At 32.0% G+C, this 121,896-nt stretch overlaps 16 protein-coding genes and 1 non-coding gene across 28 annotated transcripts in view; 10 read left to right on the forward strand and 7 right to left on the reverse strand.

Moving 5' to 3' along the window:
* The window catches only part of LOC126671997 (serine/threonine-protein phosphatase PP1-like), a 5,275-nt gene extending 340 nt beyond the window's left edge, over positions 1 to 4,935 (forward strand). The window contains exons 1-4 of the mRNA XM_050365868.2: positions 1 to 85; positions 2,611 to 3,170; positions 3,499 to 3,765; positions 4,576 to 4,935. The exon at positions 1 to 85 is cut by the window's left edge and continues 340 nt beyond it. Coding sequence (XP_050221825.1) covers positions 1 to 85; positions 2,611 to 3,170; positions 3,499 to 3,765; positions 4,576 to 4,599 — 936 coding nt within the window. The 3' untranslated portion in view covers positions 4,600 to 4,935. The remainder of the gene's footprint in view (positions 86 to 2,610; positions 3,171 to 3,498; positions 3,766 to 4,575) is intronic.
* A 5,879-nt stretch (positions 4,936 to 10,814) lies between these two features.
* Positions 10,815 to 12,492, reverse strand: LOC126671998 (phosphoenolpyruvate carboxylase kinase 2). Its single transcript, XM_050365869.2, has 2 exons — positions 11,629 to 12,492; positions 10,815 to 11,261 (listed from the first exon to the last, which is right to left on the reverse strand). The coding sequence occupies exons 1-2, from the start codon at positions 12,410 to 12,412 to the stop codon at positions 11,215 to 11,217; spliced, it is 831 nt and encodes a 276-aa protein (XP_050221826.1). The 5' UTR covers positions 12,413 to 12,492; the 3' UTR covers positions 10,815 to 11,214.
* Positions 12,493 to 24,522: 12,030 nt separating this feature from the next.
* On the forward strand, positions 24,523 to 26,404 carry LOC126674202 (transcription factor MYB14-like). Its single transcript, XM_050368616.2, has 3 exons — positions 24,523 to 25,134; positions 25,406 to 25,535; positions 25,935 to 26,404. Exons 1-3 carry the CDS (start codon positions 25,002 to 25,004, stop codon positions 26,272 to 26,274), a joined length of 603 nt encoding a protein of 200 aa, XP_050224573.1. The 5' UTR covers positions 24,523 to 25,001; the 3' UTR covers positions 26,275 to 26,404.
* A 1,883-nt stretch (positions 26,405 to 28,287) lies between these two features.
* On the reverse strand, positions 28,288 to 28,360 carry TRNAR-CCG (transfer RNA arginine (anticodon CCG)). Its single transcript has one exon. It is a non-coding gene; the product is annotated as a tRNA-Arg (tRNA).
* Positions 28,361 to 28,437: 77 nt separating this feature from the next.
* On the forward strand, positions 28,438 to 32,649 carry LOC126675364 (protein CHLOROPLAST J-LIKE DOMAIN 1, chloroplastic). 2 transcript variants are annotated; one of them, XM_050369997.2, is made up of 10 exons: positions 28,438 to 28,625; positions 28,790 to 28,889; positions 29,005 to 29,109; positions 29,216 to 29,293; positions 29,770 to 29,825; positions 30,263 to 30,320; positions 30,737 to 30,862; positions 30,970 to 31,065; positions 32,058 to 32,129; positions 32,390 to 32,649. In XM_050369997.2, exons 1-10 carry the CDS (start codon positions 28,519 to 28,521, stop codon positions 32,450 to 32,452), a joined length of 861 nt encoding a protein of 286 aa, XP_050225954.1. In that variant the 5' UTR covers positions 28,438 to 28,518; the 3' UTR covers positions 32,453 to 32,649. The 2 variants fall into 2 exon arrangements, with proteins under 2 accessions (XP_050225954.1, XP_050225955.1); XM_050369998.2 differs by lacking the exon at positions 28,438 to 28,625 and having other exon boundaries at positions 28,798 to 28,889; positions 28,995 to 29,109.
* Positions 32,650 to 34,170: 1,521 nt separating this feature from the next.
* Positions 34,171 to 40,577, forward strand: LOC126675423 (cell division cycle 5-like protein). The gene is made up of 4 exons (XM_050370062.1): positions 34,171 to 34,689; positions 35,049 to 36,773; positions 38,375 to 38,656; positions 39,269 to 40,577. The coding sequence occupies exons 1-4, from the start codon at positions 34,513 to 34,515 to the stop codon at positions 40,199 to 40,201; spliced, it is 3,117 nt and encodes a 1,038-aa protein (XP_050226019.1). The 5' UTR covers positions 34,171 to 34,512; the 3' UTR covers positions 40,202 to 40,577.
* A 144-nt stretch (positions 40,578 to 40,721) lies between these two features.
* On the forward strand, positions 40,722 to 46,039 carry LOC126675425 (probable low-specificity L-threonine aldolase 2). 4 transcript variants are annotated; one of them, XM_050370063.2, is made up of 11 exons: positions 40,722 to 40,902; positions 41,886 to 41,955; positions 42,484 to 42,931; positions 43,019 to 43,130; positions 43,869 to 43,919; positions 44,008 to 44,079; positions 44,351 to 44,483; positions 44,595 to 44,653; positions 45,212 to 45,312; positions 45,648 to 45,714; positions 45,824 to 46,039. In XM_050370063.2, the coding sequence occupies exons 3-11, from the start codon at positions 42,489 to 42,491 to the stop codon at positions 45,860 to 45,862; spliced, it is 1,077 nt and encodes a 358-aa protein (XP_050226020.1). In that variant the 5' UTR covers positions 40,722 to 40,902; positions 41,886 to 41,955; positions 42,484 to 42,488; the 3' UTR covers positions 45,863 to 46,039. The 4 variants fall into 4 exon arrangements, with proteins under 4 accessions (XP_050226020.1, XP_050226023.1, XP_050226021.1 ...); XM_050370066.2 differs by lacking the exon at positions 40,722 to 40,902 and adding an exon at positions 40,945 to 40,966; XM_050370064.2 differs by lacking the exon at positions 40,722 to 40,902 and adding an exon at positions 41,425 to 41,630.
* A 7,297-nt stretch (positions 46,040 to 53,336) lies between these two features.
* On the forward strand, positions 53,337 to 55,351 carry LOC126671101 (protein LIGHT-DEPENDENT SHORT HYPOCOTYLS 1). Of its 2 annotated transcripts, none has more exons than XR_007638923.2 (2): positions 53,337 to 55,078; positions 55,213 to 55,351. XR_007638923.2 is itself a non-coding variant. In XM_050364813.2 (2 exons), exon 2 carries the CDS (start codon positions 54,407 to 54,409, stop codon positions 54,998 to 55,000), a length of 594 nt encoding a protein of 197 aa, XP_050220770.1. In that variant the 5' UTR covers positions 53,337 to 54,089; positions 54,219 to 54,406; the 3' UTR covers positions 55,001 to 55,351. The 2 variants fall into 2 exon arrangements, 1 of the variants encoding a protein (XP_050220770.1); XM_050364813.2 differs by having other exon boundaries at positions 53,337 to 54,089; positions 54,219 to 55,351.
* A 3,683-nt stretch (positions 55,352 to 59,034) lies between these two features.
* LOC126672029 (putative lysine-specific demethylase JMJ16) lies at positions 59,035 to 67,972 on the reverse strand. 2 transcript variants are annotated; one of them, XM_050365918.2, is made up of 12 exons: positions 67,833 to 67,972; positions 65,264 to 65,586; positions 65,003 to 65,074; positions 64,728 to 64,805; positions 64,112 to 64,633; positions 63,790 to 64,014; positions 63,377 to 63,538; positions 62,443 to 62,811; positions 60,609 to 62,016; positions 60,405 to 60,508; positions 59,675 to 59,872; positions 59,035 to 59,546 (listed from the first exon to the last, which is right to left on the reverse strand). In XM_050365918.2, the coding sequence occupies exons 2-12, from the start codon at positions 65,579 to 65,581 to the stop codon at positions 59,226 to 59,228; spliced, it is 3,777 nt and encodes a 1,258-aa protein (XP_050221875.1). In that variant the 5' UTR covers positions 65,582 to 65,586; positions 67,833 to 67,972; the 3' UTR covers positions 59,035 to 59,225. The 2 variants fall into 2 exon arrangements, with proteins under 2 accessions (XP_050221875.1, XP_050221874.1); XM_050365917.2 differs by lacking the exon at positions 67,833 to 67,972 and adding an exon at positions 67,350 to 67,570.
* Positions 67,973 to 68,693: 721 nt separating this feature from the next.
* On the reverse strand, positions 68,694 to 74,611 carry LOC126674562 (uncharacterized). The gene is made up of 4 exons (XM_050369033.2): positions 74,539 to 74,611; positions 73,157 to 73,589; positions 72,365 to 73,006; positions 68,694 to 68,886 (listed from the first exon to the last, which is right to left on the reverse strand). Exons 1-4 carry the CDS (start codon positions 74,609 to 74,611, stop codon positions 68,850 to 68,852), a joined length of 1,185 nt encoding a protein of 394 aa, XP_050224990.2. The 3' UTR covers positions 68,694 to 68,849.
* Positions 74,612 to 75,034: 423 nt separating this feature from the next.
* Positions 75,035 to 78,248, forward strand: LOC126674563 (uncharacterized). 2 transcript variants are annotated; one of them, XR_007639565.2, is made up of 7 exons: positions 75,035 to 75,312; positions 75,769 to 75,946; positions 76,069 to 76,166; positions 77,109 to 77,205; positions 77,446 to 77,531; positions 77,918 to 78,075; positions 78,166 to 78,248. XR_007639565.2 is itself a non-coding variant. In XM_050369034.2 (6 exons), the coding sequence occupies exons 1-6, from the start codon at positions 75,124 to 75,126 to the stop codon at positions 77,969 to 77,971; spliced, it is 702 nt and encodes a 233-aa protein (XP_050224991.1). In that variant the 5' UTR covers positions 75,035 to 75,123; the 3' UTR covers positions 77,972 to 78,248. The 2 variants fall into 2 exon arrangements, 1 of the variants encoding a protein (XP_050224991.1); XM_050369034.2 differs by having other exon boundaries at positions 77,918 to 78,248.
* A 690-nt stretch (positions 78,249 to 78,938) lies between these two features.
* On the reverse strand, positions 78,939 to 92,576 carry LOC126673345 (uncharacterized). Its single transcript, XM_050367447.2, has 32 exons — positions 92,378 to 92,576; positions 92,166 to 92,253; positions 91,964 to 92,072; positions 91,662 to 91,760; positions 91,289 to 91,331; positions 91,036 to 91,107; positions 90,839 to 90,934; positions 90,464 to 90,700; positions 89,777 to 89,960; positions 89,131 to 89,242; positions 88,960 to 89,046; positions 88,675 to 88,813; positions 88,294 to 88,390; positions 88,138 to 88,200; positions 87,896 to 88,005; positions 87,242 to 87,346; positions 86,565 to 86,638; positions 85,419 to 85,494; positions 84,480 to 84,713; positions 83,992 to 84,063; positions 83,614 to 83,685; positions 83,452 to 83,516; positions 83,249 to 83,351; positions 83,015 to 83,146; positions 82,305 to 82,448; positions 81,409 to 81,516; positions 81,271 to 81,321; positions 81,125 to 81,202; positions 80,640 to 80,753; positions 80,169 to 80,365; positions 79,967 to 80,036; positions 78,939 to 79,596 (listed from the first exon to the last, which is right to left on the reverse strand). Exons 1-32 carry the CDS (start codon positions 92,462 to 92,464, stop codon positions 79,408 to 79,410), a joined length of 3,507 nt encoding a protein of 1,168 aa, XP_050223404.1. The 5' UTR covers positions 92,465 to 92,576; the 3' UTR covers positions 78,939 to 79,407.
* A 667-nt stretch (positions 92,577 to 93,243) lies between these two features.
* Positions 93,244 to 97,098, forward strand: LOC126673049 (pentatricopeptide repeat-containing protein At1g08610). Its single transcript, XM_050367001.2, has 2 exons — positions 93,244 to 93,353; positions 94,472 to 97,098. The coding sequence occupies exon 2, from the start codon at positions 94,626 to 94,628 to the stop codon at positions 96,366 to 96,368; it is 1,743 nt and encodes a 580-aa protein (XP_050222958.1). The 5' UTR covers positions 93,244 to 93,353; positions 94,472 to 94,625; the 3' UTR covers positions 96,369 to 97,098.
* A 146-nt stretch (positions 97,099 to 97,244) lies between these two features.
* On the reverse strand, positions 97,245 to 99,308 carry LOC126673048 (pentatricopeptide repeat-containing protein At3g04760, chloroplastic). Its single transcript, XM_050367000.2, has one exon. The coding sequence runs from the start codon at positions 99,124 to 99,126 to the stop codon at positions 97,375 to 97,377; it is 1,752 nt and encodes a 583-aa protein (XP_050222957.1). The 5' UTR covers positions 99,127 to 99,308; the 3' UTR covers positions 97,245 to 97,374.
* A 512-nt stretch (positions 99,309 to 99,820) lies between these two features.
* Positions 99,821 to 103,116, reverse strand: LOC126675402 (uncharacterized). 4 transcript variants are annotated; one of them, XM_050370040.2, is made up of 10 exons: positions 102,960 to 103,112; positions 102,545 to 102,865; positions 102,175 to 102,285; positions 101,978 to 102,068; positions 101,717 to 101,785; positions 101,387 to 101,464; positions 101,086 to 101,175; positions 100,799 to 100,849; positions 100,206 to 100,442; positions 99,821 to 100,129 (listed from the first exon to the last, which is right to left on the reverse strand). In XM_050370040.2, exons 1-10 carry the CDS (start codon positions 103,019 to 103,021, stop codon positions 99,989 to 99,991), a joined length of 1,251 nt encoding a protein of 416 aa, XP_050225997.1. In that variant the 5' UTR covers positions 103,022 to 103,112; the 3' UTR covers positions 99,821 to 99,988. The 4 variants fall into 4 exon arrangements, with proteins under 4 accessions (XP_050225997.1, XP_055961235.1, XP_050225998.1 ...); XM_056105260.1 differs by having other exon boundaries at positions 102,545 to 102,875; positions 102,960 to 103,069; XM_050370041.1 differs by lacking the exon at positions 102,545 to 102,865 and having other exon boundaries at positions 102,960 to 103,110.
* Positions 103,117 to 103,941: 825 nt separating this feature from the next.
* Positions 103,942 to 109,980, forward strand: LOC126674277 (casein kinase 1-like protein 10). 2 transcript variants are annotated; one of them, XM_050368706.2, is made up of 14 exons: positions 103,942 to 104,428; positions 104,509 to 104,549; positions 105,398 to 105,467; positions 105,585 to 105,733; positions 105,824 to 105,919; positions 106,764 to 106,834; positions 107,327 to 107,388; positions 107,501 to 107,564; positions 107,686 to 107,770; positions 107,964 to 108,090; positions 108,366 to 108,439; positions 108,527 to 108,587; positions 109,046 to 109,203; positions 109,274 to 109,980. In XM_050368706.2, exons 1-14 carry the CDS (start codon positions 104,353 to 104,355, stop codon positions 109,544 to 109,546), a joined length of 1,407 nt encoding a protein of 468 aa, XP_050224663.1. In that variant the 5' UTR covers positions 103,942 to 104,352; the 3' UTR covers positions 109,547 to 109,980. The 2 variants fall into 2 exon arrangements, with proteins under 2 accessions (XP_050224663.1, XP_050224662.1); XM_050368705.2 differs by having other exon boundaries at positions 103,943 to 104,428; positions 108,524 to 108,587.
* Positions 109,981 to 114,225: 4,245 nt separating this feature from the next.
* LOC126673248 (serine/threonine protein phosphatase 2A regulatory subunit B''beta-like) lies at positions 114,226 to 121,650 on the forward strand. Its single transcript, XM_050367323.2, has 13 exons — positions 114,226 to 114,695; positions 115,597 to 115,839; positions 115,956 to 116,061; positions 116,142 to 116,241; positions 117,249 to 117,354; positions 117,515 to 117,605; positions 118,110 to 118,251; positions 118,476 to 118,623; positions 118,796 to 118,905; positions 119,738 to 119,894; positions 120,245 to 120,370; positions 120,484 to 120,634; positions 121,254 to 121,650. The coding sequence occupies exons 1-12, from the start codon at positions 114,531 to 114,533 to the stop codon at positions 120,622 to 120,624; spliced, it is 1,635 nt and encodes a 544-aa protein (XP_050223280.1). The 5' UTR covers positions 114,226 to 114,530; the 3' UTR covers positions 120,625 to 120,634; positions 121,254 to 121,650.
* The last annotated feature ends 246 nt before the right edge of the window (positions 121,651 to 121,896 follow it).

The following is a 121,896-nucleotide window of genomic DNA, read 5'->3' on the forward strand; positions in this document are numbered from 1 at the left end:
ATCCGGCAGCTCTGCGTTGTCTCTAGAGAGATTTTTTTACAGCAGCCTAATTTACTTGACCTTGAAGCTCCTATCAAGATTTGCGGTATAAAAATTTGTCTTGTTTTTCCTTATTTTTTTGTTTATATTCAAGTGCTTTTATTTATTTTAGCTTGTTAGGATTAGTTTTATTATTTAATTAATCAGTGTTTTAAGTTTTAGTTACTGTTTTTACTTGATTGTTTCTCTTAACAGTGATTAGTGAATTTTGAATTTTATTTCATGTTGTTATTTTAGTATCATTAGAAGAGTTTTTTTTAGGTTTATTTAGTGTGTAGTGTACTTATTAAAGGCTATTTTTTCAAATGATTATGATGCTCAAATGGAAATATGTGTATTGTTTATGTTTATGCTTTTTACCACTAGAGTATGCCATGCTTGCACTTTTCTGGTTAATGTTTATGTTATGATAAGATTAGCATTTACTAGTTCTTGATTGAGTGGGAGCATAATTAATCAACTCTATGTGTCTATGCAAATTCAATTGCGAATTGGTTGGATTAAAAAAGGAGATTTCGTAAAGTCAACCCCAATTAACTTGGGTTTAAGTCTTACTTGAGTTGAGTTGGAGAGTTTTATTTTGTCAATATTTGATACATGGAAAATTCTTGGCTAAATCAGATCGATGGTGGACCCCTCCCCACCCCGTATGAGTGAACTCTGTTATTTAAGGATAGTAGAGATTTTGTAGGAGGACAGGGACTACTCTCATATGAGTGAATTCCACCATTTAAATATAGCAGAGTTCTTGTAAGAGGTGTCTTTGAAAACCGAGTCTATATAAGAAATTTCCTTCAATACACAAACCAATTACATGTTTGTAATTGTAGGCTCTATCTCAACCCAATTCGGGATGGATCATTTGAACCATTTCACCTTATTATCACTGCTTTTTGTTAAATGTTTTATTATAGTTAGTTTCCTAGAAGAACCCGACTCATTGGTTGGTGACTTGGTGCTTTTGTGAGCGACTTAAATGCATATGTGGAATGCTATCTATTAAAGTATTAATAGTATAACTTCAAATTTGTATTTTCATTCACTTGTTAAAACTTGCATTATGTGTGCTAGTTTAGGTTATTCACTGTCATTATTTTACTTTTCCGATGCCTGACAACTTATTTTATCAATAGAAAACTTGTGGACTTGCTTATTTAATTACTTTGATTATATATTTTTGAAAGGTTTAAACTGCTTATTGAGTTGGCATTCTATAGCTTTATTTATTTGGTAAGTGAAGTCTTTGCTTGTATGTCGATAATTTGCTTCAAGTGTCTTCAGTGTTAACATGCAGTCTCTTGAGCACATTATACAATCTCTTCCGTTGGTTTTGGTTGAATTTGCACTGTTGCTGCAGCATACATTTTTAAAGTTTGAATTAATTCATTTCGGTGTTCATACTTCATATTTGTTTCAACCTGAAATTTTTGTGGCCTACAGTTAAATTGCAAATTTGAATTATGTTTTGTCGTTAGATACAACTATATATGAACTGCTCGTTCATATTTTATACTTTTTATTTGGACATTTGTTGTGGCTGTGGATGGAGTATTTCCTTTAGCTTTTTTCTCTGTTTCATTTTCTAATTTTTTTTTTTTAAGTTTGTTATCGGGCAAGTACCTAATCTGCTAACTTCATCTTCATATTCTGAATGTTGTTCTCCATTATGTTGATTTTGTAGCTATCCCATCTATCGAGCTCTAGTGGTGTTTTAGTTGGATCCTAGTAGACCAAAGAATGTCTTCAACTCTAACCATTTAATTGTTGATGATCCATGTTGTACTTTGCTTACTGTGAATGCCGTCAACAAGCTTGAATTTAATAGAAATGTAACTGGGAACAAAAAGAAAAATGAAGGATGCTGCTTCCAAATAGCATTTTAATTGCTTTCTTAGCATAGCAAAGTCTGTGCATGCTCCTCTGTGTATGTTTGTTGTGGTATATGTGGGTGCATGTATTCCAGGCTGTGGCTTCTTTAATCCTTCTTTTTGGTGGTCAAGTCTTTATTTAGTCATCTGCTTATGCATTGCTGTATTCTATCCAGATACATGCCTATCCAAGTGTTGCATGTGATTAATTGCTAGTTACATATTTAGGTTCTATTCTTTAATGGATATTGCTAAGGAAAAAACCTTTAACTTCAATTGCTGCCTTCAATTTATAGATATAAATTATATACATTAGATGGCTGATTTGTTCTGGTGTTGGTGTATAAAAATTATGAACACTAATTGTATATATCCATACATGGTTACAGAGGTGGTGCAATAATGTAAGAGACCAATGGCTGGGATGCTTTATCCATTTTAGACTATGCTCTAACATTATTTGTTCTAATGTTCTTCTCTTGAACGCTTGATGTGATTTTCTCGATGAACATAATTCGACCTTGGTTTTACTGTGTTTGACTGTCTTCGCTTGTGTATTACATATGTTACATTGTTAAATTGGTAATGCATTTATACATTTTGTTCACTGATGTGGTTCTGAAGTCGATGATTTGCAATTGTTCTATGTTGAATAATGTGCCCATGGTTTGACTATATGATGGCATCTGTTTACCACATGCAGGTGACATCCATGGTCAATATTCTGATCTTCTAAGGCTGTTTGAATATGGCAGTTTACCTCCACATGCGAACTATTTATTTTTAGGGGATTATGTAGATCGAGGCAAGCAGAGTCTAGAAACAATATGTCTTCTACTGGCATACAAGATAAAATATCCTGAAAACTTCTTTCTTTTGAGGGGAAACCATGAATGCGCTTCTATAAACCGCATATATGGTTTTTATGATGAGTGCAAGAGAAGGTTTAATGTTAGGCTATGGAAGATATTCACAGACTGCTTTAATTGCTTACCGGTGGCAGCATTAATTGATGAGAAGATTCTCTGCATGCACGGAGGTCTCTCGCCTGACTTGAAAAATCTGGATGAGATTAGAAACTTACAGCGTCCAACTGATGTACCAGATACAGGTTTGCTTTGTGATCTTTTGTGGTCAGATCCTAGTAAAGATGTTCAGGGTTGGGGAATGAATGATAGGGGAGTTTCATATACTTTCGGACCTGACAAGGTGACAGAGTTTCTAGAGAAGCATGATTTGGATCTCGTTTGTCGTGCTCACCAGGTTTTACCTACCCAATTCAATTAGTTTTTGTCGGTCTCATTTAATCCTCTTGATTACTTTAAGGCTGTGGAGGGCACCCATGTTGTTGAGTAGATGGTTCATTTATCTTGTGTGAACTGCTCTTAAATATGAGCAGTTTCTAGCTTGCTGAAACATTTATTCGTTATCTGTATTAAAATTTGATCATCTGGCATCCACCCCCTGTACCTCTGTCATGGCTCTGGTTGCCCTTTCTATGCAGTCCTTTAAGTTTTTTCTTTGGGACATCGTTCCCAGATTTTTGCTAGTGCTCTTTGTAGTTCCTTATTTCTGAATATTCTGAATTCAGGTTGTGGAGGATGGATATGAGTTCTTTGCAAATCGGCAACTTGTAACTATATTTTCAGCGCCTAATTATTGCGGGGAATTTGATAATGCTGGTGCCATGATGAGTGTAGATGATACACTAATGTGCTCTTTCCAAATATTGAAGCCTGCTGATAAAAAGGCAAAATTTAACTTTGGGAGTACAACTGTCGCAAAGCCGGGAAACACATCTGGACTTTTTGGGAGTACAACTACAGCTAAGCCTGGAAGTTCTCCTGCAGGAGTCAAGGTAAATGCATAATTTACTTAGACTCTAATATAAAATTTGATTTGAAATTTTCAACTTGTTTTACTGCTCATATCTTGGTGTAAAATAATTTCATAGTAGTTTGTATTTGTGAATGTTGCAGTTTCAAGTGTGTGCGCATTTTAGGTGATAAAGGAATGTGTTTTTATATGCAATTTTATCACTGCCATTTTTATTTCCTAATGTGAAAGGCAGTCTCCCTGTTCAACATTTGGCCTTAAAGTTGTCTGATTTATTCTTCTACTCTCCTCTATCCTTGGTATGAACATAAGTCTAATAAGTTGGCCTGGCTTTATAGTTTGAAGAATTGATGCAAGAGCTTAAGGTTAATTAATCCTGAGGTTTATTTGAAGAAGCTGATAAAGTTGATTGGCTTGTATCTATGATTAGTCACGCTATTTCAGATCTGAAACACAGCATAAAAATAAATGAAAATTAGAACAATATTCCAAGAGTCACGCGGTTTAGGAGTCGCATCAAAAAGCTCCCAGTCGATTATTAAGGCCCCACTCCTAAGTTCTTAATCAGTGCCTAATTTTTTAAATCGTCATGCTCTTGAAATTGTGTAGATGTTATTTGCTTATATGGTCGTACATTAATATGCACAAAAATGTTTGGAAAATAAATTTTATAGCTACTAGTCCTGATTTTGTCAATACCGACTCAATTTATAAAGCCAGGCGTCTGGATGATTCTGATTTGATTCATATCATTGCATTTGAGATGTTTGATTGAGTGATGTAGTTACCCACATCTCTCGCCGACTCTAACTAGTCCAATCTGGTCTTGCAGTCCTTCCTGGGTACAAAAGTATAACGGTTTGGCTTCTGGTTAGACAACAAGGTTTAGGTGGGATGACGACAAACACGGGGAGATTGTTACGACAGGAAAAATGAGGTTCATTTTAGTGTCATTATAATATGCTGAAATTGTATAAATTGGAAGAGAAAATAGAAACTAATGCAAACATGATTTATTTTCCTTTCTATAAAGTTGGGTTTGAGGAAGAAGGCTAGATCTCCTTCTGTTCCTGATTGTACACTAATGGCTGCTACTAGAATCGCCGCTATGAATGATTTTAATGTTAACTTCAATGTGTAGCACTTCTTTAAGAAGATGAAAATTGGCAAAAACTGTTTACTCTTTTGGTCATGTTTTATTTTTCAACTTCGATTTCTTTGATATATTCTGATTCGAATTTTCACGGATGATGTTGTGGATAGAGTATATGCAAGTATTTCCTTTCCTACTGAATTAATTAGAAATTCCTTTAACTTCTGAAATCAGGTGTTTATCTGAAGATTCTTTCTGTTTGATCAAATTTAAATGATGCTAATTTATGATTTGTTTGCATTTCTAACTCTACATTGGCATTGGCTTCTAGAATCATCTTCGTTTATTTCATTGACTCCATACATCACACAAGTTCAATTTTTCAAAGAAATATATTATAAAATATGACCATTCTTCCAATCTTTAAGTCAAACAAAAGAAATATGAGAATTTGAAGGCTGAATATTATTTGAAATTACTAGTGCCAAATGTTTCTATTAATTATTGTCTTGTAGTATATATAATGCTAGACAATGTGATAAATATCATGGCTACTGTTTGGCTATTTGCCAGGGATCATACTAAAAGTGCCGCGACCATTTTCAAGTCTTCGATCACCGATTATCTCGAATTATTTTTATATTTCTGTTAATATCATCACTTTTTAATTAATTTGGTTTCTTTTCTTTTCCAGCGACTAATTATTTAATTTTCAGCCTTTTCTTTTTCCGCTCATCGTCTTTCTTCCTACTAAATACTAATTGACTAATTTGAACAATTTAAATGAATAGAAAGAAAATAATTGACCAAATTTAAGGACTACATGTACGCATTTCTTTTACCATCATCAATTCATCATGGCACTAAAACAAAATGATTATATTGCAGATAGGCTAAATTCATTTTGACATCCTTGTATTTTAACATTTTTATTTAGAAAGTTCTTACTCAAAAAAATTATCTTTTCAGTTTTTGTATTTGTTATTTATATGATTTTGATGCCGTTTTTTATGTTTTTTTTTTGTCTTTCTACTTATAATTTTTTTCCTAATCACAAAAAAGAGCATGAAAACTGCAAAATTGACAGGAAAAATAACATTTTTAAAGTAGAGGTCTCCTGAATAAAACTGATAAATAGATTTTGACTTGCAAATACATGCGTGTGAATTTGAAACTTCTGTGGAAACTGATATTGTACTATAAACATTAATCAATTCAAACATATTAGATGATGTATGGAATGACCCATTAAGCAATAATGTTTTTGCCTTGATCATCACGAAACAAAAATGCTTGGCCAAGAAAGAAAATACTAGTACTACCAGTACCAGATAAAGCTGTCGATATCAGTTACTATTCTGCATTACATGTAGAATTGGATATAAAAATAAATAAACAATTAAACACTAATAAGTTAATAACCAACTAGTATAAAAGTCTAAACTCTTAAATAATTTGTTTTTCTTCAAATATATGGGATTGTATTTTGTTTTATTATTTTATTAAATATACAATGATATTAAATTATGGTATCTTGAGCTTTTAATTTAGTACTGTGATTAAACCGAATCAAACTAAGCCTTAAGGTGTTTATATCCAACTCATTATATAAATGTGGTGTCCATTTTTTATTCGAATTTTGAATATTAAACTCGAGTTCAGTTCATTTAATTTTATTATATTCTTGTTCGGTTATGATTCAGCTTGCAATCGTTCAATTAAATGCTAATAAACTAGTCAAACTCGAACATGTTCATTTAAATGCTAAATTATTCTAGCGCAAACTCATTCATTTAAGTGCTCAACAAGCCGGATTCAAGATCAACTCGTTTAGCACTTAAACGACGAACGTGAGCTAGATTCTCCTTTAGTATCTAAACAAATTATATTAAACATATAAAAAAATTAACATTTAATATTTTTAAAGAATATAATGTTAATTAAAATATTTTAATTATTATTTTACTTGAGAAATGATTGATATATAATTAAAATAATTAATAAATCGCTCTATAAACTAACAGGTGTACTCGACTCGTAAATTTGTAATTGAGCACATATGTGAGTCATTCGAGATCCTAATTGAGCTCATATAACAGCTACAATGAGCATAAACAAGGTAAATATTATTAAGTTTAAGTTTGACTCGTTTAAATAAATAAATATTTTAGAGTTTGACAATGTTCACGTAAACGAACAAACGAGTTTGAACTTAGCTCTTATCGAGCCGAATTCAAACCGCTCATGAGCAGCTTGATTCATTTATAGTCTTACGTTTTATACGACTTAATCTACAACAAGAGAAAATATGTAATTTATTAATAAATATAGTATTATTGTTAAACAGAGAATGAAGATAAAATTGATTAAAAATAATTAATATAGCTTAATGTTTGAGGATGTATTGAAAGGGAAAATCTGTTGGTAGATGACAAACCTATCACATGGGTATAGTGCTCTAACTTCCTCAATGGCCAGTAGGCACATGCATTATTTGGATTATTCTCTTTCTTTTCATAGCCGCATGAAACACAGAGATGTCAACCCACGGCTATTGCTAGGTTTTATATATATATATAATTTGAGAAGTTAGAGCGTTTGTGGGAGAAATCAAATCTAATCTTTTAATTTGCTGCTCAATATTTCTATCATATTAAAATAAAATATAGTAAAATCAATTTAAACTACCGTCCTATTAAAGCTGTAAAATAAAACTCCAAAAATATATTGGAATTTTTTAGTCGCTTGAACTAAGCTCTCTAAATATTTATTATTCTATGAATAATGTCAGTGTAATATTTATTTTGAAAGAATCAGTATAGTTAGCACTTAAATATGCAAGTGTTGATTTATTAGTGATATTTTAATAGACATACAATCTAAATTTCTTTAGTCATGGAGAGTAATTTTGGAGTAATGTGAAAGCATTGAAAAAAAGATAAGTTATCAAATGAAAGGCAGATCTGTTATCAAACCTAACAAAGAGCACATGAATGAATTATTCTTCAGCTTAAAGTATATACTTCTTCTACTTGTAATTTTACCAAAATATATACTATTAATATACTATTATACTAAAAGTCAAGCAACAAAATTTCATGGACTGTACTTGGTGCTGCTCTTACACCAACCACTACTATAGTCTACACCAAGATTCCCAAACTTACAAGTTTGATAACTTATCATATACTTTTCACACCTTACATTTTTCTAATACTCTCAACTTTTAATTTCTTTTGTTAAACTGCACAGCTGGCAGCAGGCCCTATTAAATGTTAAACAAGTGCGTACAATAATTGAGGGCAACTTTTTTGAACTTCTATAATTGACAGGTCATGTTAGAAAAACAAAAAAAATTATACAACACAACCGTCCGATCATATCATTCGTATAACACTAATAATGCATAATTATATATATTTAATAATAAAAAAAATTAAATTATAATAAAAAATAATTTTTTATTGTAAATATATATTGATTTGTTGTAAATATGATATGCCACAGCCATATACAAAATAAGCAATCTAAAAAAATCAAGATAATGCGATTAGATATGAAAATATTTGAATTTGTTTTAATTTGAAATGGAAAAAATATTATTTGCTCAAGACTTTTGTCTTTGATTAGAGAATAATACTATTTTTTTTAGAATATGACTTTTAAAATCTAAATTGATGGCAAACTGATATTCTCATATTTAATATTCAATCAATTAAAATATCAATTTAATAAATAAAAATTCCATATTTATAAAAAAAAAGTTAGCTATAAAATTAGTCAAATTTTAATAAATAGATCGTACTCTAACTAGTTCCTAAAAATATATTTATGATTTTCATTGGTTTGATCGCTTTAATAATTTTAAATTTTACATTTTTTTCAACTAAAGAGTTGAACCATGATATTTTATTTTAAAAGAATTAAATTGGATTAATCTCTAATATTTGATCAAAATGGTCGAGTTTATTGGTCTAATTGGGTTTTTCAAACACTAAAAGATAATCTTTCTTTTGTAATTTAAAAAGTGATGTTTTATATCTATTTTAAATGCATTTTTTTAACTTAAATAATTCATTAATGTTTTTCTAAATTAATTTATTTTACTATAAACATAATTTTTTGAAAGAGGGATTTTTTTTGTATTATCAATTAATGCATTAATGACCCTATGGAGACCTTATCTTAGCCTAATGGCCTCCCTAGTCCCCATATTGTGACGGATGTTCATTGCAACAATGAATGCTGATATAACATTATAAGATAAACATAACATTTATAAGGTATATTGTGACATTAAACCACTATCTATCTATATCTATAACAAATATAAAAATGTATTCGCGGGGCGAACACTTCCATTCACGGACAAAAATACCCTTTACATATTTTGACATATTAGAATATTTGTGTTTAACAAATAGAAAGATGGCATTTTTAACCCATAAAGAAAATATATTAAAAATAATTATCGCAATAGCTACCATTATATATTAAATTCCTAATCCTAAAAGGAATTGTGCAACAACTATCATTATGTGTTAAATTTCTAATTCTAATAGAAATAGCACAGATATATCACTATATATAAAATAATATGTCGAGTTTCATTAATATTAAATAATCATATTATAATATTTGTGTTAAAGTTTTGATATTCTTTATATTTATTAGTTATACAATAAAAAATAATATAAATTTGTTTCAATCACATATCATTTTTTAATAACAACAATATCACTAATTAAATATATTGCTTAATTCTAACTTTTTAACATTTTCAATAAAAGAAATTAAAATTTTATAAAATAATTAAACAAAACAAACTAAATACAAGTCTAATAAAATTTAAATAATAATATATTATTAAAAAAATATACAATTATAATATTAGATAACGGGTCATATAGATATTGTTAACGTGCGTAGCACGTGGCCAAAAAAACTAGTATGAGAAAAAAATCTTATATCCTCTTATCATCATGACATGTGTGTTTCACAATGCCTCTAAACTATAGAATGCCCCTTGCTAGGGACATTTTTGGATAGCAAAATCATAAATATAGATATTATTAAATATTTGGGATATATTGTATTTCGAAGTTATGGATGATTTTGTTTCCTCCGGAAGAAATATAATGTAACGGCTCAGTTTCAATTGAATAGAAATTAATACAATTGACAACATACTAGGCTTCTTGCTACCACATTTTCAACATTAACTCAATATATACCAAAGCATATCCTTCATAAAATTTCAATCAAAAAGATGCATATTTATACTCCATAATTTAACTATATGTATTAGGGAAAAAAATTCTTATCATCTTATCATTATGACATGTGTGTTTCTCAATGCCTCTAAAAATGTAATTGTCCATTTTCTTTCAATAAACTAAGAATAAGATAATTCTAAATCAAAAAGACTAATTTTTATATTAAAATATAGTTCTAATCGCACAGAGTGAATGTTTAGTTAAGCTATTTTAAAATCCAACAAGACTTGTTTAATCACCAACAATTAAGCTAAATGAAAAGAGTACTAGATTAAGTTAGAATTCTCTATTCCACTGAGCTGAATAAATTTATCTTAATTAATCCCACCTTTTAAGCCGAGAAATGGGGAAAAGAATTTAAAAAGAAAAATATACTAGAAAGCATATTCCATATAGTTAGTTAGTCTATATGCAAACTCACTGATCAAGCTTTAGTTAGGATTCTTCTACACGTTCAATCTTTTGACTTGTAATGAGTTAGCATATTAGGTACCACATGGTTTGCACATTAAAACAATATATACCAACGCATATTCTCATCAAAATTTAAATTTAAAAAGATTCATATTCTTTAATTTTAATATAACAAGTAGAAGCACAACAACAATATGCTAGATTGTGTATTCAATTTTTTCCGATTGTATAAAAACAACTTTAATATAACAAGATATTAAAACATCAATATAACTTTAACATAAAAAATATTAAAACATTAAATATATTATTAACTACTAATAACATCTTTAGCTTTCTCACTTCCTTTAGTCCAAAAAAAACAGGCCAAAGTAAAGGCGGGGAAAGACAGGATTCTCAACCCTTTTCCTTTTATCTATTTACCCTCTCTCTAGATTCTCTCCGACACCAAAAATAAAAAAACAAAAATAAAAACCAGCAAAATTACAAAATTAGGCTCGGTTTTTTGGGTACTAGAGCCACTCCCATGTGACCATTTTTGTCCTTTACTCGCCATGTGGGACATTAGATCTTTATGAGCTCTTCGTGATAGGTTATAGTCGTACTAACGTATGTACACAGTAGATAAGTTATTGCGCTTCAGTTGGGGTGTCAGAAACTGTAATTTTGGGATTTCACTGAGGGCAAATTAGTCCATCGAAATTGTCTCTCCTCCGTTCACTATCCATGGATGCCCTGTAATTCAACCCAAAACAGAGTTAGCATTCTTGAAATTAACCAACTAATTAAGAACAATTTAATTAAGATTTCTTGAAATCAAGAATCCAAACAATCTTGAAATCAAGAAATTCATCAATGCTAAACTAGGTACACAGACATTTGTCTGATACGTTTCGAAATGGAAAACACGACACTATGTTAAATTATCAACACATTTTCGAAACGGAAAATACAATGTTATTTTAAAATATTTTAACAAGTTTTCGAAATAGAAAACTGAATGAAATGTCTGTGCCGCCTAGCTACTGAACAATCTTGAAATCAAGAAAATAAATCATCAAACAGAGCAATTTTCTTGATAAATAAACAATTAAAAACTTACTTAGGGCTTGTTCAGCTGAGAATCGCCGGGAAACGTCTTTACAGATCATCTTTCTCAACAGATCTTTAGCCTCAGGCGAGACATTTCTAAAAATCCGCGGCGGAAACCTAAGATTACCTCGAATAACCGCCTCAAAAATCTCCTCAACAGTCTCGCCATAAAACGGAGGAAATCCAGCCAACATAACATACAAAACGACACCAGCACTCCAAACATCCACTTTCTCATTATAATCCCTCCCTAAAACGACCTCCGGCGCCGCGTAATATGGCGTTCCAACAACTCCACTCATCGTACTATCCTCCCCGATCCAATCCGCCGAGCCGAAATCCGCCAGTTTAACTCTATTCCTCGAATCAAACAGAATATTGTCCGGCTTAATATCACGGTGAACAACATTTAATCTATGACAATGAGCAATCGCCGTTAACAGTTCTTTCATAACCGTCGCCGATTTCGCCTCGCTTAATCCGCCGTTACTCTTAACTACCTTATCATACAGAGTAAACTGCTCACACAGCTCCATAATTAGGGTTAGCGAGTCCTCCGTGTCGTACAGATCGTGGATCTGAACAATGTTCGGATGCGGTGATAACAGGTACATAATTTTGGTCTCATTGAGTAAGCATTCACGGTCAGTTGGATCTGTGAGCAGAGTTTTATCGATGATTTTGCAGGCGAAGGATGAGTCGGTGGCCGGAGAGAAACACCGTGAGATGGTGCCGAATCTTCCACGGCCGATCTCCTCGCAAAGCTGGTAATTGTTCTTCAATGTTGCGCACATTTTTGTGTTTGGTTTTGAGTTTGTTTGGTTTTTTGAGTAGAGTTTTGTTGGAGTGAGTTGGTTAGTTTGGTAGGATTTATAGAGGAGGAAGAAGCATAATTTGAATAGTGTTGGGGAATATTCGGTTTGGTTTATGTGCTGGCTTATTAACCGAGTAAACGGAATCAAACAAAACCAAATAAACCGTGTAAGGATTCATCACGTTTTTCTTTTAACCGACTTTTGAAATTAGTGAAAGAAAATTTGTTGATATTTCTTTTCTTAGAATTTGTACTTTTTTTTGGAAAATATAATTTATACTTATTACGTCATAAAATATTGTACAATTATCATATTTTGTCATTTCTTACAATTTTGCTTTTGATAATTTGGAGACGAAGATTTTTGAGGTTGGTAGAAAAATAATGTTAGCGTGAAATGTTTATTTTTTTTATCAGAACATCAAAAAAAATACAGACTTTTTAAAATATATTTTTCTTGTATTTGTTTCGATTATTTTTTGATAAAATTATTCGATTATCAAAAAACATATTATGTCAAGAAATATTTTAATAGAATGTTGTCGAGCGCTTATAACATATTAATATTTTCACAAATTTTTTAAAAATATAATTAATATTTTATTTTTTTATAATTTTTTTTATTTTATTCTTGTTAAATTACTACAAATTCACTTCCATACAATAATGTCAATAAATATTAAACTTTAACTAATAGTACAAAAATTGATTTATTAAAAATGTAAATTATGATTGTAATAGGGCGGAAATACTAATATTTTTTGTTTTTTAAAAATTTAATTTATTTAATATTATCCTAAATATGTATGGGATGGTGCTATTTCCAAAGTAAGATTTAATAAAGACAGAGCAAATCTTTTTGTTATGACAAAATCACCCTTATTTATGATGAATTCATATCTCTTTTATTTACAAAAAAAGGATAATTTTGTAAAAATATGAAAATTTGCTCTGTCTCTATCAATTTTTGCTCTGGAAATAGAGTCACCCATATGTATGGGAAGAGCGAAAATCAGATGATAAATTAATAATAATACATAAGATTTTAAAGTTATCAATTTAATATAGAGAACAATTATTTGAAGAGTGAAACGGAAATAGTTTACAGATTTGATTTTGGTTTCTTTGCTGTACAACATTGAGGAAAAAATGATAAACAACTTTTCATTATTTTGTCTTCTTCAAACTTTTAAATTTGCTGTTGAAGTTATTATTAATTCCACAGATGAATATTATATTAATAATACCCATTTAAGTGTAAAATAATAGGTAACTTAAATCTTGAATTTAAAATACATTTTACATCCTTAAGAATCAAAGAATAAAAAATTAACTAAAGTTAGTTAATTTTATTTATCCATTAATTTTTATAGTATACGTTTTAAACTTTATCCATCAGGATCCGATTTTTTTTTTCAAAAATGGAATAGAAGGAGTACCGAAAACGTATAAAAATTCCAAAAAGATAATCATATAAATCTTTAATAATTATCTTATCCCTTTTTTTAGCTAAGTTTGTAAAAAGCTATGCCCCAATAGACTGTCACCGCACTTACACAGTACAGTGAAGTACCACTCATATTTCGCCATGATACTTCAAAAAAGATGATAATGTTACTAATTATATCACTTCTATCCTAATCACTTTATCTTTTTATAATTGTTATTGTGGTTATTTTGATAAACAAAAAATCACACTTTTTGCGGTTTTTTATGTTTACCCAACTTTGCCCCTCCATCCCAATTTTTACATTCTAAAAAGTAAAATTTGATTATTAAATTTTTTGCTAATTATATTTTTCGAGAAATTAACTTCCTAAAATTATATTTTTTGGAAAGTTAACCTTCCAAAAATTATACTTTCCAAAAGTTAATGTTTCGAAAGTTTGATATAAATTACCTGAATCTCAAACATCTAATTGTTGAATTAATTTTTTCACAGCCCCTCTCTCCCTCTCAAACCCTAAACTCCTTGCAGCCGCATTTCACACCTTGCAGGGGAGATGGTTTTTTGGCCTTTTTTGGCCAAAAATCATCTCCCCACCCTTCAATTTCTTCTATTTTAAATAAATAAATGGCTTGTTTACCTTAAATCTTTAGTTTGTTGGTCTTTTCACATGTTATTGTGAAAAAATTAATTTTTAAGTTCTTAGTTTATCTACCCTAAATGGGTTTTCGTTAGTCTTTTTCTTTTATGGTTTCCGGCTTCGGCGGCTTCCGGCGGCTCTGATAGCTCCAGTCTCTCCAGCGGCTCCGACGTTATTTTCATGTTTCCGGCGTGTCTCCGGCGTTTCTAGACGTGTTTCCGGCGTTTCTAGACGTGTTTCCGGCGTTTCTAGACGTGTTTCCGGCGTCTCCGTTTGGAAGATTTGTTTTACAGATTCTAATGTTTGCAATTAATTTTAGTTTTTAGATGTTTGGATCTATGGCTTTAATTGTTATAATCATTTAAATTTGTAGTATTATACTCATTTGACTAGATCTATTATTAGATTTAGTGTTTGATGAGTTGATTGGGTGGCTCTTAGTAGCCGAAAAACCCTTAGAATGTTACTGTAATATCTAGCACAATTGATGTGGCTAGATTCGAGACTTTTATAGTCGAATTATCAATGAAGATATTAATTTTTCCGGCAAAAAAAAAATTGTTGAATTAATTGGAATTTTTACCTTTATAAATTTTAATTGTTTTATTTTTAATATATTTTAAAAAACATTGGCTTGCTGACTTCAAAGAGATTGAAAAACAGCAACACAAACCAACAAAAAGATGAGGAATCATTTAAAATGGGATGATTGTAGTTCCATTATTATTGTCTCCATTTACAAGATAATCTAATGACAAATTGGCAATCAATCAAAATCAAACACTTATCTATTTGTATGCATCACGTCTTATATACCTTAAATATTACTTTCTCAATTTAAATTTGTGATCACTTCTAAATAATCAGGACTCTTTTACTTTTACAATCTAAGGGGCCGTTTGGTTCAAAGTTGGGAATGATAATCGGAATGGGAATGGGAATGAGAAGGAATAGGAATGAGAATGATTGTTTTTATTTTTTGTTTGGTTCAAAATTAGTGTAGGAATGGGAATGGATAAAGTTTAATAAAAAAATTATTTATTATTTATTAAAAAAAAATTTAAATATTTTTTATATAAAAAAATAAAAATATTTTAAAAAAAATAAAAAAATATTTTAAAAAAATTAAAAAAAATATTTTAAAAAAATAAAAAAATATTTTCGAAAAAATAAAAAAAATTATTTTCGAATTAAAAAATTAAAAATTATTTTTATAAAATAAAAGTTATTTTTTAAAAAAATAAAAAATTATTTTTAAAAAAATTTTAAAAATTATTATTTTTTAAATAAAAATTATTTAAAAATTATTTTAAAAAAAATATTAAAAACGTTTTTTTTTTTATTATTTTAAGTATATTTTTTTTAATATAAATATTTTAAAATAGTTTTTTTAATAATTATATATTTATTATTTATTATTAAAATATTTGTAAAATTTTGATTCCCATTCCCAAAAGTTCATTCCCATGGGGTAAGGGGGGAATGGGTGATTCCCATTAAGGGGGTAATCACATTCCCATTCCCTAGTACAATTTGACAAAACAAACATAATAATGGGAATCATTCCCATACCCATTCCCATTCCCCTCTTTTTATGGCGAACCAAACAGCCCCTAAAAGGTATTTAAATTTATCTCTTGTTATAATAAATGAGTTTACACAAAATAAGATAGTAAACCTTATAATGTAGAGACACCTTAATAGTATTTTATAATTTATGTTTTCAAATTTAATTTTTTATTAAATTAAAATGGAAGGAGTGACTAATTTTAGATTATATCATTTAACTATCATGTACTTTTGACTTTTGATAAAAGAATTATATTTATTTTTTAAATAATATATAAATATAAAAGATGTTTATGCTTTTAATTAGAAAATGAAATAATATATGTCGAAATTAATTATACATTTTTTAGAAAATAAAAATAAAAAAACAATTTATATCTAAATTTTATGAGAAGTAAATTTTCAGAAAATATACTTTCCAGAAAGTAAAATGTTCGAAAAGTATTTTAGGACGAACCAAGTAAGATCTACAATCACTAATAAATTATAAATCAAATGATATAAGTGTCAAACAACAACTGTTAGACCATATATTTAATTTTTTTTTTTAAAACGCTTTTTTCTGTTCGATTATATAAAAAAAAGTGAGGCCTATAATTAGGTTGCATTGCGAAATGGCATCTTTAGTATTTCAAATTAAAAAAAAAGTTCCTAAAGTGGCGCACTTGATGCTTTGCCATTAAATCGGCTTCTTTGTCTCCACCAAAGATGACCGGTTAGGTTGTTGTTAAATGAATTGGTAGTGTAAAGTTACTTTACAACCTTAGAAACAGTTGATTTTGATGAGAATAATCCTTAGCGCTTAGTATTCTTATGAGAAAAAAAGTTGGTTTGAAGGTACATAGCAAGGACATATCATGTGGGTCATTGACATATGATCATAGTATGAACTTGGTCTCATTTTTTACAGAATACATCAGGGTTAATTTAATCAAAATAGCAATTTTCAAAAAATAAATAAATTACAATGCTTCAAATAATTATTCAAATTTTTTCGGGATTGGAAAATCAAATCAGAAAATGTATTTAATGGGTTCAAGAATTTAGATTTTAATTTTAATTTTTACAGTTAATGGGTTAAGTTTAAAAATTGGAGTTTTAAAAACCACGATTAACCGATTTACCGATATATATATTAATTAACATACTTTTTCAAACATATAAATATACATGAAAAATATTTTATTTAGAAAAATATGTATATATAAAAAACAATGTTTTAAAAGAATTTTTTTAAATAAATATACATATAATAAAAATAAGAATATATAACTTTATAAATAGTGGACAATTTCACAAAAAATAATTTATCTTTATCAAAAAATGGAATAGAATGATATTTTCTTATTGCGCTATACCTAAAATTTAATTATTTTAAAACGCATCTTTTTATGGTTATATAATTAAAAAATAAAAAATAGAAATTCAAATTGTTCTAAATGACTAACCAGTTAAATGATTAATAATTTTTTTGTAAAATTTAATTTTTTAATTTTAGAAACCATAAGATCGTGAACCGATTTATAGATAATATTCATGGACCGATTAATCTATATCCATTCATATAAGAAAGAGAGCATTTGTATGAAAATTGAAAACCCTGAGCAGAATATTGCTGTTTTAGTATCATATACATTGTGATTCAATTTCATATTATTTGGTTGGACTACTCTCGTTATAATAATAACAAATTCAGACAAAAGATAAGAATAAAATCGACAATCACAACAAGAATAAAGTATGTAACTATGTAACTATGTTTAATAGTTGTTAATTTAATACTGTTTAACCAGTTCTTATTTAGTTTAATCATGCTGCAACAGGTGTACATTGGAGCAACTAACAACAGCATGCACTTCGCAACAAACAACTGATTTTAGTGGCTCTGATTGCTTATAAATTAATCATTATATCTCATAAAATCAGCCACCTTGCATTGGAAGTGGGGTCAAATATACTCTCTTAATTTTATATTCACTGAAATTCAACTTTATTCTAATTCATAAAATTTATCCAAAAAAATTCATATTTTTTAGAAATATATATCATTTTAATTGAAATTTTAATATATAATCTTTAAAAAAATTATTATTATTATTATTTCACTTTAAAAATTAATTAAAAAATATAAATTACTTGATATAATATATGAAAATAAAACTATACTCCCCCGTCACAATACAGTTGTCCATTTTGAGAAAATCTTTTATCTAAAAATTCTTGTCCACTTTCAAAAAGTAACTAATTTTTACACTCAATTTTTTATATTATTCCTATTTAAAATCTACTAATGAATAAATTGCAAGTGAAACTTATATTAAATAGGGGTATGACAAGAAAAGTAAAGAAAATTTTACAAAATTTATAAACAATAATTGCTTTTTTGAATTGTGTGATAAATACGAAGTAGATAATAATTCTATTGGGACGGAGAGAGTAATATTTAATTACTAAATAAAACTTATACTCCCTCCGTCCCAATAGAGTTGTCCACTTTGAGAAATTTTTTTGTCCCAAAACTCTTGTCCACTTTGAAAAAGTAGCTAACTTTTACACTCAATTTTCTTATATTACCCCTATTTAAAATCCACTAATGAGTAAATTAAAAGTAAATTGCAAGTGGACTCTATATTAAATAGGGGTATGACAAGAAAAGTAATGAAAATTTTACAAAATCCATAAACAATAAGTGTTTTTCTTAAACTGTGTGATAAAGGCAAAGTGGACAACTCTATTGGGACGGAGGGAGTATAATATATACAGGTTATCATACCCATTAGATTAGGACAGAGTAATAAGTATATATTCAGAATAAAAAAACAGTTTTTTGTTTCAATCGTGAAAGCCTGTTCTAAAATGTCACTCTCATTATAACAAAATTTTATAAAGGTTAATCATAATTTTATATGTAGGTCTTAATTTATAAAAATGCAGCAGCTATTACATTTTAGTATTATTTCTGCTAATAAAATCATGTATTGTGCAGGTGATAAAGACCCGAAAGCATACATTTTCCTGTAACTGAGCATGATTAGTGACATTAATAATTAAATACATTATAAATACTTAATTTATCTGGCTATATACAAATACACCTACAGTGTGGGAGATTCTCAAAAGAGTCAATATTATATTATTTGTATTGATATTAATTTTTTGGTAGGTCCTTCACATAATATTTTTATAAAAATACATAATTTCTTAGGTTACGTATGTATACATGCGCCATCTATTAAACTATATGGTAAAAAGAATTGCTGATTACTCCACCATTTAGTGCTTGTCGCAATGTAATGCATAATGTATGAGTGATAAATTAATAGCACATCATTAATTTTATTGGAGCAAGAGGAATTTAATTATTTATTGATTATTCATCTAATAATTTTAAATTAGTTGGTAATTTCATAAGATGTCCTGAACGGATTTCAATTATAAAACGACACTTTTAAATCTTCTGCGTTCAGATTAATCTCCATTCGAGCCGGATAGATCTCTTTTGGGAGGGAAAGCTCTGATCCCAACTTTTAAACAATTACATATATAAGTACGGTTCTAACACATGACTTCACGTAATTAAGTTAAGAGAACGCCTTACCAACTCACATGCGTTTTGAGATTATTATTTATCTAATAATAATATATTTTTTTGATGAATTTATCTAATAATAATATATTATGAGTAATACTATTTATTTTATAAATAATAAAGTCACGCAACATGGCTGTCAAATCGGATTGAGAAATTGAATCTTGTAGAGCAACATGAATAGTCGCACATTAGCATCACTGGGGCATGGTGTGGGCTTATACATGACATTTTTCAGGTGTGCAAATCACCTTTTTCATTTGTTTTTAGTGGTAGTGCCTTTACTTGCTGTCAATCTGTGTATTTTTTTAAAGAAAAAATATACAGTACAACATTTCTTATAAGGTGGAACTTGAGGGAACATAAACAGTGACGAAGTAAGACTATAAATATAGAACATTACTTTGTCATTTTTTAAATAAATTAAACAATTTTTTAATTGCATTTCTTATAGAACATTTCTTATAAACAATTTATGTTCCATATTCTATAATTAATTGTACTTGAGGGAACATAAACAGTGATAAAGTAAGACTATAATCTAATCTAAGACAAATCATATTTTAATTAAAAAAATAACTTTTATTAAATAGACTTTTAAAAGTTCGACAACCTTCACTCTTCCGGCCACCGTCACCACCTCTACTGACTAGCGCTCTTTCATTGACGGAACCACCACTGACGGACACTTGTGCAAAACCGCCTGTGATCATCGGCCATCATTGGCCTAAAACTAAACCCAAAATGTTCTTTTATAAAATGCTAACTTTCTTAAAACCTTTTCATAAAATGCCAACTACCTCAAAAAGGCAATACATGTAAAAAATTGACAAGTTAGCATTTGGAAAAAGAAAGCTCATAAATAGAATTATTGTATAATTTTCTCTAAAAACAATCCGATAATAAAAGACGAGCTTTCATTCTATTCTTTAACTTGATTTTGTATGTTTTCTTTTCTCCTGAAACGGGCTTTATCCATTTTCATCTCTCTGAGAGCCCATGTATCTTATTCAGTAAATTACCCTACAAAGCCCAATATGGCTTCATAACGAATCGTGGTAGTCAATAGCTCATGAAGCCCATTATTGATTTCCTACGTCATTATTTTTTTTATTACTACAAAAAAGAAAATTTGAACTTAGAAATTTACTTAAATTTTAAACTATAATGTTTTTATATTAAAAACATATCTTATGAGGCAATACAATTTTTACTGATAGTGAAATGTTAAAATAAAATGTGAAAGATAAATTGTGAACTGTAATATTGTTTTATGAATGGCACTAAAAATGATTTCTCATAAAACTAATTAGTAATTTTTTTTTATAATTAGTAAACTAAATTTTCTCTCAATTATTTAATATAAAATTTATTTATATTTTAGTCATTTTCATTCAAGCGTAATTGAAAATGGAGCAGTTACATATTTAATATAGATGAGCAACTCAACCATCCTCAATTTTTTCTTGAATTTCCTTTTTAGTGTCTGAAATTATTAATGCGTATAGTCTATTTTGTTAGTTTAATTTTAATTCTGCAATACAATTTCATGATCATCTTGATGTCATATGAATTCTTTATGAAATTTAAAAGTAAAATATTTGAAATCCATCTTATACAGAACTAATTAACTCATACTGAATAGTAGTATAAACTTTCACTTATAATTTGTTTAATAAATTTATTTATATCTGGTACATCTTTAAATAAAAATTATGCCTCTATTGTTGAATGTATCAAATATTGGTTTAGATTGTGGTTCCCTCACCGTCCAGACCCGTCCGTCTTGGGCCAGGCTTAGACACTAACTTTTATTTTAAGTTCGAGCCCGGAAAAGCCGGTTACATTATGTGTGGGCTTAAACACTAGCTTTAGTCAATGATTTGCATCAATTGAGAAGGAGTAAAAAAGATTTTGTCCTTTGTGTTTTTATATTCTGGAACATTTAGAGAGCGCAAAATGAGATAGTATTTCATCAAATTCATTGGCCAACTGATAATTACGAAAGTAAATGAACAAATATAATAGTATATGGCTGCAAAACAAGAAAAATCTACACTTGAGGACAAGCGAACTATCGAGCAATAAATATGGATTCCTGCATAAGATCTATTAGTTTTGTTGTTCGTGATTATACATGTGCAATTATCTTGAATGAGGTTCGATGATCTCTTGGCATAGTGGTGCCAATTGTAATAGAGATTTTGGTGCATCGGACATTAATTGAAAAATTGTTATTGATAGATCATCAGAAATTAATCTTTGAAGGGAATTATCAGATTTTAATTAATGCAATAAATTCTTCCTCTAGCGAAAATAGAGATGTCAGAGTGATCTTAAAAGATATTTATAACTTAGTTTTTAAATTTTTAAAAATTTGGTTTCATTTTGTATCTCGCACTTATAATTAGTTGACCCATTTGATGACTTAAAATCCCTTATCGATGACCGCTTTAGCAGATCTTATTATTTTATTTTGGAATGACTCACTCGTACTTGTTGAGGAATCATTCATATTCATCATTGTATTGAGGCTTAATTTCTTAAAAAATCTTCACCTTGCATTTTATTTTCGTTTATACCCTGATCTTGTAAAAACACCATTTGTACCCAATTTTGAGATTTTATGTTTCATCTCTACCCAAAAACATTAAATTGTACTCTTTTCATTTGAAAAAAAAGTTTAAAATAATCCTTCATTTTTAACTTATATACTAATTAGATATTAATGTTATTAATAGTACAAAAATACCATCTTCTTCAAAAAATTAAAAATAATAATAATTTTTTAAAAAAATATTTCCGCATTTTTTTTAATTTTTTTTAAAAATATTTCAGACAAAAAAATCAAAAATAATAATACATTTTTTAATTTTTTTTATTTTATAAAATTAAAAAAATTAATTAATTATTTGGATGTATTTGATTATTCATCATTGTATTGACCATATTGATATGATGAAGATTAAAATTTGCTAAAAAAAAGTCCGGCTTGAACCCGTGTAGTGTATATTGAGTGCAAGAGCTGAGTTTGAGTAATAAATATGAAGTTCGGGCCGGATTTAAACTTATATAAAAAAATTACAAAATTTAGCAGACCCTAATCCGGCTCATGAACAAGTCTAATCATAACCAACTTGAAGAACCGGTTTTGCCAGAAGGTTTACTTCATCAGCCAGTTCTACAATTGTCTTTAGCCAAAAATCTGGTTGGAGAACCGATTAGCGTGAGGCATTAATTTGATATTTTAACATTATGTTTTCTTTTTATTATTGAAATTAGAACTCTAATTCAATATATATCTAGATCAGTGTCTAAAATGTATTTTAAAAGTTTTAGTTAAATATATAAAATAAATTATTGTTTTACCTGTAAATTAGGTAGGTTATATTGATTGAACTCCACAAATTTGTATATGGTTATTTGTTTAAGGAAAAGTCTTGAAATATGTCTTGAAATTCACCGAACGTTATTGTCTTTTTCGTTCAAATGAATTTCACAATTTTTTTATGGAATTCAATTAAATTTTACAAGATATATGTTTGATTTAAATGAATTTTCACAATTTAAATTTGCATTTACACTCGAAATACAATATTCACTTTATTTCAATTCATATAAAATTAATTTCATATTTAAATATCGAAAAACCAAATATAAAAGTTTATTTTTAAATGATTTTTCAATAAAATTTATTTAAAATTGAAATAAAATGAAATGAATTTTTCACTATAATTAATCCAAAGAGACCCTAAAGCCAACTTTTCTAACCAAATCTAATGTCGGTAAAGGATGTAGATTTTCCCCTAGAAATATTTGCCTCACCCACTAAATATTGCTGTAGCTTTAGAATTTAAAGGACCACTTTAATAAGCCAAAATATATAGATCTTGTTGAATTTTCTTAAAGCAAGTCAATGATTATACTAAAATTCTTTGAACCAACTCTATGTTATCATTTTTTTATCAAAATAAAAATTGAAAATATATATAATTTACACCTTCGTTTGCTTGCCTGAAATACTGACGCAAAAAGTCACATTACGGTTTGGAGTCTCCTCTAGCTAGCTTTTAATAGCAAAATGGTGAGGTTAAATATCTTTGTTTTTGCAATTTATTTTAAATTAGTAGAAATTCTTAATTATATGACCATTATAAATACTTATACGTTTACATTTATATATATTTTGACATGGTTGAGTTGAACATCCAATCATATATATTTGAATTAGAAAAAATTATTGCTCGCAACCGTTGCACCGTGTCATTCGTGCAACAAACCAATGATGCGTTAGTCATGTGAAAAATTAATAATAAAAAAATTAAATAATAATTATCTATCGCAAATGCTCATTAACTTTTTTATAAATATAACATGGCATAACCAATATGCATGACATAAATATTCTCGAATTAGAGTTAAACCGTACTTTATATGTTGAGATTTTTTATGTAAATCAGGTCCAATTAAATGTTTAGTTATAAAAACGTCACATTTTTTTAATTTTTTATTTGATTATTCTTGGACACGGTCTAGATAAAATATGGAAGTGCAAATATGATTAAATGTTCAATTCAACAATATGATCAAATGTAGTTCATACAAAATTCATCAAAAAGAAAATGTACAAAAATCTACAAAAATTTCTCTAAATATAACGTGCACGCATACATGCATATTGAGAGGGAGTTTTTCATAAAACTCTATTAATTAATCATATGTATATGTAGATAGAGAAAGTTCGTTCTGTATCAATGAGAATGGAGAGGGGGTCGGGATTATAGTTCCTCGCTATGGAGATCACCATCGATGTATATAAATATATTATTGTTAATTTTTATATATAATTTAATTTTGATTTACATTAATTAATTAAATTATAAATATATAATATCATACATAACTATATAATGATTGAAAGATAAAAATATCATAAATATGCATGTTAGTTTAGTGTTTAGTCTTAGGTTTTGCAAATTTAGAAAATTAAAAATGTATATTTTTCGTGTTTTAAAATAAAAACGGGGTGAAAATGATTTTCCCGTCTCCTTTCCGCCCGCCCCAGTGCCATATGTGTGTGTATCGATTTGCTGTTTTTTTATCAAAAGATGTAAATTTCTTTAAAAACAGGATCGACTACGAGTTTCTCTTTGCATTAATATATATAAAGGCCTCATGCCTCGCATACTATTTTTGACTATGTACATACTTTAAAATCAACCAAAAAAGGTGGGATGGAAAATGATCAACTATGGATCATTAGTGTATAGTATTTATATAAAAAAAAAAAACAAAGAAGATTAGGGTTTACAGAGAGAGAAAAAATGGAGAGAATAGGTTGCTGTGAAAAAATGGGGTTGAAGAAAGGAGCATGGACTCCTCAGGAAGATCAAATCTTGATTTCTTATATTCAATCTTATGGACATAGTAATTGGCGAGCACTTCCTAAGCAAGCAGGTATAATTTCATGCATTTTAGTTCATAATTTTACGGTTACTGAACTATACGCTATGTTTGTTTATTACATTTTGATAACCGAACTTCTATTTTCCAATAACGGAAGTTAACCAATCAATTCCTGGTAAATCTTTTATCTATGTGACCGACAAATTATCTACATGGTAAAGTTGGATACCCAACAACTTCATGTTTCGGTAATTATTTTATGAAAAATGTATAGTTAAATAAATGTTAAAATATTTAAACTTTGTGATTGTTGTTCGTTTAGGTTTATTAAGGTGTGGAAAGAGTTGTAGGCTTAGGTGGATAAATTACTTGAGGCCAGATATTAAACGAGGAAACTTCAGCTGTGAAGAAGAAGAAACTATCATTCAATTGCATCAGATACTTGGAAATAGGTATTTATATCTACTACTTTAATTTGCTATATATACAAATTTTATGGGTAATTTTCATTGACGGTCCTTTAACTTCCGTTTCTTTTTCACCATAGTCATTAAACTTTAGTTCGTAACTATATTTTCCTTCGAATTATATTATAGTATGATCTTATAAATTATTGTTTATGATGTTACTTTGGCTGGTTCCATCAATATTTAATGGGATGTCGAAAATAAGGATTAAATACTTAATAGATTATCAGACTATTAATTTATTTTAAAAAGAATACCGAACATTGATTTATTTCTAAAAATTTATTAAATTATCAATTTATTTTAAAAAAGATACTAAACATTGACTTCTTTCTAAAGTTTTAATTTATTTTATTTCGGATGTTTGGTTGATCCACATGACAGATGGTCAGCAATAGCAGCAAAATTGCCGGGAAGAACAGACAATGAAATAAAAAATTATTGGCATACACACATTAAGAAAAAACTTAATCAGAATTTTTCTGCCTCAAAAAGTATAATAAACAATAATGTAATATTATTATCACAAAATTTGTGTACCCATATACCAAAGGATCACAACGCACCACTTTTTGAACAAGAGCCGTCCCAAGAATTAATGTTGAGCTCAACTACAGCAATGGAAGCAGGACCATTCACGGGTTTTAGTGATGTAAACGACATGGCGTTTTGGTATGACCTCTTCACTAAGGCTGGAAACTCTAGAGAAATGCATGGAGATTGAAAGTTGGGGAAATTAATTTCTCTTTTTTTTGTAATTATATTTTGTTTTTGACAAAATGTGTTTTTTAATAGTAGTGCTTTTATCATTTTGTTAAATATATTTTTAAAATTTGAATATTTTTGTTCTTTAATTTTTGGATTGTCAATTTTGAAAATTAAAACAAGTATATTTAACTCTGAATTTAACTTATTTTCAGATAATTCTTCCTAAACATGAATAAATGATTAGTTGTGTAATATTATCATTAATTGAATCAAAAATTTATTTAAAAAAATCAAAAAAGGTATTTGAGATTTGGATATAATCATTTTTTAAAAGAAAAATTGATGACCAAAATGTTCAATTTATTTTTTAAAAATATATTTGACAAAGTAGTCAAAATTATGAATATAAAAAATTATTTTATTTTTCAATGTTTCGCTCTCTAAATAACCTGATAAAAATAATATGTAGCACAAACATGGAAATAGAAAATACATGCACAACGAAACAATGTTATTTTAAGATTTTTTATTTTTAAAATGATTTTTTTTGTCCGAAACGTCAATTTTTTTTAATATATTTCCAGTGAAAAATATTGAGGAACGAGATGTTTGTGCCCCAAAATTAACATGAATACAATATATAATGACAATCTCTTTTACGAAATCTTACCTAGGGTACTGCGCTTAAATGTTATTATGAACTCGTGTATATTTATTAAAGGCCTAATTACTTAAAAAAATTCCAACTTGTAACATTTTTTCGTTTATACACTCACGTAGAAAAAAGTTCATTTGTACCCTTTTTGATTTTTCGTTTTCATCTCTACCCTAATTTTCGGTATAAAGATTATTAGCAATGCACGTGAAATTTCTTTAATTCAATCTCACTATATTGAATTTTTTTTTTAAGAATAAAATTACTTTGACTGTAAACTTGCATGTACACCATATGATTTAAGTGTAAAACTTTTTAAGAACACCGGTGATAGTGTACGACAGTCTGCATAGTGATAGTGTACGACAGTCTGCATATGACATCTACAGGCAAATCATGCGTACCATTCTCAAAACGTGAGTCTATTATAGAATTCCCGCTAGCAGTTATTCCTTAATGAATGCTATAAATACCTTCATTACAACACTAGACATAGATTAATATTTTACACTCTTAAATACATACCTTTACTTTTAATTTCTTGCAGTAATGTGTAGACTTTACCATCATAGTAGTTTTCGGGCTAATCCAGTCTAGTTCCTTCTGACATTGTTGCCTGTGTATATGCCCGGTTAACTAACTGTCCATTTTGATAGTTATGTTATTCTAACTACAATTACAATATTTCAAACGTTAAAATACTATGAATACTTTCGTTGAGGTTTTATTTTTTTGAATCACTTCGCCTTTTTAAAAATAATATTTATGAGCACTCTATTAAATTTAATGGATAATTATCAAAAAAATATTAATTTGACGGGTTGATTTTTTTTTTGTCAAAGGCTAAAATTTTCATTAATAATAACGAAAATTACATAGATGAACGGTTTTTCAACAAATTGAAAAAACCGTTCTAAGACAATGATGAGTGCTGTAAATACAGTCATCGATAAGGGCTTTTCAAACCACCAAATGGGTCACCCAATATATTTATGGTTCAAATATTGAAATACGATCTTCAACCCGCTGTATCCTTGAAACTTCAAGCTCTTCAAGTCCCGTCTTCAATCATGAAACCAAAAATTAGATCGAACAAAAAACCAAACACAACATCAAAGCACATCTCCCAAAATCTTAGATCTACAAGAACATGGATCTAAAGTTTTGAAAAAAGCTATAGAATTTTGAGCGATCTAAAACTTCGGATCAAAAAGTTGCGAAAGAACTTAAAAATTTATTCAACCAACTAAATTCATACAAACAAACACCTTAAATAAGATTTATTGAAAAAAGACAAATATTGCAAGTATATTTTGTTACATTTAGATTGCCATATGCTAGAATTTAGAATAGTGAAAACAGTTATTAAAAAAGCGTTCACGGTGGGACTCGAACCCACAATCTCCCGCTCCGGAGGCGAGCGCCTTATCCATTAGGCCACGCGAACTGTTTGTTCGTTTTGTAGTAAAACTTTCTATATAACCAAACATATAGCTAAAACCCTTAACAACAGATAGCATCATCCAAACATCAAAAAGAACCCTAAATTCAAATTTTTCCCAATTTCCATTCCAGAGTTCTTCACACAGACAGTAGTCAAATCAAATGGCTTTGGCAATCTCAAATGTTTTGAATTGCCCTAAGCCCCAAATTGCGCTGCGGAATTGCTATCTCCAACGCTCGCTTACACTGTCCCCACCTCGCTTTGTCAGGTGAATTAATTTAAATTAGGGAAACTCTTGAAGCTTAATCTACATATTACAAGTTCTTAGATATAATTTTACGGACTTGAATTTATATTATATAGCTCAGGAAATTGAATATCAAGATTAATTTTTTCAGTACTTGTTGGGACATGTTGTTGAATTGCTTTTAGATTTTCGAGGACATGTCTGACGAATAAGAGGCTGATTTGTGCTGCCGCGTCTTCTGCGGCAGGAAGCTCTAGCCCGGACAGTGATCTGAACCCGTATGAGGTATTATTGGATGTTAGTTTAATGGTTGCTGTGTTGTTAAAGTTATAAATGCTTTAATGACTAGGTATTTGGTCAATGGTCATTCTTTTCTTCAATTGGTTTTAGAGTATTTCAGGTCCTTGGTGTGAGCCAGTTTGAGGGATTTGATGTTGTCAAGGCGAAATATGCCAAGAAGCGCAAGGAGGCTGAAATGATGGGCGATGATGCAACTGCTTCTCAGGTGGGTATCTTGCTAATTTTGTGACTCATTTGAGCTTCCGTTGGAAATGAGGAATAATGCCTAATCTTTTTTCGTATTCTTGTGGTTTATACCTGCCTTATACCAGCTTGAGAAGGCATATGATAAATTGATGATGTCACAATTAACAAGTCGGAAGAAGGGTATGACACATGGAACATTTAAGGTATAATATTCAATACTTTATGTACATTAGTTGAGCCTTTTTGAGTCGATGGACGAAAACTCATTCTATGCTCATAGTTGTTCTCACTTCTTACTTAGCTGGGCATGTAAACTTAGAACTTTTAACTATAAAAGCCTTTTTAATTGGTCTACTAGCAATGGTGCTTTGACATTCTATTTTGTCAAAAGCCTAATAGTTGTTGCTTAATTATTATTTTTCCGTGATTGGTGCAAAACAGGATATGTTTGATGTTACTGGTTACGTAATTCCAGATGGATTTTATTTTGAATGTTGATTTTCCTCTAAATCTTCGGAAAAGTGAAACTAATACTCAATGGAATTGCGTTTATATTGTTTCTTAGAAATTTTAAAGGCTTTCTTACTAGAGATGTGTTTTTGATGCAAGAGTACAATTTTCTGAGGCAATAATTTTACTATCTTTTAGTGATTTATCCTGCATTTATCTGTAAATGCAGGTCTCAAAGGACATAAAATATGCTGATAAGCAGCCAATTGTACCATGGGGGCCAAGGTTTTGTGACTGCTATAATAAGATCTTCTGCGCAATTAGATATTTACCTGCTAAAGTTTATGCGTTTTTATGTAATTGTTTGTAGATTATTCTCAAGGTGAAATTTCCATTTGTGCTTACCTAGAGCTCATTGGTTTACTAACCCTAGCTAAATGGTGATGATGGAGATTAGTTGTTAGTCACATAATGGAAAGTGCTTTACTCATCTTGAACATATTGGGAAAGTGATTTATCCATCTTATGTATTTGTGATGGTTATGACAGTAGTTTTCTATAAGCTTGAAGTTGATACTATGAGTAAATGTTCTGGTAGTTATTAGAAAAAGCCAAGTGCGATATTTTGCCTACATGTGTTACATTTTGACCTTTTAGGTATTATTGTATTGTCTCTTTGTGCTTGTATGCTCCCTTATCTTTTTCTCTGAATATGCTTTCAGGTTTGCCAAGTCCAGTGTCCAAGACATGCGCATCAACTTGGCAATATCTGCTGTATTTGTGAGTATTCTAGCTTTTTGAACTCATCATGTGTGTGTGCTGTCTGCAATACCACTGGAATTCTGTCCTGTGGTTGGTGTTTTCTGCATTCCTCAGGAACATTGTCTGTTTTTCTTTTTGAATAACAATATCCATAAATATTTCTAAGCTTGTACATGGTGCCTTGAATGTCATCTTAGGGGGCCAAGTTAATTAAATGATTGAAGTGACTGGCAGTGCTAGTTAAGTGATAAGTAGATCTCCATATCTCATGTGATGTTGTGAAGTCATTGATTCTGTACATACTTTGTTTAATTTTGTCATGCTTCTCTGCTGCATAAGCTTAAATATTAATATTTTGGACCCTTTGTATCGCATACATCAGTTCTATTCTTTGATGACGCATAAGCATCCTCATCTTGTGCTTGTATTTGCAGGTAGCTTGGATTCTTATCAAAAGAAATGCTGATTACAAACCTTTGCAATTTTTATCATTTGCTTTTGTATATCGAATTTTTGAGAAGTTAAAATCATATGAACCTTCTGTATCCCCAACTATTACGGTAAGTGATTACAATCCTTTTCCATGTTATGATTTTCCTTCAACAAGTTCAAATACTTGAATGCATTGTGCACTTTGTGACATTCTGGAGATGAACTTGGTCTGCAGGAAGATGGACAAGATGATGGGCGGACTTTACGTATGGGAAAGCGTATTCTTCGTTCTCTTGCACTAGTATTTGGCAGTATTGCTTTTGCCTCTCTGGTATGCTTTCCGTTTTTTCTGTTCAATGTATCTTTACAAAGAATGTTGATATCCTAACATTTCTGAATCCTTATCTGATGGGCTGTAATGCACCTAGCCGCCACCTTAAATTCTTGAATTTTGGATTGCTTTTTGTTGGACAGTAAAGAGTATTCTTAAGAGAATAGCACTGCGAGGAAAAGTAGTTATTCCTCTTTTTCAAAACATTTTTATTACAAGCAAGTCGGGGGAGCCTAGTATCTGTGTGGTGGCCAGACTTTCTAGAGGCTAGTTAACTCTTTTTAATGAACCAAATCTTCAAGGCATATTTTCGAGCTCCTGAAAGTTTTGTGTGAGCCAAGAAATGATGTATTTCGCAACTACAAGCATGAACCTTGATCTGATATGCATTATTGCATTACGTTTAAGGTTGATAGGAAAATTCTTTTTGAATTAGTTTGGTCCGAGGAATCTTGGAAGTTTTGTTTTGTTCTTCCTTTCTATAAACTGTTTAGGACCATTCACTACAACTTAACTTGACCAAGTCTTATGGGTTAGATTTTGGGGTTTTCTGTCTCCACTTGAAAATGAACTTGAGCTACATCATCTTTGGAAACTGTAGGGCCATTTTATCATCATTAGAGTGACATACTACAGAATTTCATAAAAAAAAAAGAGTAACATATTTTAGAAAAGAAAAATACCCGTATGATATTTAGCATCCCTGCTATCTACATTCATGAACTTTATGGTTATGGAAGATGATCTTATATTATACTAGAATAAGCAAGCTTTAGCTTTTCTTGGGGATCCGATTTAGTTTGGTTTATAAAGTTGCTTTGGCTCTGTATTCCAGTTTGCTCCTGAACTGGAATGATGAATCAGTTAAATTGTGTCAAGTCAAACTGATTATTTTCCTGCAATCTTAGTCATTATAAGTTCTATGATTTCTGCAATTGATGATTCTGTTGTATTTTCTTAGTCATTAATATCCATTGCTTTATATCTTGCAGGCATACACCGGAATTTTGAATGTGATCGAGTTTTTTGGAAGTTATATTCCCGTTTTCCTATTCAATAATCAGGTAAAGTATTCTCCTTAAATTGTGAACACCAGACTTTGATGTATGAACGAATACAGTTGGTCTCAGACTTTAGAAATTGGTTGCGGATTATGCTTACGTTGCAAGAAGATTTCATTTCATTTTATTTATGAGACTTATATATAAACGGGTATTATAGCTTGTGTGGAAGCTTCTGATGTGGGACCGGCAACTGTATATCTATGGTTATGCAGCTGAAATTATGTTCAGGCATATCAACTTTAACAAATTTTTATTTGCAGGAACTGATAGTCACTACTTCCTCAACTGCCTTCCTCTACATTTTGGCAACGTACTATCGATAATGGATTTGTGAAGAGGGTGAGAAGCAGTGCAGTGATATTTCTATTAGAAGCCTTTTCACTTTATGTTTATTTACCAAATTCATGAAAAGAGGAAATTTGTAATACATATGTTAAGAAAAATAAATTAATAGGAAAATTTTGGTTAAATTATTGATGAATTCCACCAATGCATAGTGAATTAATTTTTCAGCCCCTTATTATAACTAGCTACTATGTTTATGAGAAATTGTTTTATTCTCTATTTAATTCTAGGCTTAATTACTTAAAAACCACCCACCTTGTAACTTTTTTTCATTTATACCATGACCTAAGAAAATTTTCAATTGTACCCTATTTTTGATTTTTATGTTTCATCTCTACCCTAATGAGTTGAATTGACCTATTTTCTTTTGAAAAAAAGTTCAAATTAATCCTTCATTTTAAACCTATATTCTAATAAAACATTAATATTAATCATTTATATATCTTATTTTTAATATTTTCATCTTTAAATTAATTAAATTATCAAAAAGTTTACTCTTGGGGTACAAACGAAACATAAAAATCGAAAACATGGTACAATTGAAAATTTTCCTAGGTCGTGGTATAAATGAAAAAAAGTTACAAGGTGAGTGGTTTTTAAGTAATTCGACCTTAATTCTACAACATTATGAACTCTGATATTTTGGCATGCAATTTTCTTTTGAAAATAATATTATTATTTCAGATTAACATTTTAATCACATCAATATTTTATACTTATTTTAAATGGATTACTTATAAAACAAATTCTAAATTTTAGCGTGTTTTATAATTACAACATGACTTATGGTTACCTATAATAACCTTTTTGTTGTGAAAAAAGTTATAGTGAAAAAGTGTAAATTAATCTTAATATTTTTGTTAAAATACATTATCTAGGGTTATTTTGTAACTTGACCCATCCTATTTATAAAGAGAAAAAAATCAAATGAAATCAGGCAATTCGGGTCGGTTTTGAGTTTGGAATCGAACTCTTTAAGTTCATTTACATAAAAATCGAGAAATCCCAGCGATAGCCAATGTGCGCTCTCTTGCAGCACAAATACACTTCGACCATATAACTTTTCTAAATTTATAAGAAAAAGTTGCATTTTTAGCAAAACAAATTAATTTATTTTTAAAGTTTAAATAAAAAATAAAATATTCTTTTAAATTTTTTTTGTACTTATCACCAACCAAACAAGTTCTAAGTTATCCCTTTATAAAGATATAAACAAGTCAAACCGAATTAAGTCAAGCTACACATGTTATACAAGCTCGAGATTGCAAACAATATATCCGAGCTATTCGAGCTTTACTCAAGTTTAATAAAAAATAAAATTATTATATTTGATGTACTATAATTTTTCAGAGCATAAAGTATGGATGACATACACATAAATTTATATAAATTTAAAGATATACAAAATTAATATGATATTCGAATTTGGTTTGAGATGAAACTTGAGTTCGAGCTTGACTCAATTCTTTTAAGATGATTTAATATTTTTTTCCGAGTCAATCTCGAATAACTCGCGATTAGTCCCACTCTTTTAAACCTCAAGGTTACCGATAATAACCTTTTTGTTGTGAAAAAAATCATAATGAAAAAGTGTAAAACTAATCCTCATATTTTTGTTAAAATACATTATCTAGGGTTATTTTGTAACTTTACCCATCATATTTATATAGAGAAAAAAATCAAATGAAATCAGGCAATTCGGGTCGGTTTTGAGTTTGAATCGAACTCTTAAGTTCCTTTAAACAAAAAATCGTAGAAGCAGCGGTAGCCAATGTGCGCTCTCTTGCAGCACAAAGACACTTCCTCCCATTCTTTATCTCTCCGGCCAATCTCGTTATCGCCTTCACCGCCGCGTTTATTCGGCGGCAATTCCTTCGCCGCTTTCTTATTTTTACCAACTTTAAGATCAGAGTAAAACCCTAACATTTCAAATTGAGCGAGCATTTTATTTTTGTCCCTAAGCTCTCAGAAAAACTGAAACCCTAGATTGATTTGATTATTTCATTTTTGTGAAGAGAAACAAAAAAGAAGCGGCAAGATGAGGATTATGATAAAAGGAGGTGTGTGGAAGAACACAGAGGATGAAATATTGAAAGCGGCGGTTATGAAATATGGGAAAAACCAGTGGGCTAGAATATCGTCTCTGCTGGTTCGTAAATCTGCTAAACAATGTAAAGCTCGCTGGTATGAGTGGCTTGACCCCTCCATTAAAAAGGTATAATGTTATTAGTTAGCTGTTCATGCTAATTTATTGTTTTAAAAATAATTTATAGTTTAGTGTTTTCTGATTGTTAATTTGATGTTAAATTAGCTTAGCAGAGCTGCAATTTTTTGATTAGTGAACCTATTAGTTAACGATTAGTATACCTAATATACTGCATGTAGTAGTATTGTTACTGAAGTAAAAGGGTTTTATACTGTGCGATTTTGATGCCGACCCGGGATAGGATACTAAATGTGATTTTGAGCATTTTTAATCGGTTTGATGTTGTATTTTTATCACACTTAGCATTATTTAGTTACGGCTTTTTGTAACGAGGATAATGGTGGTTCTCTTTCAATTTATGTTTGCAGACGGAGTGGACCAGAGAAGAGGATGAGAAACTGCTTCATCTTGCTAAGCTCATGCCTACTCAATGGAGAACTATTGCTCCAATTGTTGGTCGTACACCATCTCAGTGCCTAGAGCGTTATGAGAAGCTTCTTGATGCTGCTTGTGTTAAGGATGAGAACTATGAACCTGGTGATGACCCTCGGAAATTGCGTCCTGGAGAAATTGATCCAAACCCTGAGTCTAAGCCTGCTCGTCCTGATCCTGTTGATATGGATGAAGACGAAAAAGAAATGCTTTCGGAGGCGCGTGCTAGGTTAGCGAATACTAGAGGTAAAAAGGCGAAAAGGAAAGCTAGAGAGAAACAGCTTGAAGAGGCCAGGAGGCTTGCTTCTTTACAGAAACGGAGAGAATTGAAAGCTGCTGGTATTGACAATCGTCATCGGAAGAGGAAGAGAAAGGGAATAGACTATAATGCAGAAATCCCTTTTGAGAAGAAGCCCCCTCCTGGCTTTTTTGATGTTGCGGACGAAGATAGAGCAGTGGAACAGCCTTCCTTCCCAACTACAATTGGAGAACTTGAAGGGAAGAGAAGGGTTGATATTGAGGCCCAGTTGAGAAAGCAGGACATTGCAAAGAATAAAATTGCTCAAAGGCAGGATGCCCCATCTGCTATACTACAAGCAAACAAGATGAATGATCCAGAGACAGTAAGGAAGAGATCGAAGTTGATGCTTCCTGCTCCACAGATATCAGACCATGAATTGGAAGAAATTGCAAAGATGGGTTATGCAAGTGATCTTATTGCTGGGAGCGAGGAACTAACTGAAGGGACTGGTGCAACTCGTGCTCTTCTGGCAAACTATGCGCAGACTCCGCAACAGGGAATGACACCATTGCGGACCCCACAAAGAACTCCTGCTGGTAAGGGCGATGCGATTATGATGGAAGCAGAAAACTTGGCACGATTGAGAGAGTCTCAGACTCCATTACTGGGAGGAGAGAACCCAGAGTTGCACCCTTCAGATTTTTCAGGTGTCACCCCTAGGAGAAGGGAGATCCAAACACCAAATCCAATGCTTACACCTTCTGCAACTCCTGGAGCTGCTGGTCTTACTCCTAGAATTGGCATGACACCAACAAGGGATGGGTATTCTTTTGGCCTGACACCAAGAGGAACCCCCATAAGGGATGAACTCCATATAAATGAAGACATGGATATGCATGACAGTGCAAAACTTGAGCAACAAAGAAAAGCTGATCAAAAAAAGAACTTGCAATCTGGTTTTATTAATCTTCCACAGGCCAGGAATGAATACCAAATAGTTAGTCAACCACCTCCAGAAGATAACGAAGAACCCGAGGAGAAGATTGAAGAGGATATGTCAGATAGGATAGCCAGAGAAAAGGCTGAGGAAGAAGCTCGGCTGCAGGCATTGCTTAGGAAGAGATCAAAAGTACTTCAAAGGGAACTTCCTAGGCCACCTGCTGCTTCATTGGAGATGATGAAAAATTCTCTGTTGAGATCTGATGGAGATAAGAGTTCCTTTGTTCCTCCTACATCAATTGAACAGGCTGATGAAATGGTACGCAAGGAGCTTGTTATGCTACTCGAGCATGATAATGCAAAGTATCCCCTAGATGAGAAGCTGAATAAGGAGAAAAAGAAAGGTGCCAAACGTTCTGCAAATGGAGCTGCTGCTTCTGTACCTGGGATAGAGGATTTTGAAGAAAATGAATTAAAAGAAGTATGTCATTTTTCTTGTCCCTTTTTTTACCTTCACAGGTTTCTATGTTATTGATGCCTTATATTCTTGCTATAGGTAAATTGGTTATTATCTTTTTTTCTTGCTGAATTAAATTGTCCTTACTATTGTTCTTTTTGCATGTTTTCCTTTTTCTTTTCCTGGTAGGCCATGCCCATTTCTATATAAATTCTAACAGAAAGAAAAACTTGTTATTTTTTCATTTTCGATCCAATCCCTTTAGGCACCCCTAAATGTTGAAATTATTTTCAGATAGTGCAACTTTGCATTACTGGAAGAAAGTATTTACTTCCATCCTAGAGGGTTGCATTTTTCTGTTGAAACTTTGCTTTTAGTATCAGAGAATTGGTATTTTGGCTGACATTAATACCTTATATTCTAGGGAACCTACTCGATGTCTATTCTTTTGCGGTTTAGTTAGTTTTATGACATTGCTTGAAAGTCATTGGTTTTATCCACTGTTGTCAGACTCGGACGATTCACGAGTCGAGTCATAAGCAAAATGAGTCGAATTTATGGTATGAATTAAAATGTGCAAGTGGGTGGATTTAATTTTGTGAAACATGTGTCATTCATGCACTATTTAATTATAACTTTTATATATATTTTCTGTATGATATTAATAGTTCTAAAAATAAGAAAAAAACTAATTTTTATATAAATCAGTACTTTTTTTAAAAAAATACCTTTAATTATTTTTTATTTTTTATTTAGTACTTAATCTATATTATATTTAAAACATAATATTTGTTTTTATATATATTATTATATTTATTACTCATATTAACAGTTTAAACCGGATCTTACAATTCGATCCTCAATTCACTATTCACAAAATTAGGATTTCGATTCACGATTTAACAACTATGGTTTTATCCTTTTTAGTATATCCTTATCCTCCCTTCTAGTTTTGCTTATCAAAGAACCATTCATTTATTGTTTCTCTTCTGTGATTTTTGTGGTTATGCTGGATAAATATTGAGAGACCTGGAATATGAGTTTTCTCTTGCAAAGTGGCCCGAAAAAGTTGCTAGGCTCTTCATTCATGAGCCCATATTTGCGTCTAGGATTCACAAAGTTAAAGATGGAATACTTTATGGATTTTTTTTCTTACCTATTTTTTTGAGTAGAATTTCCCATCTAGAAATTAGTCAGCCAGTGGAATGCATGTTTTTTTGTACACACTTGTTGCATCTTTACTAGCTCCTTTGTCTTTTAAATTAGCCGAGGAATTTTTTTTTCTTTTTCAGATTGATGTTCTTGTATTAAATAAATTGGACTCTCAGTATATAGTTTACTTAGTGGGTTTAGTGTGAACTGTACGTTTGTTTTATGACAATATAGGACTCAGTTAGCAATTTATTAATAGCTCTGATATTGAGGTCAGAAGAATTTTTCTTTAAATTTTTTGTGAGTCTCTGAATATCCTCAGATTAGTCTGACTTAAGATTTGTTATTATTAATTGCTCTGATTTAAGTTTGCTTTACTTGTTCAGTAAATTCTTTATTTTTGTATTTTGGAAGAACTTACAGGCATGCAGTAGATGACCTATTGCTAACTGCTTACTAACTTGTCACAACAGGCTGATAATTTGATCAAGGAAGACGCGCAGTATATCCGGGCAGCAATGGGGCATGAAAATGAATCTCTTGATGAATTTGTTGAAGCACACAAATTATGTATAAATGATCTGATGTACTTCCCTACACGGGATGCTTATGGTCTCTCAAGTGTCGCCGGAAATGTGGAGAAACTGGCAGCTATACAGCATGAATTTGAAAATGTTAAGACAAGGTTAGAGGCTGAAAGAGAGAAGGCATTACGCCTTGAGAAGAAGGTTAATGTTCTTACACAAGGTTATCAGGTATGTTTCTGTGGTTTATACTTGTTATGAATGGAGAACTTATTCTATATTCTTTTGCTGTTACTTTGATTTTCATTTTTCATATTTTCTGGTACACCAATTTGTCCTTTTAATAAGTTTTGATCTTAAGATATGCTTGCTGGACTTGGTTGTTTCCTGAAATGGAATATCTACGAGGCTTCCGCCTTTTGATATTTTCTTGGGAAGTTTCTTTATTGGGCCCCTTGGACACTGGTGAAGCAAGTACTTATTTTGGTAGTAACTGTAATGTCTTTAAGACCTTTTATAAATTAATATCCGCATAGCCAAATATATATATATATATATATATATTTATATATATCCTCGAAGCCTCAAAAAAGAAATATCCTCTTATAGCTACACTATTACTTTCTTTTGTTATTGTTTTCTTGCTGGCGCTTATGTTTTTCATGCGTGGATGATATTTTGTCCCTGGATCAAAGAACGGCATTGTGGAATTTTTTAGTCCAATTTATTCCCAATTGGAGCTGAGTTTACCTGCGATTAGATCCTATATTTTGACAAGTTTTTATTCAAGATAACTGTTCTCAGTGTGGTTAGTGGTAACCATTTGAATTTTTTATTTTTCAGATACGTGCAGAAAGACAACTTTTGCCACCAATAGAGTCAATCTTAAAGCAGATAGACACTGCTGGAACAGAACTGGAGTGCTTTCGAGCTTTACAGAAGCAAGAGCAATTAGCATCATCACACAGGATTAATGGTTTGTGGGCGGAAGTCCAGAAGCAGAAGGAACTAGAACAAACTATGCAAAGGCGGTATGGAGGTCTTGTGGTTGAGCTAGAAAGAATGCAACATTTAATGAATGATTACAGAGCGCAAGCAAAGCGACAGGAAGAAATTGCCGCTCAGAATCGGGCACTTGAGGCAGCTGAGACAGCGGCAAAGCAACAGGAAGAAATTGCTGCTCAGAATCGTGTTCTTGAGGTAGCTGAGATACCGAAAAAGCAAGCTACCGTGACAAATTCTGACACTACTGTGCCCACACCTGCTGATGATCATGCGAGTTCTATGACAGTTGATTCATCTAATGTTGAAATTTTAGCGCCGCAAACCAGTGATGCTCAAGTTCATGTTATTTCAAGTCCAAAACATGGTGTTGATGCCTATCCTGAGAACGAGAATGCACCCATGGACACAAATGTTAGCTCATCTAATGATGCACCTTCTGCTATGGAATTGGAAGGAATACATGTTCCACTTGTACAAGTGGAGGGGTCTGCTACTGATGTCTCTGGGTTGGATGAAAATAACAAAGTTGGAGATCCTGCTCAGAACACGATAAAGCAAGTAGATAAAATTTCTGATATTGCAGATGGAAATTTGTCGACCAGTGGAAATGCTGGTGATGTTTCCATTAGCACCGAGGTTGTAAAGGATGGTACGGTAGGTGAGCAACATTCTGTCGTGGAAATAACAAGCACAGATACCGATGTGGCCGGACAAGGAGATAGCGGTGAAGACGAGAGGGCAAGTTTATCAAAGGCTGAGGAGAGTGTATAATGTTGGACCGGATAGAACTGGAATATACAAAGGCGGGAAATTGCAAGCTTTAGTTGCACCATAATCTTTCTTGAATCTATGCCATAATCTTGCTGAATTTGTCGACGTGGATTGAATGGAACCCAGAATTGAAGTTTGTCATATTAAATCAATATGGTTAATCAGGGAGTTTTCGAGTTAGTGTTCCCATATTTCTGCGAGAACTTGGGACATGTTTGCCCAATCTTTTTGTTCTGTTTGAAAATGACATTAGTGTTGAAAATGTGGTTGTATGTACCGTACGGTGAAATGTTAGACGAACTGTAATATTATGAGAAAATGATCCGCCATAGTCGTATTATTCAATTAAAGCTCAACATATGAGCACAGTATGTCAGGTCGCGTTGTGGTTTTCTGTTTTCACAATCATTTTTTTACCAGTTATGCATGCCCAAAATTTAATCTAAAACAGAAAAGTGCCGATACAGAGTGTACTTGGTCGACGTGTAAAGTTCTTTCCTTTTTTGATCATTAGTTAGAGGCTGCTAACTCAGATCAACGTTGGAGGATATAGTTTCCAAGTAAGCACCAAATCACAAGCCAAATCGAAAAGAAACTCTCTTGTGCACAAACTAAGAAACAAGATAGGCTCAAACCACTCTATAAATCCCTCTTTTTTCGCCTTCTAATTAGAAGCAAACACCAGTTGCGGACAGAGACAGGTATGCTTTTTTACTTTCTTGCATGCCATTTTTTCATTTCTTGGCTCTTCCATGGCGGTTATCAGTAAGTATTTTGTCCTTCTCATTTTTCTTGAGAATTTGATGACACATGCATTTTACACAAACCATAATTTTGAAAGAGATAAAATTCGTTCAGTAAAAAATATTCGAATCGAATGCATATTCATATTTTGAAAAGAACAAGAAAAAACCAATCACATACATACGTGAGAGTGTGTGACAGTGGGGACTGTGACGAGTCCATCAGGTTTCTGTTGTGATGTGTTTCTTTAACTTTTTTTCATGTGATTTGGTGTCTACTGCATGTTCGAGAACCATGTGGACTGGTTTGCTTGTGTACAGACACTTTGTTTGTGCATGGTTAGGTTGGTTGTTTGGCTTCTTGTTCATGGAATTAAGCAACTTGGTTGTTTGGAAATTAGTATAATTTAGGACTTTGTTTGAACTCTCAGAAATTAGAGGTCTTTTTTTGTTTTATTACATTTGGTTGATTGCTTTTGGCATAGTTGATTAGATTGCTATTTGTTTTTTTCTTTTGGGGGTCTCTTGAAAGTTCAGTTTAGAAAGACTTTGTTGGTTTTGCTTAGAGCTATTGGATTTTGAGTAGCGATAGAAGTGTATAGACTTGCAATTTCTTTTTCTTTCTTTTTGACAAAGGTGGCTTCAGTTACGTATTCGGAATCTGAAGTTCTATAAATTTGTTTCTGGTAAAGTAATTTCTGTTTATACAATATAATTAACAAAGCTGGGTTCATTACATTTTGGGAATCTGAAAAACTGCAAAGCTGTTTCCTTGTTAATGTAGTTTCTGTTTATACAATATGGCGATCATTCATGGTTTGTTTTTTGTTTTAATTTTTTATGCTCGCAATTTCTTTGGTGTTTGTTATATTTTTTGTGGTTTTAGATTGCAGTGTTGGCATCTGGTTTTCAGTAATTTTATGTTTCCTGAATGTGAGCAGAGTACTAGGATTCAAGCTCGAAGGTGTGCAATTTTCTGGTTTATAGCAGAGAAGTGAACAATTTGCGCAGGTACTTCTCTCTCTAATGCACACTTGAATTGAGTTCTTGATTTGGTTGAGTTAAAATTTCTTGGATTTTCTCAAGTTCGAGATTGGTTGGGCATGAAACTATAAATTAGTGATCGTTATTGGGTGAGAATTGTTTTTATTCGGGCTTTTGATTCAACCACTGAAATCAATTCAGATAAGTCACTTTTGATTTCAGAATTAATATTTCCTCAAATCATTATATTTTTTTAATAATTTCTGCTAAAATAGAAATGGAACAAAGGCTAACAAAAACATGTTTTAATTAGATTTTCTCCGGGTTTTTTTTGTCTTCCAACTTTCGACATAATGAATTTGAGTCTATGTTTTCATAATTTTTCCCTATTGCATAATTATTTTGTGGATATCAGCCATGCATGCTTGCAGAATAAGGATCAATTCATTCACAATACTATAATTCAAACACTAATTTCATTTTCATAAGTATTTGAATTGACAAAATATTTTACAGAACAATTATAGTTATTGTTGAATCATGTACTGTTTTCAGTGAAAATGGTAACCAGAGTAGTTGATCTCCGTTCCGACACTGTTACTAAACCAACTGAGTTAATGAGATTAGCCATGGTAAAAGCCGAAGTCGATGATGATGTACTGGGTTTTGACCCAACCGCCTTCCGTTTAGAAAATGAAATGGCAACACTAATGGGCAAGGAAGCAGCTCTATTTGTTCCGTCAGGCACCATGGGTAACCTTATCAGCGTACTTGTTCACTGTAATATTAGAGGAAGTGAAGTAATTCTCGGACACAATTCTCATATCCACATTTATGAGAATGGAGGAATTGCAACACTCGGAGGCGTCCATCCGAGGACGGTGATGAATAACAAGGATGGAACTATGGACATAGATTTAATTGAATCTGCTATTAGAGATCCGAGAGGGGAGCTTGTGTATCCCACTACTAGGCTCATTTGTCTAGAGAATTCACAGGCCAAGTAAGTACAAGAAAATAAATTAATTAGTTGTCTAGCGGTTTGCTGTCCTTCTCTCGTATATGATGAGTGACTTTCTGATTGATGCAGCTGTGGAGGTAAATGCCTATCTGCAGAATATACGGATAGAGTTGGAGAGTTAGCTAAGAAGCATGGTTTGAAGCTTCACATTGACGGAGCTCGCATTTTCAATGCAGCAGTTGTGAGTTAGATAGTTTTTATTGTGTTAACGCTTTCCAGCAATTATATCGATAATATAATGTCAAACGGAAGACAAGTTAAAGAAGCCAATGGTCGAGTTAAATGTTTGTGGCCAAGTGTATATTAGATGCTATCTACCTGGCATGATATTCAGGTTTAGAAAACATAGATGCACCTATGTTGCACAGAATTGGAAACGGCACGAAACAACTATTTTAAAATATATAAGTGGGGAAAACGTGTGAATAATAAAAATATAGGGATACATTTATATATAAAAAAAATAAAAAAATAAAAAAATTATTTTCATATGAATAAATCACTATTACAATTAACAAAATAAAGTATTATAAATTAGAATTTTTTGTGTTTGGAAAGAAGAATAGTTTTTGTTTGTGTAGTTAATGTGAATATGCTTGTGGATAATTATATATCTTTTTTTTATTGTGAGGTAACGCTTTTAGGATCTTCTAAATTTATAACTCTTTTATAATTTAATTCTTTTGGAAATGGATATCAAATTTTTATTGTTTACAGACGGCCCCAATATATATTTTAAGAGTTTCTAAGAGTTTTGGAAACGTTCTGTTTCCGGAAAATGCACCTTCCTCAAGGTTTCCGTGCATCATAGATACTAACTTTTATTTGCTGATACAGATTCTATGTAAACATTGAGCCTTAGTGATTAAGTATATTTGACTAGTGTTTTAGTTTCTAATATGAAAAGCTCATCTTCCAGGCACTCGGAGTTCCTGTGGATAGACTTGTTCAAGCTGCTGATTCAGTGTCGGTATGATAATTGACTGTTACCAGGCGACTGTATTATTTCTTGGTTTGTTTAGCATGCCTTCACGTGTCTTCTTAAACTTGTGCATCAGGTATGCCTATCTAAAGGTTTGGGTGCACCGGTTGGATCAGTTATTGTTGGTTCAAAAAGTTTTATCGCCCAGGTAATAACTCCGTACGGTTCTATTTAAGTAGCAGAAGTTAAATCAATATTTCCCGTTTCTGGAACATGTCGTAAACTTGGCATTTCGGATATGAAACTTCATTTTTAACATAGAAAACTTTAAAGCAACACCGGTTTTCCGTGTCCGTGTCCGTGTCCGTGTCCAAGTGTTCCGTTTCCTGTATCCGTGCTTCATAAATGATGATGCCAATTTTTTTCTCCCCCAGAAATAGCGTAAAACTCTTGTTTTTATGTTGTTTTATGCTGTTTAGGCTAGAGTCCTCAGGAAAACATTAGGTGGCGGGATGAGACAGGTCGGTATACTTTGTGCGGCAGCATTTGTCGCTGTGAAAGAGAACGTTGAAAAGCTGGAGATTGACCACAAGAATGCCAAAACACTAGCAGGTTTTCCGCAATGGGCATGAATTTAAATTCTTTTTTCCCCTGGCTTTCTCATCTCTTGCTTTGCGATGGATTTACTCTAATTTTGCGTATATTATTGATCTTCTGTTCTAGAGGGACTGAATCAGGTTAAAGGAATGAGTGTGGATGTTGCTTCGGTTGAAACTAATATCGTAAGTGTATCTATTACTAGAGTTTGCATTGAATGGATTGAACCATTTTCGTCCCTAGCTTTTGGGGTCTTTAAAATTAGGTTTAATTGCTCTATAAAAATCACGGACTTAAGCGTATTTTGCAATTCCAATATGAACTTCCAATTTTGGCAGTTTAAAACATGAACTATCATTTTTATTTGCAATTTGCAACACCGAGTCATTTTCCGTTAAAAAATGATGCGAACACCGGAATAGTTCCGACATCCACATCAGCAATTTTATACGGAAAGAAAAAATCCAAAAGTTAGTGTCCGACATTGCAAAAATTAAAAGTTCGTGTTAAAATTGTCAAAGATGCTAAAGTTCGTGAGTAAAATTAGCTCTACTTACACAATTGACTCACGGGTATTGCCATTTGTCTTGGACGATTTGTATTTCGTAATTATACATGCACAAAGTTGCATTTCTGTTACCTTTGTTTATTTATGTTACATTTCTGCTCCTGCCTGTTGCGGATTCTAAAAATGAAATTGAGCAAGTTGTCTATATACTCCTACTTTTGCTTTTCTTGACTAGATATACGTGGATATAGTAGAAAGCTCAAAATATACGGCAGAGAAACTATGCAATTACTTGAAGAAACACGGCGTGCTTGTTATGCAAGAGGGTCCATTCAGGTCTGTTTATTCTCCCAGTACACTGATTATTCTATCTACAATCTTTTGCAGAATTATGGCAATGCTGAGTAATTTCTCGACAACTATGTATGAGAAAAAAATGTTATAGGTGGTCAAGTCCCTAACTAAGTCAGATGTTAGTTCCCTAATGCATATAAAGCCAATTTTGCTCTCAGGGCAGTTACTGTATTGTTTCTTGTTTATTTGTCTATATGCCTCAGATTTGATTTTTGAGAGTTGTGTAATCTTGAACAGGCTTGTGTAATCTTGAACTTCTTGTGTGTGTTCAATTCCGATAAATTATTTATTAAAAAAATCTTTTTCTTTCCATTCAGAATTAGGATTGTTCTCCACCACCAAATTTCAGCAAGCGACGTTCAATATGCTTTATCAATCTTCGAGGTAATCAAATGTTACCTTTATGATTTTCATAGCCTGAATGTCGTATATTTCCCTTACTCTTTCTTAATTCCATCTTTTAACTTGCGTTTCTGCTGACTTGATATTGCAGCAAGTCTTTACGGGGGTGCAAGAAGAAAATGGCAACTAAAGAAAGGAAATCGCCTTCCATTTTCTCTTCCGAAAAAATTAATTACTCATGTTTAGATGAAGTGTTCTTTTCGCTATTAGAAATGAACTGCCCGCACCAGGTTTCTGTATGAGTTATTAGTAACTTTCTACAAAAACATTGTTTCAAATTAAAGTACTTTTCCTCTTATTCTGATAATCATTATGCTTATAAATTATAATAACTCATAAAAGTAAATTGTAGTATGAGCAAGCTGAAATTCTATATCTATCTATATTGATAGTATAATCTTGATCTCCAAATTATAGTAAAAGTTCAATGGTGGTTTTTGCAAGTGTGTTTTAAGTTAAACAGTAATGCTATTAAGTATTTTGATTTAAGCTCTTTTCTTTCTAAAAGGTGGAATAGAATAATCCGCTTGAAGAGTAATGATCTGTAATGCATTATATGTTCCATAGTAGGTCTCGTTCTTTTATTTTTTTTGAAAATCGATGGCTATTCATAGCTATTATCTTGACACCAAAAAAGAGTTTGATCCAATGTTTTATTTCTGTCTTAGTTGATCATGATTCGACATTTAAAATATATTAATTTTTCTCCAATAACTGAAAATTTTTGCTTGTAAATATGGCATATTTGATTTCATTTCTTCCCCATGTGTTCTAGTCTCAATAAGAATGTTAGTTTTTGACTGTTTTAAAAACCGGACCGGACCGGCCGGTTGAACCGCAAACCGGCCAGTGGTTCGGTCTGAAAAGGTAAAAATCCGGATCTTTTAATTGGACCGGGTTGGACCGGGTTGGACCGGATTAGACCGGTAAAAACCGAGTGTTGAACCGGATTTGACCGGTAAAAAACCGGTGAACCTGAATTTTTTTCATTTTTTTAAATTTAGTAAAGCGGTTGAACCGGTCATTAAACCGATTGAACCGGAAACCGGTGGCCTTACCGGTTCGGCCACCGGTTTGATTTTTAAAACACTGTTTTTTACTATCCATGTGTTATAATATGAATATACCACTCTGTTTTGTTATGTATGATAATGAGGTTCTTATGAATAGCCAATTCTAACAAACTTATTAGAAGGTCACATTGGCATACATCCAGTAGGAACTGAATCTACAAATTAGCCAATTATGAGCCGCGCGCTTTAACCATTCAATCATGAATGTTTAGCGGGGATCCTCGTACATGATGATAACCAAATTCCAATTGAAATGAAATATTTACGGTAAATTAATGCAATTCAGGAGGAATTAATGATTGAACATCAATTCGAATCCTAGATTTTCGAATTTAGAGAGATAATACTATAATCTTGATCTCCAAATTATAGTAAGGTTCTGTTCGGTTCAAATGAATTTCACAATTTTTATGAAATTTAATTGAATTTCTAAAAAATATGTGTTTGGTTCAAATGATTTTTCTCAATTTAAATTTATATTTACATTTGAAATATAATATTTAATTTATTTCATTTCATTTAAAATTAATTTCATATTTAAAATTTGAAAAATCAAACACAAAAATTTATTTTCAAATGATTTTTAAGTAGAATTCATTTAAAAATGAAATGAAATGAACTCTACTCTGAATTGATCCAAACAGGCCCTAAAAGTTCAATTGCTATAAAATTTGGAAAGCTGTAATGTATTAATACTTACAAGCAAGAATGAATAACTTATTGATTACATACTATAATATTAAGTGAGCAAGTTCCTTGAACATGGTGTTAGTTAGAAACTTAGAATGGATCAAAATTATTGTAAAGAGGAATTTGCAAAGTCATTAAGTTTTAAATACTATGCTGACATTTCTAATGTTTGTAGTTATGTAGTTATGTAGTTCTGAGTTTATTACACTTTACCTCGAACTTAAGCTTCAAGATTGTTAAATTGCCACCAACAATTTTTCTGTTGGCTTGTTAATTTTAAACAAAACAAGTACCAGTTAGTTTTTTTTTTAACAAGAGTACCAGTTAGTTATTATGATTTTTCATTCTCGTGTGTTGTTAACTAAAGTGACTCCTAATAAATTATTGAAATTTCATTTGATGAATTGCCTTGAAGGTTCCTTAAGTTTGTACCTTTTGATCAAAATTGTCATTCAAGTTTTAAATTCGTTTTTTATTATTTGTGTTACTTGCATTTGTCAATTAGGGTTCTGATCTGAATGCAAAGATCTAATTTACATTTTCGCTACAGGGCGGAATCAAGATGTAGAACAAACATTTGTTTTTTTTTATCGATAGTCACCGGTTGTTTTCAATTATGTTTTTATTTTTTATATGAATTTTTTAGTCATCTCACCGTTTCTTTTTTGTTCTATTTTGCTCTCCCTTTTATTTTCTAATATGCAGGGACAGAACTACTCTTGGGATATTGTAGTCATTTTTTTAAATAGAGGTAAAATTTTAAAATCAGAGGTAGGTTTATAACGAATTCAAAATTAAAAGAGAAGTTAAGCCCGGATGTCGAAAAATCAGACGTGAGTTAAAAGTTAAGTCCGGACTACAAAAAAAAAATCGATAACTTGCCACTGCTAATAGATAATATGTATATATTTCATTTACTATATCATTACATTGTTTCATCTATTGGATGTTATAGATAATCATAAATCATAAAACGCATTTATAGTTCTAAATTTTATGTATGCAATATAGAAATAAAACAATTATGGTTCAAATATATACCCTTGATCATTAAATTAAATGATAAGCAATAAAGTTTTTAAATAGACATAAAAAAATCGGTTTGTCATGATGTTGATAATGTATATCTATTATATGATGTTGAAGGTTGCAAGATTAATTTTTGTAAGTGTCGTATGTTTGATAATTAGAGAACTCAAGACGGACAAGCCTAAGCTAGTGAAATCGGGAGTACAATGACCATATAAATTTAATGATCGGACGCTAAAAAGAAGTCGTTGGAGCTGTGAAAGAATTGCAGCTCCGAAGAAGTATAATGACAAAATTTTAAGCGGATGCATCTGGATAGAATTCGGATTAATTAAAAATAAACGCATAATATATCAAATATCTGCAACTTTGCTAGATCACATGAATCTCGACTTTAAATTGTATAAGTAGGGCAAATCAACAAATAAAAAGAAGAAATTAACCAAAGACATAATTATAAAACATTTGAACATGTATATAATTTTGGTATTGAATTCTATAATTTTGCATGAATCCCATGAAATATTTATATGCTTGTCATATTGCAATTTTACCCTAGTGGTACCAGCAGACCAATTCATTGGTAGCAACAGCTAGGAAAATTTTAGCCTATGTATAGCCTTTTATTGCAGCTTTTAAAATCCAAATGCAGGGGAATGTGTTTATTACTCTAAATGGAACTATGTAGACTTGCCTTTTTACGGCCCTTCGTATTTGTTACGTTACCAAGGACAAAATATAATAATCTTCCAATAAAGATTCATTTTGCCCCCTCCACTTCACTCAAAGGATCAATTAAGATTAATTTTATAGCTACCACAAAAAAAGCATTTCAAAATTTAATATTTTGACTTGTTTTAATCCTTTAGATGAAGTGTCAACAAAAGTTTGAAGCATTGTTTACAAACTGAAATTGAGGTGAAGTAAAATAATTGGACTATTTAAAAATAAAAGGATAAAATGAGCCATAATATCAAATTTAAACTTTTTTTAAATCATAAATTTGGTCTTAATCAATCTTTTGTATGAAGTTTTAGAGAATAAAATGAACCATTATTGAAATCTTCTATCTACTATACTTTTAAAAAAGAAGGATTAAATATGCCCCTAATGTTTAGATTCATATCAGTTCCTCTTGATTTTTATGTCTTAAAATTACTTACTTATATTCTAAACTGGCTCATATATGCCCTGTTGTTCACGGAAGTGAAACAATATCATATTTTGTCTATGCTGCGAAATAAATTCTGACACACAACATGTGTTGTATATTAATAAATTACTCCCTCCGTCTACAAAAGATAGGCTTATGTTTACCATGCAAACTAATAAAGATGAAATCAATCATTTTTAGAAATTTAAAAACATGTTTAACATTTGATCGTAAATAATAAAAAACGCAAACGTTTTTAACAGACTTTATAAATTGGGACATAATTGTAAAATTTAAAAAGTTTGATGGCAATCGATAAAAGACGCAACTTTTTGCATTTTAAACTTTTGCCTATTTTTAGTTACAAGTTCAAATTTACAGTTTAACAGACCCTAAAAAAGTTATCCTTGTTTAAAATTTGCTTGTGTTTAAAATGTTTGTCTTCGAGTTCTTAGTTTTTACTGACCACCTGGCCAGTGAATCTTTGTGGTAGGCCCTTTGAAATCAATTTCACTATTCATATACTTTTTGAACTGATATACCTTTGCTATATTGACTGAACTGATATACCTTTGCTAATCTCTCATAAAAGAAATCGATTCAATAAAACATATAGTATTATTCAGAAAGGATTAAAAAATAAAAGATAATTTTTTTTCATCAAAAAATATAATTTCATAGACAAATAAACTTTTTGACCCAATTTAGTTCATAATTTCTATTTTGAAAATAGTTACTCGAATTTGAAATTCAATGAGAATATGCCATCTTAAATATACTTTATATTATAAATATGTAATGTGGAATTTTACATTAATATGACGACTACTTTTTATTTAGGCAAAATAAATTTTTCTGATCATAATTTATGTATTTTTGCCAAATATATCACGATTTCTAAATTTTATCAATTTGATACATTATATTTTCGATCTTTGACAAATATGCACATAACTCGTTTTGAGCTGATGTGACGCAATATTGTTCCACATGTACAAAATTTATCTTACGTAGCTTATACAACTTTGCGCCATGTCAGCTACAAATGAGTCGTGAGTATATTTGACAAAGATTTAAACTATGATGGATCAAACTGACAACATATGAAGATTAAGTAATAATTGGCAAAAAAAAGTTAAAATTGTGGGGTGATAAACTTATTTTTTCTTTTATCTAATTTTTCGATATTTTCAACATATCTTATACATGTATGTACAGTAATTTCTGACTTATATTTAGTTCTGCATTTATATTTTTAACTTAGAATGGTTGGAGGAGGGGGAACAACTGCTTAAAAAATCTGATAAAACTTGAATCATTCTGTTCCCTGGATATGTACCAAACCACATCCGCTACTTATAATCTACGATTAATACTATCAAGTTTTCTCTAATTAGGAATATTATCCAAATATAATTTGCTACCCAGTGTAATATTTTATTTATAATTCAATTCACCTCATCTAGATAAAATAACTTTTTTGAGAGGTAAAAGGAATTATTTTATTAATATTTATATTATCATAAACTGTTTATCGATTTGCAATGATTGAAATAATTATTTTTTCAATAATAGCGTGTTTTCCAGCCATTTTTCAACCATAGATATAAGTACATAAAATCTTTTTGTCTGATAAAAATAGTTGATTTTTTTTTTCTATTTTTTTGTTAGAAAACTATTAATTTCTTTTTTTGATATGATCATGAGGTGTACTGAGCGGATTTCAAATATGAAACGACATTTTTAAGTTGAGCACTATCGATTTAAAGATTCAATGTTGAGGCAAGATGACTACTAATTGAAAAGGAAGCAAATATATGGAAATGGTAGTTGTGGTTAGGGGTGTGCAAAAACCGACCGAAACCGAATAACCGAACCGAACCGACAAATTCGGTTCGGTTCGGTTTGAAAAAGTAGAATATTTTCGGTTGGTCGGTTCGGTTCGGTTTTTAAAGTAAAAAAATTTCAGTCACTTTTACACGTAAACCGAACCGAAAAACCGAACCGAACCGAAATAACCGACCGAACCGACAGGTTCGGTTCGGTTCGGTTTGAAAAATTAAATTTTTTCAGAATTTCGGTTCGGTTCGGTTTCTTAAAAAACCAAAAATTTCGGTTCGGTCGGTTCGGTTTAACCGAATGCACACCCCTAGTTGTGGTATCTCACTCGCAACCTTACGTTACAGACTAAAACTCATACTAGAATTAACTTCGATCAATGTAAATTCATATATACTCCATTGTAACTTTTTTTTATAGTCAAAATACTTCCATCACAAAGGAAGTCTTCAATGTTTTTTAACCGAGTGAAAATCTTTTTTATATTTTTGTTCTGAATGCATGAAGAATAGTTTGATCTGGTCAGATTGATTTTTTTGTCAAAAGTAAGATGATTCGGCTCGATTTAAGTGACATGTCAATATTTTAGTTAAAAAATATCGAATCATTAGTAGGCTGACATTGGACAAACTTTAAAATTGTATTTAAAAATATATATAATTGACACAACAAAAATAAAATTGAATCAAATGAGATAATTTTTAAAGTATCGATTTAGAATTGACTTCACTCGTAAAGTTTTAGCATCTTTAAGACATTAAATTTGTTTTATAATGATGAATTCTCTTCATTATATAAATGTACTCAGTCTATGACAAAGACATCCACATTTTGCTTGAAATGGAGTTAAAGAAACTATACACAAATCATGAACAACTAAGATTGAATGCATATATATAATGAAGAAAATAGGTTTAATAAGTAGGATGTAAGAGTTTAATTAGCAATACAGCCATCGGTCATGGGAATTAACAATTCATATAAAAGGTAAAAGAAATTAACTTAAAGCAAGTGGGTACATGCATGTATACACAACATTTTTGGATGTGAACAAATTTGCAAATCATTTTTTGGCCAGAAAGATAATTTGATAAGCAATTGCCATGAAGGTTCCTTAATCAATGAATGCGGCCATCTTGTAAGAAAAAAATGTAGCTATCAAAAATTTAACAAACATATTGCTACTTCTTTTTTCGGCAGATTTCAATATCTTGCCCGAAATGGACAAAACATGTAAAACAATATAAATTTTATTACAATTTTATAGAAATTGATTAAGTAATATATATATATATATATTGAAATTTACAAAATTATTGCTATCACATATATGCCACGCTGCAAATACTAGAATCTCATACCGAATGACTATTTTAAATCGAATTAATAAGAGTCCAACTTAGATGAATTCATAAAAAAAATTATTTAGTTGCGTTTGAATGAATTATTTAATTTAAAATTTACATTTAAAATACTAAATTATAATAATAATTAAGATTAAGTACTAGTTATCTTCCTGATTTTATGTTTTTAATTCTGAAAAATTTAGTACCCTTAACTTTTATATTTATTATAGTTGAAAATGAAATCCCTTATTAATAAAATTCTATATTTCGTAAAAAAAAACGACATCTTTAAATCCTTATGTTTAGATTAATCTTTACCCAAACCAAAAAATAGTTTGCGAGAGTAAATTTCTAATCATAAATTTGTAAATAATTATACATATAAATACGATTTGAATCTGCATCCTTATTTAATCAGAAGAGGGTGTTAGTAACACATAAACCCTTTAGGAATTCAAACTCTTACTTATGGTAAAAAGAAAAGTAGATAAAAAGCTTTTAAAAACTTAGAAAGAAGAGTAGTGAGAGAGTAGAAATGAGAGCATAATATTTGGTGGTTTGTGGCCATTGGGTCACTCTCCAAATTTCTGTTCTATCACTGCAACAAAAACTGTCCTTTTATAGCAAAACAAAACACTTTCTTGTCATGTTTTCACTTATTATTATTATTGTTATCACTCACTCCTAGCTACTACTACTATACTACTAGTTGTAGTTGTGTTATCTTTTCTTTTTAAGCCAATGAGACTCTCTCTCTCTAGTTTCTCTCACTAAACTCAGTCCCTTTCTTCTAACTTTATCTACAGTGTTTCACTTCAGTTGCTTGCTCTTTTCTTGGAAACAAAATCTCATCATCTGATCTGATATTCTTCTCTTTTACCATATTTCACAAATCATACCATTTCTTTGCAGACTCAGCAGTGGGAATCTTTTGTTCACTTTTTAGATTTTTATTTTATTTTACTTACAAATTTAATTCAAGATCCCAATCCATGCAAATTCTTCCTCTCATTAATTGATCCTATTTTTGTGATTCATTCTCTTACCAAAACACCTCTTCAAGTGAAAGAAAAGCCATTACTAGGTTGTTTAACTGTTTTGCTTTTTGAAGCTCACTGTTTGAAAATCAAGAAACTTGAGGCAGCTCTTCATCTGAAAATCAAGAAACTTGAGCTAATTCTCCATCTGAATATCAAGAAACTCAATCTGAAGATCAAGAAACTTGAGGTAGCTCTAATTTGAAAATCAAGAATCTTGAGCTAGTTGTCTATCTGAAAATCAAGAAACTTGAGCTAGTTGTTTATCTGAAAATCAAGAAATTTAAGCTACCTCTCTCTCTCTCTATTTTCTTTCTAGGGTTCTTGATCGATTCATCTTCTGTTTACAAACCCGGAAACAAGTGTACAGTAAGAATCCAAGGACAAGATCAGCTGCTAGCTAGCAAGAAGCAGGATAAATCTATTACAGCAAGATCAAGATCCTGATAAAAGGAAGCAAGAAAACCCTAATCCCGACACTTTTGTTTTTGTCATATATATTTCAACATGGATTTATCTTCCACTTCAGCGAACTCCACTTTTTCAAGCCAAATAATTGGTGGCAGCACAGTCACCACCGCCAACGCGGTCACCGCCACGGCAACCACACCAACAGCCACATCTCCGGCTTCAACACCAAGCAGGTACGAGAATCAAAAAAGAAGAGACTGGAACACATTCTGCCAATACCTAAGGAACCACCGGCCACCACTCTCACTGCCCATGTGCAGCGGCGCTCATGTTCTTGAATTCCTCCGCTATCTTGATCAGTTCGGCAAAACTAAAGTCCATAACCAAACTTGTCCATTTTTTGGCCTGCCAAACCCACCGGCACCCTGCCCATGCCCGCTTCGGCAAGCATGGGGCAGCCTCGACGCACTCATCGGACGGCTCAGGGCTGCTTATGAAGAACATGGAGGACGACCAGAAGGTAATCCATTTGGTGCAAGAGCTGTGAGGATATTTTTAAGGGAAGTTAGAGATTTTCAAGCTAAAGCTAGAGGTGTTAGTTATGAAAAGAAAAGAAAACGGCCTAAACCTAAAACGACACCGTTACCACCACCAGCACCACCGCCATCTGCTGATTCAGTTGCCGGATAGTAAAATCTAAGAACATTGATCAGACGAAGCTATATATAAATATGTGGGACTCGTACATCAGCAGGTTTATCCATGTGGGTATTTTATTTTCAAACTTTTTCTGTTCTTTTTTTCTCTTTAAATATGATAAAAGAGATTATTTATAAATATTTATATGATGATGATGATGGATGATGAAACTTCGGTTTGATTTGTACAAGCTTATGTTTTAGATTTGTGGGTACCATTGGAACTACTCTTTAAGGGACAAGCGACCTGGTAATGAGCTCTTACTTGAACATATTTAATATTTAAGTTGTGATTTTGTACTTGAACATATTTAATCTTTTAAGTACTTATAATTATCTCTTACTTCATAATCTCTTGCTGCTTCTATGTCAATTCAGAAAAAAATTGTTATTGGTTAAATGATTTTGCAGTTCTTCTAACTATACTATTTTTACAAAATGGTTACTGCCATTCAATTTATTACATTTTGATAGATCATCATTCATTTTCTAAACTATAAAAGGTTATCCGATCAATTTAGACTAAACTTTGACTGTTTAACTGATAAATTGTCGTTGTGTCAACTGACCGCCACCTGAGTCAAGTTTAGCCTGAATTGATCTAATTAAGTATATATAACCTTTTATTGTGCGAAAGGTGAATGGTAAATTACTGATATATAAAAAAATCAAATGTAAGTAAATCTTTTATAAAAATGATATAGTTTGATAATCGTCTGTACATATAAATAAAAACCAGGGGTAGGTGCATGTTTACATTTTTTTAAAATCATGTAAAGAAAGAATAACCGTGAAAAGAATGTCGGAAAGCTTTTTCGGCGGACAATGTTTCTATGCATACAATGATCCACAATCTCATGCAAAATAATGCATTTATAATTTGTATGAAAATGGGGAAAGAATTAGCAAAGAAAATGAAATATTCTGTGTGAAGGACAAGAACACTTTGAGAAGTGGTTAAGTTCACGAGGCTATGAAGGGTGAAGAGTCAGGTAAATATCCATTTAAAGATAATGTGAAGTTCTCTATTTTTAGACTACAAGACAAAAACTTAGATTTAGGGATTCTGATATTGATGCCTGCCAATAACACACATGCTACAAACTAATTTAATTATATGCATTAAAGGGTAGCATAAAAGAAATGTAGTATTATTTTTAGAATTTGGTTGGGTATTTTATAATCCAACTGGACCGACAAACATGTAAAACTTCATATACTTTCATTTTTTAAAACTATATATTATATGGTTTGTTAATGTTGGATTGTCTTTTTGGAAGTACATGATCAAAAAGGCTATTTAGTGTTACAATCTTAATTTGAAACAATTTGTATAGCTAGTTGGTGATGCTCTCTTCTTGATTTGATCTTGATCTTAATTAGTATTTGGAATTATGGGTACTAATCTAAGCTTAATTAGGATTTCTTTAGCTTAATTTATAACCTTTTTCTTTTACATATAAATTGACAATTCATATGCTTAGGTGCATTAAACATGACATATATCAGTTATAAAGAATTACAGGTTACATATATTTTGACAGCTCTCTTTATAGGGAATTAATTCGAGTGCTAATTTGCTTAATATATATACACAGGAATATTTATAGTTAATTTGGATAGAGTTACTTATTTGTACCGACTTGATCAGAATAATGTTTGTGGGTTCTGATCTTGAATTTTCTATCCGTTTCTTCTTTTCATTAATTGGACGTACATATTAATTTATGTGTTATTTATTTCCACTGATTTCTTATTTTCTTCTATTGAACATTATGGTGAGTTTCATATATATGTGCTGAATGGTTTTAAAACTTGATTTGAATCTCAAATTCAGCTGGCATATTTAGAGTTAGAAATTATGACAAAATTATAAGTGGAATATCATTTAAAGCTACTTTTAATTCATGGAATGGAATAGCATGTAATGGAATAGTTATTGAATAATTACACTTTATTTTCTTGAGCGGAGTAGTTATTCTATAAAATCAAGGAATAACAATTTCATGTAATTATTATTAAATAAAGCAAATTAGTAAGGAGTAATTCTTCTATACGGAACAGTTATTCTATTCCGGACCTAATTTCAGTGGCGTATTCAAAAATTTAGGCATAAAATTTAACATGTGGAACCACATGTTATATATTGTTTTTTTACCAATAAATTGGTTAAGTTATGATCGCTGTTTTTTTCACCAAATAATCCCTTTTAGGTGGTTTTTAATGACTCCAACGACACCGAATAATTAATTTAAATTAAAATACAAAAAAATAAAAGGACGGCCTTTTTTCATGTTTTAAAAGACGTGTTTAAATCGCCATAAAAAGTGAAAAATGAGTTATTTTTATATAAATAACCCTATATGTACATTAATTTTACAATTTTTGATTTTTTTTTCCTACAGTGTTGATAACAATATGATAATATAGTGATACTCGTATGATAATCGGACGTTGTTTTTTTTTATAAAAAAAAAAATTATTTTTCTGCAGTGTTATGATAATATTATGATAATACAGTGATACTTATGATAAATAGATGTTGTCTTTTTCTGTAAAAAAAATATATAAGTAGAGTTTAATAATAACAAAAGTTAGGTATAATTATAATATAAGCATGTGTTAGAGTAAAAAATAAAAACAATAAAAAATGAGGTATTTTCTTTATTTTTTTCTTATTAAAGTAGGAAATCAGATTATTTTTAAAATAGAGTATTTACTCTAATTTTTTTAAAAATATATTAAAAATCTATTTTTAAAAAACTTAAAGAATAGATAAATAATACTAAAATACTCTACCTCAAATTATCAATGATTATATTTTATAGTGTATACTTATTATGTTTAATTTTTTTAGTATTAATTATTATCCTCACACTCATGAGTTTTGGTTTGAATGTTATTTTTTTCTCAAAAGAAAACTCAAATATAAGGAAAGAATAGTATATTTAAAAAAACTTATGGGTAAATAATATTTCGGATAAGATTTCACAAAAATAATTAGTAATAATTAATTTTTTTTTGAAAAAGTTAAGTTGTAACTTTGTCATTGGTGAGCCTATTTTTGATAACTAGAGGAGATAAATAATTTGACCTAATTTTAGAGTTTTTAGTAATTATCTCATAATATTAACATGATTTTTCCTTAAAAAAAACTTACCACCAAAACCTCTGTTATTTTGTAGCTCATCCAGATTCGCGGACCCCTATACAATGCCGTACACTTAAAAGAAATCCCGCAATTTACGGTCAACCAAACAATTGACACGTGCAACTCTTAGTGGTCTTACCTATTGTTAGTGACCACGTGTGCACCTGTATACTATGTCGGGAACAGGGAATTCTCTTCTCCCCCACCGGCTCCTATTTCCAGATGTCTTTCGTTCACTTTTGGTGTCACGTGGCACTTCATATCGCCGTCGGATATTTATGTAAACAGATTTTTTTTCGAACCCATTAATTTATAAACAAAGGTCAATTTGGTGCTTAAATTTGCATTTTGAAATCAAATAAGTATATTTTAATTATTTGAGTTATATTTCTAAATTTTGTGTTTCAGTAGTTATATAAATTATGTTAGTCAATTAGATCTTTGTATATCAATTTAAGGTATATAATTTTAGAGTTACTTGATAAATTTTGGGTTACTTCGCAAATTAAGAGAGTTCAGAAATCTAATTGAATGATCAAATAAAAAATGACTTGAAGTAAGTTATTTAGTCCCGAAGATATAAATTTGTGAATCTAATGTCTCAAAAAAATTAATATGTAGTTATTTGATCTCAAGACGCAACTTTAAAGGCCGGACTTTTTCTTTATTTAATAACTTATTAATTATTATGACATTACCAACTGATTAATATTTAATCATCCTGATCAATTCAAAATTATATTACAAAATTTAATTTGATTAATTGAAGATAATATTCTATTTTTAACTCGAGCAACTCCAAATTGCACTAATTTTTCCAACCAGAAAGAAATGATCTACTTAGCATTACTAGATAAGCATCTAAAAACAAGGGATTAAAATTTCCAGCTTCTTTGTTATAAATGGGCATTTTGAAGAATTACATGAGTGTTTGTTTTTTCCTTTCTGTTTTTATCTCTAAGTAAAAAAAATTGTAGATTGAATGGAGATGTATGTGCACAGTGAGTGAGATTTTGGAATTTACAGTCAAAAAAAAAATTGCAAAGGCCGATTCAATCTCAAAGAATCATCTCCGGCGATATTTTATCTCTTCATTCACAAGTTTAGTTATTAAACCTCCATCAACGCTCGTTCCTCCACCGTTTAGAATTACGTTCAGCGAGTTCAGTTCTTCTGTGTTAGCCTTCTTCAAGAGCTCTCTAAGAATGTTATCAGCTCCGTTAGGTAACGAATGGTTACTTGAATTACCTCCGTTTTGTCCGTCATTTTTGCCATGCAAATTTCTACCAATTTCTTTGGGTTGTGGAATCTGACCTACAGGCCGTGAATACGGCCTCAAATCCCAATAATCTGTACAAACTCGATTTCGATCCAATGCCTCTATTGCCTGCTTAAGGAAATAGAAAATATCATATTTGAACACCCCCCCTAACCAGAAAATGATATCAAATGACATCCAGAAAAAAGCATGTGACCGGAAGGACAAAAATATGATCAAGTCCACCATTTATGTACCTGCACAATAGCTGGGGAAGAAAACCCAAACATTTCAAGGCCATCAAGACTGCCAGGAGGTTGCAGTGGGGGCAAGTTCATCCTTCCCAATTTATGTTGCTTAGTGATCTCTTGATTCACTCTATCTCGCACCATTTCCCAGCACCTGGATGCTGAAACGTGGACAAACACCTCACTTGGACAATCTTCCAGCGAAACCTACAAATTTTAGAAAAGCACAACCAATTCAGTGATGAAATTTAACTTCTACTCCAACGCATACTGTAATTATTACAAAGAAAAACATCGGTTCACCCTCTAATTACTAGTCCTTTTACACATCATAATATTGACAATCTCGATTTCAACTGCAATCAAGGCTCGGTTGCTTTGTCTCATTTTAGTCCTGGAAATACTTCCCCACAAGAAAAAAATTCAAAAGACACTGTTGATATAGTTGCAAATGTCTCAAAAGACCTGAGCAATTTAGGGTCTCATCAATATGACCAAGGAAAGGTAGTTTGTTAGGAGCAGCTGTTGGTTGTCAATATGACCACCGTATCATATTTATGTACTCCAATCCTTCTAAGAGAGCAAATTATTCCCAGCATTTCCTAATTAAGCTTGGAGCTTTTAAGGCTCAAGTGAGGAAATAATCAATCTTTGTATACCACAAACAAAAAGATAAGTAAATAGTCTAGTTTTATGCAACACTAACAAATCCAGATAATAGGAAAAATTTAGTAGATACCATAAACAGAGGTCTATCTTGTCCAGCACCCAAAATTTCTGAGACATAGTAAGACATATTTGTGGGATCCAAAACACTTATGTATCTAACACGGCTTCTAAATCCTGCACAAAAATTTAATCATTAGTACATGTGATTTACTTTTTTTCTGCAGAAGGGCTCTTGGACTTTCTGAACTCCATAAGAAAAACACATGCAACACACCTTTGGGAAAAATTGCCTGGCTGTTGCTCCATAATTTTCCGGAAAGTACATCTCCAAATTCCAGAGGCTCAACATTACAATTAATCCGCCGCACTACCTTTGCAATACGTGGACCCTTCTGACGAAAATGTCGATCCAAATTATTTGATGAACAAGATGGGCTAGCTGTAATAGCTCTCGAGTATTCCACTGAATTAGAGGTGACACTTGCTCCCATTTTATCCTCAGCGTTTGGTTTTAAACTGCCCAACTGCTGCATAGGTTGACATCCAGAATTTAACATATTTTGATCCCTCTTGGTTTGACTCATATTTAAGGAATCCTGACCAGTCCGATCAGAAACTGATGCAGACCCTGGATGGCAAGAACTCTTTGATGCATTAGATTCCAGAACTCTTTCACTTTCTTGATGGACATCCTTCAATTTTACAGGTACAAATAAACTATTGATCCTCTGCCGACTTGGTGAGGAAATGCCGTTACTTTCGCCACTAACTAGAGAATCAGTCAGAGAGGTAATTGAGATTGTATCTTTATTGTCATTACAAGTGATATTATTAGAACTTGATGGCTTGTCAGTAACTTCTGAGTGCTTTGCGTGCGAATTTTCTTTTGTTCGTTCTCCAGCTGATTCTTTTGGTTCATCACCTTCATCATCACTAAGAAGAATAATGTCACCATGATTCAAAGGTGGAGGCTTTTTGCTTCCAGATTCCACAGAACTCACATCCCCAGCATAGGATGTGTCTTCTCGAGATAGCTGGCATATTGCTGTTGTCAAATTAGCAGGAGAACAAGTGGAACCCTCTTTCTGTACCTTAAAACCATTACTTTGTTTCTCAATTACTTGGAAAGAACTATTAGATAGAGCTAATGCCTTTGCCACCTTCTGAGCTATAGTTTCAGGAGGTATCTTTTTCTCAACTGAAGGAGTCTCATTTAAGATCTTAATTGAAGTTTTACTGTTTAAATCATTGAGGAGCTCCAAAGATGCTTTTGATCTTGTCTCTTTCAGTGCTTTTACTTCAGGCAAATAAGATAATTTACAGTCTTGCAAATTGTCTTTGGAGATGAAAGATGCTAATGCCAGTCCAAGATCAAGTCTTGCCCATCTATACACTGCACTTAGTTTTCCTTCCAATGCTTCAACTAGGATATTTAATTCGTTGATGTCATAGCGAAATAGGAAATATTTGGTACCCCCTCCACATGAACACATCTGGTTTGTATGGTTCAAGCATGCATACTTATCCGGAGAACAATGGCATCCTGCTGCAGAAAGATGCAAATCAAAAAGGCAGACATTACATTCCCTTTCACTTGTGGCGTCAAAATTGCTGTCCATCTTCAGCGCCTGTGAAGATTTGCATAGAAATTCTCTCCTCACACGTTCCATCTCCACACGTTCCTACAGAAGATATATATCCAAAGTCAACAAAAGAGCAGAGATGACAACCAATGCATTCATTGTAGCATGAACACAACTTCTTCACCATCTTAAAACTTCAGCATTCCCAACTAGAAAGTATTGACAACACAATATATTATAAGCATAGTAGAATTTGCCCATCAAAATACCCAGTGAATTTGGACAAAACATCCAATTCCTGAATTGTGGTTATCAAGAAGTGGACCAAATTGGGGATACCAATACCTATAATTCACAAACTCACAAGCTTAAGAACAACATCAAATGATTCAGATACTAAAGAGTAGTTTTACCATCATCGTTTGAAAAAGATCCAAATTCTGAAAAAGATTCGGATTAAAAATCACATTACAGCAGTCCAGTATGGAAATCAGCCCAAAAGAAACTAAAAGTAACTGGGCTTACCTTGAGTGCTTTGGATAGTATCCCATCCTTTCCGCACACTTCTTTCCATCTTAAATTATTTGAAGTGTTCTTTTTCAGTAAATTAAGTTCCCAATGAGCTCTTACTGCTTCCCTTGATGCCCCAAGCAACAATTTATCATGGGATATGGAAGTTCTTCTTCCCTGCTCACGGTATAGCTCTATAGCAATCTGTCCATGGGGCAGCCAGTCAACAGGAGCTACATTTACCGCCTCCGCACAATTGAAGCCACAATTAAACCCTGAATGATATGCTCGAGGAAATGTTAGAATAAACTCTCCAGAATTTTGTTTGCAACGATAGACTGGTATCCCTTCAGCTTTAAGTATGGAAGGAGAAAGCTGAGTCACCTGCATGTTTAAATTAATTGATGAGAACAATGATACTTACACAAGTGAAAACAGTTAGGTAAAAGACAACTTCATAAGATCATGCTCTGCTACTATCATTCATAGAAACATGAAAAGAAATATACAGTCATTCCGTAGTACTAGTTAATCTTTACCCAGTAGTACTTAGTATGATTTTTTGATTCCGGTTCTAGTCACCTCCTAAAATAACAAAATCCATGATGACAAACTAAATCAATTTTCTGGACACCATAATTAAGAACAAGTATCTCATACCTTTCCTCCTTTTAAAAATTAAAGAAAAAAACAAGAAATAGAAAGAAAGAGAGAGTGACAAACAAAATATAGCAAAAGGAAGAAGAAGAAAAAAATCTAAGCAATTTCTAAAAACCTCCAAAAGAGAGGCACTACAGCTGGAGCAAGTAGTAAATTACAATATGAAGACATAAATATCAGAACTGAAATAACAGCCAACAGCCAGACATTAACATAAGAGCTATGCAGGCCAACGTTTATATCATTGAATTAATGAGATAAGAAAGAAGGAACGTGGTAGGGTACTCACCAGCTTGTGAAGCAAGTCTGGCTGTTCGTCAAAAAGATCAGGCAAATGCTTTCTCATAGCCTCTTCTAATTTCATGGAATCCTTCCCCGGCACACCATACCATATTTTTGGAGCCCCCCAATGCAAGTAATTCAGCGAATACAAGTGATGATCTTCAACATGCTGTACGATGATGTCAAATAAGAAGGAAATAAATTAGTTGGTAAACCGCAAACATCAATATCCAAAAGGATAAATCAACTTAAGGTTAAATACACTGCTAAAATTGAATAGTAAATTCAACTTGAGTTTTAGTTTAGCAATCAGAGTAACTAACATTAAACTTAGAAGATTGAGCAACTACCAAGAGGGTTTGAATATTTTCAAGTTGAAAGATAATTTTTTTGGTTTACAAGCAATAAAGCTCTCCTTACCCAACAGAATGATGAAAAGCACATTCCTATATACAGCCATGGCACCAGAACACCAGATATATCGCCACTCTCGTAGGAAAGAACAGAGCCAGGAAGCCTCGGGAAGTTGTTCAAGTTCCAGCCAGACTTTGCATAACGGTCATTGGCATCAGAACCAACTTGACTAGACAATTTTGGAAACCCACTGCCAAAAACCCCAGTTTCCAGATCAGCTCCATAAAGCACCTACCCAGAAGACAAAGTAATACTTTAGAATTCCTACTCATGGTGCCATAAGTTGAAAAATAGAAGTCACAAAACAAACTTAACTTTCATAAAATACCTCTATTTCCTCAGTCGCCTTTTCTACAATTCGCCAATACTCACCCTCAATATTCTCCACTGTTGGCTCCCAACTATCCTGAATGGCTGCTGTATTAACGCCCTTGATGACATCGTTCTTGCCAAAGTATTGCGCCTTGAAATCATCAGCATATTTCTGAAACATATTCAGAGTAAACTGTGGACCAGGTTCAAACCCAAAATTGTCAGCCTCGCAAGCACCAACTTTGGTGCAGCCTGAGATACTTTCAGTATCTGTCCCGCAATCTACTTCCATTCTCATGCATTTTCTTCTTTTCTTTCTAGTATGATTATTCGTCCTTGACATCTTTTTCAGCGAATCCCGATTCTGCAGTTTGTCAACCCTTTGAACACGAGTAGCAAACTTAGAACCCTCCCATATAGATTTTTCCTTCAGTGGACAGGGAGGTTTCCAAGAAGGAGGAGGAACAATGCGACATATACCATATTGTTCAGCTTTTGGCCGTATGCTAGCAATATAATTTAAAGTATCCTCGAACTCCTGCGAAAGGTTGTTGACCCATTCAGAAATCCTAATTCCTAAGATAATATCTTGAAATTGAAATGACTAAATTAGTACAAGAAACAACATAAACCTCTTCAGTTGGATAGAAGACAGGAGCGTCCTCCAGTTCGGGCTTACGAGCATATCCAGGATGCCACCTCGCATTGACCTAAGCCAGCAATAAACTATCATTTGGACAGTATTGGAAAATAATAGAAAAGCGAATAACAAATACTGATCATGTTGCACAGGGTTTAGACCATTTGTAGTGCTTGCAAGTTGTAATTCTATCAGCAATTAGAGCTATAGCTACAATATGATTGCTAGAATAACAAAAGGTACACATGTATGCGGATAAAAAATAACCTTCTGGCAATCAATGCATTGTTCACAGCCACGGATAACCCCCTTAGGAAGATGAGGCCTTGAACTGAGATCCTGTAATACAAATGGGATGTAACTGTAAGGCAATATCCAGTCATCTAATAAATGCATATGAGCATCAACATAACGATCCAATAGCAGAAAATGAAATTCATCTGATTTTAATTTGAAAACAGATAGAGTGACCTAATATAAAATTACTGCACGTTCGAAAAGCTGCCAAACAATGAAAATAAAACTAACTTGAATAAGCTTCCCAGCAACAGCTTCCTCCCCTGAACAATTTTCCAATTGTCCATAGTTTATCCAGGCTCTACGCCGAAGAGACCTTGTAACTTTTGGCTCAGTACCACTTTGAAATTCCGTTTCCATCTTAACAGGTTGTGATTCTGAAGCAATTAAAGATCCTGAATATCTATTTACTATGTCTAGGCTTTCCTGCTTCTCACTATCTTGCACTTTCTTTAAGGTGAAAGCAGCAAATGATTCAAAACCAGGCGGAACTGCTGGAATGTCATCATTTTCTTCCTTAACACAGACTCTCATGAGTTCAGTTCCCATCAAAACTGTGACACAAAGATGAAAAACATAAACCTTTGGCAACTTATATTTAAAACAATGTATAAAAACAGTTAAAAATCAAAATTTCATGAGCCTCAATCCAGTCGCATCCACATATAGTTTCTTAAAGCAAAATTCTTCTATAATGACTAAAATATACTTGATCAATGCGACAAATGGATACTGATTTTTAGAATACTTTACGAATTAGATTTTGACAATGTCCTTGCTATTGCAAAAGTATCTCCACCATGAAGAGAATTTATAAAACATATATCCACACCAGCCATACTGATGCAACCAAAAGCTTTAAGGATTCATGAGATCATTGTCTATAATTTAATTGACAAACGACCGGTTACATCTTGAGGTTTAAACACAAATCCTAATTAAATCTTCATCAACCTAAAGTTCAACTTTTATCATTAGTGCAATGCCAAAATTCTCTTCCAATTTCATCTTTGAGCAAGCAGAGATCCATTATTTTATTTGCATAAATGGGAGGCCTTCCATGAAAAATAAAGTCAATAGTTCTTCAGACTTGTTTAATACTTAAGAGTTATAATTTTATCACCGTTCAATTTTCTAACATACGAGTAAATAGAGAAAAGGGGAAAAATTAACATATGGGACAAGACATTAGCACATTCATGCTGGATTTAAACACGAGCAAATAAATCTATGTATCCCGTAAACTTGAGGATGAGAGAAAAAAGACCGACATCAATCGTTCTGGTTGAATCTAGTAATAATCGTAAAACTACAATTGCAGTTCGAGTACTAACTCAGAATCAAGTATATATGCAAATCATGCTTGAACTCCCTGCCCCACAAACCCATATAATCTACACACGTGTGTATGCATGACGAACAGCTATCATAAGGATGTCAGGGACTGCCATTAACATCTCTTACATAAACCCTAGTCATTCTAACAGGATTCCCTTAATCTTAGAGAAAGCAACAGTTGAAGCAAACAGAAACCAAAAGATACAGATACAAATAAAATGGGACTGATCACAACATACATTGTATTTTCTGGACGCTATTAGTATAGTTTACTAATCGAAAAATAATTAAACATCCTAACCAGAACTCATAATTCAGGCCAAGATACATAACCCATTGATTTATTAATCTGAAAGGATTCTATTCATTAATAAAACTTAGATATGTATCTACTACCACTTATCAATAATCTAAAAACTGATAGAAACACAACCACCAAACACAAAGTCTGAGCCAAAACAATTAACATACTACATAAAAAATGATTAGAAAAAAAAAACTCAATTAAAAAAGGAAATTAGGGCTCACAAATTTAGATCCACAATCTAAAACCCCTAATTCACTGGAACAGCTCAAACTTCACGAATAAATTATTTATAAAAATAAAAAACATAAATTTAAACCTTATTTCATATGAACAAATTTATTTTCAAAATAACAAAATAAATTTAATCTAATATTGGCAGATCCAATCCTAACCCTAAACCAGATGACATGAAGATAAGAGCACATATTTTTCCTGCAGCAAAAAGAAAATTACTACTGAAAAAAGTACTCACCAATTCAAATATGACAAATAAGACCTTTCAAACATCATTATCATCAACAACAATAGCAAATAAAAAATTAAAAAAACTGGAAACTGAAATATAAAAAAAATTGAGAATAAACAAACCCTAGAATCACATAATCAATCATCAATCATCAACACAAAAAATTACATAATATAAATTTAATAATAATGATAAAATCAACTTACAAGAGAAGATAAGGGTAAATCTGGAAGAAAATTATTGACCTCTTTATTTACTTTTTTGATTCAACAAAAATCTAATCTTAATCCAGGAAAAAATTCTATAAACCTAAAGCAGATTTTGAGTGCATAGGGAATTAAATTCGGTACTCTTTTTATTAAAATTATTACTAGTAATTTTTTTTTATGATGATTTATATTTTATTATTATTATTACTAAGGACATGTGTCCTTGATAATAATAATAATCTCAGCTCTTGGGTTTTTATTATACTCAATGTTTCTAATTTTAGGTAACTTTAATTTTTTTTTCCATGAAGGGTAGTTATGGAAATATAAAAAGTTGATGATGAATTACTAGACTTTATTAGCTGAAAAATGTGTTGAACGAAAAACGGACGAAACGTGTATATTTAATATTTTATTAATAAAAAGTTTATATTAAATATTTTAGATTATAGTTTTAGTATTGAATGTAAAAACTGTTACCTGATTTTAGGTAAGTCTTTATGTATCCATTTTTATTGGGACAGTGTTGTGTATTTCTTCTGTGGCGTAAATGAATGGGAAAGACCAAGAGAATTCTAGAGAGAGATTGAGATTTAGAGAGAGAAAGGGAGGTGGGAATAAGAAGGCTAAAAAGAAAATGCTGACTTGTAGGAAATTTATAATTATTTTTTTATTATGTTAGGCAGTTTCCTTTTAGTTTTTTTTTTTTTTGGGTGGGGACAATATGGGGTCAAAAGAAAGAAATCAGAATTAGAATTGATGGGTCATGAGTGCTGATTAGGAATGGGGGATAAGGGAGGATTTATTACGTAACCACGTCTTCCGTAAATTAAGCCAATCACATTTTTGTAATTTTTTTATTATCTTTTTACATTTTTTAATAATATTATAAGAATATCATTATTTTAATGATATATTATAATGTGATTGGCTCAGTCTACCTATGATATGATAGACTAAGTCTCCCTGATAATTTCTCGGGAATAAAGTATTTTTTCTGATATAATTGTTATCAAATTTAAATAAAACTACTACTTTTTAAAACTCATATCTAAAATTACATTAGCTCAAGACCATAAACAGAAATAAAATTCATATGATGCAACACAGATACATTAATCTCAAATCGCCTTATAAATCTTAGAAATATAAAATTACACAATTGTGTAACTTAATTCTTTGAATATCTTCATCGTACAAGTTTAAACCATCGCAAACCTTTTTAGTCTCAAATTTTGCAATATGAAAATCTAAAATATAACGAGCGAAACTTAAACGAATCAGAAAAACACCAAGAACTAGATTCATGGAGAATCAATATTTGTGAGACCCAAATCATGAAGATCGTGATCAAACCATGAACATGATTATAATCATAAAAGAACATCACACTTCACACTAAAACCAATAATAATAAATAAAATTTTAAAATGATGTAGCTCGACAACGTGTAGGTAACGGAAATACGTCGTAAATTGATATCGACTATGGGTTATTTTATCTTTTGAATGGACATGTAAATTCAAGATTCTTCCTGCAATTCAAGGAAGCACGAGTCAGCACTAATTTTCAGGGTGGAGCATTCGATTAGTTTAGTAAAATCCGAAACAAAATCCTCAAAACCAAATTAATTGATCGACTGAATGTTCAAAATAAAACTGATTGAATATGAAACTCTAACTAAAATTGAATCGACCGAATTAATAAAACAATTTGAAAACTAATCGACTAAAAAACAAATTGGCCGGTTTAGTTAAAAACCGACATAAATATAAAAGCAAAATTTTTAAAAAACTAATAAAGTTTAAAAATTGGTTGTTCAGTCGGGTTTGGTTAATTGTGATTTTTCAACATCAAAATCGAAACTAAACTGAATAACTGAAGAAAGAAAGAAAAATGAAACCAACAAAAAATCATTGGTTCGGTCATTTAAACGGTCGAATAGACACTTCGCCGATGACCTATCCAATGAGAGGGAGTACATATGATCCTGAAGATTATAGCAAACTCGCATGGAAGAAAAAAGTATTTGAAGTCTAAAGTTAAAAAGTAAAGGTTACTACTGTTAAAAATGTTAGCCGTATAATATTAAAGGTTAATTTTATATATTTGTCTAGCTGTGAATTTTAGAAATACTTATGGAAACTAAATATTTCATCATATGTGTGTGTACAATGTGTGTTTTTGTGGATATCATTTTTTTTTAAAGGAGAAGCATTTGCGGAAAAATTTGCCGTACAACCTAACAGTTTGATGCACAACGCTTATACCATTTGAATTATAACTTTTTTTGTGCAAAGATCATGTTTTAGTTTTTTCCGATAGATATAAATAGGAATAACTCATTTCAAGGTCTCTAAACTATACATGTTTTGCTCATCCGTCTTTAAACTATTTTTTTGTCTTTATCTGGTTATTCAACTTTACAAAAAATTATTTTTAAGTCCTTAAACAATAAAAACGACGTTGTTTTGTTATTTTTAAAAATGCAATTTGTTATCCTAAACGACGGCGATTTTGTCAATCAAGGACTCGGAAATGATTTATTTAACGACAATTTGTTTTTGTAAAGTTTTACAATAATTCTTAGGAATATTTATGTCTATTAATCTATTAATTTCTCAAAAGTTTTAAAGTGCCAAAAGTCTTCCTCTCCTCTCCTTATCATGTTACTGCAGCCGGTGGGCGGTAGCTAGGATGATATAAATGAATGAAGACGGTGAGTTACAACTCGTTATTATGCCTTCAAATATACACCACCCACCTCAAATTCTATTGGAGTGCATGAATCATAACTTTTTTATATATAAATTTCAGTTTTATTTTAACAAGTTTATTATAATGTTAAGAAATAGTATTTATATAAATAATCATGATAGAAGTTATAATTTAAATTATATTAATTTCAAATTATATACTTTTAAATCAAAATATTATGAAAAATCAAAAATAAAATAGTATAAGCCCTTCGTAAAAACTAAAGACCCATTATAACATTAATATAAATTTATTTAATTATATAACAATTTTTAATAAAAATACAAAAATAAAATATGTATTTTACAAAAATAGTAAACTCATAACTTTTTATTGAATTTAAACTACATCAATATAAGATTACATACTTTAAAAATAATAATTAACATAACCAAAAATTAATAGAAATTGAAAACTCATAATAATGTTATATTTGTTCTTTGAATTATATGAATGTACTATTTGTATGTTCGCATAACTGTCGTGAGAGCAATATGATATTTTTCTTCTAGTTATTTTGTTATAGTGAATTTTATATTAAATTTATTTTATTTTAATTAAAAATATTATATTAGATGTAGTTTTGAATTTCCATATTATAAATAATATTAATTATTTTACTATATATTACTAATAAAAAATTATTAGATAAAGTTTGATATAATAAAATAATTATAATATTATAATAATTAATAAAATTAGTTAAACCAAATTAAATTAAATTTTAATTTATCTAATTATAACTTAAATTAAATATTAATATTAATATTGATTATTTTTTTATAATCTTTTTAATTAATATTCATGTTTCTTTATCGGAAAATTAACACCCCATTTTTTTCCAAAATAAAACCCTTACAATTGTTTTCAAAATTTTGCCTAAGATAATTGAATTATAGAATTCATAATATGAAGTTTACATAAATTGAAATAAATGGCTATATTAATTTAGTTTTATTAACATAAATAAAATATATAGTTAATATAAACTATGAAGTTTATATGTGTGAGTGGCGGGGTGAAACACACACTAAAAAAGTGCAAATTTAACATTGGAAAGCAAATGCTATTTTAATTTGCCAAAAATAAAAATTAATATATGAATTTGCTTAATTTAAAAGTTTATTTGTAATTACAAATTACGCTAAAATTTATAATTTATTTTATAATTAAATTCTAAATAGTTAAAAAACAAAAACTTTTAAGAAAATTTTGGTGGTCCTCGTATTATAGAATATTGGTCGGTTGTAGTGGCATAAAATTACTGTTTTTTTTATTTGATAAATTTTAATCTAAATTAATCTATTTAAAAAATAATACTAATATAAAGAATTCTAAAGTTTATAATTTTTTCACTATCATATTATTAATAATTTTAATATAATAATAATAAATCTAATAGTATGTTTTTAGTATTTCTAAATAAAAATTATATTATTAGTTTAGTTAGTTTTTTAATTTAATTGACTAACACCCGATATGGTTAGAAAGATTGAATTGTCAATGGAAACAGAACTAAAGAACAACATTATTCGATTTTCAAACAAGAAAGGAAAAAAATGTGAATCATGACAGTTGCAAGTCTTTAATGTAATTTGCTCAAAGGATATAAGCGCTAGACATCAAATATTAGTAATAATAAAAATTATATAAATGAATAATTCTTTAATAAATTAAATTATATGAATGAATAATTCTTTTTTTTTTGGTACAGAGTCCATGAGGTTTCCTGAACGGGTCTCAACTATGAGACGGCATCTTTAAACCTTCCACATTCAGACTAATCCCCACTCGAGCCGTGTAGGTCCCTTGCGGGAGGCAAACTCTGGCCCCGAGTTTTAAACGGCTGCATACATGAGTACGGTTCGAACCCGCGACCTCACTTAAGTTAGAAGAGCGCCTTACCAACTCATCTACGCCTTGGGGTTTGAATAATTCTTTAATAAATTAAATTAAATTATATGAATGAATAATTCTTTAACAAATTAAAAGAACTATTTTAATATAATAATAATAATAACAGTTGTAAATACAATTAGATTACCTGAGTTGTAAATAATATCCATGAAACTCCAAACTTTTCAAATCTCATTTTCAATATAAATCCGTAAATCATCTAATAAATTAAGAACAACCACTATAAAAAAATTATTAAAAATAACTCAAATTTAAAAGTTTTTAAAGATTTTTATTTTTTTAGTTTGACATTGATCTTAATGCAAACTGAAAAAATGGCGGCAATAAAATTATCTTACCTCTCCGGTTGCATTCCCTTAAAAGTTAACAAGCTGCAACTGTTGCAACTCTCCCTCGTAAGCTGAGATTTATTCACCATAAGCTTCTCTGCAACAAAATCTCTGTTGCAGCTTTTAATATCATAAACTAACCACTGCTTTCCATTCCTAAAGTAAACCAAAGGTTTTATACAGAACAACGGTTCTATCTCCGTCGTCATCTCATCTTCTCCGACGAAAATCAGCGGAACCTCTCGCTTTTTAGACCATCGGTTATTCCTATTTCCAACTAGATACACAATATGTAATTCCTTTTTATTTTTCACAATCTCGGCGAACCCAGGATATGTTATATAACCTTCATCGGAACCGGAATCCTTCTCCAAGGCTGAAAAATAAAAAAACGAAACTCCGGCGGGATTTTCAAATGTATTTTCAGGTAATGTATCAGTAGCTACAGATTCGTCGTTTAATGAAATTGATATTATTTGAGCTAAATTGAGTCCGATTCTCATGAAATAAAATGTGTACTTATCTGGAAATTGCATGTTGAACCTTGTTCTCTCCCTCGATCGATTTAGATCATGTAAGCTAGGGATTTGAATGATTCTCCACGACAGATCGCCGCCGCCTCCGAGTGTTAGAATCTCGCAACCGCCTGGTCTGTTATTTTCCTTTTCAGAATCGTATATGGAAATCAGTTTATAAATCTTGCTCGTATAATCGTAACAAATCGCGATTTCATGATTTGTAGTGAAGTTGGGATTCGGGAGATTGAGTACTTGTTTGGTTGCAGGATTTCGAATACGGTACCTAACGGCGTCGTTTTTGTTGCTGCTTCTCTCGACGGTTACGCCGTAGCTTTGAGCGATTAATTCGAAATTGTTCTGATTGGTATCGCCGTCATTGTTGTTGTCTGCGTGAACTCTCCAGGTGATGCTGGAGGAGATTAGTGTGGTCCTCCATTGATGTACGTGTTTGTTGGTGAAATATTGCTCTTGGATTAGGGAGTTCCATTGCTTGCAGATAATTTTGCATTTTATGACATGTTTTGCTTCTAATCGAGTTAAAATCTCCATTATTATTACGCTTGGCAGGGAAGGGATTTCCGTTGGTGTTTCCATGGTTTTGATTTTTGAAGAAGATGGTGGTGATTGAATTCTGTTTGCGGTGGGTTCTGTTCTGTGTATATATGGACTTCTGGCGGAGTTTAAATTGTAGAAGAAGACAAACTCAGGTGCTGTTTCTTATCCGTTAATTAAAGGCAAAACATATAATTGCATCCATGAACTTGTCCACTTTTTGTTATTAAATTCCTCTACTTTTTATTTCCGAACATACAGTCTCTATATTTTAATTTTTTTTAGACATTAGGCCCTCGGTCGTAGACATTAAATGCATATGGTATAATTCCCTTGATGTTAAGTTTGACTATAATACATTTTTTATTCGTTTTAATACTTTGATTTTATAAAGATTTTTATTGACATTAAATTTTTAAACTATTTTTTGTTTCTAGCTTGAACTACACAGTTCACACTTGTATGATGGAGTGATCAGAAATCCAATATTTATAAAATTTAAAGTACAAGAACTCAAATAAACATAAGTGTATGGATTCAATATGAAAAATGAAAGAAATTGGAGGAACTTGTGTTATGCCCTTTTTTAAACTAGCCAATTTTTCTATTTTTACGCACAACACAAGAGAAAGAGAATTAAGCAATGTTTTATAACATATACTCTATTATATTAAAAGTGGTATTAGCAAAACAAATCTCAACATTCCACGTTTGTAGCGTAAATTTTAATGTTCAGCACGTTATAAAAACAAATTCCATTTTTTTTTGCATTTTGTAGCCTTTTTGACCATTTTTTGCTTACGTAAGATGTCAGAGTGCTAAGTCACGACACCGTGGCAGGACTTTAAAACGCCGTCTTTTTTCTGAATTTTAATTTAAAAAACGGCGCCGTTTTGAATAAAACAAAAAAAAAACTCTTGCAAATAATGAGACAAATAAAACTTTCAAAGAAGAGCGACAAGCCGCATATTAATGGATGGTAACACAAAATTTATTATAAAATTAAGAAAAATTTAAAATAAAAAGGTTCATTATCGATTAAAAAGCTGACGACAACTCCAAATAAAAATTTAGGAATAACAATAAGAAATTTTAAAAGAATAAAAAAAATACCGACAATGTTTAGTTTTATTTGCCGCATTGGTAATGTATACATTGCTTTAAGCTTTTCACAATGAAGGTTCATTTTGCTCTTTCAGTTTTGTAAAATATCAATTATGGACGATGTCTTTGGATAAAAACACCACAATTTTGATAGTTTAGCTCATTTTATCTCGGTGATAAAAAATGATTGGAGCAATTGGACCTGAATTATTGTACCAGGTGGAACTGAAGGGTTAAACGGAGACAAAGAGTGTGTTTTTATTCAAAGTCACGAACTTGACTTTAATTGATATGTTGTTCTAAACTGAAAAGGCAAAACGAACCTTTGTTGTTGCTTTTAAGTTTTAACTATCTTAAAAATAGGGGCTTATTTGAGCCGTTTTAGAAATGTCAGATGCGATTATTTACAAATCAATTAACGAATGGCTTAATTACTGCTCCGCTTAAATTTAGGGATATATTTACACCTTTTTTCATATAAAAGCGAGCCTCGAAAAACCTCTAGAAACCAGTCAACCACTCGGTCTCTTATAATTAACTTTTTTTTTCATTTTTCTTTGAGAATCCAAACAATCATCGATACAGAAGAAACTAATGGCGACAAATCCACATGCCTCTTCGTCGTCCTCATCGCAATTTTCATACACGACCACCACACCAAACGGTTCATATTTTCCGATGCCGTTTCATCTCCAACAACAACCTTATATCACTCCGCCGGCGGTTCAACCCGTTTACACCGCTCCAGGTGGAGCCGTCTACTCTCTTCCTCAGTACCAACAGGTCACCAATTTAATCAATTCAAATTTTAATATCTGCAAGCAGTTTTAATTTTAATTTTATAATTTAGGGTTTTTCCGTAGCTCTAATGCGCGAATTAAAGTTCTTCTTAACATCAATATTGTTATTAATTATGTCAATCGGCTGATGCCCATGTTTTAAAATAAAGGATTCTACGGTTTGAAACTGCCCATTTTGTTTTCTTTAATTTAATTGTTTTTGAACTAAATCTATCTTGAATCATATAGCTTCTTTCAATGGCATTATTGTTATTCTAAATCATCAATACATGAAATAAAATTTATAATTCACTTGGAACTGTTTATCATGTATTAGTTTGCATACGAAGTGTGCACATGTGATCTAAGTCTGTCCGTGCTGTTGAAATTATGGTGGTTTACTAGCATATTTAAGATAGGCTGTCAAGTGTATAACATTGTATATATATATTTTGAACAGGCACAACAGTTGTTTCAAAGGGATGCACAAACAATTACTCCCGAAGCACTTGAGGGTGTGAAAGCTGCCCTGGCTAGTAGTGAAATTGAGCACAAAGCTGAAACAAAAAAGAAAGCTATTCCTCGAAAAGCTGCAGGCCAGTCTTGGGAGGATCCTACACTTGCTGAATGGCCTGAAAGTATGATTTGAAGCATTAATCTTGTAACCCAATTGCTTGTTTGGCTGTATTTGTATGTCTTTTGGATGCTTATGTTATGCTAATAGATTTTTTAATAGTCTAATCTTAGTTAATGTTTGCAGATGATTATCGCCTATTTTGCGGTGATCTGGGCAACGAGGTGAATGATGATGTCATTACAAAAGCATTTGCAAAGTTTCCTTCTTTTAACATGGCTAAAGTATGTTTCATTTTCCTCCATCTCTAGAATTTGTTAATGTGAATGATTCTTTTGCATTCGTCAACTTCTTATATTTCCTCTTCAGATTTTTCTTTGAAGCCTCACAGAGCACTTGCATGTTTAGTTTCCTTTAAGGTAGGTTTGATCTCCAACCTACACATTGTTTCCACATCAGATCTCGTGATTATTTGTAAGGTTAAAATTGCTAAAATGACTATTGTTAGCCTGCAATTTTTATGCCAAAACTGCATAAGCTTATGGCATTTAAGTGATAGAATAGGGTTTTTTGTGCCAAAATTGTAGAATTTAATTATTATTCTGATGCTATAATTCCACATGTCGGACAAATGAAGTTTCACTGGTATAAGCGCTAAACAGCAAACTGCTAGGTCATGGTTCAATTCCTCCCACGAGGGATCCCCTCTCTAATTATAAAAAAAAAGTTTTATTATTTAACATTGATATGAATGATTGAAAGATATCTGGATCGTTTCATTAAAAAAAAGAAGATATTTGGAGCATGCATTATGTTTCAGATTTCTTTTAGATCTTTAAAATCGAACCAGGTTTCATTCATTATTTTAGAGCAGTCTTCTAACTGTAATTTTAAAAGTATGATATGGATTGAGGTCTGTTGTTCACGATGATCTTACTGCTTCATGTGGTTGTTATCAGTTACCTTTCTCCGAGTCCCTTAGTATTTTCTCTTTTCTGCTGGTGGGCAATGTCTGGCTGTGGACGACTTGTTATACGATGCATTTCTTTTCTCCTGCATATTTGTGTTGGCAGCTCTCTGTTCTAGCTTGCAGCATGCACATCTTATCACATTTTCCTTCTAAAGGCTTTCTGTGATTACAATCTTGAGGAGAACCATATGGCAGGATATTGAGTTTTCTGTTGCCAAGTCCATGTACTTATGTCTTTTATTTGATTGCATGACAGGTGGTTAGAGATAAGCGGACTGGAAAAACCAAGGGTTATGGATTTGTTAGCTTTTCCAATCCTTCAGACCTTGCAGCAGCGCTTAAGGAGATGAATGGTGAGCCTATTCTCTGTCGTTTTTTTTGCTTTGTTAAAGAACATTTTTTAGTTGCTGTTGTTTTTGGTCATATTCTGAGTCTATAAATCTCTTTCTTTTTAATCCTGTGTTGATCTATATACATTTCTCTGTTATTTTTTTATTGCTGGAAGTTGAAGTTAATTTGGGCTCAAGATATGTGAATCACATAGAAAAAGATGATTTTGTTTAAGATATTGATGCTGTATAACCTTGATTCAGGTAAATATGTTGGAAATCGTCCCATTAAATTACGAAAGAGCAATTGGAAGGAAAGGACAGACTATGATGCACTAGATAGACAAAAGGTAACTTCCCCAATGTTTTCATTTGTATAATTCATATTTTTTTTCAAATCTCTTGAAGTCAAATGGGTGTCTCTAGAATAGCCGAATCTTATAAAATTATATGGAAATAATTTATAGATGAACATTAATTGTGTATGGTTTACTTAGGAATTTTGTTCTGAACTGTATTTTTTGAATTCTATAAATTGGCTTTGCATAATCCTAATAAATTGTATAAGAAAATCAATTGGATATGGTGGGGAAATAAACCAAAAACTATGTTTCTCTTCAGTCTGCTCTCCAAATGAGGCAAGGGGAGCAATATACCGAATGTGTAAATTTTACTCCTTCTGTCTACTAATGTCAATTTCTTTGTTTGTCTCCCTCTTTTTGGGTGATATTGGCAGAGCCATAATCAGAAGAAACCAAAGACATTTAAAAAGAGTGTATTGCACAAGTAGAACGCAGGATGTGGATTGAATAGAGCAATCAACAGTTGTGATTTCAATTTATGCAGCATTTGTGCCATTTCACATTGACACCGAGCAAGCTCTTGTGCAATCATGTAAACGCTTTTTAGCTTCAAAATCTGAGAAAATATCTTTTATATGAAGTTTACGGGGAATCATAATTTACATGTTATTTGTGTACGCAGCCAAAGGAAAATGAACTCTAATGAGCCTGTATAATTGAAACGAGTCTCTTAATTGGATTGCTCTTAGCTTCTTTTATTGATCAGACAGACTACATTGCCCCCATGCAGGAATTGTGGAGGACATTGATGTATATTTTTGAATTAGTACTTTGGCGGCAAAATTCATGCCGAAATATATATGTACTTTACATCAAATTGTTCTTTGTTTTGATTTAAATCTTAAATAAAAATAAATATTAGAACTATGCTAAGTATAAAAATAAAAAGGCTTAATGTCTCAAAAAATTCCGATTTTTTAGCCCCTTTCAATTTTTCAATTCTACCATGACGGACGTTGAAAACTTGTCAATTTTATCTTATTTTGCATTTTATCGCTTCAATTATATTCTAATTTTTCAATTTTTGTCAATTTTTTTTATTTAAATGATGAAATCATTTAATTAATTAAGTTTAAAGATAAAATTAAATTTATTTCCATTCAAAAATTTACAAATAAGTCGTTTATTTTTAAAAACTAACTAAAAACTATAATCAAATTAAATTCTTAATTAATTTAACTAAATCTAAATAAATTTTAAAAACATACAATTAATATATGATAGATATGGAGAACGTTTTTAATTTTTTTCCAAATGAAAGACGTTAATTTAATATTTCAGGATACAATTGAAACACAAAAATATAAAATAGGGTAAAACTGACTAGTTTTCAACGTCAGGATAGGATTGAAAAGGAACTAAAAGGTCGGATTTTTTTAAAAAACATTAGGCCAATTAAAAATGAATATCACTCATTGAGTTTATTAAAATCAATAAAAAAATATAATAATTATTACATATTAAATTATTTTTAATTTAAATAAATAATAATTTTCACTCTCAAAATATAAAACATATTTCTCTCTCTTTAAAAATTACTAATACAATTCACGAACCAAAAAGATTTGAGAGAACAAAGAACTTAGGCTGCTATGAAATTGTGGTAGGACAAGAAAATTCATTCTACTAGCTGCTTCCTTGTAGTTGTGTTGCACTGTGGAACATTCTATTTGATGAAATTACTTATCCTAGATCACCCGTCGATCAAATCACATCCGACTGATCTTTGAGTTTGTTATGAACAAACATTGGTCTAGCCTGTGTCTGATCACTTGGCAATCAAATCCTATCCAATCAACTCTCTATCGGGATGAGAAGCTAGAACAAAAATAACAACTGATAATTACACCACGAACTGCATGCATCACACTGTCCGCAAAAACCCACGAACTTCAATCAAGAAGTTGTTTACATTCTTTCTGAATCTTTGGTAATTCATACGATCTAAAGAAGTTGATAGCTGATTGGAGCTTGTGAGGGAATGTATTGCGCTTGTCAGTCTTGATCTGAGTGTCGGATTTGCTTGTGTCTCTATCAACCCGTTCGCTAATTTCTGCATTAAAACAATTACTGGTATTACAATACTCATAAAGGATGAAAAATACTAATAATGCGAGTAACAAAACTGTGGCGCGAGCTTGTAAATAAATATAGTTGCGTTTGGTTTGCTTATTTTATTTAGCAACTGTATTTTTAAAATTATAAAACTAATCATTGTTTATGTAAATTGAATTACTAAATAAAGTAAGAGTTAAAGTAAATCAAATATCTACCACCAGTGTGAACCATCAATTTCAGCTTAAAAGACTCCCCAACAAATGCATTCAGAGACGGAGAAGTCATACTCGAACCAACTCTAAATTCTTTTTGCAATTGCCTTTTGGAGTGCCATTTAAACTTATGCCAGGATATGGAAGAAATACCTGGTATATGTCTTGTTCACAAAGGATCAATGGAAATAGTGCTTCTGCTGCAGGACTGACTAGATCAATGCTGGTAAACACAAACATATAAAACAAGCAAAACTAGCATCAGATATGCATTTAAGATAGATGCCAACTAATCAACTCTACCAATTACACATTGTAAATCAGTTTTAATCTTCACTCAACAGCACATAGTTACCTGTAATCTTCAAAAAGGAGCCAATGCAGTAACAATCTAAGGAAGCGACTCAAAATGCCTTCCTGCAAATTGCCTTGTGGATCCTTGATACCCGTGGCCTGTGAGCCCAAACCTACTTTGCCAGCACGTGTCTCCTTGTAGTGGAAGGAAGCGAGAGCTTTGAGAGCTCTCAGTACCATATTCACTACCTCCGTGTCCTACTCCATCAGAAAGAAAATCTTAATAGCTTAGCGACAAACCTACTACCATACTTTAGAAGGTACCGCAAGCAATTTTCACAAATACAATTGCAGTCAAGAAACCGCATATAGGAATCTAAGTGCCATACTTTCTTTACATCCACTTGAACATAACCATGGAAGGGAAATGAGACGACATACTTGAGCAATAGTTTGTAAAAACTGATAACAATAGAGCACTAATTGAACATACTAGTTGCCTCAAATTAAATGAAAAAAAACAGCCATTCACCTGGTGCCGAAGTCCAAACTCGAGAGTTCCAAGTACATGAGTAAAAGCTTCATTATTTAGACGTGCAACTGTTTCAGGATAAACCTCCAACATATGTGATAGCAATGAGTAATACTGCCCAATTGCAGAGACTGCTCATCAGTTTTTTAATAAAAATACTGGAATATAATTTTTTAGGCTTAACCCATCCAAAAGCCGGTGTACTATTAGCTTTTATTTTATTTGGTCCTTACTATATTTTTTGGTTTTAATTTTTAAAGAGTCCCTTCATTGTTAATTTTGTGTACCCGCGGCCCTTATTTGCATGAATTGTCGTTTTAATTTGCATGAAATGACGGCGTTTTTTATAGTTCCGTCCAAAGAAGAACCACAGGCACATAAAATTAACAGTAAAAGAATTGGTCCCGACCAAGTAACATAGAAGCTAATAGTATAAAGACTTTTGGATGGCTTTAGCCAATTTCTTATGATCAATAAACCCATACATCATGACAAAGCTTGGGGTATTTCAGCAGCTCCAAGGAAATCAACGGTGTAATTATGTGAAGACCAAAGTAAACCACCTGCAATGCAATCCATGAGAAACCAACTGCCATTTGATCATTACACACAACCTTCAGTAAATATTTACCTCAGATATATTTGTCCCCTGTGCCTCAATGGAATCTGATGAAAAGTCGACCTGTAATAACATTCATGATCTTGAGATGGATCAACTCCAATATTTTTCATTTATTCTGATATGCAAGTATAGAAGATGAAGACATACCATGTCTTTGGAACAAAGATTTGAAAGAAGCTGAAGTAGAGCACGCAAGTCTTTATATTTCTCTGTCTTTGCCTCACTAAGTAAGCTGCTTGACAGACTCACCGATATCTGGAAAAATAAAGTAGGTAAAGGAACGAGTCAACAGTAAAATTACTTGACAGTCATCGATCATCATGGAATTTTTTTAAATGGTATTCTTATTCTAATAACAAAGCAAAAAAGCCAGAATAATTTTTTGGCAATTCCAACTCTAAAGATGAACCGGGGGAAAAAACTCTAAAGATGAACCGCAAAGATAATAAGAGGTAAACTTACAAAAGGATATTGCGGAAGTATATAATTTCTCACAATTGACTTGGAAGCAACAAGCAACATGTCTCCCAATAAATTTTGTTTTCAGTTATGGTAGACTAAGAATAGCAAAACATCACTTGCCATGGTGTGAAAAAGAAGCAAGCTTAAATGATATAAATGATCGTGATTCGTGCTTACACAACAAGCAAATTGCAGCATTCTGACATTGCAAGAAGAACAAAGTCAAAATTCAACCTGCTCATGGCTGAAACATCTACCAAAAGCATTCAGCCAATTATGCCTATGTCATTTTGCATGCAGAATTGCGCTTAAAAAACCTTTAAATTTTGGCCTACACTACAGTACATCATAATTGCTGCTGATTATACCATATATACTTCAATACTCTCTTTAAGGGGAAAATCTTAGAATATAACAATAAATAGTCATGTGAGTGAGCATGGAAAAACAGAAGTGAAACAAATTTTTAAAGCAACCTTGATAATTTAATAAAGGTTGGAGATGAAGACATTATTTCACCATGTAAGTAAGGATATCATAGGCTTCCTTCATCAGACACAAGCAACAGTCATGAAAATCACCTTGCCAATATTGTGAGAGGAGTAGAGCTGAAGCAAACGCATGCAGAAATCAACAACAACAGCTGTTTCTTGAGCCTCCAGGTAGGAGATTTGCCCATCAACCCAGTCAACAACAAATTTTAGTAGCAGATAGACAACTGCAGGCTAAGCAGTAATCAAAGATTAGCACCTTCATTAAATCCTATAGCTAACTTAAAAATATGCAGTCAAACAGACTAGGCTTTAATTTTAAGATAACAAACATTTCATAAGAGCAAATCAATGTGACGAGAAATTAATTTTTAAACACGAAAAACCTACATAAATTGCTGAAAAAAAACCCAGAATAAGTCAGGAAAAGAAAGCATTTGTCGACAGTACATTAAAAGCATATGTATGCAAAATAAAAGTTTGACAAAGACAAAAGATAGGAAAAATTAAGTGAAAAACAAATCATCATAAAATTTCCTTGACGAGATGGATTAGCTCAAGCGGTAAGAGCGCCCCACATAATACCAATGTCTTAGTTCGAGTCACCATGGGGGTAGGAGTGAAATACTTTAATCCTCTTTAATTTAGAAAAAAAAAATGTCCCTCTCTATCTAATTTTTTAGAACAGAAGGTATTAAACTTTAGAGTTAATGTTCAGGAGGTGAAATTAAGAACTGGAAAAAAAAGTCACAAATTGCAGGTAATAAAGGAGAATTTGCACGTCAGATTTATAATGGTACCTCATTATTGTACACATCAAGGAGAACCAGAACATAATTTATCACAGAAAATCCCATCTCATAAAGAGCTCTCTGATTCCGAGGTTCTGAGGCATTAGCAGCCCCACGTAGCCGCTCCAACAAGTAACTGACCTACAGAATGTCCATGATGTTATTTAAAAAATTCATCTCCTGTGCAACATAAAATTTTAAATGAATAATAAACCATGTGAACTAGAAATTCATTTCTCTTACTGTTAAAATGACATCTGGTTGTTGAGCAACACTTTTGAGGTTATTCTTCTTACACAATTCCACCAGATAATTTGTCATTGGACCCATGAGATCCCTTACATATCTTCAAGGAAAAAGGAATCAGACACTAACGGCTACTAATGTCTAAGGAAATAAAAAATACAAAGAAACTTAGACAACATTGTAACATGCAGAAGACTCACTGATTAGATGCCTCTGAATTTCTCATTCCAGAAGCACCAAGGACAAGGGTTTGAGCCAATGAGCGCTGAAAAAGAAAATCAGCATTATGGCTATAACTACCAAAAGAAGTAGGAAAACATATTTAATTTAATTCAACACAGAACAACATTTTGAATTCTTACTTGATTATTAGTATTTAATGAGAAAAGGACCTTCTCAGAAACAAAAGCATTAGCTAGTTCACGCCATGAATCCTGTAAATATTTTCACAGATAGTAAAAGATAAAAAATCTGACACCATTAAATACAAGTCAGTCTCATGGCTGTACAGAGATTTGCTTAAAAACGTATATTGCTCTTAAAATTAAGAATGTGACATTATTTCTTATCATTCATATGAGAACCATAACACAGAAGAAAAATGAAACAAACAAAAAAAGATATGAATATAGCCAAATTGATAATAGTACAGGGAAATCATTTGGACCAGAATATAATGGTCCATGATGATATTGAGAAGTGAACAAAATAAATAAAAAGAAAAAGCATATATGACTTACCAATGTGACAAGGTGAATACAAACGTTTTTTCTGCGAACAAGCGCATGAAGTAGTTGGTAGCAAGTGAGACTCTGTAAGACAAAAAAGAACATGATAACTGTAACTTTGACTTTGGCAGGAAATTTATAAAAGCAGGAATAAGATTTAATAATTTGAAAACAAAACAACAGACTCCCCCCACCCTCCACCCCTTTCTAAAGTACATACTTCTACCTGGAGAACCTAAGGATTATGAACAGGCTAAATGGTCAGTCGACCACTCCATCAGGGAGCGAAACTAGATGTGCTTAATATGTCAGTGGTTTAGTAACTCAAGCAAGAGATACAGGAGAAGCATAAATACGAGAAAACTTGAATTAAATTTAACCTGCAAATTTTGCTCGTTAAACTATTCAGACCATACACATTAAAGTAATAAGCAAGGATATGGAAAACAGAGCAGATATTAGTAAAATATCCTACAAGGGAAAAGCCCAATTACTTGTACCTGCAAGTTTTTCTCCCCAGGATAAGACAACAGTGTTGTCACTGAAATGCGAACAATAATGTCAAGCACATTTTTCCCTTGATTATGTTCTCCAAAAAAACTGAACAAAGCTTTTCTGGATTGCAGTTGCTGAAATTGATACTCATTATCATGGCCAGCATTTTTGTTACTATCTTTAAACTCTTCTGGCATTAGATATGTACGAGACCATCTTGCAAGAAACCATATCACAGCCTACATATAACATTACTTCAAGAAGTTAAATTAAGATATCATGGCAGTAAAGCAGAAGAACATGTTAAAAAAATTTAAGAAGGAAAAATAACAAAATCAATGCATTCACATCTATTGATCAATAAATATAAATGGTTTCCAATGTTCCAAACAGTCTAGACTTCTGTCTCGCTGTATAACACCATAATTTGATTTCAAAGAGGAAAATGACATGATAATTGTAATTAGCAAAATGCCTTATGCTTACTGTAAAGAGCCCATGGTCACTCAATAAAAATCTATAATTGGACAAGGTCAACCCAAAATGAAACATTTAGAAGAGATGCACCATATACACCAACATGCATTAGAGATTTCCAACAGTCATAGGTCACACCTCTCAAAATGACTTGTGTGATGGATATAGCCATTTAGGCCTAGAATGGCTCACCTCAAGTTCAAATTTCCTCCATTTTCCTGAAGTCCACTTAGATTTTTTACACCTAAGCAAAATGATATTTAATTCCCTCCAATTTTATCATTTTGCTCAGATGTCAAACATCTAAGTGGAGTTTGAGGAAAATGGAGGGATTTTGGACTTGAGGTGATCCACTCCCAAAATCTAGTACATCAGACATTATATATAGATTCGCACAGCAAAATAGAAGTCAAAACAGAAAGGTTGAGGTAATATATGGCAATAGGAGGCTTAAATCACTGTGCTACCTCCATGAGTCGAGGACTGAAAACTGAACTTCTCATTCCTGGATCTAAACTCTGCTCAGCAAACTTTATTATTAAACTGCAGCAAATGAAAATGGGTAACTCATATTAATAATTTTCATGTTCAGTTGCAGAATTTGAAATAAAAAGAATAGTTTCGAAGAATCAATCTGGTTCTCAATGTAACAGTTATGCCAAGGGATGGACCCAGAGTTGCAACATTGAGGGAGCCAAAATTTTTGTTGAAAAGAAGTCCTTCAATTTCCAAGGCTACAAGCCACAATTAAATACATGATAATTTATTTTTTAACAGGTTTTATTTCATAAAAGAAAGCATCTGAAAATGACTTTCTACATAGGTTGTAAAATTAATATCTTAAGTTGATAATACTATAATTATAATTTGACAAAATAATATTGTGAAGTAATAATATTTTGCATAACTAATTGTCTCATACTTTTATCTTGATGTACCAGTTTACACTTAAAAAAAATAATCTTAGTCAAATGGAGATATATGAAAGCAGGGGAGGGCCAATTTAGAAAAAAACATCTACATATCTCAAAAATGATATCCAAAAAAAAAAAAATTAATTTCAAAGGACTAAAAGTAGTTTCTCCGATCTTGCAGGGGACTTGTCCACCCAGTCTCTGTTTTGCGTACCTACTTGGTTATTGCCCAGAAGACTTATTAATTTAAAATATAACACAAAGTAGTAAAAAGCATTAGGCGGCACTAAAGCGATACATCTTCATATTACCTTTGCCGATGCCCAAGTAAATTTAGACACATTGGCTTGAATATCTTTTTTTTTTATTTAATTTTAGATGTGCGTTGTTATTTCTTTTAATAAATTTTTGACTTAAATATAAGTTAAAAAAAACCCCAAAAGACTTTTCGGATTGAAAAAAAATAATATAAACTCTTAAAAGACTTTTGAACTTCCTAAATATAACTCAGTGCACTAAACTACAAGAAGGCGGTATTATCAAGGACACATAAAAAAATTAGAAGCAACAACAAATACATTTGTTTCATCCTCTATTGTTTGCAGTCTAGCAGAAATTGCAGAACTAGGAAGAACTGCTTTAAATGATAATGTTACACAACCTTCACATTTTTCAATGAGTTGAAGGTAAGAAACTTACCTCGAGAGCACAACAACGGGATGCTTGCTTGCCTCCACAGTGTCCACAAAATGAGTTTGAATGGTATTTGGAACCTGAATATCCATGTGACTCATAATTAGAGACATACAAATCATAAACGATTTGTTTCAGCTATACATACATGATATTTGGAACCTGAATATCCGTAATTATAGACTTATAAACCATAGAATGATTTGTTTCAGAAAAATTTATGCCTCATATTTTCAGACTAAAATTAAACATTGGATGCATTTCAGTAGGAACAAAATAAGGTTATATTTTGGAGTAAACATGTTAACTGAAAGATAATGGTAATACTGTTGGGGTTATCAATGTTCTCTTGACCAAGTATTCAATCATCCGGCATAAGCAACCCCATGCAATCAATAATGGGCATCAAGGCATCGAATCAATGTAAATCAACGATAAAATAAAAGAAAATGCCAGAACTAATGATCATTCATCGACTAGCCATTTCTTTAAAATTTACTTCCGAAGATGAAAAACAATTTGGCAGAGGAAGGATAGCATATGATAAATGATTAATCAATCAGTATAAAAAGCAGAAGCAGGGAGAAAAACTCTAAGCACCTGAGAACTTGAGGATCAAAAGAATAGTAAAAAAAGAAACAGCATTGGATTAAAATAGTGGAACATAAGAAGCAGCTTTGTACCAGAGGTGTTTCTCCCTCCCCTTCATCCGCAAGTACATGCCCAGTTATCAGTAACAATGAGTAAACTTCCTCAAGAGTCGGAATTAGTTCAATGATGCCCCTGCCCTACAAAGAAAGTAAATAACATGAGATAGTTAATCATCATCATTAAGTACTCCTTAACAGTCAAATGCACTCATGCAGAGAAATCATCAGAATCAACAAAGTATAACTGAAACGCATAGCAAAGTCAATTCAGAAAAGAAGAAAAAGCTTTGGACAATGCATTTGGTGGCTAGAAGGTTTTATGTAAAGTAGAATTCTGCTACTGGCATTAATAGTACGAGTTTGTTAAAAAAAAATTGTTGGATAACATAGACACCAAACGAGTGGGGAAAAGGAAAATCAAGATTACTTCAAGCTCACGAGTTCTATCATAAGACTCTATTTCAAAGGGATCAGAACAATCATATAAGGGATGCTGTTGAATTAAAAGAATATGTAGATACAGTTGTAGATAAACAACTTCTTAATTTCCGGACAAGCATTTCAATAAGAATTTGATTCATAATGATCAAATAACAAGACATAATTGGTGCCAGGCGTCCAGCAATTACTTATTACTGTTATTTTTTCAGCAATTTTTTTTCTTTCAAAGTTGATCATATTGAGCACCTGATGAAGCTGCGAAAAGCGCTCGGAAAAAAGTCTTGTTAGTAATGGAATTGTGACATCAACTGCTGCTCTTGCTATAAGAGCATAAGAACTTAATCTTTCATCCATGGCTGCAAGGTAGGATACAAGAAATATTAATCCACTGAACTAATCTAAAAACATCCTGCCAACATCAACTTCAATGTTGACCAAATTTAACAAGTCTTAACAAATCTCAGATTTAAAAAAAAAATAGTCTGTACCAGAAATGGAAGCCTGATTATAATCACATTCATCTTCGTCAAACATTGCTGATGCCGAAGCCACTACAGACGCAAATGCATTTCAAAATGATATGAGGAAAAAATTGCCAAGATAATGTAACAATTCAATAATACAAGGTAAAGAAAAATTCTCACCTCTTAGCTCAGACTCTACAATTATAGCAAATAAATTGGAGGCAGCATTTATCCCTTCAGGTGGAAGCAATGGGTTCCCACCTGTACCATCGGTTGGCTGAAGAAGAATACCAACATAATTTTGATTTGTTGACCGAAATCAAATAATCCCATAAATATAAAATTCGTGTTACAACAAAAAAATGAATATCGTAATCACCGCATAATAGCTCTCAACGCCCGGAATAATGTTTTGAACAATGCCAAATAAATATGAATTTGCAACCCACAAAAAAGGATATTGATGGACAAACTATATTAAAGGAGCAAGATTTTAATATAAGCGGAAGGTTTAAATATCTAAATCAAGTTAACATCACATAGCATTTGAAGTGAATATACCGCAAGTATTGTGGTCCAAGTATCTAATAAGATATCACGTGCCTCCCAACTCCAAGTCTCCTCATCTGTGATATTAGTCATAAGAACTTTGATAACTTCACACATCAAGGTGGATAGCATGGCAAGAGTGCCAAATGGCCTGAACATTGAGGCAACAAAACATCTATATAATACGTCTCTAAAAAATTGCAAAATTTAATCATTATTTTAAATCAATAAACAATTTAGAATAGTGATCAAAGCTCTAAGAGAATAAAAGAAAAAAAACTAGATTCTTCGACTGACCTTATAGATTTTAAGAGTTGGTCAAACACAACTGGGGTTATAACAGTTGCCATAGATAACAATGCACGGCAGCCATCAAGCATCTCGCTAAGAACAGCCAGAATAATTTAGAGGATTGATAGAAATTTTGAAAAGTAATTACAAGATAACGGTCACATATAAGAATATCACCTATCACTTTTCCCAGATTCAATTGCTTGTGAAACAGCATCAGGAGGGTCTATCCACTGTATTATCCCAGAAAGTAGTAGTAGTAAATGTTGTTCTTGCATTTGTCCATTATCTACATCATTAAATAAGTTATGAACTGTTACGCTAGACCAAAAGGAAAATGAGAAGAACTTTTATGGGAACAATAATAGCAGGAGGAATTTAATTTTCTAATTTGCTGAATAGAACTTTAAAAGGTATACCAAAAGTAAAAGATAACTCTTTAATTCGATCAACGTTTGCATGCAAAGCGCAAAAGAATAGAGCCGGGAGCAGAAAGAACTATAATTTCAGCTTCAAAAACGACATCGGCCTTTCGCACCATGCATACATTTCATCGATTGAAATAAGCTAATTTGAAGCTAGTGAAAACTGTCTTTGGACAATAGCTCAACAGGTAAGTAAAGAAGCATAAATTATGGCAGGCCGAGCAGGAGGATAGAAACACTTTTCAGAACATTTTATTCATATATACTTCTAAATTTTTTGAGAAGAAAAATGATTGATCAAAGCAAAAACTGGTTACTAAATAAACCAGGTGCATTCTAAAGATATTATTATCATCACAGAATAAAAGAAATTGAAATATAGGAGAGTAAAAATGTACCAGAAACAAAAATAGTCCCTGTCAAGGAGCAGAATTGTACAATAAGCTTCCTAGCAGTAACTGCAATGGGGCAATCCAGCCAGTAACCTCCATGTGAAAACTTCCCTCTTAATGCTGCATATAAGGCCAAGAGCCATCCAACATGGCCACTTGAAATTAAAACATCACGCCATGCTGGACCAAGCTACAAGAACAGATAATTGATAAAAAAAAACATACGTAATTGAAATAGGTGGAGTTCAAAAATCAAATTGAGTTAATCCATTTATTCAAATAGCATTACGATAATACTAAAGTTGCGAGTAAAATTGGTTGATCTTGATCATTGTTCAATTATTGATTTTAAAACCTAATAGGTATGATTTCATGAGGAAAGTGAAGCAGAAAGAAATTACTATTGCCCAAAATGAAGACAGAACCACACACATCACTCCTAGTGAATGACTTAATTTGGTACTGCAATCTTTAATTTCTATGGATAGAGAATCTTAAGTAGCCATGGAATTCTTGGCTCTCTTCATTGTTATTCAAGAATGACACCTTTTATGAGTAAGCACTCTCAAAAGTAAACTACCTAAAAGTTATTAATCTTGCACCATTGCACGTAGTCTTTTGTATTATCCGCAAATGACAAACCAATAGATCTTCCATGGAAGACCAGAAAAAATTGGTCCAAACATTATTTACCTGCACTACGGTACACTCTGATCTCTTCAGTGAAATATTGTCTGCTCTAACTGCAGATGTGTAAACATCTATACCAGCTTTAGTAGCATATGTATTGTACCGAAAATCCCAGTTCAAGATTTGAAGCATGAGACGTAGTCCAGCTGTACAAACCTTGACCTCAGGTATCTCACGATCAGATTCAGTTATTCGTTTTGTGACACCAATGGCAGCATCTTGCGCCCAGCAATAGAATGTCTGTTTTCAAATAGAAGAAGAATAACAATTACAAAAAAATGGGATAGATCCACAGAATTTATAGCATTCCATGTACTAGATGAGGCAGCAACCAATTATAATGAAGGATTGTATTGTATAAGTAAACATGATTAAGACCTTAAGATAGTCTTGCTCTAATGACCTTCGACACTGTTCATGAAATTCCCTAGGAAGGCCCATGGCAGTAGAAGTAGAAGGTGAGAACTCTGAAACCTGCAAAGAGGAATGTCTAAGTTGTAGGCTCAGCTCATATTCGAAGATTCAAAAAAAATCAGAGTCCATATAAAGCTATAACAAATGAAAGTAACAAGTACCAAAGATTCTAGGAAATTGATTCCAGTAAATTGCACATCTACTCCATGAATTCCAAGCACAGCCTGGTTTACCTGTAGCCACGATGCATAACAGAGCAGAGAAATGAAGAATGCATCGATTCTTTGCAAAAAAAACAATTCATGACAGTGTCTTAGTGCTCTGATCAAACGTGGTAACACTTACATGCGTATAATACTAGGAAAACATAATTAAGAAAGACAAGTCAGACAGATCAAATATAGCAATTTTTACCTGATAAAAAAAAGTTTCTTTCTCAGCAGCTGTAAACTCAAGCCTGCATATTAAAAATAATCAAAATCATCTATATGTCCGCATCAAAATGAATCAACGAACATATATTCAGCTGCTACAACTTGTAATTCTTTGCGAATATGGCCTTGAAGTTACTCAAAGCTTTATCAAGCATTAAACAGACTGACAAATTTCAAAATATAGTTGGATAGTTTATTAACGAGCTCTCATTGCACGTAAGGTTCATAAAGAGCATAGTAAGTGAAAGAAGAAATATAGAGTTGCAATAAATTGTGTACGAACTTTTCAGAGGTTCCACTTTCAAAGCAATTCACTAGACTAGAAAAAGTGATAAATCATATGCAAAACTTACCATCCCCTTTTGATTAATTGAGCAGCTACAGAAGAAACCTTCACTTGAACATACCCCTCTTGTGAACTAGCATGTTGCATAAAATAACACAAACAAAAACTGCAACAAAAGAATAGATAAATAATTTTAATTTTATTTTATTTATATCAACCCAATCTCGATTCTTGTTTCACAAAATTACAATTTCAATTCTCGAGTCGATCCTCGATTTGACAACTATGCGTACAACTCTCCATTACATCATAAACACAACCTATAATGACACTAAACTAATACTAATTTAACACATAATCAAAAGTAACCTTATCAAGCTTTTCTTGTCATCAGCAGCTAGAAAACTCCATTCCCTAATAGCAGCATCACGAATCGCTGCTGCTGCTTGAAACCTCGCATTTGCAAGGTGAGAATTCTCTAACACAACAAATACATAAACTAAATAAACTAAAAATATTTCGCAATCCAAAACTTAAAACACTAAATGTATTTTAAAATTTAAAATTGTACCGAGAATGAACTGGCAAGCCTTGTAGGGATGAGGAGACTGATTTAGCGACAAAATAGTTGCTTCTGCTTGTGCTGGATTCATATGCATCTACAAACAAAAAAAACAACAAAAATCTTAAAATACGTATTTAATTTAGAGAAATCATAAACTAACTTAATAACAAATTCGAAATTAGGTTAAATATAAAATAAGAAATCAGTTCAGTTTAGACCTGAATGGAGGAGCAGGCGAGCTCGATAGCTTGCATAGTGGACTGAAGCTGCGCCAAATCGGCGGGGCCTTGCTGCTGCTGCATCATCGTTGACGATGACGATGATGTTGATGCGGTTGATTAGTGCTTAGTTATTTTTGAGTTTTTGATTGATTGATTGATTGATGCCTTGTTTTGCATTAGAAATGGTATATAGTAAGCAAATGAGGAAGTGTAAAAGAGCGAATGAAGAAGTATATTTTTATTTTGTTTGAAGAGAAGGGCTTAACTGTGAATTTATTGTCATTTGAGGGGACTTTTCGGAAATCAGGGTTTTTAATCGGGTAAAAGTGTATTTTTAATTATTATTATAGATTAATTTATGCGCAAATAAAGTACAAATTAACTTTACATCAATTAAATTAATTATTAACTATTATTAAAATATAAAAAATAAATAATTAATAGATTCAAAATATCACAAAAATAATAATTTATTATTGAAAATTAAAACAAACAATTTAAAATAACTTATCAGCAAATATTAAATTAAATTAAAATATTAATTATATTAATTTATTTAAATGTCAATATTAACTAAAAACTTGAAACTACAGCAAATATTTTGTACATTTTTTTAACAACATTTTATATTTTTTTGTAAATTTGTATTTTATGAATAACGATAATGGACTATACAATACCAAAAGTTAAAAAGAATTAGAAAATATGATATTTTTAAACATTATATTTAAATTTTTAGAAACAAAAAAGATTGAGATTTAATATCCAAATCACCCAAAAAAAAATTTATAAAGGAACTCAAAATTGACAATGTCAAATCTATAGGGACCAAAAAGAAAAATAAATTATAGAGCAAGTACATAGCTGCAATTTCAATGAATTGATATACCCTAGTCAGCTTCGTCAACAAAATGAAGAAACGGTTGTCCCTCTGAGCTTACAACTTCACAAGACAACACAAAACCAAGCACAGGTATGTAATGGCTTCTACCGCAAATATTCTCTGTTGGTTTCTTAATTTTGTTCTCTTTTAGTAGTTTAAGCTCTCCATTTCTCTAATTTCACATTGAATTTGTGAACTATAAAATCATTATTTTTGCTTTTAGTATCTTATATTTGCTTTGCTTTAACGGTTTGATTGTGGATTGAATTTGGGGAGCTGTATTTCAGAAAATCAGTGATATCTTCAGGAAATGAGAGAGTTTTGCACTTTTGGTCTTATAGTTAATTCATTTTTTTTGGAAGTTATCTTAATTTGAGTTGATTCCGCTTTGTTATTTCATGAGTTATGTGTATTTTGTTTCCACTGCTTATGTTCTAGGTAGCATGCACACTTCATTCAATTAACATGTCCCGTTTCGGAAACGGATATTTGACTTTTAGGACACAAAATTTCTTTTTTTACAAAGAAAACCTTAAAACACTGTTTCGCTGTGTCCGTAACTGAGTGTCCCGTTTCGCCGTGTCCATGTCCGAGTGTCCTGTTTTGCCGTGTCCGAGTGTCCCGTTTAGCCGTTTCTGTGTCCGAGTGTCCCGTTTAGCCGTGTCTGTGTCCGAGTGTCCCGTTTAGCCGTGTCCGTGTCTGAGTGTCCTGTTTTTCTGTGTCCGTGTCCGAGTGTCCTGTTTTTCTGTGTCCGTGTCCGAGTGTCCTGTTTTTCTGTGTCCGTGTCCGAGTGTCCTGTTTTTCCGTGTCCAAGTGTCATGTATTTCCATGTCCGAATGTCCCATTTTCCATGTCCGTGCTACCTAGCTTATGTTTAAAACTGTAACATCAGTTAATTTCTTTTCCCCAAAAGTTACTCTGCATCTAATCAGTTCATGTATGAAACTAATGGTCATGGTTTTTGCAAAATTTACTCTGCATCTAATCTGTTCATGTATGAAACTAATTATCATGGTTTTTGCAAATTTTACTCATTATGGTTTCTCCTTTGTGGGACTTTATTTCTAAGGTGTTTTGACTACATCTAATAGCCGCTGTTGTTATTTTCAATTGTTCATGTTTTTTGCCTTTATTTGTTTTTATTGGTATTTGTTTTTTGTTTCTTGGTTTAAGATTCTTAATTTCATATTGTTGGTAATTTTTTTCAGTGCTACTGAATTACATTGAGAAAAGTTGTAGAATCTTGGAAAAGGTTTCACTTTGAGGGGGTAAAGAAACTAAGTTTTGTTGTAGAAATTCCTCTGCATGATTGATGCCCATATAAAAGGAAATAACTGATATTTACATGAGTTGGTGGGCAAGATGACTTATACAGTTTCACCTCAGAACTCTGGAGTTGAAATTCGTTGCTTGCATACATGCTTTACACAACCCAGGACCAGTTGTTCAAATGTGAAAGCATCAACTGTTGATCTGAATTTTTTTTCGAAATGTAGTCACGGAAATCAATCATGTTTGCAGTGCAGAGATCTTCTTTTAGGAAAAAAATCGTTGTCTTTGCGATGCAGAGGATTGCAAAGAAGTGTTTGCATTGATAAAGTTAATGAAAATACTCATGATGATGAGAGCACTGAAACTCATATATTGAGTGTTGGGAAAAAGTTTGGTGAGCAACTGAGCACTAAGAACCATGGATCTCCGGTACTGTCTACTGATGGACCTTTTGTTGACAATGATGAGGAAACTAACAATGCAATCCTTCAGCAATTATGCAACAAAGGAAGGGTGATGGATGCACCCAGGCTGATCGATATTATGGCACGTAAAAGCCAAATACCCGACTTCATTTGCTGCACAAACTTAATCAGGGGCCTTATCAAAATCGATCGGATAGATAAAGCTGCAAAGATTCTTAAAATCATGGTCATGTCAGGTGGGGTTCCAGATGTTATCACCTACAACATGATGGTTAGTGGTTTATGCAAGAGCGGAAGAATAAGATCTGCAATTGATGTCTTGGAAGAAATGAGCATGAGTGGTTGTCCTCCAGATGTGATTACTTACAATACGATAATCCGTTGCATGTTTGATGGCGGAAATCTTGAACAAGCTGTCAGATTTTGGAAGGAGCAACTAAGAAAGGGATGCCCTCCATATCTGATAACCCACACGATTCTCATTGAGCTAGTCTGCAAGCATAGTGGAACTATACGGGCTATGGAAGTATTAGAAAATATGGCAATTGAGGGCTGTTATCCTGATCTTGTTACCTACAATTCATTGATAAATTTCACTTGTAAACAGGGGAATTATCAAGATGCAGCACTTGTCGTTTCCAATATGATGTCTCATGGAGTGGAACCCAATGCTGTAACGTACAATACACTTCTCCATTCTCTCTGTAGCTGTAGGTTATGGGATGAAGTAGATGAGATCCTTACAATTATGAAAGAAACATCGCATTCTCCCACTGTTGTTACTTACAACACACTAATTAATGGATTGTGCAAGTCTGGCATTGTGGATCGAGCCATTGAGTTTTTTCATCAAATGATATATGAAAATTGTTCGCCCGACATTGTTACTTACAACACACTCCTTGGTGCACTATGTAAAGAAGGAATGTTGGATGAGGCTCTTCAAGTACTTAGCTATTTAAGCGGCACAAGCTGTTCTCCTGGTTTGATAACTTATAACACTATGATTGATGGATTGACTAGAAGGTGCTTTATGGACAAGGCAATGAACTTATATAATCAGATGATCAAAATTGGGATCACCCCTGATGGCATTACTCATCGGTCATTAGTTTGGGGATATTGCTTGGCAAATCAATATGAGGAAGCTGTGGAGATACTTAGAGAGATGGGTAAGAAAGACCACAGGATCAATGGTAATGCTTATCAATTGGTGATTGATGGATTATGCAAGAGTAAGAAGACGGATATTGCGATAGAAGTTCTAGAAATTATGATCTCGGGTCGATACAGGCCGGACGATGGAATTTATTCTACTATCATTAAAAGTTTGGCAGATGCTGGAATGAATGAAGAGGCAAATGAATTGCATCAGAAGTTGATAGACAGGAAAATTCTTAAAGATTAAACCGCAGAGCATACTCAATAGAATATGTTAGAAAGATTAAGCTTGCTCTAGTTTCTTCATAGGGATATAACGCATGAATGTAGCTTTTCTTTGCCATACTTAGAGGTAAGGTTAGGAAATTTTGCAGTATAAACTATAGAGAGCATGTCTGAATCGAATTTCACATGCAGCTGTTGTGTGCCTCGTCGAGTTTTTTTTTCATGTTATAATGTGTGCAATGAAGAAGCACCGTAATACAAATTGCAGAATTTGGAAAAGGATTCTTGTTAATTCTTGAGGTAGCGATCCCATATTCATCTTTTTCACAGGTTGACAACATAGTCGAAAGGTAGATTGTGGGAATTCGCTTCTTTTAAACTAATGAATGATGCAGCTGACAGTTTCGAAGCCCAGCCAGAGATAGGGCTGTGATCGAGCTGAGTGGGAGCTTCGGCGTGTTTATGTTCAGCGTGTTACATGAATGAGAGATGTTCATCTTTGGTTCGAGCTCGGTTTGGGCTTTGAATACCGAGCTCAAACTCAGTTCAGTTGATTTTTGTAATGTTAAATGTCTGGCTCAGATTAGACTTGGGTTGTTCGTTCATATAGATGCTAAGCGCCCGAAATTTGTTACCTAGCGGCTCTTTTTAATTTTGGAATTCATACACTTTAGAAATGTATTGTTAATTTGGTTTCTCCTTTGACATATTTCAGGGACATGTTGAGAGGTCTTTATTGTTTTAGTTTGCTATCTCCTGTGTGGATCTATATTGATTCGGTTGCATTTGCACACAAAAGTTGGAATTAATGGAAAACGACAAAAGTTCAATCTTTAAACTCTCCAGTTTGTAGTAAAAAGAAAATGTTTTGCTACACATGAATCAGTACAGGATCGTCTCAAAACAAAAAAATCATTCACAAATCTTAAAATTCCATTTGCTTTCTGTTACCTAAAAAGCCTTTCAGAAAAGGGAAAAAGGGCAAAATATAACAGTCTATTCACAAAGGTGGAACAGAACAACAAAAACTAGTCTTTAGCATATGAATACATAAGATCTTTGTGAATATCAACCAAAGGAAATGCTTTACTTATACGTTTAAATGAATCTTCAGAAATAGCATTCATGCTACGAAGAGAATTTGCCAACTCCATAGCCTCTGCTCGTAATCCCGAAAAACCAATACCTTCAATCAACAAGATGTAACTAGTTTCATTTGGCCGGCACCCTTTTTCATTCATTGCTGCCAGCACTTCGATGGCATCATTAACTCTATTAACTTTACCTAAACCAAGTAGAATAATGTTATACGTAACAACATTAGGCTGAAACCGACTGCTCAGCATGTCTACCAACAGCTCAATAGCTTCATCCACCATTCCATCTCTGCATAAACACGAAATAAGTGAATTATACGTTATTTCGTCGGGGTCAATTCGGTGATCAAGCATCTTCAAAATCATTTCCAGGGCTCTATATCTATCCCCGGAATTCCATAATGCACTGAACAATGTATTGTATGAACTAACATTCGGAGGACAGCCGACTTCATCGAGTTTTTCGAAGACTTCCAAAGCATGATCGGCTTTTCCTGCCCTGCATAAACCAGCCATTATTGTATTGTAGTTCACAATATCAGGCAAGCAACCATCAGATAACATAATATCCAAGAATTCAGTTGCTAAATCTAGTTTCCCCTCTCTGCAGAAAGCAGCAATCAACGGGTCGTAACAGTATGCATCGGCTTTTAAACCCTTTTCTTTCATAGACCTCAACAAGTTCACAGCTTCATCAACTCTCCCATCACGGCTTAATACCGCGATCAAAATACTATGAGTAACAACATTAGGCTTATACCCTCTAGCAATCATCTCACTCATTAAACTCTCCCCTTCGTTCCATTTCCCGAGACTCAAAAACGTGCGTAACAGTGTATTATACGTAATTATATCCGGATTACTACGACCCCCTGAACTCAACTTCCTAAGAAGATCAAAAGCCTTATCCACCATCCCCTCTTTACACAACCCCCTAACAATAGCATTATAAGTAAGAGTATCCGGTTCGAGCCCTTTCGCTAACATCTCATCCAAAAGCCTCATACCTTCATCAATTCCGCCATTAAGAATCGCAGCCTCGATCAAAATCGTATACGTAATCACAGTAGGCTTACAATTATCCTTCAACAACTCCTCAAAAACACTCAAAGCCAAATCAAGCTTACCCCTACTACAAAAGCTCCCAATCATAATATTATAAGTAACAACATCAGGCATAAAGCCTCTACTTTTCATCCTGTCAAGAACTCTATTAGCATTATCAAACTGATTCACCTTAATAAACCCACTAATCAATGCATTATAAGCAAAAACATCAGGCTTACCAAACTTCTCAAGAATATCCATAACTTTTACAGCCTTATCTATATTTCTTGAACCAAAAAAGCCTTTAATAAGCTTAGTACACAGAATTACATCAGGGGTGTAACCCTGGTCAACCATGCATTCAAGAAAGTAGAGTGATTCATTATATTTTCCTGATTTATAGGATCTGTTAAGTAATTTCATGAGATGGGCCTCTTTGCAATTAAAAGATAAGACATGGGGTTGTTTTGTTTCGGATGAAAGATTCAGTTTTTGTTGGTTTCTTGGATTAGTGTCATTAAGTTTAGGTTTTATGCAGCTGATTACAGTGCTGTGAAATGAATTTGAAGCTGGTTTTGGTTTTTGTGTGGTGGTGGGGACTGTGTGTGGGAGAAACTCAGAGGAAAACAGTGTCATGTTAATGGAGGATTGTTGATTTTGATCAAAGTTTGTGGATTACTATCATGTTTTTGTGAAGAGGATTGTTTGTTGGTGATGGAGAGAAAAATTGAGGAAGTGCCTGTGAAGTGGAAATCTTGGGTGAAGAAGTGATCAAGAAAGTGTTTTTAGAGAGTAATATTTCATGGAGATTTTTGATTGGATTGCAGAGTACATACGTTATGGATAAGAAGTGGCTGAACCGGATGGGTTTACGAGTTTATGGTTGAATCACTTGGACCGATTTATCAGCTGGTTCAACCTGTCTATTACATTTTATTTTTACTTTTCTTCAATTTTCATTACTACAGATTACAATTTTGGTTTTTTAACCTTTGAAAGGTTACAGCATAAACCTGTCAAACTGTGATCTGATCGAATTTTTTGATTATCCCCTCATGTACTATATTAGCTATCGATTTCTGCTTGTACCATTTTCGATTAAACCGGTTCAACCGGGAGGTCTAATTCACCATGTAAAATTATAAACCATCCATTAGATAAGTATTAATTAATTGTATGACAAATATATTGATTATATTTTCAATAACATTGTATGCTTTTTATTTACTGGTAATGGCATCCGATAACATGTCATGCAATTGATGGATAGTTCGCAATCCTGGAATGACATATTAAATTCATGTAAGTATCTCTCATACATCCAACACACTTAATAACTTGAAGATTCACTGCCAAAATCGTTATACACAAAACATTATTGTACAGAAACATTAATCTGATAAATGAAAGTACATTATCAAGCTAGAGCAGGGACGGCCCTTTAATATTACCCGAATCATACAACAATATCTAATTTTATCATTCACATCTATTCTCATTACTTGGTCGATGGTTCAAGGTCTGTGGCTAAATTATCCCATAGTGAGGATCTTCCAGGACACGCCCCATTAAGCACGGCCTTCCAATTTCCAGCGTTTAGCTTCTTTTTGAGTTCAATCCCTTGCGACTCCGGGATTTGCTGAAACACAAAATCAGAGTATTAAGCAATCAACTATTGGGTTATGAGAAGAGATCTCTTGCATAACTATTTATACCTTTGCTAACCATAAAATGTAAGTAGAAGAATGTACTGCTTGTGCTTCAGAATCTTCGTAGCTGTCGTCAGGTATAGATGAGCACGAATGTACGAGACATAACTCATTGTTCATAAATAAACTGATGTCAGTAACTATGCAAGTCTTGCACTTAGATGTGCGGCTTGAATTACTAAGATCAGTTGCAAAATGCCGTATCCAGCACAGGGAAAGGAACCGGCGGTAGAGCCACAGAGCCTGTAGTTAGAAAGCCGAGTGATATTATCACTTTAGAGAAAGAGAAAGGTGGGGAACAACTGCATCAATAACCTATGTTGCACGGAAACGGACACAATGAAAAAAACACTTAGATGACATTTTTACTAGAATAGCTTATAAATATAAAGTTTTGGAGTTTTAGAAGCATTTCCATCTCCAAAAACAAAACGCCAAAACATAAGACTCAACAAGTTTCCGAGCAGCATAATAACTAAGCGTTTCCAGGACACAAGACCCTGCATTGTGCTGCCCCAAGTAATCACTTATTCACCACATGAATCCTCAAAAAAAAAAACAAGAGAAAGAGAGAAACTGCGGGTTTTGATGCTAGGTACCTCTCTTCCTACATAATGTTTTATTAATTCTTTGTTCCATTGAAGCTCTTCCTGTCATATATCCAACAAACATGTTCAAAATGTCAATGATGGTAATACATTTCTGAGTGTAATATACTATTGATCAATAAGATGAAAACTGAAGAACCAAGAGATGAATTCGAAAATAAAAATCGTGATGCTCAAACAAACAATGTGCAAGCGCTCACACAATAACACGGATGCTTAGCTTCAAGAAAATAAGACAACAGATGACAGTAATAACACATTATGGAGGATTAACATACCTGCCAGATATGATAAATTTCAGCATCATGATCGGAAGACTCATCTTCCTGTTTGTGACACGATTCCTCTAGAATCCAAAGCATTAGTCTCTGCAATTTGTCAAGCATTCAAACTGTGATGGATAATGGAATACTTAACAAATTTCAAACTTATTATAAGAACATCGCCAACCACCATTTGTAATATTGCATCTGAGATGGAGGCTTTATTACAAGTTGATCTCTTTCTTTCCATCTCTTATGTGTTTCTCTTGAACTGTGTAATTTACTTTCAGGTTTAAAACTTCAGATAAGAACTCACTGTGCGATAATGAAAGCAAGAACTGTCAGCAACATGCAACCTAGCCCAATGCCCAGATTTCTTCAATTCAAGTAGCACCTGAAAGCATGAAGGCAGAAAATTGGTTCTTAAAATTGAAGAGAATCATCTGAAGAAATAATGAAAACAAATCCACAAAAGCCAGAAAATAAAGGCAGGATAATTTAACCGAAGTCTAAGGAAATACAAAAGCTAAGATACAATTAACTGAAACATCCTTTCTCATGCGAATTAATGAGAGGGAAAATAGAAGAGATTATTATCAGAGCACTATAGAAGCATCAAAAGATTCAAACAGTCTAAGAATGTAACCTGTTCTTTAGTCATGTAAGACACCAGCCAGCATCGATGATTCCATGCTCGATAGTTCATTTTTGATCTCTGGAAAAAGAAAACATCAAATAAAGACCACAATTTTGGATTATTGATGGCATCATATTAATATATTGAAAGTCATTTTTTTATCCTTGTAGCAGTGCAACTGGTACAAGGATAAAATAACCTATTATTACTATAAGAAATTTATAAACCTTCATTAATATATTGTATCCAATTCCTGAACTGAATTTAAACCTCGGCTATTTTTTCCACAAGTTCAGATTCTTTTCCTAAAATCTCCTGCATTGTTGAGCATTTTCCAGCAATCATCTTGATCACCCATCGCCTGAGCAATGAAAACATAAACAAGTATTTGACAAGTACACTCAAAAAAATAATGAGAGCATATAGTTGCTAATTTTAACACAGGCAAATTCACAAACATATGATACCTATGGCACCAAGCTTGTTCACTTTTTGGTGAAAAAGAAAGAACAAGAGCCGACAAGAGAAGTTCTTCAATAAACATCGGGATATGCTGCTTCTTGGATAAAATTAACTTCCTGTAAGATAAATACCAAAAGAAAACATGTTTTATTTACTAACTAATGAAAGATTAATACTTATAAAAAACTGAAAATAGCAAATATGTTACAAACACGGACACTTCATTCAATCAACGTGTCCTGTTTCGGACACGAAACTTCATGTTTTACATGGGAAATCTTAAAATAAGACTGTTTTGCCGTGTCCGTATCCGAGTGTCCAGTTTCCTCGTGTCCGTGTCCGTGCTACCTTACGGTTTATAGTTATATTATATACCTGGAATTCCATGCAGTGAGAAAATCACAGCTCAACAATAAAACAGCCTTGCTATGCTTCATAACCTCACTTTCATGAGATAAAAATCCGTCTTCAAGAGATGAATTTTCAACTGCTTTAGATTGTTTAACTGCATTCATAAATGCCTCTTTGGCAGCTTTATAAAGTGGAAGAATTACATGCACTGCAATCCCCAATTTATGATCTTTGTTCCAAAAATTTAAACGGCTCAAGGATTCGTCATTTGATTCAAATTCACTACTCTCTGCTTCTTTGCTAAGTAAATCGAATTGAGATTGATGAATAAACCCTAATTCATCACTGCATTAAGCTAACAAAACAATAAATAAAATACATATTATAAAATAATGTTAATAGTAATTGTACATAAGACATATTGGTTATGTGTGCTTACATGAGAGGATCAGAATCTAAAATGAGCTCGAAATGTTCCAGCAAATCAAAACCCTCGTTCATTTTTTTCACTGTTTGGTTAGCAGGAAAACGCAAGAAAATTTGAGAGGAAATAGAGAGAATTTTACAGCTATTGCCATAATTGATTGAACAAAGGATCAATTTACCCCTCAACTTGGCATAAAATATCAAAACTAGTCATCCTCAACAAAAACAGTTAAAATGCACCTTTGTTTAAATTCCCCTTACCAGTTGTCGGACGCAAAATACATATAACAATAAAATATCGAGACAAAATTTAAAAAAGTTTTAATATTTACTCCATTTTTAAAATTGGTACTTAAAATAAGGTGTGGATTTTTTTTAATTCTTTTTATTTTGAAATGATGTTTTTATATTCTGTATCAAATTGAAAAAGTGAACTGACCCTTTGTTCATTACTGATTGCTGCTTGAAAAAATATAAAATTGCAATCCAATCCTCATGGTAAAAATAATTTAAAGGAAGGACCGTGAACTTTTTTTTAGTAAAGAGTCAATCGGTTCTTAAACTTATATTTCATGCAAAAAAATTATTTTTAATTTTTTTAATCAATTAAATTTCAAAATTTGTATTTTTGGGTCAAATAAGTCATCTTAAATTTTTTATCGATCGGATTTCAAACTCTTTTAATTTAGGTCAAGTAATCTCTAATATACTCAAATGCATGACTTTTTTGACACCGAGATACAAGTGTGAGGATCTAATTGATTAAAGTGATCTATTTGGCCTCAAAACGCAAATTTGAGAATCTAATTGATTAAAAAGATTAAACTGACTTATTTGATCTCAAGATATAAATTAAAGGGCCAGTTTGATACTTTGTTGTTTTTCCTTTCTAGTAAAAAAAGAACAGCTGGTAAGCACGTGTTTAAAACGTGCAGTTAAAAACCGCGGATACAGAGAGAGAAAATAATAGTAGTAATTTTTACAGAGAAAAAATGGATAATAGAAAAAGGAAAGGTAAAGAAAACAAACAGACAAACAATTTCTGAAACTGTTTTAACAAAATCTCCATTTTAGTCTTATTTTTTCCTTTTTCTTTTCTTTAAACATTTATTTTTCTGCAAACCCTTTTCTTTAATCTTCAAAAATTCTCCATCTTTTATTATTTTTTTCTTATTTTTTTGTAATTATTCTTGGACTTGATTTGAGTGAAAAAGCTTCCACATTTATGAAATGTGAAAAGAATTCTTGAATTGTTTTTGTCAATAAAAAAGATTCAATCTTTTTTATGTTTTGTTGCCACTCAAAGAAATTTTGGATTTTGAGTGTTGCAAATTTGCAATAGTAAGATATCTTTAAATTTTGTGTTATATATAAGATTATAAGATCAAAATTTTTTAAAAAGAATCATGGATCATATAATTGGGGCCAAATTCAAAATGGGTCGAAAGATCGGTGGTGGATCCTTTGGAGAATTATTCCTTGGTTAGTTCTTTCAATTTCAATCTCAAAATTTTGTCTTGTTTATGATATAGGGGCTAATGTTGGTTTTGTTTATGGTGTAGGGGTTAATATTCAAAATGGAGAAGAAGTTGCTGTAAAGCTGGTATGCCATTGATTTTGATTGAAAAAATTAAGTTGATGTTATACTTTGATTTTGTAGCTTTTTTGATGTCATGTGTATTGAATGAAAAAAAAAAGTTTAGGAAGGCTAACTGTTTTGTGTTTATGAATTAAAGTTCTATGTAATTGTGCCGTGATCATGTTCTTGCAACTCACATCTATCTTTTTGGAGATTGATGATGTTGATAATGGAAGTGTGAATTTATGGTGATCTATTGCGGCGTCTAAAAGCTAAGATCCAACATCAGCTAAAAGAAACTTTTGGATGAAATTGTTGTAGAGAAACTTTGCTATTAGCTAGGGATAAGAAATGCATACTGTTTTCTGTTTCCGATGATCATGGTGGAACAGCCTCAAGTCTTGAGTTAGGAAACCTATAAGTGAGAGTTGAATTATAATGCGGTTATTTAGTTGGAGAGAAGTTAAAAAAATTCACATACTAGAGATAAGAGGGTAGATTCAAGTAGTTAGAAGTGTTCATCAATTTGCAGTAAAATAAGAAAATGAGTCAGCATGCCAAATTTTTACTAGCTCTAATCTAATATAGTTTTTATGCTTTCATTAGCGTATCAATTCTACTGAGAAACTTTTACAGGGATGTGCTTGTCAGTAGATGCTTTATTTAGCACCACTAATTTCCATTTTTTATGTGAAAAGGTGAAGTTATATATTCTTCTTGAAGGTGTATGTCATTGGTCTTTATGGACTCAAGTTGTGTAACACTAATACAGATAGACAATATAACCAGATGCAGCTACTAATTTATGAACAATATTATGTTTGAGTTATTGCTTTAATGTTCTAAACGTCTGTTTTCTTTTTAATTTTAAGGAACCTGCAAGGACCAAGCACCCTCAGCTTCACTATGAATCAAAAATTTACATGCTTCTTCAAGGAGGAAGTAAGTTTTACATTCTTGTCTAGCTGAGATTTTTTTTTTGTTCAAAGTTACATGCTACTGCTATGATTATGTAATCTGGAACTGATACTTTTGTAATGATTTTTCTCTATTATGAAGCGGGAATTCCTCAACTCAAGTGGTTTGGAGTCGAGGGTGATTACAATATCATGGTTATTGACCTTCTAGGCCCAAGTCTTGAAGATTTGTTTAACTATTGCAACCGGAAGTTTTCTTTGAAATCAGTGTTGATGCTTGCAGACCAATTGGTTTGTATTTACTCGCATTTCTAGAAAGTCTTCTTCCTACTAAGGACCATCCATTTTTAGAAGTTCTACTAATCTTCTAATTGCTTCTAGATTAACAGAGTTGAGTATATGCATTCAAGGGGCTTTCTTCATCGTGATATAAAGCCTGACAATTTTCTAATGGGTTTAGGACGCAAAGCCAATCAGGTTTGTACTCAATCAAGCATTTTTATGACTGCAGCTTGTGCATTCTTATTGTTATCTTATGATATTAATTTTCATGCACTACATATAATGAAACCAAATGTTGTCTGATATAAGCGGTGCAGTGGAAAAGGGTTGTTTCCTGGTTAGTTTTGACTTTTTTTTTGAAACCAGTCTAAAAATGGTTTGTTGAGTCGCCATTTTATTCAAATTTCAAATTCAAGTTTTGAAAATGACTGGCTATCTGACAAAGTGTAGAAATGAGTATTCACAACATTATTAAAGACGGGAGCCACCATTTTTCCAGTCATGACTGTTATTTTATTTGTAGAATATGCACGATGTGTATAAATGTTCGCTTTTGGCAGTGTTATATGAGACTCTATTCTAGCTCATCTTTTACATGATGCGCGTTTGAGCCTCAAAACATGGATATTGGTGTATATCAATTTAGTAAAGATTAACTATTTACAAATTTAACATGTACAAGTAAACACTTGGATTGGAATGCCATGGGGATAAGTTGCTCAACCTGATCTGAAATCTGTTATTCTAAAAATTATGTCAAGACTCAAGCAGTTGTCTTTGTACTCGATCAATAGTGTAAAGTACCATATACTGCAATCTGTTATGGTTGCTTTTGTCATGAGATCTTCCCAGTGTACTTGCACTTTTAGATTCCCTTCTCCATAGCATCTGATTCCCTCTCTGTGGTTCCTGATTTAATAAAAGCAAGAAGATTTTCTATCTGATTGCTGGTTGATTATGCATAAGATGATGTAGGTGGTTTCTGATTTAATTAAAGCAAGGAGATTTTCTTTCTAATTGTTGGTTGATTATGCATCAGGTTTACATCATCGACTATGGGCTTGCAAAAAAGTATAGGGATCTTCAAACTCATAAGCATATACCATACCGGTATTTCCTGAAGCTTTCTTTTTCCTTATGTTTGTTTCCTCATTCCTATGAGTGTGAGAACCTGCATCAGCTTCTTGTCCTTTTCCTTATTTTCGTATTCAGCTGATTACCTTTAGTATGTGAAATTTACATTGTTTAAACTAGAAAATAATATTGAATAAAAAAAACTAGAAAATAATATGGCAATAGTTCTTTCATATATGTCATTTTAACTTAAGATTGGTTAGTCTTCTGGAAGGTATTATAAACTGCATATATTTAGCATTTAGACAGACGGATTATTTTAACGACAATGGTATTGACATTCAAATTATACTTGGCTATTGTTCAACTCTATTGTCCTTTTAGGCTGTTATCGGGGCTTTAATGTGACTGGGCATCAATTTTGAAAACTTAAATTGTTAACTTAAATTTCTCCGCGATCTTGTGTTGGGGTGTTCCAAGACATGTATGGATTGCTCACAATATTGTGAATTGGCTATATCTTAACAGGGAAAATAAGAATTTGACAGGCACAGCTCGATATGCTAGTGTGAACACTCACCTTGGAGTAGGTGAGTAAAATAGCTCTCCTCTTATCAAGTGTTGTATATTGACAAAGAGTTTCATGTTAATTGGTGTGTGCGCATGGACTCCAATCTAATCATGCTTTTGCTTTGTCTGCAGAACAAAGCAGAAGAGATGACTTGGAATCCCTTGGTTATGTACTCATGTATTTCCTAAGGGGAAGGTTGAAATATATTATAGCTATTATTATAGCATTATTTTAATACTCATTCTGTAGCATGTAATTGAATAATAAGAACTTCTTTCATTGGTCCATTTTCTGACTATGGTGCAATTGGTGTCAGTCTTCCTTGGCAGGGCCTTAAAGCAGGGACAAAAAAGCAGAAATATGATAAGATCAGCGAAAAGAAGATGTTAACTCCTGTCGAGGTATTACAAATTTTAACCTTACCCATAGATGTAGGATTTTATTCCTTTATGTATAGTCTATACTTCAGTTGCTTCAATGCCCAATTATGGACAGGTGTCATGAAGATGTTTTTATTGGTCATATATTTAAGCTGATATTCCACTTAAGAAACTAATAAAGACATAACAATTGGAATTTTTGTATCTTTCTCAGGTTCTTTGCAAATCATTTCCTTCGGAGTTCATATCATATTTTCATTATTGTCGATCGCTGCGTTTTGAAGACAAGCCAGATTATTCGTATTTGAAAAGACTTTTCCGTGACTTATTTGTTCGAGAAGGTAAGAAGGATAACTTTTTTTTCCGTTTAGCGTGTTGTAGTTTGGCCCAAGCAAGGAAGATTGTTATTGAACATTAGTAATTTGTTTTTATACATTGATAATTATTAAATAAAAAAATATTGTAAGCTCACACATTTAGTACTACTGTTTTGTACTCAACAACTGGTTGAGAGCAAGATTCACCTGTGCTTTGCCAGCTTTTTGTGGGAATTTTTCTGTATGGTAATTATAAAATCGTGTGGCCTCATCAGGTTATTGACATGGATTACTTGCAGGTTATCAGTTCGACTATGTCTTTGACTGGACAATATTAAAGTATCCTCAGATTGGTTCCAGTTCCAGACAACGGGTCAGCTTTTGTTGCTATTGTAATATGTTTTCTTCTCCTCTTGACATCTTCTATTCATTATGCTGTTTCTTTTGATTGTTTCAGCAGTCTAGCGGGAAAGCTGGTTTAAAACCTCGGCAATCTTTTGAGCAAATAGATAAGGCTCCAGGTGAGTTCTTCTCGAGATAGGAAGGTATATTGAGAAACGTTGAGCCAGTGTGTAGCTGACATGTTTCGATTGTTCTTATATATGCATATGGCTCCATTGAAGTTTGTAGTCGACTACCTTTTGGGGAAAAAATTCTGTAATTGGTGGTTTCTGAGTCAGCTTCTTGTCATGGGCTGCCAGAATGGTCCTTGACATACTGTAGCTCTAACTCTAGCTTACTTTGGATTTGAATTTGGCACATCTTCCAAAAATAATTCACTTCCAGTAACTTAAATGTGTCTGCTGAAGTTTGAATATCCATGTATAGCACAGATAATTTAGGATTAAGCAAAGAGTTGAAATAGATAAAAATGTTATATTTTCAGGGGGTATTTTAGCAATTAGGCAAACTATTTGTTTTTTACTTCAATATCACTGAGCAGGGGCCTGTTTGTGTTTTTGTGTTTTAATTTATATAGTAGGACAGGAGACTCGTGATAGATCTTCAGGTGCATTAGAAGCATTCAGCAGAAGACTTGCTTCTGGTGCTTCTGGCACTTCTGGCACTTCTGGCGGACAGCCTGGTGATCGTGTAAAGCCCCGGACATCAGAGGATGCATCATCGTCTAAGGATGCAGTAAGTAACTTCCTTCCTCCTCATTTGTCAACCACCAAATGTAGCTGTAATTTCCTTCCTCCTTTTTCAGCGACCTAGTTCAGATAGAAGCCGCATTTCCCGCAATGGCAGCGTGTCAAAGAAGGCTGTTGCCTCAAGCAGCAGGCTAAGCTCCACCGTCGGAGGTAGTGAGAGTCGTTCAAGCTGGCTGTTCTCAAACAGCAGTCGTCTGTCCACCACCCACAGAATCCATTCTGGACCTAATTCGAAAGTGTCCCATGGAGCCGCTGCAAGAGACTCTCGAGATGATCAATTACGGAGTTTCGAGAACCTCAACATTGGCACCGATAAAAACAGGAGATGAACATCAATGCTTTGCGTTTGGTATAAAATTGTGCAGCTTTATGCAGGATAGTGCGTGTTCCATTCTGTTTCACATAAGCACTGGTTATATTGTCTTCCGCCAAATCACAATGCAGTTTCCGTAAGTGCAAGATCCGTTGCGGTTGCGGTTGCTGATCTCGTGTAGTCTTGTAAACTCGTCGGGAGAAAGGCGCTAATTTCCCCGGAAACTGTTGAATATTGAGGTATAGTATTACAGCATAAAGTTGAAATTATGGGTAAATACTCATGAACTTGTAGCATTACTATTACAACTTTCAGATTTAAAACAGTTTAAATACTGCAAAACTCATGGTCTATTTTAGTCCATTGTAATACCATTGTATGACTAGGGTTTATACTCATTTCATATTTTTTACCCTATTGTCAAATAAAGAAGATACTTCTCATGTATTATTTCTGTCGCTATACTTTAGTTGAACAGGCAAAATGTATATTTGCATGCTTGCACTATCACACATTTTACATTGGCTCCCTCCACTTCTATTTTTCAAGATTGAATCCCTTTTCTTCAATTCTATAGACATCATGTCCCTATATTGTGAAAATGAAATGCATGTATTTCATATGCAGTTAGTGCGATAGGGACAAAAGTTATTTTTTTTTTATATTCATTTTTTAAAATATGTTTATGCATCAGGTAAAAAATAACGATGTTCATTTTTTTAACATTTTTCTTTCCTTTTCAACCCAATGATTACTCTCCTTTTTTAACAATCTGCTTCAGTTATTATTTTTATTTCAAATAAAAAGAAACAAAACAACAATAATAAAAAACGTACTTTTTTATGAATAAAAAAATGTACATTTTATTTCATCTTTTTTATTAAAAGAATCATCGGTCATCTCTCTTTAAACAATTTATTTATTCATTACAAAAAAAACAATCTACTAATTATGATGCTCATTATCATTGTTAGAAAAGAAAAAAAGATGATGTATTTGAAGAATCCTAAAATATACAATTAAAAAAATATCAAATAGTAGAGAAAAATACATGAAATTAATAAGGTAACTATCATCTATATCTATCTATCTATACTATATATAAAAGCACGGATGGGGGGGACAAGCAAATTTACTGAATAATCCTTTTCAATTTACTACTAAATAAAGGTTTTATAGTCATTAACTAATTAGTTATTTAATTAATCACTATAGTAATTAAAGTCCTAATTAAAATAGGTAGCTAAATTATCTCCAATTTAATTTTTAGTATGTAAAAAATAGCTAAATTGTCTCCAAATTAATAGGAATACCTATCTTTTAGTTTGATTGAACTACAAAATTAAAATACTGTATTTGGTCAATATATTATTATTTAAATTTCCATTTTATTTATTTTTAAAAATATTATTAATAAAATTAAGTTAATTATTTAATTATGATTATTATAAAACCAAAAGAAGAAAATTTAATAACCGAATATATTATATTTACTTTTACAAAAATTCTTAACTAATTTAATATTAATTATAAATAAAAAATTGATATAATTATAATAAATTTACTAATATGTTCATTGAGTAGTTACATTACGAGTCACGTGCATAGCACGTAATGCGAAACTAGTATAATTAAATGTACTAATTTTAAAGATCTTACACTAGAAATAACAATTTAGTTTTACACTAAAAATAATATTTTACTACTTTTGGTGCTAAATTTAGTGTAAAAATAATAGGCTTAAATGCATCAAAAAAATCACAAACTTTCACGTGTTTTTAGAATTTAACATAATCTTTTCATTTTGGCATAATTTACATAAACTTTCCAATTTTTGCAATTAAGACCACGTGTGTCCTTAGAAAAATAGTATCATTTTACATCCAAAACGGTGTCGTTTTGCATCCAAAATGGTGTCGGTATCTTTAATTGCAAAAATTTGAAAGTTTATGTATTTTTTTGCCAAAATTAAAAGATTATGTTAAATACCAAAAACACGAGAAAGTTGATGATTTTTTGTGCATTTAAGCCAAAATAACATTACATTGAGATGTTTTTTATTGAGGAAATGTCCTAAAATACACTATTTTATATTTTATTTTCAACTATACATTGTTTTCAAATATATTTACATGTCATACCTTTTTTTTCACCAAAAATGCTTTTTTTAATTTCTAAATAATTTTTTTCACTTTTTACTAATTTATGCTCTTTTTTATAGATTTTTTCTTATTGTTTTTTTAGTGTAATTGTGGTGCTTTTTATAGTGTGTCTATGGTGTTTTTTTAGTCTAATTATAGTGTTTTAATAGTGTACCTGTGGTGTATATATAGTGTTTTGTAGTGTTTTTATAGTGTATACTATAAAAACGGCGCAAATACACTATAAACACTGAAAAATACACCATAAAAACATAGATGCACCATAAATACACTATAACGTAAATATATCATAAAAACACTGCTAATACACCATAAATCAGTTCATTTTTTCAAAATCAGTAACATCAAAATAAAAGAACAAATTTATGAATAAGAGAAAGATAAAATAATTATATTGACAATATAATAATTTTATAAATAAAAAAATAGATTTACAATAATCTCTTTACAAAAAATCTAAATTATCACAAAAAATATAAAAAAATTACAAAAAATATAAAAAACAATATCGAGAAATCCATTAGAAGAAACACGGTGACGAGAAAAATAATGGAAGAACCGCAGTGATGAGAAATCCACTGCAAAAAACGTGATAACGAGATACATGACGAGAAATATATCGAAAAAACACGCTACGACGAAATGGAAAAAAATGATATGCGGCGTAAGTAGACGTATGGAATAGAAAGTTGAGAGAGAAAAAGAGATAGGAGAGAATTTTAAGAATAAGAGAATTATTGAGAGAAATAAATGCAACTATGTGAACATTATAACTTAAAATGAGTGAAGCCTTCTATATACAGTAGGATATTTTTGTAAATATATTTATAATTAGGATAGCGAGAGTAATTATGAAAAGAATGGCGAAAAAAATGTAAAAAATATTAAAAACTATGTATTTTAAAAATAATTCCTTTTTATTCACTCATGGGAAAATAATGGGGCTATTCTCCCTTTCTATATAATAAATACAAAAATGAACTTATAACTACAAAAGGTATATTTTAAATGACAACATTTAATTCATGTAAATATGACATAATTTAAACCCATTTCATATGCATGTTAGTTTACATAAAATTTATTTGTATCATCTAAAATAGAATCAATATTTTTAATTGGCATAAATGTACATGAAAACAATGATATTTGTGTTATTTTCTAAATACATGAAAAAATAGTTTTGTATGTCGATTTAATAGACATAAAAAATAACAATATACATGTATATTCAAAAGTTCAATTGAAAGAAATATTAACCAAAACAAGATTGCATTTAAGATATTAGAGAGAACTAAATGTATCCCTATAAATAATTATTAGTGAATGCAAAATATTTCAATTCAAAAGAAGATCTTAGAAACACATAGAAAATATTCAATTTTATCAGAGCTTTGTCTCGATCCTTGGACTTATGAATTAAAATTTTATACAGTAGTTTGGATAGTTTAATGTTTATTTTTATTAAGCATATTTAATAACATATCAAGTGCAATTGAATCTATTCAGTTAAATTAAAATAAAATAAAATAGAATATTAAATTAAAACTTATATTATAAAATATTAAATTATTGATTCATTTAAAGTTGCTTATTAAAATAATTTATGACGTTTACTTACAGTAAATTATTTTCACAAACTATCTCTTGATATGTATACTATTTATTAATGTTATTGCTTGTTTTTTTATTAAATATTTTTATATTCATTATAAATTTTAGTTTAAAATTTTAATGTTTAAAATTAAAAAAATTAATATCAAAACATTTTAAATTAAAAAATTAAAAATTTGAAGTGGTTAAAATGATCAAACAAAATATGAAATTCAACATTTAATTTTTCTAATATCCATTATTAAATATTTGATTTGTAGTACTTAATTTTCAGTATCAAACGCTACCTCACTGAAACCTCAAAAAAACAATACTTTTTAGGATTAATTTTAAAAATAATTATAAAATTTACCGTATTTTGCAACAACAATGCAAATTTTAAAAATTGTTAAACCCAGCCGCTAACTCCCATTTTTGGCAAATCAAAATATTTACTTTTGTTTGTTAAAAAAACCGTGATGTAGTTGCCAGAAAATAGTTCCATTTATCATTTTTTAGTAGAAAATAGTTCGACGTTTCGATTTATCAAAACATAAAAATTAGTGAATATTAATTTGTCAAGTTTAAAGTACGCGTTTATGATTTAATCTGCATTATCAAAGAACCCTTAATCTTTGTATTTCTTTTATCAATAGCAGGATTAATTGGAAACTAAATTTCCTCATCATTTGAACAACATTTTTGTCATTAAATCATCAAATTGCCAAAATTGTTGACAAAAATGGCGAATAAAGTTGACTAATGGACTAATAAATATTTTAGTTAAAAGAAAAGAAAATGTAACAGAAATCACATGTTAAAGCACGTGACCCATGATGGACACGTGTCCTTTTCTATTTAATTTTCTCGGACATTATCATTTTTACAAAAACACCCTCACGTCACTTCCCTTTACTCTATCAATCAAAAATCTTTCTGCAATTTAATTTAATTTAATTTCTCCATTAGCTAATTAAATTGAATCGCATCCCATCGCTCAATCAATTAATATCTCAAAATTTTCCTTCATTTTCTTTCTCGCCAAACACAACAAAATATTTTAATATTGTAAAGATCTAGGGTTAGCTGCTACTTCCGCTGCTACAGCTTCAAATCTTAGATTGTTGAACAAAAATTGTAAAGTTAGAGCGGTAATTGTTGTGAAACCTAGGGTTTTAGTTCATATATATGATTGGATTGGATTAATTAGATTTGATTATTGTTATTATTATTTTTTAAAGAACAATGGAAACGAGTCCTGTTGTTGTTGTTGCTGGTGGTGTTAGCGATTTGGCGATGTTAGATGCGGAGTTGTTACAGTTACCGGAGGTGTCGCCGCTCGCCTTCAAATCGTATCCTGACTTTGCTCAGATGCTGTTTGAGCAGTGGCTTGCTCTTCCTGACGCTAAGGTACTTTAATTTTTTTTATTATGATGTTTTATTTTAGATTATTAGATTTGTTTTGCCAGGGACTTAAATAATAAATAAATATTTATTTTGGAGACTTACTGACTGACTTTATTTATGTTGTTTAGTTTCCATTTTTGGATTAGTGGACTAAAACTGAACTAATCTAGGTCGTAATATAGTTATTGAGGAATTGAATATAAAAAGATGATTTTGTGAAGGATGAGGAACTTTATAAAATGTGATTTGGATATGTGGCGTAATAAGACTTGTGATTTAGAGCTGAAATTTGGCGGTGTTGATGAATATTTTGTTGGAATATGAGGTTGTTATTGAGGTTTATCCAGAATGAGACGGATTACACTGTGTTTGAAAAGATGGAAGTTACCAGTTATAGTTTTTGCATTTCTTGCACCTACTCATTTGTATCTTCTCAATATTACTCGTGAAAATTCAAATCTGACAGTTATGTATTAGGAAGCTTTCAGTCAAGGAAATGGGATTAACCAAAACGCTGTTGTTAGTAGAAATGGGAATTAGATTTTATACTTCTAATCGATGCACTAATTGAAGTGTGAATAAAATCATTAGTGGCAGTGCATTGGCACTTTCAGGAGGAGAATCAGAGTTCTTCTAACAAGCTCCTTTTGTCCCTTAGTCTGTTGTTTTACATTGTGATTTGTTGTTTACGTTACTCAAATGTCCATATGTGTGATTATTAGAAGAGATAACACATCAGTTGAAACTAATGTGTCAAGATGTCTTTTCTGGTGCTTTGCTGATTGTTTATAGAAAGTCCTTCTGACCAACCAAGTCCCTTCTTTTTTATTTTGTGACAGGGATTGTATTCTTTTTTTCTTTCTTAGTTTTTAATTCTTTTTACTTTTTTATTCTTTTTGGCTAGGTCACATCATTGCTTAACGATGCAAAGTCAGGTGCTCCCCTGAATGTCACTGGAAACTCTTCTAATGCAACTTCTACCACAGGCAGTTCCTTGCCTTCTATGTTTCCTGGAGGAAGTACTCCTCCACTTTCTCCTAGGAGTACTAGTGGTTCTCCTCGTATAACGAAGCAGAGAACTGGTCTTTCTAATTTAGGCTCTCCTCTAAAAGTAGTTGGTGAACCAATAAAGGAGTTCATACCTCAGGTTTGTTAATTTTATTTTTCTTTTCTGTTAATTAGCATACTCACATTGAATATTCCCTTATAATCTCATTTCCTTCACTGATCTTTGTCATATGAATAATTGCAAATGCTTGTCAGTTTTACTTTCAAAATGGCCGTCCACCTCCAAATGATCTGAAGGAACAATGTTTGTTTCGGATCAATCACTTTTTCTATGGACGCTCTGATGGACTGCAGATACACGGTGAGATATGCATGAAATTTCTAGTCTTGTTATGTTTCTTGAACTCATCTTTTCATTTTCCATTTCTTTTGCATGTTCAGAATTCAAATCCGTTACTAAGGAAATATGCAAACTGCCATCTTTTTTCTCCTCGACTATTTTTAAAAGGATCGATGTTACTGGAACGGGTATTGTCACGAGGTATTTTCTTCTCATGTTTCTATTAAATTAACTTCGGAGAGGAGAACTTTGTATTTTAACTGCTTTTTATTTGATCCTGATATTTGTGCTGTAAATATTTGAGACCTCCTGCCTGTTTAAGACGCTGGTTTATTGGAATTAATCTACTTTGCAGTACTTGAAGACTGAAATTATGAATCTGTTTGGAAAGTTTTTATTGGTTGGGGTCTGATTGTGTTGGAATTGAGGCTTTAGGTGATGATAATAAACTTATTCCATTTTTCAATTCTAGTGAAATATGTTTTTTTTTTAATTTAAAAAATTGTGAGGGAGGGGGCAATAATGTGATTACCTTATTGAAGTATTTTAGCTAAGTGCCTTCTTTGGCTGATTATGGTGTTGCCCTTTCATCTGCTCAACTCGTGAAATTCACTTAGCAGGCATTTGTCTAGTTAGCAATAGGATGTACTTATATAGAGTATCGTTAACCATTTGGCAAAATTAGTTGAACGAGGAAGGGAAAGATTGTAAATCCACATTCTTGCTATTAAGCTTTATTGTGATGGTTGGTGCCTAGCTAAGTAGCTATGTACAGGTGTGATATATGGAGAACTTTGAAGACTGTATGTTGTGGTTCTGAGCTTGCAGGCTATTTAGTTGAGCACAATAACTGCTTTCCTGAAGCTTTATTGATGATTAATTCAACTGGTGAAAGTATTTTTTATATTCACGCCCTTTAGCATACAAGTGAATAAGGTTGGGCCCTGTTGTCAGCTTTAACAAGTAGATTTGTGGTTCAAATTAAAAGTTCGTTGTAGGATCTTATTTCTGTCTTTATGTGTTATTCGTCTCTCTTTTCTACGAAGATTGATTCCTACTTGCCAAAGTAGCATATAGGAAGTAGATGAATGTTACATTATAGCTGTTGCCTGGTGCAGATTTTCATCAGTGCATTTATTTGGTGGTTAATTTCAAGAATGGTAATTAATTGGTTTACTGAATGCTGTTTGCACCTAACTTGCTTGTAGGGATGCCTTTGTTAATTATTGGATAAATGGTAACATACTGACAATGGATATGGCAACCCAAATATATAAAATTCTTAAGCAACCAGATCTCAAATACCTCACTCAGGTATAAAGTTTTTCTCATTTGTAAGTTTATGTACCTGCATGAACACATTTTTCTTGCATTTTCATTTTATTTTATTATTATTGGATTACTGCCAGGTTTGGATGCCATCATCTCCGTATTGTTCTTTTCATATTTATAATGTTGTACATTTGATAAACAGGAAGACTTTAAACCAGTGCTTCGAGAACTTTTGGCAACTCATCCAGGATTAGAGTTTTTACAGAGCACGCCTGAGTTTCAGGAAAGATATGGTTTGTACTTTTCCAATCAAGCGCTTTCACGTCTATTCTGCTTCTACTGTATAACGGACGTGTTTCTTATGATTTAGCAGTATTTATTAATGCTAACACATGTACATATTCAGATGAATGAGATGCTAAAGAATAAAGAGTCCCTATTGAGTAGAATTTGATTATGGTGTTCTTGGTTATTCGATGGAGATTGTAGGAGAAAAAAATAGTTAAATATGTTGTCAATTGTGGATATTCTATGGCCAAAAACCAACCAACTGATCATTTTATTATCTGAGACAACGCACTTTAATTGGCAGCAAAACGTGTTTGACAAGCTTCCATTTTATAGCTCAGATTTTAAGATTAGTGTTAAATTTCGAAGAAGCTTATGAATTATATCAAAACTTTCTAGGAAATCTCTTGTTTGTAAATGTTTCCTGTTGTGATGTTCCATAATGATGGACTATACCTTTCACACGAGCTCTTTGTTAACTTAGATTATTCCTCTCTGTGATTTGCCAGCTGAAACTGTAATATACAGAATATTTTACTACATAAATAGATCCGGGGATGGTCATCTTACCCTCAGGGAGCTCAAACGTGGAAATTTAATTGATGCAATGCTGCATGCAGATGAAGAAGAGGACATAAATAAAGTCTTGAGGTTTGTAATCAGCCAAAAATTGGCATTTCTCTCTTCAAATTAAATTAAACTACGTTGGTATTTGGCTGAGTTTAGTTGTAGTAAACCTTTTCTGGCTGAGCTTGTAGAATATGAAATATCGTAGCTTTCAAATTCAAGCACCTTTATAGAATTTAATTAAATTATTTTTGAGAAACGTTCTTTATGGTATTGAATTCTTCTTTTTTCTTGCATCATGTATACAGGTACTTCTCATATGAACACTTTTATGTGATATACTGCAAATTTTGGGAACTTGACACAGATCATGATTTTCTGATCGACAAAGAGAACCTCATCAGATATGGTAACCATGCACTTACCTACCGGATTGTTGATAGAATATTTGCCCAGGTTTGTCAGTCAGATAAGGCTTTTGTACTTCAATCTCAGTCGCCTTCTATCTGCAGAAAGAAAATTTTCTTTTTTTTCAACATTGTCTATCTCATTCATCCTCTCATCTCATTCTGTATAGTCTAATTTCCATCATTTTTGAAATGTCTGATTATGTGCTGTACCGTTCCAGGTTGCGAGAAAGTTTACTAGCAAGGTTGAAGGGAAGATGGGATATGAGGATTTTGTGAATTTCATACTGTCGGAGGAGGATAAGTCATCTGAACCTAGTCTTGAATATTGGTATGTATTTACATCTGGTTGCTTGGGATTAAGGGTGCTGTGCTGGAAATTTTCTTCCAATAGCTGCATTTCTATAATCTGTTATGTCTGGGAATGCTTTCATCTCGATCTAACACAATACAGAGAAACGGGACATTTGGACATGGACACAGAAAAACGATGTTATTTTAAGATTTTCCATGTTAAAAGTGAAGTCTTGTGTCCGAAGCACCAAGTTTCCGACGTGTTTTCAAAATGAATAACGTTGGTTGAATGAAGCGTCCGTGCTACTTAGACCTCTATCTCTTTCATGTACATATCTTTAATTAGGTTAGGTGTAGTGTAGTCATGATTTCATGATTGAGGAAGAACTACGAAGTTGAAGACAAATAATTAATGGGGAAGTTAACATTCAATAATCATGATTGTTGTGTAATAATGTAATCATGCTTCACCTTAATTTCCTTTGGTGTTATAGTGTAGTCTTGCTTCACCTTAATATGCTTCATCTACCGAGTAATATGATCCTGGTAGATGAGTTCTGGTGCACCCCAAATTTAACAATAATCATAGTAAAAATAGGGGAAGAGAACAAATGGACAGTATTTGTGAGAAATGAAGAGACATTATATTCTAAGATATGATTAATGATGATGAGTTAAAGGGTTGGACAAATTATCAAATTTTTTGGTCATTATGTTCTTGTTTCATTATAATATAATTACATACAGATATCGTATTGTGTCTGACATGGAATTCAACTTCGGGACAATTTTATGAATAATTATTTCTCTTTAGCAAAGGTGATAATTAGCTAGCGATTGAACAATCTTTCACATAATTTTATTTTCAGGTTCAAGTGCATAGATTTGGATGGAAATGGTGTTTTGACAAGGAATGAAATGCAATTTTTTTATGAAGAGCAGTTGCACCGCATGGAATGCATGGCCCAAGAGCCTGTGCTTTTTGAAGATATTTTGTGCCAGATAATTGACATGATTGGACCAGAGGTTTGCCATGGATAGTATGACTTTTCTATAATGTATTTCATGTGTGTAGGAACCTGTTGACAGATAATTTATTAGCGGTAAATGCAAATATGGTTGACAGATGCTGCCTATATCTTGCACAGAAATGAGGTTTTGTTTAAAATCTGATATCAAGGCTTTAAGCAAACTCAATTACTAAATATTCCTTGATTTTATAAAAATATAGCAGTGTGCCAAGCCATTCTCTTCCATAAATGTAGCATTTTGTAGAGAATATTGACCTGTGATATCTTTCAGTATGCCAAGCAGTTGCCTTCATAGATTCAATATTTTGTAGATAAAATTGACCTGTGAAGTTTTTTCACATGCAGCATGAGGGCTTTATCACATTGCGTGACCTGAAAGGCTGTAAGCTGTCCGGAAGTGTGTTCAATATCCTTTTCAACCTTAATAAGTTTATGGCCTTTGAAACTCGTGATCCGTTTCTAATTCGTCAGGTTTGTTGCGTATTGAATTTTCCTTGCTCCAATTTTGAATTTAAGAAACTTTTACAATGAATCCAGTTGCTGGAGATCGTTGGTGATAGTGTTGGTGACATCTTAACAAACAGGAGCGTGAGAATCCAACATTGACCGACTGGGATCGCTTTGCACATAGAGAATATATCAGGCTTTCAATGGAGGAAGATGTTGAAGATGCCTCTAATGGAAGTGCAGAAGTCTGGGATGAATCGCTTGAGGCTCCATTTTGAGGTTAATTAGGTAAAGTAGTTTAATTTATGTAGTCATAATAAGCTGCCATTTAATACACTAATAGTTTAGTTTACCGTCTTATGGATGTTTATGTTGTTTCATCTCATAGAAGAGTAGTTAGTTGCCATAGCCTTGGTAGAAAAGATTAGTAATAGCAATTTAGAATAGGTTGATTAAATACCAGCTTGTGTTGTTTCATTGTTCCTCTCAGTTGGAATAATAGATGACTAGTGTCTTCAAAACCACAGTAGGTCAGCCTTATTGTTTCTGTGTTCTTCAGCGGTTCCACAAACATTTGCTGCATGGTTTTAGGTATACAATTTATCTTGCAAGTAGGGGTGTGCAGTATTCGGTATAACCACATTTAACCCACCAAACATTGCCGGCTCATTCAGTTCGGTTCAATTTTGCAAAATTTGGTTATGCTTAATTCGGTTACGCTTAATTCGGTTACCAAATCAACCAATACATGTTCCTACTTGCAAGTTCTAATAGTGCTGCTCTGAAACTGTGTAACCATATACTACTTTGCTTGCTTGAATTCCTCTTATTTTAGCTAGTGCATATATCAAGTCCAGTTTTCTTTTGATACTTCCTGCTTAATTTATTAGTTCACGTGTCGCTGAAGAGTGTTTGCAGAAAACCTCTGAATTCTCAATATACGGAGGCCTGAAGAACAGTATACTAAGGAACAATTTTTCTATGGGATGTGGCAACTCTGAACTTAACAAGGGAAAGTCCAAGCTTGGTGGGTGAACAAACTTCTTTCTTAATTGCCAGTGCCAGAAGCAAAATTATCAACGCCTTTGTGAGCCCTATTATGACGCAATGATGAACACTACAATGGATAAACTCGTTGATGGTGCTAAAGTTCCCGGAAAGGAAGGGCCGTTGCTCAGAGGTGAGATTTTGATTGTCCAGGTTGAAGTAGCTCAAAAAACTTTTTTTTCTTCATTCATCCATTTGTAAGATATTATGTCGCAGTCATTTCCCTTTCTAATTTAGCAGTTGGTTCTTTTGAGATATTTCATATGTACGGTAACATCTTTGGGTGCTGGCTAGGTTTGTTGTCGATTTTTTAGATTGTCATATATCCCTCCCTGTTACTAGTTTCTTAGGGTTCCCCTGTTGTCCCACTTGATGTATACAAATGGTAGCTTGTTGTTTGTCATAAATATGGAGTTTCGCTTTAAAAAAAATCGAATCCAAGATTTGCCTTGCTTTGCTAGTGAATTTTACAGTTGCGAGAAGGCCCCCGACATGGGATCCGA

The sequence above is a fragment of the Mercurialis annua genome, linkage group LG3, assembly GCF_937616625.2.
Source record: "Mercurialis annua linkage group LG3, ddMerAnnu1.2, whole genome shotgun sequence".
NCBI classification, from domain to species: Eukaryota; Viridiplantae; Streptophyta; class Magnoliopsida; order Malpighiales; family Euphorbiaceae; genus Mercurialis; species Mercurialis annua.

Bases quoted from the DNA above. Each gene is read 5' to 3' on its own strand.
- LOC126672029 (XM_050365918.2), bottom strand. From the start codon at position 65,581: ATGGGAACTGAACTCATGAGAGTCTGTGTTAAGGAAGAAAATGATGAC. The intron at 64,806-65,002 runs GTTATTTTTTAT...TTGCTGGCTTAG, and splicing joins AATGCATTGATTGCCAGAAG to GTCAATGCGAGGTGGCATCC. The intron at 63,539-63,789 runs GTAAGGAGAGCT...ATCATCGTACAG, and splicing joins GCTTTTCATCATTCTGTTGG to CATGTTGAAGATCATCACTT.
- LOC126675364 (XM_050369997.2), top strand. From the start codon at position 28,519: ATGGCTTTGGCAATCTCAAATGTTTTGAATTGCCCTAAGCCCCAAATT. The intron at 30,863-30,969 runs GTAAGTGATTAC...CTTGGTCTGCAG, and splicing joins CTGTATCCCCAACTATTACG to GAAGATGGACAAGATGATGG. The intron at 32,130-32,389 runs GTAAAGTATTCT...TTTTATTTGCAG, and splicing joins TTTTCCTATTCAATAATCAG to GAACTGATAGTCACTACTTC.
- LOC126673345 (XM_050367447.2), bottom strand. From the start codon at position 92,464: ATGATGCAGCAGCAGCAAGGCCCCGCCGATTTGGCGCAGCTTCAGTCC. The intron at 83,517-83,613 runs GTAAGAATTCAA...TTTCTTTTTCAG, and splicing joins CATTAAATACTAATAATCAA to CGCTCATTGGCTCAAACCCT. The intron at 81,322-81,408 runs GTATGTCTTCAT...ATGTTATTACAG, and splicing joins ATCTTTGTTCCAAAGACATG to GTCGACTTTTCATCAGATTC.
- LOC126674563 (XM_050369034.2), top strand. From the start codon at position 75,124: ATGGCGACAAATCCACATGCCTCTTCGTCGTCCTCATCGCAATTTTCA. The intron at 75,313-75,768 runs GTCACCAATTTA...TATTTTGAACAG, and splicing joins CTCTTCCTCAGTACCAACAG to GCACAACAGTTGTTTCAAAG. The intron at 75,947-76,068 runs GTATGATTTGAA...TAATGTTTGCAG, and splicing joins ACTTGCTGAATGGCCTGAAA to ATGATTATCGCCTATTTTGC.
- LOC126675423 (XM_050370062.1), top strand. From the start codon at position 34,513: ATGAGGATTATGATAAAAGGAGGTGTGTGGAAGAACACAGAGGATGAA. The intron at 36,774-38,374 runs GTATGTCATTTT...TTGTCACAACAG, and splicing joins AAGAAAATGAATTAAAAGAA to GCTGATAATTTGATCAAGGA. The intron at 38,657-39,268 runs GTATGTTTCTGT...TTTATTTTTCAG, and splicing joins TTCTTACACAAGGTTATCAG to ATACGTGCAGAAAGACAACT.
- LOC126675402 (XM_050370040.2), bottom strand. From the start codon at position 103,021: ATGAACGAGGGTTTTGATTTGCTGGAACATTTCGAGCTCATTTTAGAT. The intron at 101,176-101,386 runs GTGAGTTCTTAT...GACAAATTGCAG, and splicing joins CTTGCTTTCATTATCGCACA to AGACTAATGCTTTGGATTCT. The intron at 100,443-100,798 runs GTACCTAGCATC...TTCTAACTACAG, and splicing joins AACATTATGTAGGAAGAGAG to GCTCTGTGGCTCTACCGCCG.
- LOC126674562 (XM_050369033.2), bottom strand. From the start codon at position 74,611: ATGAACCTTCATTGTGAAAAGCTTAAAGCAATGTATACATTACCAATG. The intron at 73,590-74,538 runs GTATTTTTTTTA...TTAACGGATAAG, and splicing joins AATAAAACTAAACATTGTCG to AAACAGCACCTGAGTTTGTC. The intron at 73,007-73,156 runs GTACCGTATTCG...GGAAAATAACAG, and splicing joins AACAAAAACGACGCCGTTAG to ACCAGGCGGTTGCGAGATTC.
- LOC126671101 (XM_050364813.2), top strand. From the start codon at position 54,407: ATGGATTTATCTTCCACTTCAGCGAACTCCACTTTTTCAAGCCAAATA.
- LOC126671998 (XM_050365869.2), bottom strand. From the start codon at position 12,412: ATGTGCGCAACATTGAAGAACAATTACCAGCTTTGCGAGGAGATCGGC. The intron at 11,262-11,628 runs GTAAGTTTTTAA...GTTGAATTACAG, and splicing joins CTCAGCTGAACAAGCCCTAA to GGCATCCATGGATAGTGAAC.
- LOC126674202 (XM_050368616.2), top strand. From the start codon at position 25,002: ATGGAGAGAATAGGTTGCTGTGAAAAAATGGGGTTGAAGAAAGGAGCA. The intron at 25,135-25,405 runs GTATAATTTCAT...TTGTTCGTTTAG, and splicing joins AGCACTTCCTAAGCAAGCAG to GTTTATTAAGGTGTGGAAAG. The intron at 25,536-25,934 runs GTATTTATATCT...TCCACATGACAG, and splicing joins CATCAGATACTTGGAAATAG to ATGGTCAGCAATAGCAGCAA.
- LOC126675425 (XM_050370063.2), top strand. From the start codon at position 42,489: ATGGTAACCAGAGTAGTTGATCTCCGTTCCGACACTGTTACTAAACCA. The intron at 42,932-43,018 runs GTAAGTACAAGA...TGATTGATGCAG, and splicing joins CTAGAGAATTCACAGGCCAA to CTGTGGAGGTAAATGCCTAT. The intron at 45,313-45,647 runs GTCTGTTTATTC...CTTTCCATTCAG, and splicing joins ATGCAAGAGGGTCCATTCAG to AATTAGGATTGTTCTCCACC.
- LOC126673049 (XM_050367001.2), top strand. From the start codon at position 94,626: ATGACTTATACAGTTTCACCTCAGAACTCTGGAGTTGAAATTCGTTGC.
- LOC126673248 (XM_050367323.2), top strand. From the start codon at position 114,531: ATGGAAACGAGTCCTGTTGTTGTTGTTGCTGGTGGTGTTAGCGATTTG. The intron at 116,062-116,141 runs GTGAGATATGCA...TTGCATGTTCAG, and splicing joins TGATGGACTGCAGATACACG to AATTCAAATCCGTTACTAAG. The intron at 120,371-120,483 runs GTTTGTTGCGTA...CTTAACAAACAG, and splicing joins ATCCGTTTCTAATTCGTCAG to GAGCGTGAGAATCCAACATT.
- LOC126673048 (XM_050367000.2), bottom strand. From the start codon at position 99,126: ATGACACTGTTTTCCTCTGAGTTTCTCCCACACACAGTCCCCACCACC.
- LOC126674277 (XM_050368705.2), top strand. From the start codon at position 104,353: ATGGATCATATAATTGGGGCCAAATTCAAAATGGGTCGAAAGATCGGT. The intron at 105,734-105,823 runs GTTTGTATTTAC...AATTGCTTCTAG, and splicing joins TGATGCTTGCAGACCAATTG to ATTAACAGAGTTGAGTATAT. The intron at 107,771-107,963 runs GTATTACAAATT...TATCTTTCTCAG, and splicing joins AGATGTTAACTCCTGTCGAG to GTTCTTTGCAAATCATTTCC.